This window comes from Archocentrus centrarchus, chromosome 2 (assembly GCF_007364275.1).
Source record: "Archocentrus centrarchus isolate MPI-CPG fArcCen1 chromosome 2, fArcCen1, whole genome shotgun sequence".
Classification (NCBI taxonomy): domain Eukaryota; kingdom Metazoa; phylum Chordata; class Actinopteri; order Cichliformes; family Cichlidae; genus Archocentrus; species Archocentrus centrarchus.
The window spans coordinates 26,357,217-26,486,975 of record NC_044347.1 but is presented as its reverse complement, the minus strand read 5'-3'; the positions used below and the strand labels follow the sequence as shown (position 1 = coordinate 26,486,975).

The 129,759-nt window shown below is 41.3% G+C and overlaps 2 protein-coding genes across 2 annotated transcripts; both read left to right on the top strand.

Moving 5' to 3' along the window:
* Positions 1-14,680: 14,680 nt before the first annotated feature.
* lig4 (ligase IV, DNA, ATP-dependent) lies at positions 14,681-24,528 on the top strand. Its single transcript, XM_030744679.1, has 3 exons — positions 14,681-14,789; positions 17,448-19,518; positions 21,808-24,528. The coding sequence occupies exons 1-3, from the start codon at positions 14,735-14,737 to the stop codon at positions 22,475-22,477; spliced, it is 2,796 nt and encodes a 931-aa protein (XP_030600539.1). The 5' UTR covers positions 14,681-14,734; the 3' UTR covers positions 22,478-24,528.
* A 2,772-nt stretch (positions 24,529-27,300) lies between these two features.
* LOC115791083 (transmembrane protein FAM155A-like) lies at positions 27,301-80,853 on the top strand. The gene is made up of 3 exons (XM_030745179.1): positions 27,301-28,477; positions 72,216-72,387; positions 77,374-80,853. Exons 1-3 carry the CDS (start codon positions 27,791-27,793, stop codon positions 77,670-77,672), a joined length of 1,158 nt encoding a protein of 385 aa, XP_030601039.1. The 5' UTR covers positions 27,301-27,790; the 3' UTR covers positions 77,673-80,853.
* Positions 80,854-129,759: the final 48,906 nt, after the last annotated feature.

The window sequence follows — 129,759 nt, the reverse complement described above, 5'->3', positions numbered from 1 at the left end:
GCCCCAAAACTAATTATGTGAATCAAGCCTGACCTGTTATCAACATGTCTTTGTGATGGAATAGTGGGGATGACATGCTCTGCTTTAAGTGCTTAAGCACAATAAATGGATTGTTAAAAAGTTAAACAAACACAGCAGCGATGTAGCCAAACTGGATAAGACAGTTAAAAGCTCAACAGTATGTAACTAAGTTCAAAATTTACAGTCTACTGTCTTGGCACCATTCTCTGCCTTTGCATCAAAGCTTGTCCCCTTTACCCAACAAGATGCCTTGTCCCTCAGAAATGTCATTAATCTAAATGTTATGTAAGGACTTGTTTGTGCAGAGCTCTGTACTAGTGATAGCATAAGGTTGCATAAGATGTATTAAAGGCTAATGTCTCGTCTTCTTTGTGGCAGCTGATACTGTCTGTGTTATCAGTGAGTGAAGGTTAGCTCATCGTGTTTAGGCTGAAGGTCAGGATGGGAGCAGTTACTCCTCGGAAAGCTGTCTAAGTCACCGAGTTCAAAGAAAAGACTCAGATAATGAGCTGACAATTACAGCAGTGTCAGTGTTCAAAATACAGTGAGATCAATAATATGACCTTACAGGAGGAGAAGCCTGGCATTATAAATGTCAACACTGCAAGTGCATGTTTCAGAGAGGCTTTATATAAGAAGACAGGGAACTACATGCTGTGTTGCTTTTACATAAGAAGCGTACTTCAGAATAACAACCAAAGTCTGAATGTGAGCGATTTCATGTGCAAGTATGTTCTTATAAATACCACAGATGCACACATTAAATTTTCACTAACATCGCTTAGAAACTAGACTCACCCCGTTCACCTTTGGCAAACTGGTCAAGTTGTGGTTTACATCTGCGTTCCCTTCTGTGCCGAGTTATGGCACTGAATCGTGGTCAGAAAAGCTTTTTTTTTTTTTTTTTTACTATTAGGCATACGTGTCACCACTTCATCATTATATCCCAGCAAGCATTTGTTTATAATTTCACAACAACCAGAGTACAAATTCCAATGGTCACACTGACATTAATCTTGGAACACCAAATTCAGATCAGTTTATCTCCTAGCCCACATGGACATTTAGATTCAGATTCAACTTTATTGTCATTGCTCAGTACAAGTGCAAGGCAATGAAATGCAGTTAGCATCTACCAGAAGTGCAGGTAGTAGCATTGTGCAAAGTCGTAAGAGCGCAAATATGAAGAATGAAAACTGCACAATTAGAGTTCCAAAAGTAAAAAGGATTATGCAATTACAAATAGAGTGCACATGGTAGCATAGTGCAATTATGACAGAGTATAATGAATATGAGATAGATGTGGTAATATGGTCTATGGATATATATAAATGCAGAATAAATATGTAGAATGGTTAAATAAGTTAAGTTATAACATTTACAATGTTCAGTGAACAGAGTGTAAGGTTAGTCCAGTGTGTGCAATCTGGGCAGTAGTTGTGCTGATGTAGTGTGGTGTAGTGGGTAGTTATGAGTAGTAGTGTAATAGATAATGGGAAAAAGCTATTCCTGAGCCAAGTGGTTCTGGCACGGGTACTCCTGTATCTCCTCCCAGAAGGCAGGAGGTTATACAGTGTGTGGCTTGGGTGAGAAGAGTCCCTGATGATGCTGCGGACTCTCGGCAAACAGCACTGGTGGTGAAGGTCGCTGATGACAAGTAATTGTGCACCTATGTTGCGCTAAGCGGTCTTGATCACCTTTTGCAGGGCCTTCCTTCCAGCCACAGTGGAGCTTCCATACCTCACTGGCACGCAGTTAGTCATAACACTCTCAACTGTGCAGCGGAAAAAGTTTAAGTTTGTGAGGGGATCGATGGTCCATCTTCAGTCTCCTCAAGAAGTAAAGATCCTGCTGTGTCTTCCTGACCAGACAAGAGGTGTTGAGAGTCTAAGAAAGATCCTCGGAGATGTGGACACCCAAGAACTTGAAGCTAGGGACATATTTTACCTCAGCTCCGTTGATCTGGACAGGAGTGTGTTTGTGTTGCCTTTTCCTGTAGTCCACAATGAGCTCTTTGGTCTTCTCTGTGTTGAGGGTGAGGTTGTTAGAGGAACACCATGCCTAGGTGGTGGAGCTCCTCCCTGTAGGCTGATTTAAACATAGCTGTTTTTATTGTCCAGGTGGGTAAGGGCAGAATGAAGAGCAGTAGACATGGCGTCCTCAGTCGATCTGTTTTAGGTGGCTTTTAGGTGCCGTTTACACGAAGCCGTTTTCACTGGAAATGGTGTCGTTTTGATGTGTTTCAGCCTTTCGTTTACACGATGTAAACAGAAGGGCGAAACGCATCAAAACGACGCCATTTCAAAATGAAAACGGTCTCGTGTAAACAGCACCTTACACGACACCGTTTTCATTTCGAAACGGCATCGTTTTGATGCGTTTCGCCCTTCTGTTTACACAACAATGGAGTGAAAACGATGTGTTTCGGAAACGGGGTCCAGAGTGGAGCGTTTCAGAAACGCACCGGCGTGCGTTCTCGTGTAAACACTTGAAACTGGGGTGATTTGAAAACGTGCGACTCACACATGCGCACTATGGTTGCGACGGCCACAGTTTTTCGCGCATGCGCAAATTGATAAACAGCACTCGTAGAGTCACAAGTGCTTCTTATGCTTTTCTTGTGTTTTTACCGTTTTGTAATTCAGCGTTGTGTGCAGCAGCGATCCAACCTCATCGTCAGTCCACACAAAACCTCTCACATTGGACGTTTTGTAAGTAATGAACAATTTGCCGCACTACCTACTGTCACTCCACGCATGCGCGTCTTGCGTAAACAAACCTTGCATAGAGAAAACCAACGCCAACTTGTGGCCTGGCATGGGAACTACATCGTTTTCATCGTTTCACATGTCATCGTGTAAACGCGGATCGTTTCTGAAATGCTATCGTGTAAACGGAAGGCTGAAATGCATCAAAACGACACCGTTTCCAGTGAAAACGGCTTCGTGTAAACGGGGCCTTAGCGGTATGCAAATTGGTAGGAATCCAGTGATGGTGGGAGCGCTGCTTTCAAATGACTGAGGACCAGTTTCTCAAAGCACTTCATAACAATAGGTGTAAGTGCAATGAGGCGGAAGTCATTCAGGTCTGTTGGAGCAGTGCGCTTTGCAACTGGAACCAGTCTTCCAGCGTGTGTTAGATGTTAGATTCAACTCATTGTCATTGTGCACACAAGGCACACAACAAAATGATCGTTCCAGATCATTCGTCCAGAGACGAGCATCTGCGGTTATGCAGCCAGAGACCGGCGCTGTGGGATCAGTAGCCTGGGCCAATGACAGGTTGAAGATGGCAACGAAGATCTGAGCCAGCTGTCCAGCACACACTCTGAGGGCACATACAGGAATGCTGTCAACTTTCTGTGCGTTTCCTCCGCTAAACACTGTACATACATCTGCTGTGGAGATTGTGAGAGGGGAACTGATGTGGGGGAGTCCGTTCAGTGAGGGGGTATTGTGCTGCCTGTTGCTGAGTTCAAAATAAGTGTAAAATTGATTAAGCCCATCTGGAAGAGAGGTGCTGCTGTATGCGGGGGTTTGGGAGGGAAGCTTGTAGTCCGTGAGTGTCTGAATGCCCTTCCATATGCGGCGTGGGTCGGAGGTGTGGAAGTGCTCCTCAACTGACAGCTTGTAGGTGTGTCTGGCTCTCCTAATCCCTCCGTTCAGGATTGCCCTGGCTGTGCTGTAGTCCTCAGCACAGCCAGCATTGCATTAATTTAAGTATGTAATATATTTTTGTTATAACTTATATGTGTTAATGTTACCAAACTTAAAACCTAAACCTTAGACCCTGAACTTAAAACAGAAATATAACAGAACAAACCCATAAAGAATGAGCCTAAAAGATCATCCATTGTATCCTTCCTGCTTAAGCTATTACTGTATGTACACAGTAGAGTGCCATGTTTGTTCAGGTGACAGGTAAATCTGGTTTATAACTGACATTTCATCGTCTTAAAGCAGGCATTCTGGTGACTTTACATCGAGTTGTAAAGACATTAAAATGACTTTAGCAATGTAGCTTTAATGCTACCTGAAGATATTTAAATGGTTCTCTCTGAGAGGCATTTTCTGCTATGTTAAGTGTGTGATTTTGCGTAGAGATTCAAACCACAAAAGCTCATCTTGATTTTGAACAGCCAGATGTGAAGTCTTCAAATATCATTTTGTCAGAACAAATAAAAGCGATGTGCACAGATCATGGAATGTGAGTGAAACGAAGAATAAGCTCATCTCAGCTTTGAGACAAACCAGTACCAGCGGGAGTGAAGGACACCAGTGATTGGCATTCATCATATTCCCAAGAGTATTCAATTGTCTACCTTCACATGCATATGAACCTAAGTGACATCCCATTCTTAATCCACGGGAAGGCTTTCCACAAGCTTTAGGAGGGTTTATGGGAATTCTTGACCATTCTTCCAGAAGCACCACTGCATCCAACACTTTGTATTGTGCTTGGTGATGTAAGGCTTGGATGCAGCTGCTCGGCCATGGAAACCCATTCCATGAAGCTCTCTGCGTACTGTTGTTGAGCTAACATGTGAAGGCCACATGACGTTTGGAGGTCTGTAGGTCTGTATTGACTCTGCAGAAAGTTGGTGACCTCTGTGCACTATGCACCTCAGCATCCGCTGACCTTGCTTTGCGGGGTTTTTTTGTGGCTGTCGTTGCTGTTGTTCCCAATCACTTCCACTTTGTTATAATGCCACTAACGGCAGACTGTGGAATATTTAGTAGTGAGGAAATTTCATGACTGGACTTACTGCACAGGTATCATCCTATCACGGTACCACACTGGAATTCCCTGATCTCCTGAGAGCGACCCATTCTTTCACAAAAGCAGTCTGCATGCCTAGGTGCTTGGTTTATACACCTGTGGCCATGGAAGTGATTGGAACAATTGGAATTCAATGATTTGGATGGGTGAGTGAATACTTTTGGCAGTATAGTGTAGCTGCTTGAGGCTGGCTCCAAAGGTGAAACAGTCTTCAGAGACTCTCGTGTTAAAATGCCCAAATTTACAGCCCGTTACAAAAAGGTTTTCAGGTCCTTCGTGGCAGCTGAATGGGGAGAGAATTTTTTTAATAACTCATCCATCTGAATACTAGAGTTAATGGTTTGGTTACATAGGGAACTATAGCCAATCAGTATCTGCTACCTCATCTCTGCTAACTGGATCACTGAACTCTCAGCCATGTAGGTGCTTTTTGGAGCATTTATAATGAAAATACAGTACCAGTCAAATGTTTGAACACATGTTTGACTGGTACTGTATATATGGTAAATACTGGCTCCAAAAAAAGCAAAAAGACAATGACTTTAACACTTTTATAGACGGTCTATAGACACACCACATCTCAGAACACTTGAAGAACAGTTCCACCCCACCAGCTGATAGAAAAAAAGCTCAACATAATATTCTGAAACTTATCTAAACAGAATCTCACCGTCCTCATCTTTCCTGGCATTTGTGGATAATGACGTGGCTCTGAATGCAATCGGGCCTAGAGGCGCTGATGAGTCAAAATCAGCTTTGGCGTGGGTGTGCGGTTATGTTTTTCTCACTTTGTTTATAAACAGCAGAGACTGCGAGTTTCCGGTCGAACAGACAGAGAAGAGGAGCTATCTCATTTAGACCCTGACGTGTCAAATCTGGGCTTTAATGAATAAATTGGGATAGTGTGTTCGGCAGCCACATGATGGGAAAGCACCAGCCTAGATGGGCTTAGATGGCGGGCATAGGAAGCGTCAATGAGGGTTTGGCATTGAGCCGGCAGCTCCCTTTACTGTACTCACACAAGGCTACTGTGTCGATAGCGGACTCAACAAGAGAGTTTTATGAATGACTTCTGTGACTTAAGGAGCCACAGCAACACCCGAGCCTTCCTATCAGAAATTATTATTAATACTTAGTAAAATAGCTTAATGAGAGATATGAGCAGACACCTTCTGCTCACAAGCCCACAATGTGATTACAGTGTATCGTCACTTTATTATTACAGGCTCATAATCCAGCCCTGCCCACCTTATAGTGAGCGCACATGCTTCAATTTATTGCTGAACTGCCAGTTATCTCTTGGTTTATGCCAAAACAGGCAGAGTCAGGGTGACCAAGGAGCTGCTATGGTGACCTCCTGACCCCTCTGCTATTATGCCGCATGATATAATCACAGGTCACAGGTCAGCCTGCTGTCCAGTCGGGGATTTCATAGGTCATTTCATAACAACCTGGAGGGAGGGGAGGGGGCTGTTATGACACAGCACGTTATGAAGGAGAGTAAACAGGGGAGAGGTTTTAAAATAAAACAGGGCAGATTCACAGTGGAGTCTAATTTTAGTCTAATGTCACTTGGTTCTGTGCGGTTCACCCTGCCAGCTGAACAAAAAGCCCAGCACAAAATGTTGCGCTCTGCAATTTGGCCGATCAGGATCGCGCTGTCCTCATCTCTCCTGACATTTGTGTGAGATCATGTGGTGAGGAGTTCATTTGTGCCTCGAGGCGGCGGCACATCAAACGCGGCTTTGGCAAGTGTGTGTTCTTTTTTTTTTTTTTTTCTCTCTCACTGTTTAGAAAACAACTGCTGGGAACACAAATTAGGCGCTCACACATGTGGGTACATACTGTACCGAGAACGCGTACGCTCGTAAGCCCTGTGATGTATGTCAGGTTTAGCCCTTGGGCTGCCGTGTGCAGCTGGCCCACGATGCACGGCGATTTCAAAAACATGCTTCGTTAAACGGTGCAGAAAACAGCAGGGAACTTTGGGAATTTCAGGTGGTGCAGGAGCATGAAAACATGAAGTGGGTGCAGATAAACAGAAACTATTAAGGCTGATTTAGGATCAGTGTAACTTTTGGTTATCTATTCTTACCATATATAAAATATAATCGCATAGAAAACTGTAATTATTGTGAGGATTGTAGCATCAATGTATTAGTCTGGGTATAATAGATAATGATGAAAGTAACTGGCACCACAGGAGAGCAACAGCAGCTGTGTCTCCACCATCACTGTGAAATTCATGTCATGTGCTGTGCTTAAGCTGCAGTGAAGTCACATGTTTAAATGTAATTAATTACAGCATTAATGTATTAAACCAGCTTTTGGAGATTGTTTATTTGTGGATGTGTTTCCCCTGAGCACCCCAGATGACTCACCACAGAATGTAAGGCACCTATTGTGCTCATTTCTTGGACTCTGCTAGAGAAGCTTTGCATGATTCACAGTTCAAAATAAGCCTTATTTATGTTATAGTGGATATTTTCAGTTCTTTCACACTGGCTGTGTGTAGTACACTACCAGTACCAGGATAGTGTGTTCATGACAGCAGAGGTGGGAAGTAACGAAGTACAAATACTTCGTTACTGTACTTAAGTAGATTTTTTAGGTATCTGTACTTTACTTGAGTATTTATTTTTCTGAGTACTTTTTACTTTTACTCCCTGCATTTTTACACAAGTATCTGTACTTTCTACTTCTTACATTTTCAAAACAGACTCGTTACTTTTTAACACGTCAGGGAGAAGTTTGCGTTTTCGGTCAGTGCGCCTCAAACATCAAGCGATCTGAGCTGGAGGAATATTAACATATAAGAGACAATCGTACTGGTGTATCCTCCATCACCGGGGCTTATCGGGTACAAAGGGATTAAATACACAAGCCCATATAATTAATGTCTCATTTATAGCGCTATAATCAGGGGTTACAGCGGGCCGGACCGAGTCCGTAAGTTATGCTCGCGGGACATAAACAGCTTAGCTAGCGCTACTGAAGAGGAGCGAGCATAAAGGGAGTAACATGTGGCAGGTAAATGCAACGTTTCTAAATGCTCAACAAATATCAGCAAACACACAAAGTGTGTGCAGTTTGTCACACAGTGTGTCTGCTAGCTAAAAGAAGAGCTGCTGTATTTCAGGGAGAGAAAAGAGAGAGAAGTTCACTCAGAGATGGAGAAAGAGGACAGGAGAGGAAGAAGAGAGGTTAGAATTAAAGGTAAGGACTGGAAAATAAACTGAAGTATGCTGACTTTGTGTAATTCAAATATTGTATGAAAATACTGCAGTTTAGTACGTAATAAACAGGTTATCTTGTACTGTATTTACAGTAAAGCTCTGTGTTGGACTGGAGCACAGTGTTTGTGTTCATGGTCAGAGTTACAGGTTACATCAGTGCAGCAGAGATGAGTTTGAATCAAAGCTGCTGATGCTGAGATTCATTCACTGTATGCTGTCAGTGTAGGGGATGGAGATCAGCTCAGATAGCTGTGAAATACTGGGTTACATCTTTGTGAGTTCACTTCATCCACACAGAGCAGTAAACCTCAGAGCAGCAGCAGCAGCAGGTCAGCTGATCACAGCCTGCACACCAACATCATTTACTGGAGCTCACAATACAAAGCTGTGATTCTTCTCCCCATGCAGAGCCACTACAGATGATCTTAGGGTTCCTCCACCTTCTGAATCCCACTGTAACCCCTGAGTATCCTCATGTTTGTGTTTAGGTGGAGACACAGTCACCCTCTACTATGGAGGACACAGAGAACAGAGCTGTGTTTAAATTCCCTTTCACAGTTTGTGATTCAAGCTGAGTACATTCATTAGAATTAAAATTTAGATGGAATAACGTTTGTGTTCTCATGTATTATTTTATATATTACAATAATATATAATAAGGTTCAGTTAGCTTTACACAAAAATAGCAGGTAGAAACGTCCTCCAAAGAGCTACTTTTACTTTCTTACTTTGAGTAAATTTCAGAGCCTGTACTTTTTTACTTTTACTTAAGTAAAGAAGTTGAACCAGTACTTCGACTTTTACCAAAGTATTTTTTAACACAAGTACTTGTACTTCTACTTAAGTACAGAATGTCAGTACTTTTGCCACCTCTGCATGACAGTCAGAAAGTGTGTGAAAGATGTAAAGAAAGAAAGATGTATGTGTCCTTTGTCTCTTACAGGTCAGCAGGTTTAAACATGTGGACTCTGTTCAGTTCACTTTTATTTATAGAGCTCCAGTTTACAACAGTCATCTTTAGGTGCTTTATTTTAATTAAAGGCCATACCACACCGGCTGGCAGGTGTAGGTTAAAGTAGCTTTAATATGGTGGCCTCCATATTTGCTAAACAGATGCATAAACGGGGATCAGCTGATGTGTGTCGGCACCGAGATCTGCTGGCTAAGCTTGATTTTTTTGATCTTCTGAGATGGATTGCAGGTGTTGTGTCCCATTGTGCTTCAGCTAGCAGGACAGTCGCTGCAAACAGCACTCCCTCTGATTGCACAGCTTGTGCTGGATTTTCAACAATGTCGAAATTCACATAATGCACAAATAAGCACACAGTGTACAGAGTGTGTTACATGGAACTAACAGGAATACTGGAAGTGAAGCACAGTATTTACTATCAATTTTAAGCTCTAATGACTTCACTATGACACCATCAGGGATATTTTCTCAGCTCAGAGGAAGCTCCCTCCAGGCTGACAGAAAACCTTACACAACTGCTGTCACGGGCTGAGCAGCACTCCTCCTGACTGGTTAGCAGATCCTCACATGTGAAATTAGCAGCTCCTTTAAAACTCCCTCTCCATCTCCTGTGATTTCTGTCTCCGCCTTTTACCTGGATCCCCTCCACCCATGCATGCAGAAGCATTTAGGAAAACTTACAGAGAGTTTAAATAAAAAAACAGGGGGCAGCTTTTTGGCAAATTCTGACACATTTGTGTGTCAGCCCCCTACGGGGGACAGGAAGTGTTTGGGACTGCCTGTGCAGCCACACTGCTCCAGCAGCCCACTGTGAAAGTCTTTATTCTATTTTTCTGCCCAGCTCTCTCTTTTCCTGCGTGTCTCCACGCCAAGATCTCACTCAGTCCCACCAGCACGATATGCCCACACGCGCCCCTCCTCGTTCTCCCCCTCCTCTACTTCCCCTCTCAGCGCGAGCTGACGCATGCCACGGAAGCAGTGACGTCAGTTGTTTACTGTCTTGTAGGTCGCCTCTCGTTGCAGTGCAGCAGCACATCCAGCAGGGCTTATGTAACTCCCCGGCCTGCGGCATGACAGCATGACAGGCACTTTGCTGCAGAGTGTGTGCGCTGCGGAAGGGCGGGTGGGGGGTCTTATGCTGCAGCCTGCACGATACATCATCGTCCACACGCACATAGGCGCAGGTGCATGCACATACTGTACGCAGACATACAGTACACACACACACACACACACACACACACACACACACACACACACACACACACCACACACCACACCACACACACACACACACAGAGTCGGCCAGCTTTCCCCTTCACTGCACCTCACTGTGTGCGGATTGAAAACACAGAGGGTTCACTACTGGAGCTCATAGTAACTCCAAGTGGACCCCCCTCCCTCTACACACATATGCCACAGTCCTCCATTGCAGCATCAGCAGAGAGGTAAACAACTCTGGCTTGGCGTGTAGCTCAGGGCTCACATCTGCCTGCTTTCTCAAGAACGGACACACATCGCCCCCTCCTGGCAACAGGAAGCAATAACAACACCAAATTTGGGCTGCTGAGGAAGCGAAAGCTGTTTTATTTATCAGGTCAAAATGAAATCCTCCTGTTAGACAGGTGGTTTAGTCCTACTGAGCTTATGTCAGTGCTTAAATTAGAGAAAACAGCAAACACACAGCAGATTAAACTGGACTCTGTGACTTCCTTTTTCCACCAGTTTAAGCTTCACTTAATAGACAAGATTTTGACTGTGTTTGAAATGGTTTGTGTTTTCATTCATGTTGTCATGCTCTTTTTAAATGTGTTGTGTGTAGTCTGTAAAAACAGACATGCCTAAGCATCTTTAGCAGGATCTCCACTGATCTTTATATGGGTCCAAAATTAAAAGAAATTACAAAAAAGTTCAACGCAATCTTATTAGCACACATTTACACCGATGCGTCTATACATGTAATATGTAATGTTGCCTTATCACGGTGTTGGTTTTGTAAGCTATTCATTTGTTATCACGTGCATCAAAATGTCTAAAAGGAGACCTGAGGCAAAAATTAAAAAAAAAAAGAAATCCAGAGCTCCACAGCAATGGCAGGAAAAAAAACACACCTCAAAAAGGCAAAAACAATCAGTCTAAAAAAGAGCTCACAAGAGAAACCAACTAAGAACTATAACATACAATAAACAAGGAACATAAGAGACTGTGACGTTTTTACATTAAAAAATATCAAATCTAAGATCTTTTCTAACAGATCGAATATGTTGAATATTTTTTTTTTTAATGTGTAGAAAGTGCTACTGTCATCGCTGTGATTGTGGGCAGTGACAGCCTTCTTGTGATATTTATAACTGCTTTTATCACTGGTAACTGTTGGCTGTAAGACAATCTATTTAGCACTGATAAGCTAATCTAATAACTGCTTTATAACAGCAGTAAACAGCTACAGGGCTGCTGTTTAAGTGTTATTGGGGAATGTGACTGACTTCTCCCGTGAATACATATTCTTTATAAATGTTCATAGTATAGCATATGCTCACCTATACATCATCAGTACCTGGCATTTTCTTTGTGGGTGTTTATTTCATTGTGTTCTTTAAAGTAAATGATCTGATATGCATATAAATAAAATATAAGTTGTTGTTTAAAAAAAATTCCCAGTAAGATCCTTTGTGTTGATTGTGGAAGACACACCCACCCACACACACACACCCACACACACACACACACACACACACACACACACACACACACACACACACACACACACACACACACACACACACACACACACAGTGAGTAAATGAGCATGTGCTTTTATTTTCAAGGAAACTGCCCAGCCTGCGGTGGCGTGGAATGTGACCTGTGTTTTGGATTCCACATCAGCGAATGCCTCAGATAGTTCTGATTGTAAGTCAGACGCCACGGGAAAGATTGTGCATTACTTTAGAAGAAAAAAAGGCGTGCACTTGGAAGCACGCCGGCTACAGCCTAATGAAGTGTCAAAACAAGTTTGTAATGGAAACAAAGCCGATGGCTAAAACGTACTTAAGCTGTCCCTTCACATCCATCATATACCAACACAGCAGAACAGCTGCTGTTCAGATCAAAATCGTGCTGTATGTGTTAAAGCTGGAGTAGGCAACAAACTTTTGGCACGATTGGATGGAAAATTCTTAATGAGGTTTCAGCACATTGTAATTCAAGTGGTCTAAGAAGGAGCTAGACTCCTGCCCCTCCACTGGGTTCTATTTTAATCCATTTCGACCAGTTCTGATCAGGCCTAGTCTAGATAGACTTTTTGTTTGTTTGTTTATTGGCAGCTATTGTCAAATGCAACTTTTCAAAGGGCTCAAAAAGTATGCTGGAGTTTCTGTTTCTGATTCCTAATCTGTCTGCTGGCTACATTTCTGCATTTCCCAGCAACAAAAACAAAGATAATAAAATGTTTACATGTGGAAACATCACTGTCAGAGGTGGAGAAAGATGTCAGAGAGGCAGGAAAATTAAATCAGTTCATTTAATCAGACACTGGATCTGTATATAATTTGTATAGTTATCTGGTTATATTATACTGTGAAATGTCTGTTACAGTAAACTGAATCATAACAATTAAACAGGGCAGTTTGCAGTATTGTGGTAAAGTTTACAGCCTTGGACTCTTTTTACCTGGTGTAGAGCCGACTGTGGTATCCATGGAAACAGTTAGTTTAGGTCATGAGGAGCAGTTAATTGGAATTTAAGCTAATGATGCGCTTTACTATCATTTGCCAGAATTAACCTATAGCTTTACACAGATTAGGGGCTGCCAAGCAATGTAACATCTGCTGCAAAACGCAATTGGCAAAATCCACAAGGAGCAGTAAACCCCTGAGCAGGAGCAGTAAATCCCCGAGCAGGAGCAGTAAACTCCCCAGCTGCAGCAGCAGCAGCACAGGTCAGCTGATCGCAGTGTGTCCACAAAGAAAACAAATCTACTGGAGTTCACAGTATGAATTATTTTGTGGCTTTCTTCTAAGTGAGTAATTTCCCCATGGTGCACCACAAAGGGTACTCCCAGGATTCTTAAGGTTCTCCCATCTTCAGATTTTTGCAGAATACACCTTTAGTAGGGCTGGGTGATATGGACCAAAAGTAATATCTCGATACTTTTTAGCTGAATGGCGATATATGATATATATCTCGATATATTTTCTTCCCAAAAGGTATAAACATAAAGGCACTTCAGAGTCAAAGCTATATGTCGCAAATGTCACACAGACATTTTTATTAACATTCAGCTGTAGATATACATCTGAAATTACTCAAAAATAAACCATTGGCGTATTTAAATAATGCTCCTCAAATAAATTGATGCTTTTTTCCTCCATCAAAATACAATAAATCACACTTCTTACATGTGCTGCATGTGAGACCCTACATGTAAAGATAAGGAGGCCATGCAGATGCCACACAGTGGAAAAAAGACAGAGAATACCAGTGTTTATCTTGGAAAGGTTCCAGGGGCTTTAATTTATTTTCAATTTGTTTAGCTGGGACTTTGGAAAGTACGGTGCTCTCTGAGGCTGGTAAATTCCAAATGCTGTAAACTGAAACTTAGAGTGCGCTCTAGCGAGAGCCTTTGTTACCTTTGAGAAAAACACTGCATGTTGTTACAACGTGCAAAACTATTAAGTTATAAAAATAGTATTATTTCTACCAGTGGACTCAGTGATTCAATCATTATAGTGAGGAGCATCACTATCAGCTTACTTCTGACTCAGGATCAGAATAGTAAACAACCTGACTGACAGACTGCAGCACTGCAGCGTCTCATTGCCACCCTCTGCTGGTGAGTGCAGGAATAACAATATGATACCTGGAGAAATTTACACGAGCATCATGTTTAACTTACATAAAATAAAATGTTTGCTGATGAGATGAACTAACTATACGATTAAATTAACTGCTTTATTTTATTTTATTTTATTTATTTTATTTTATTTTATTTGAAAAACAAAACAAAACAAGACAAAAAAAAATCCAAAAAAAGAAAATCATCATATTAGGAAAAATGTTTTCTGAAATGAAATGCCTTGGATGCCATATTTCAAAATTTTTTTTAATAACAAATGCATGTTCTGCTTGGAAAAGCTATACTCCTGCATATCTTGAACTCTGCTGGATGATTACCCTTACCTCTGTTCTGAACAACAGTGATATTAAATACAGGTATAAGGCACTTTTCAACAAAGGTTGTTGCGATAAACGAACACATCTTGTTGCGCAGATGGTTTGTTACTTTCAGAAAGAATTCATGTCTCTTAGGTTCTTGTATTACCAAGAGAAACCATTTTTGATGCAGTTCCCACTGGTGTGTTAAGACTTTTAGCATCTCGTCCCAAAGGAAAGAGACTGCATCTAAGCACTGTTCACTGCTCCTTCATAAGCCAAAAACAAAATGATCAGGAACATTATTATCAGAACACTTTCTTACAGTTTCTATTCGAGCATCGCTTTACTTTTGCGTATTTTCTTGTCCTCTTTGAACCATTTGGCTCTGAATGTAATATCTGTGGGTTTTAGTAAATTGTTTGGTGTTTGTTTAAATTCGGTTTGAGAAAAAAAAAAAAACAAAAACGCGGAAACAGCAGTGTCTAGGAACCAAGACTCCGTTTCTGTTTCTGGAGGAAGGATTTCCTTGGCGGTCTCTACATCGAGTACAAGGAAGTGTAAACATGTTGCTTTAATGGGAGAAGCTTTTACCACCATTTTTGTTTTTCTTGAGGATATAAGCAAACGCGGTAACTTTTAAATATTTGCTTTTTCACTATTTAGACTAATATGTGTCCTTATTGTGTCTGAGACGGAACCTGGATTACTTTAGCAGCCTGCTTGTTACGCTTCATTCACCTTTAGCTTTGTATGAACACTTAGCTCACTTAACTATTTCACTTAACTAATTAAAACACACACTAGCTCTTAACTATTTCAGCTTTTGTCAGTAAGGGTCTTGAGCACAGGTGGGCAGACCTGCCCGGACAAACACGTATAACGACAACATACTTTTATTTTGAAAGTTAAGCGTAATTGGTCGTTTATGCGAAATTATTTAAAAGCTTTTCTGTTTTTTTTTTTTGCCAGAAACTCGTTTCTCACTGTGTTAGTGCTATGTTATATGTGTTATATGTTATATAACTGTTAACTAGATATTGTTACCGTGTACAGTTTGTCTTTCCGGTTGTGTAGGAGTGTCAGCTGCTAGTCAGGCAAAAGTGTGAGACATGTCAGAACTTGTTAAAGAGCAATAACCAGCGGCTGACCAGACTTCATGTACCAGTTAAGCGATTTATTTATTTAAGTTTTCGGTTATTGTATTTAAAAAGATCCGCGTATGTCATCCTCTAATGCTAATATGAAATTTAACCTTTTTTTTAAATATATATATATAACCATTAGCAGTGGTTGGTATAGTTGAGTCCTTATTTCTGAATCAAATATTATTTTGAATGTCTCATGGTTGTTGATGCTGCTGGACAGGCAGTATTTCAGAAACTGCTGATATTCTGGGATTCTCCCACACAACCATCTCTAGGGTTTGGTCCAAAAATAGAAAATGTCCTGCAGTTCTCGAGGTGAAAATGCCTTGTTGATGACAGAGGTCAGAGAAAAATAGCCAGGCTGCTTCAAACCAACAGGAAAGCAACAGTAGCTTAACTAAGGTATGCAGAAGAGCATCTGTGAATGCACAACATGTCAAACCCTGGGTGACAGCAACAGGAGACCAAACAAGGTGCCATTCCTGCTAACTAAAAACAGGAAACTAAAGCTACAATTCACACAGGCTCACCAGAATTGGTCAATAGAAGATCAGAAAAACATTGCCTGGTCTCAATTTCTGCTGCCACATTCAGATGGTTGGGTTAGAATTTACTGAGAGCATGGATCCATCCTGCCTTGCATCAGTGATTCAAGCTGCTGGTGGGCCCCATTGTTTAAACACCTCAGCCTACCTGAGTGTTGTTGCTGATCGTATCATCCCTTTATGACCAGTGTACCCATCTTCTGATGGCTGCTTTCAGCAGGCTAATGCATCATGTCACAAAGCTCAAATAATCTTAAACTAGTTTCTTGAACATGACAATGAGTTTGCTGTACTCAGATGCCCTCCACAGACATCAGAGTCTCATCATGGATGCGCAGCCAACAAATCTGCAGCAGCTGTGTGATGCCATCATGACCAAATATATAGACCAAAATCTCTGAGGAATGTTTCCAGCACCTTGTTGAATCTGTGCCACCAAGATTTAAGGCAGTTCTGAAGGCAAAAGGGGGTCCAACCCAGTACCAGCAAGGGTGCCATATGGTTACCGAACTAGTATTTATAGGTAAAATAATGAATAGCAACAGGGCAAATGTATTTAAAATTACAAATAAGAAATGTTATACACCAAATCTATTTGGACTTACGTCAGTTCAGCTCAGTGTGAGAGTCTACTGCACATTTTGTCTCTGTATTCAGTTTGACTTGTGCACAGTTCATTGTTAAGATAATATTAACCAACTTATGACAACTCATTACGAGATAAAATCTTCCCAACAAACACAGTTATGAATGCACTGATGGGATGTTTGGATCAAGTATCGGTGCAATTCCTGACTAAAAGATCATGACCAGGTACTGGTGACAACAGGCCAATCCATGCATTTCTGTTCAATGTTGATATGCGTTTACTCTGCCTCATGTTGGCAGCAGTGCACAGTTAGATAGTGGAAGAGCTAACATAGCATAGAGGAAGCTAACAGCAAATGTCACCAGCTTGGAGATAATTCATGTTTGTTACACTTGTGTTCTTGTGTTATGTTCAGTGCAACATTTGTTGTTGCATTAACTCGTCTGGCTACAGTTTACGTCCAAAACTACTGCAAAAATACAAAAAAAAAAAACCTGTTGTCATAGCAATTGCAAAAAAATGCATTTAACTCTTGACCTTTTGCTTTTCTCTTCATCTATATTAGCTCTCCCTCTAGCAACTAGTGTGCTGCTAATGATGAGTTGTTTAGTAAACACAGAATAAGACAGAGTTTGAATAGTTTGGCCCCTTAGATCGGCAAATTGTCACTGATACTCGATGTAGCTTTTTGTGTCAGACCGATATCCAGTCCAGATATTGGATTGTTGCACTCTTGAACATGAGTTCATCTTGTTTTGTCCGACAGTCCAAAAATAAATATTCAACATATTTAGCAAACTAAGGAAAAACATTAAGTCCTCACATGTGGTACCAGACACATGTCCTCCTTTTAAAGTTTTATATTTATAATAAACTGCTGAAGGTTTCTCCATTGATTGACTCATTTATTAAATGACTCACTGAATTTATTAAATGCTGGTACATTGAAAATAATGCAAGGAAGGATTAAACTGAGCACATTTTTTTTTCTTTTACCATGTATTACAGATTTCACCATGGACAGCACTTCTAAAAAGGATGCTTCCAGTCAGCCATCTGTTGCTTCGCAGGTTCCTTTCCTTCACTTGTGTACCACGCTAGAGAAAATTCAGAAGTCCAAAGCCCGTCCAGATAAATCCAAGATCCTTGGGGATTTCATTGAGTCATGGCGGAAATTTCATTCTGCCCTTCACAAAGATAACCTCAAAACTACAGACTCTTTCTATCCTGCCATGCGCCTCATAGTTCCCCCTTTTGAACGAGAGCGAATGGCATATGGCATCAAAGAGAGCATGCTAGCTAAACTGTACATTGATGTATTAGGTCTCCCAAAGAATGGCCCAGAGGCCAATAAGCTGTTGAATTACCGCGCTCCAACCACATCCCAAGGAGAAGCTGGAGACTTTGCTGGCATGGCGTATTTTGTGCTGAAAAAACGATGCACCAACCAAGGAAACCTCAGCATTAAAGAGGTCAATGACTTTCTGGACTCAGTGGCCATCAACAACGCTAGCAAGCAGAAGGATCTTGTAAAAAAGAGTCTGCTGCACCTCATCACCCAGAGCTCAGCTCTCGAGCAAAAGTGGCTCATCAGAATGATTCTGAAGGACATGAAGCTCGGGATCAGCAAAGAAACCGTTCTCCAAGTCTTCCACCCGGATGCTGCCGAGCTCTATAACGTCAACACAGATTTGAACAAGGTGTGCCAGCAGCTCCACAATCCTGCTGTGTCTTTAAGCGAAGTCTCTATTGGTCTTTTTTCTGCTTTCAAACCTATGTTGGCAGCTGTGGCTAACATCCGCAGCGTGGAAAAACAGATGGGAAACAGCCCCTTTTACATCGAGACCAAGCTGGATGGGGAGCGCATTCAGCTGCACAAAGATGGCGATGTGTACAAGTACTTCAGCCGAAATGCTTTTGAGTACACGCAGCAGTTTGGAGGATCCCCATTAGAAGGATCACTGACTCCTTATATCCACAATGTTTTTAAAAGCCACGTTGTGAACTGCATCCTCGACGGTGAGATGATGGCGTACAACCCAACAGCAGACACCTTCATGCAGAAAGGAAGCAAATTTGACATCAAGAGGCTGATGGACGACTCCGAGTTGCAGACATGCTTTTGTGTGTTTGACGTACTTTTAATCAATGATCAGAAGCTTGGCAAAGAAACTCTCAAGAAGCGGCACGAGATCCTTCAGACAATTTTCACCCCACTCAAGGGAAGGATGCATGTGGTGCCAAAGACCGAAGCTAGAACCATGCAGGAGGTGGTGAAAGCGCTCAATGATGCCATTGACAACAGAGAGGAGGGGATCATGGTGAAGGATCCTTTATCCATCTACAAACCTGACAAGCGGGGGGAAGGCTGGCTGAAGATAAAGCCAGAATATGTGGATGGCTTGATGGATGAGCTTGACCTGCTGATTGTTGGTGGCTACTGGGGGAAAGGTAGAAGGGGTGGCATGATGTCCCATTTCTTGTGTGCCGTGGCCGAAGCTCCAAAGCCTGGTGAGAAACCTTCAGTTTTCCACACCCTCTGCCGCATTGGCTCTGGCTACACCATGAAAGAATTGTATGAACTTGGTTTAAAACTCGCCAAACACTGGAAGGTCTACCGGAAAAACGACCCACCGGCATCCATCCTGTGTGGAACAGAGAAACCAGAAGTCTATATCGAACCCTGCAACTCGGTTATCATCCAAGTTAAGGCAGCTGAGATAGTTGGAAGCGACATGTATAAAACCAATTGCACTCTGCGCTTCCCCAGGATCGAGAAGATTCGAGACGATAAAGAGTGGCACCAGTGCATGACACTGGCAGAGCTGGATCAGTTCCGCAGCAAGGCATCTGGAAAACTCGCCTCTCGGCACCTTCACATCGGCAACGAAGAACCACAAAAGAAGAAGCGCAAGCTGCCAGTCAAACCCAAGAAGGTGATCGGCATCATTGACCACTTTAAGCCCCAGGACCTTTCTGGGGTGACCAAGGAAACAGATATGTTTGAGGATGTGGAGTTCTGCATCCTGAATGGCACTGAAGATCATCCCAAGTCTGAACTGGAAAAGGGTGTGGCCAGGTAACACACACATCTTTAGGTTAGCAAATGAAAAGCTAGTTGGAGTAAATGAGATGTGTATGAATATGGGATAAATAACAGTCAGTTTTTCTTTTCCTAATTAAGGTATAATTACACCCCGACAGTGTTTCCCACAGAATTAGACTGTATTTCTGGTGGTATCGAGGAATGATGGAGGCGCAAGTGCACTGGCATTCAGCAGGCGCTCCCTCACTTTCTTAAATGAATTGTAATTCCAATACGTTCTTCAGCCAGTTAATTGACTCTAACTCCCCTGTCTTGGACTGCAGATGGAAACGGTAGCTCTTGTTCTGCTCTGCAGCCATGGTAAGCTACAGCATAGCAGCTTTAGCTTTCCGTGTGTTTTAGGTTCTGGTTAGAGGGACCCACCAGCTCACATTGGAACAAGGACTACCATTATCTGCTGCACTCCAAGACATAGGAGTTGGAGTCTGTCCAGCCGTAGGACAAAAGTCTCGAGTCAGCTGAATGACACTGAAGATCCCAGCACAGCGACAGCACAACAATAACCGGACTAGCTTGCAGAGAAACATGAAACAGGAAGAACTGGAACCAGCTGGTTAGCAGCGACTAAACTTTGCTCTGTAGCAGGGTTATTATAGTTAACGAAAACGAACGAAATAACCAAAACTGAAATTGAAAAAACATTGTCGTTAACTGAAATAAATAAAAACTATAATTAAAAGGAAAAAATGATAACTAATTAAAACTGAATTGTGAGTTTACAAAACTAACTAAAACTAACTGAAATTATCGATAAACTGACTTTCATTTTAAGCCTTGTGGATTGATATGAAATCATTGTTTCCGCTCTCCGAGTTTAAGCTGGGAGCGCCACAGGACAACTGTGTGAGTGCGCATGTGCGTGCGCTCACCGCGCTGGTCCGCAAAGTAATGGCTGCGGTCTGCCGAGAAAGCGGCAGAGTCCCGTATGGAGGTTCTTTGAGTACAAACACCTGCACACGACCACAAGGTAATAACACTCACAATCCAGCTACACAAGCATAAATGCGGACATGAGGTCGGCAACTTCTGTAGGTTGTGTACAGAGGCCGCAAAGACCCTGCAGGTTTAATTAGCGAGCATCTAACCAAGCTAGCTCCAAAACAGAAGCAGCTTCAGGTGGTGAGAACATCAGGATGCAGATGGATTTGAGCTTTGACTCCTTCAAAGAGTTTGTTTTTGTTTAACACCACATGTAGGCGTTATTAATCTGCTGCACTGATGCTGAAGTTTATTGTGGAGTTTATTGTAGAATTTATTGAGTTTGGGAGTTCATGTTTTTCTTTGTTTCTCCCTGTTGATGTTCATGTGTGTCCTTAATAATACACACATTTAGCATGTCTTGTGAACAGTTGGTTGTTGACTATATTTCTTTAAACTGTATCTTTTGTCAAGTTTTCATTACACAATAGTCACTTTTGCGCCTTGAATCTTGCACCTGATCAGGTATGAAAATACTAAAACTAATACTGAAACTAACTGAAACTAACTAAAACTAAGCATGAAACCAAAAATAAAAGCTAATAAAAACGAGCAAAACCACTCTGAAAACTAATTAAAACTAACTGAATTAGAGAAAAAAAAGTAAAAACTAACTAAAACTAAACTATAATGTAAAATCCAAAACTATTATAACCCTGCTCTGTAGTAAATCATTCACGTCATTGTTTCAGATGCGGCATAAAGAAATAAAAAATATTATGAAATATACTTGCTGTCAGTAGACCACCCAAGCAAACACTGCCCCTAATAAATACTAACTGACCTATTTAAAGTCTTTCAGCTTTCCTTCACACCATTAAATGTCAACATATTTGCTGGTAGCAGTCAGCAAAGCTTATATGGACTAATACCAGTGTGACTGTGATATGTCAGTGTATCCATACACATAATTTGGTTCTGGTCTGGCCACCAGCTGAAGTTGCAGGCTGAAAATCAAAAGAATAAGCTTAAAAATTATAAAATATTCTGTAAAATGAAGGAAAGTAGCCTAGCCTGGTGATAATTACTGTTGGTTTAATCAGTCTAAATGACCCCTTTAGCATTTGAGTAGCCATGCGATCCATTGTTAGCTAACATTAGCCATTATATAAGCTATTGGTCACAAAAGACCAAGTAAGACAGCAAATGCATGGATATAACTTACTGCTTTAAGCTTCTCACTTGTAAGAAGAAGATCATATAATTTCTTCCTTCCAGTCCTATAGATGTGTTTTAAATGAGCCTATCACAAACTAATCATTTCTGACATCATTCCCACTTTAGGTGTGGAGGTATTGTGGTTCAGAACCCTGGGCGTGAGACCTACTGCGTGATTGCTGGTGTGGAGAACATGCGCGTGAAGAACCTGATTTCATCCAACCAGCATGACATAGTTTGGGCCACCTGGCTGCTGGAGTGCCTGGACCAGAAGGAGGTGGTTCCATGGCAACCCCGCCACATGATCCACATGTCGCCCTCCACCAGGGAGCACTTCGCCAAGGAGTACGACAGCTATGGCGACAGCTACTTTGTTGACACAGACGAGCAGCAGCTGAAGGAGGTGTTCAGCAGGATCAGCAGTGCAGACGCGTCAAAGGCTGTGAACGTTGCACAGGTCGAGGAGCGCTGCGGTTGGGATGACCTTCCAACCAGCATGTTTAGACCGTTCACAGCTTATATGGACAGTTTTGCTGACATAGGAGAACCCAAAAGTGCCATATCTGCCAGCTGCCTGGACATCAGGGCACTGGAGTTTTGCTACCATGGAGGAACAGTGGTGCAAAAGCTGAAGGAAGGAGTTTCACATGTTATTATCGCAGAGGAAACAAGACTTCTGGATTTGAGGACTCTGAGGCGCTGCTTTAGGAAGAAGTTTAAGATAGTAAAAGAGACATGGGTGACTGATTCAATCAGAGCAGGGTATGTGATGAATGATACTGACTACTTGGCTTGAAGATGCTGTGTAGTGAAGTACACAGCATTTAAATGGACATTTAGCAATTCAACTTATTCCTAATAAGATTAGAAATAAAGTCTTTAATAAAACCTGCAAAATGAAAATTCCAAGGATGCTAATTCTCAGGGTTTTGAGTTTGGGTGAGTTTTGGCTTTTGTGCTCTTAATGAAACAGCTTATTATTAGTTTTAAATGAATAAGCTGCTGTAAAAGTCAGGAAGGCAATAATTGGTTTTTCAATTTTCAGACTCAGAATTGCATTATAAAGGGTTCAGATGGTTTTTCTTCTGAATTTGCCCCCCCCCCCCCTTCAAACTTTTATCCAAGCAGCTATTAAAACATTTTCTGCGACTGAAAGGAGACTTGCCAATTAACCAGAAATGGAGGGTTTAATTCTGACAGTAATTTCGGTGAATGATCCACATTAGCGAGCAGCAGCAAGGGAATGCTCCACCATAATAATCTGTCCATTGTGAAGGGGCACTCCAGCGGTTTTATATTTCAGTTTAGTTAAGCTGACAGACTTGTGAGAGAGAGATTCAGAAAGGAATGGTTAAAATTAAACCGCAAAGGCTGTGATAGACTTTTTTTTTTTTGACTTATGTTTTTTTTTTTTAACCTTCCTTAGCTCCTAAATATCAATTTTCTCCAAACCCTACACCCCCTTGTGAAAACACATAACCTGAACAAAGTTTACCCAGACGGCTGTTTATTTCAGTTTGGAGCCTTCCCTCCAGAAGATGCTCGTCATGATCATAGACTGTATATAAAAGATGGACATAGCCACCGTGATGTCACCCAATGTTATCTGGAGTCCATATTTTTGAAGCCTCGCTGCACATCAAGCAATGTTATTTGCCATATAATCCCATTAAAAATGCTCCAAAGGGAACTAAAAGCAGAAAGACAATCAGTGGGTTTAGTTCAATTACTTGAATTAATTGAGGTGAAGTCTAGCAGCTGTTGCGTACATAGAGGGGGAAAAATGTCCATAGAGATCCAAGCTATTGTTGTACGAGGCTGTAAGCATGCTTTCTAATGCTGTAGCAGTAGAAATTTTTACATCAGAGTCTATGGGGATTTACCAGGAGGCAACTACCGTGGTTGAAAAATTAGGCCCATGCAGAAGTGCCAAAACCTACAGTTCCTCTAATGGCCATTTGAGGCTGGTTCCAAATGTGAGCCAACTCCTACTGATGCCCATGTTAAAATAGCCAACTTTACAGAATTGAAAAGCAAGCTTACAGCCTAGTATAAAAAGTGGTTTTGGTTTCCATGATTAGTTTCCCCCTTCAACAACCATACAATGGGTTCATTTTTTTTAATGTCAATTCATTTTGATGCTGGAGTTAGAGGTGTAGCAGTTCTGATTGACTGCTGTCCAGATACGGGCTAGCTGCCAGCTCTCACTTTCATTAATTGGACTTACTAAACTAGACCCCTCCACCATGTTTGTACTGTCTGTGCCTTTTTAATGAAAATATATGACAAGTAATATGGCTTCCTGTGTGCTACAAACTATCAAAGCTTGTGCTTCAGTTTTTGTGAGTGAAATTCTGGCATTTTATTTGTCTGCAACTCAGCACCAATTAGCAGGCATCTGTTTATGAGTACAGCCAGCTAATCAAGCCTGCTACTTAATAACGTCTTCCTTTCATCCAAATACAGCAGCTTCTGGCTAAAAAAAAAAAAAAAGAAAAAGTAACAAGTGAAGGCCAAATCCTAAGGTTGAGGCTTCAGAAAAACAATGGGTGACATCACAGTGGCTACATTCATTTTTATATACAGTCTGTGGGTTTGATTTGTTTTGTGGCGCCAGTCTCATTATAGAGGAACTGCAGTTTTTGCCACTTCCACGTTGGCTTCATTTTTCAGCCCCTGGAGGTCATTGTATGATCATGACGAGTGAGCAGTTTCACGTGGTGTGGTGTGGTCCTTTAATGTAAGAAAACAAGAAGAATGTCTTGAACTGTTCTCCCCCTTTTTTTGTGCTCTGTGCCTTTATGCTGTTGCCATTACATATGAAGAACGACTCTAATAAATATCTTGGAAGTGGTTTAAAACACGACTCTTGTGATGGGAATTTGTTAAGAATGCTTTTAAGAAAACAGCATCAATGTGAAGTGATGGCCTTTGCTTCAGCTCTTCAACAGGGAACAACACGGGGGGTACGTTAAAACCGACTCAGCTCAAGGCCCTCCGACAAAGCTGTGGTCATGTTTTCCTGTCTTCAAAAATGTCACCGATGCGTCTTGGGATTCTTTGATATGTTCTAACCTTCATTAGCATCCTCTCTAAGGTGCAGGCAGCTTCCTGCGGCGCTTTGGGCTTTGTTATGTGTAAATGCCGCATTAATACATTTTTTTATGTATAAGTGATGCGATACCTCCTCCTAGTCATATACTGTGGATAATGGCTGTTGTTAATTTGTCAAAAGCATCACAAAATATGAGATAAACTGTCTTCATTAGTGGTTAAAAAATATTATCTGCCGCAATGTGCACTCTGTAACCCAACGCCTACTCTGGACTATTTCCAGGTGATGCCGAGTGAGCGTTTGAGTGACAGGCTTTAATTAGAGGTACTCAACCAGCTCTGATTCCTGTGCAGCTCTGTGAGTACAAAGTCCCCTAAAAGGACTCACAGGAGCAGATTATCAGTCCTGAGGATCTGGAGATACTTCTTCTGTAAATCCAGCATTGCTGAAATATGACGTCCCTAATGGTGTAAATCCTCTTGTTAGGCTGGCCGCATCTTTTGGAGAGCCGATACAAGCAGAGCACCCTAGACATAAGCAGCCCCTGGACCAGTAGTACTGTGTGCGCTCAGTGGAAGTAAATGAGCTAGTAATAAGACCAAACACAGGATCACGGCTGCAGGGAAGGCTTGTCTGAGTCTGCAATTAGTACGGCCTGCCCTCAGTGAAAATAACAGCCACAAACAGCGGTAATCAAGCTCTGTTTGGTGCTTCATAAAATGACATTCAGCTGCTAGTAGGTAAATGAGGAGATACAAATCCCTTGGGGGCTGCGTCAGGAAGGGCAACCAGTGCAAAAATCTGACAAATCAAATATGCACCCCTTGTGAAAAAGGGAGCGGCTGAACGTAGCTTTAGGTAAATACAAACTCTGGATCACAGAGTAGCGCGTGGTTTGATCAAGAAAAATAAAAATGTGGACATGTCTGTGTGATGTCATAGAAAGCAGATATCTATAATGTGATCATCACAGCTCTGGCTGTGAGTGCAGGTCTGCTGCTCAGACCTGCTGCTTATAAGGGGCAGCCAATCAGAAGAAAGTTTGTTTAAAGGAGAGGAGCTGGTGGATGAACTGAGGGCCACTCGAATCACCTGCTTTCAACCTGAACCATGCAAAGCTACTCTAGTGAAGTACAAGCATAAAATTATAGAAAAAGAAACATAAATAGGTCTCTTTTAAAGTTATTGATTTAGATTAAAAAGATCATTTATGTATGCTAAACTAAAAGCTAGAACCAGGGTTCAGTTTGCTTTTTTCATGATTTGTTTTCTATGTGTGTTGGTGGGATTTACACTTGCTTGCAGGTGGTTTAGCCTCAGGTAAGAGACATGTTAGCTGTCTCCTGTCAGAGGCTAAAACCAGGGGAGCACCAACCTGTCTGAATGGTCAGGGTCAAATCAGCCACTTCTTCCTCCTCTTTCAGCTGCTTCCTTTAGGGGTCGCTACAGCGGATCATCTGCCTCCATCTCATCCTTTATGGTCCGCATGTTTGATTTGGCCAAGATTTTACGCCGGATCGTCTCCCTGACGCAAACCTCACCATTTATCCGGGCTTGGGACCGGTACTAGGAGCGCACTGGCTTATGGCCTCCAGTGGCTGGGTTTGTCAAGTCAAGCACAATGTAGGCTATAATAAGTATTGGAAAATAAAAATATTAAAAACAAGAGTTTTCACAAAGGCTTCTAAAAGAGTAAGCACCTTTTTTTTTTTTTGTTCAGTATCAATTATATATATATAGTTACACTTTTATGAATGTTATATCCTGTAATAGTTGGAAGAAAAAGAAAAGTTGGAAGAGTATTTATTTCAAATTGACATCAAAAGCTTTAATTCTGAAGTCACAATTTGAACATTTGTGGTGAAATTTCAGCACGGTCTGTTTGACTTGATGCGCCCTGGCACAGAGAGATGCGGCGACTGTGGTGCGCGCGCATAACGTCAGAGAGGGACATGTTCAGTCAATTCGCGAAATTAATGCCGGATGTTGATTCGAATTACCTACAAAATAAAATGCAAGCGACGTTCGCATTTTTATAAATGACATTCTGCATTTTAATGTTACTATTATTGCACTTTGTTTTGTTATAAACGGCACTTTTTTTGTTTTATTGAGACAAACAGAGCACATTATTTTCTGCACCCGCAGGCTTTTAGTGTCCTTGCTTCACTTTATTTAAATAAAAAGGCTGGATGCTGGTAGTTCAACCTTCACTAAAATTAGGACGGGTACTGAAATCATTCTAAGGCAGTTCATAAGCAGCTACAGGCAAAAAAAAAAACAAACAAAAAAACCCACTGGTTTTATTTTCTTTTTTCACGTCATTTCTATGTAATTACTTTTATTTGCAAACCCGTTCTTCTCGTAAAAAAAAAAAAATCCTTCACTAGCCTAAAAACGCCTCATCTTTGAGTTGTCATGTGGCATAAATGTTTAAATAGCGAGACTAATACCACTAAGCGACTAAAACGAGCCTTTATTTTGAGTGGCATAACCGGAAATGCTGCTGTTATCTCTGCCGCCTTAACTCAGCTTCCAACAAACACACACCGTCTCTTGGCGAACATGGCGGCAACTTGACAACGGCAGCGAGCTGAGGATGGTGAGGGCTTGAAAAAGAAAAGAGGTCTGTCACAGGCTGTAGGCCCATCCGCCGACACAGAGACATACAGCTTCGCCATGTTGGAAGAGGATAGCGCCTTTGTCCCTGCACGACCGAGGCCGGGGGAAACGTAAACGCGTCGGCAAGTGTTTCTAAAAACGGAGTCGAGGCTACGCAGAGGAGCGGAGCGGCGCGGCGCGGCGAAGAGCTCAGGGCGGACGGGAGGACAGCGGCTTCACCGGTCAGCCATGGAGGATGCGGCCCGTGGTCGCCAGCGATTGATTTCCCAACCGACCCACGCTCCTTTTAATGGGAATTACCGCTGATAGCAAAGGCAAGCCGGGACAACCCACCGCCCGACACTTGAGGGGAGGAAAACGCGAAGCGGACCCGACGTCAATGACTGTTGCGGCAGTGGAGCCCCCACGGTGGAGTCGGCCGGTTCCCAAAATATGACCAGGGGTGCTGGGACGTGTTGGCAGCAAGAAGATGACGACGGCTTCCAAATCTGGTTAGAGCCCCCCCGAGACAACCAAAAGCCATTCACCGACTCAGAGAGGGCACAGAGATGGCGACTGTCCTTGGCATCTCTCTTGTTCTTAACCATCCTCCTCTCTGATCACCTGTGGTTCTGCGCCGAGGCCACACTGGCCCGGACCCGGGACAAGTTCGCATCCCCCCACCCTTTGTCACCTCAGACATACTCAGCACACAGCAGCCTCAGAGGAAACCCAGATGATATTTTTATAGGAAACTCTACCAAACATTTGTGGCGGCTCGAAACTTGCCACCAGGATAGTTTATCTAACGACTGCTTTACTTTCTTGGATGCCGACGAGTTGTGCAGGGGCCTTTCCGACAAAGAGGGGACGCGGGCTGTAAATATGAGCAATTTGTACCTTTCCTTTTGTAACTCCTACTCTCTGCTGGATTTGTTTTACGGCTCGACGAGTCCGGACAATTTGAACTGCAGCCTCGACGTGCTCGGCGACGGCGACGCGAACCGCTGCAGCCTGTGCGTCCAGGCGTACCAGCGCTACGACCAGCACGCCCAGGAGAAATACGAGGACTTTGAGCTCCTCACTCAGAAATATGAGCCGGGGACATATTCGGTGAGGACGTGTATGGAGCAGTGCAAGGTAGGCTACAAACAACAACACACACAAAAAAAAAGAGAAAGAAAAAAGGAAGGGAAGGGGTGGGAGGGGGTTGGGGAGGGGGGTGATGTGGTGGTGGCCATCTGTTGATTTGGGCCCGGATAGATGCCAGTTTTGGTCCTCCTCCTCCTCCTGTCGCCATGGAGACGGATGACAGATTCAAGGAGACTCCCGGCTCCGGGCCTCATGTTCATTCATCTCTTCATTGTGTTTAGGCCCCATGCTAATGTGCAGATGGAGGCCCTACGAGTGTGTTTACCCCCAGTATTCCCCTTACAAGCTCATGCGTTTGACATTGAAGACCGCATATGACCCAGTTTTGATTTCAAGTGCGCTGGTCCAGCGAAATCCTTGAATAATTTTATGCAATAGTCAAACATAACCCCAAATGTATCCACTGTTTTTAAATGTTCAAGTCTACATTTGGCCCCCTTATAGCCCACCTGGTTGAGCAGGTGGCTCATGAACGGAAGGCTAAGGTCCTCACTGCAGTGGCTTGGGCTCTGATCTGCTACTGATCCTTTTCTCCAACCCCTTTCCCGTTGGCTCTACACTGTTCTTTCTAATGAATACCCTGTTAGGAAATGCACATTTAATGAATCATGCATTTTGCTAAACAGTTGATTGACAGCCTGGGATGTCTTAAACATTTCAGTTTTGAACACCTGCCTATTTTTCTACATTATTATTCAGTCTAGATTTGTGGGTTGTAATCATCACAGTCACATAATCTTCCCATATTAAGTCTTTGAAACTAAACAATAGTATTTCACTTCTTTGAAATCCAAACAACTTAAAGCTTTAAATTTCTCTATATTGCCATGCCTGTGTGGCAGCTATAGCACCTCATTTTATTGAAAAATTGGAGTAATTACCTACTTAACTGCATACTTTATAAAGCCATCAAGTGGCCCAAATTAGACCCTTCCTTTGGACAGTTTTGGCCCATGTGCCATATGTTAGACACCCCTGTTTTATGGCCTTCTAACAGTTTAATGATCAGGAATGAAGCTGCCACCTTATGCAAACAACTCTAGGAGCCGTGCGTGCGTGCGTGCGTGCGTGTGTGTGTAGTCTGCCAGGTGTTCACCACCACTGCCCCACTCCATATCAAGAGCGTTTCATTAGAGTCGAGAGGTGGTTTCCCTGCCTAATGTGCCGGAAGTCTCTTTCCCGCTGGTGTTTGCTTATCTCCATATCCACGCATACACACAGGCAAAGGCCTCACGTTGACTCCACTGTTTGATTGTTTACCATCTCGTGACAGATTATGGCGGGGTTAAAGTGGGCTGTAATGGCTGTCGGGTTCAGAGCTGCCTCTGACTTGTCAGTTGGTTCAGCACCATGGAACTGTCCACAGTGCTGAATGGCGCTCCCCGGCTCCATTCACAGAAGCCCTGGCCAATCCCAGATGGCCTCCATTCACCCAACCAGCGGCAGAGACACAAGCACAGGCGTCAAGCAAAAATCTAACCAGACCATCTGCCCGCTTATACAAACCCCAATGTGTGGTATGCACAGGAGCTGGGCCTAGTTTGGAAAAAGTAGCTGGGATTTAGAGGAAAAAAACATAAAAAGGCAAACTGCATCTCTTTTGTGTGCATTTTTATTCAGCACACTATGATTCACTTTATTTTTTACTCCTTTCCTGTTGGATGTCTTAATCCTGGTAAAGACAACAGCCTTTTTAGGTGTGATAATTCATATTGTTACATATAAACACTCAAATTCTTTGAGTGCACAAAGGAGTTGGAGGCAGCTGCTCTTGGATTTATCTCATGCACACCAATGAATCAGGATTTATTTTCTTTCTTGACAGTTTTGCTATCACTGTTTAAAGCCAGGCTTCATATTCAGTCTGCTGTTACAACTCTCTTTATATTTAAAAATATTTAAATTATTTCTGTGTTCTGGATACAGATTTGGATTGGCTGGTTGATCAACCAGCAGCTATTTTGATGATTGTTTTTGTCAGTTTTAAGACATTTGCTTCATTTCTTTATTATATCTGATTAGAACTATAAACAAAAATATTAGATAGCTTTTGGTTTCGGTGATTGAGACACCTGAAGACATTCTGGGTTCTGGGGAGTTCTTTTGGTAGGAAAAAGTAAAGTAAAATAAAATAAAAGTAGCAGTGAGCTCAAGTCTTTGACCCTGTATCAGTTGCTTGATTTTGAAAAACAGAATATATAGAATAGAAATGGATAGAATCTATCTGCAGACACCACAGTGGAAGGCGATCCATGAAAAAGTTACCATGAAAAAAAAGTAGTGCATTTTATTTTTGTCAGTTTGGTTTCTCAATATATGCGTCACTCGCGGTGGCTACCGGCTTCTGCTAGTATTTGCGGCTCTCACTGTTTTGTTTTCCGTGGAAACCGGGTTCAAATGGCTCTTTCCGTATTGCAGGTTGCCGACCCCTGTGTTAAATTAAATGGCATCAATCTGGCAGAGGGGCATCCATGAAATGGAAAAGCCAAGTGGGTGCTTATTATAATAGACTACAGGAAGCAGCTCAACATTCATCCTTCACTTTCTAGTGTATGAATCCAGTATGCTTCTCTTTGTTAACTGTAATCTGGCTCTGGCCCCACCCCTTTTAGGAGGAGGTACTCTTTCTATTTCCAAATGCATGTAATGTAATTTTCCATGAATTAAATGCATTCATTGTCAATGTCTTTTTGAGCTTCTGGTACTCCAGGTGCCTGATTTGGCACCAAATAAGAGTCGATAGCAGAATAAGCTGTTTGGCACTGGCAGAGAAGATTTGGCAAGTTTTTCATGGGTGCAGCTCGCACACTCAATTCTGCTGCTCAACCCACAAACATATTTTCCTTAAAATATTTATTGCCGAGAAGCATTGGACCAGACACAAATTTCCTTACTTTTTAAGTTTAGTATTTTCGTATTGATAGTATTATAGGTTTGCCAGCTAGCTGCTAAGTTGGGTATCAAATGATTTGTCTGTGTTAGCAGGTAAGCTAATGTCAGCTAAGCTTAGCCAGATAAAAGCCAGTTTTGTCTAATGAAACCCAGTTGATCAAACCAGCTAAACCAACATCAACATCAGCAGGGTGTTTGACTCTTTTTAGTATCAGATCTGACCCAGAGCTGTATTTCTTCAGGCTACTGTTAGCTAACGCTAGTGTGCCTGTTCACATAGGAAAACTCTGTCTTGAGTAGATAAAGTCAGCTATTTTATCCAAACTCCCAGAGCTGATATGGTCATTTAGCTATTTTCACATTTATCAGTTAATGTTACTAACTAACCATAACCAGATCTGTGCAGTGTAGCTAAGTTACATTTAGCTGGCTAAGTGTATACCACTTCCTAAGGGTCATCACTAGCAGTATGATCAGCCAGGCTGCGGGTGTCAGTAATATTGTTTTTGGAGCTTACACAGAGCTTGTTTTTAAGGGAACACAACTGTGGCCATCTGAATCGAAATGTCTAGCTGCTGGGGATTTTTCACCTTTATTGTGTATGTTAGTTTTAGGTTAACAAAGTCTGATTTTTATTTTAGCTTTGCCACCATGGCATTTTAACAAATAGGCTTCACATTTGGTTCTGTTATAAGGTACTGTTTTGAATTTTTTTTCCAGTGTGGGGATGTAAAAATAGATCTCCTTTAACTACAGCACTCAAACAGGTGTGGTTCAAACACAGGAAATTCCCACCTACCTTGTAAGTTAAAATTTTTTTTTAAAAAGTGTTAAGGATTCTGATGGGTCCATAAGTTGGACTAAATGATATCTGGAGAAAATAAAAATGTACAAGCATGTTGTAAATAAACGGCTGACCTCACCAGCACATTTGAGGGCTGCTTCTATGAGTGTCAGATGGCCGTGTGTTTTACTCCGGCCTCCACATCTGACATTCTTTCTTCTCCCCTGCTGAACTCGAGCCCTGCTCATGATTTCTTGTTTTATCCACTGCCAGTCTGCAGGCCTATTCTCCACACTCACCTCTTGGCATTTGAAAGGAAAATAGTCATTTAGTCAAGCTGCTAATTTCTTTAACAATGACCCTTCTGTCACCTTCTAGATTATAGGTTTGTCCGAGCCTTCTATATGGTACGGAAGGAGAGGTGTGACTCAAAGGATAATGTCGAGCTTTTGTTGAGTTATTGGCTACCTGCCTTGGAGAAACCTAGCAGTTCAACTCGTGTGGTGGCTCAGACAGAAAAGTGTGAAAGTATTAAACAAACAGAGCCCTGAATCACTCTCTTTTACATGGTTAACAGTGTAGACAGCTACAGCAGGCGTTTGCTAGAGGACAATCTCTGACATTTTGAGTGAAGATATTTGACATGGAGAGCCGCGTTTGCTGTGCAGGAGTGTCTCCAGTGATCCGCAGGTGGTGCTTTGATTCCTCTCGCCTGAGGTGAAACATCACACGGCAGACACGGCCAGTGTGCTGTTCCTCACAATGGGATCCTCCATCATCGGACTCTGTGAAAACCCACCATTCATCCTGACAGCAGGGCGGGCTTGGAACGTTCAAACCAGGGCAGATGCACTGAGCGCTGGTATTTTCCAGCTTTTTATTTTTTTTTTCCCGTCTTGAGTGTGAACCAAAATGTCAGACTCACTTGTAGTTTTATAGGAAACAATGAAGCTTCTCAGAAAGCATGTTGACCGTGAAACAGCTGTTATCTAACAAAGGCCTGGGATCACATTAATTAGGGGGGTTCCTACTCAGGAAGTAAGTGCACAAAATTCAGAGTTTGCTTTGAACCGTGTTTTTGAAGTCACTGTTTTGTAAAAGCAGAGAAAATGAAAAGAATACTTGAATTTTTGCTTATTTCAAAAGTGCGTAATTTGCAATAATTCTTCCTTTAACACTTGAGTACATAAATGCTGTAAGCCTTAAATAAGAAAAGACTCAGATTTATTAAAAGTAATTAGATTTTTTTTTTTTTTTTTTAAATGTCTGTTGAGACAGTTACGCTCAGTGTGAGCTGGCTGATTGGCCGTACAGTGTGATTCTGTATATAAAAGATGGATGTACCCACCATGACATCATCTATTAGTTAGCCTCATCCTGAGTGTTTTCACCATCACCATCTTGCTGTTTTGGTACTGGACGTAGCAAGTGAGGGGTGGAAAACACAGGAGACCGCACGGTGATTTGTCAACCACAGGGTAAATGTACCCAGTTTTATCTTCCTTTTTCACTCTGTTCTGGACAGTATTTAAAAAAAAAAAAAGAACATCATGCTGTGTTCAGTAAAAGTTGAAAACTAGAGACTGACACCATGAACTCGTCAGAAAAATCTTTTCTGAGGTCACAATTCAAGGGAGCCAGTGACTCATTTTAACTATAGATCTCTATATAACTTTTTACTGACACCAGAGAAATTCTCACATTTGGCCTTTAAAATGAATACAGCTTAAAGACACTTCTGCGTCGCTTTTCAGACTGAGATGCTCCAAACATCTTTTATGGATTACCGATGTTTCAGGTTCTTGGTACAGTCTATGCCTAGCTTGTAACAAGGAATCAGCACTCTTGAATTTTTGTTACATAAGTACAACTGAGTAGGGAGCTAATGACCTCTCAAAATTTGCTAAATGAACATCATGTTGTATTCAGCAAGACTGCAAACTAATGACTGAGCCCATAATTTTTTAAGGCACTTCCACACTTACTTCACTGACCTACATCCAGGGGGTAAAAGTGGGCTGAAAAGCACCTTCAGTTAGTGAGCAGTTGAATCTTATAGGTGGGCTAGTCCAAATTAAAGTCGAATGACTTCATTTAATGAGCCTCATGTTATTTCCAGTGGCATGCAGCCACTTGCTTGGTAAAAAGAAATTAATAGCAGCCTGTATGTCTGTGTAGATTCTCAGTTATCCAGGTCATAGTAGTCTCTGGAGCTTGAAAAAGGCGACTGGACTTCTTTTTGTTTCTTGAAGACGTTTCACCTCTCATCCGAAAGGCTTCTTCAGTTCTCAACCAAATGGTGGAGAGACCCAGGTATTTAAACCCCTGTGGGCGTAGTCCCCTGGAGGTGGTTATGACCCTCTATTGATCATGTGCTGAACACATGTGCCCAGGTGTGAAGGGGGCGTGGCAAGACTTCCTCCATCCAACCTCACCATTCAGGAGAAGAAGGCCATCACAGCCCTAAGCAAGGATCAAAACATCACCATACTGCCAGCCGACAAGGGGAGGTGCACGGTTGTGCTGAATTCATCGGATTACCACAACAAAATTACTACACTCCTCAGTGACAACAATACTTATGAGGTCTTGAGACGTGATCCCACAAGCAACTACAAGAAAAAAGTTGTTTGCTGCCTGCAACAACTTGAAAAGGAAAAAGCCATTGACCGCCCCACTTACTACCGCCTGTACCCTGGAGAAGCCACTCCATGCATTTATGGACTCCCAAAGATCCACAAAGAAGGAGTCCCACTTCGACCCATTATCAGCAGTATAAACTCGGTCACCTACAACATTTCCAAACACCTCGCCACCATCTTATCACCGCTTGTTGGCATCACACCCCACCACATTGAAAACTCTACAGATTTTACTAACAAGGTCCAGAATCTTGTACTGGATCCAGATGAAACCATGGTGTCCTTTGATGTGGTTTCACTTTTCACTTGCATACCTACAACTGAGGCAGTGGAGACCGTCAGAAGACGACTACAGGAAGACGATTCCTTACTGAACAGAACCAGCTTCACCCCAGATCAGATTTGTGCACTTTTAGATCTCTGCCTTACCACAACATATTTTAAATACAATGATGGATTCTACAGACAGAAGCATGGATGTGCCATGGGCTCCCCAGTGTCTCCCATTGTAGCCAACCTTTACATGGAGGAAGTGGAAAGTAAAGCTCTTGGTTCTTTCAAAGGGATGGCACCTAGCCACTGGTACAGATATGTAGATGACACCTGGGTCAAAATCAAAACCCAAGAAGTAGAAGCCTTCACTCGTCACATTAACTCAGTGGATAAATACATACGTTTTACCAGGGAGGACACCAGAGATAACAAGTTACCATTCCTGGACTGTGCGGTGCTTATCGAGGAAGATGGAAGCCTCAACATTGAAGTTTACCGGAAGCCCACACACACAGACCAGTATCTCCTCTTTGACTCCCACCACCCTCTGGAACACAAACTTGGGGTGATCAGGACCCTACAACACCGTGCGGAAAGTGTTCCCTCTAAGGCAGAAGGGAAGCATAAGGAACACACACACATTAAGAAAGCCCTCAAAACATGCGGTTACCCCAACTGGGCCTTCATCAAATCAGCTAAGATGCACAGGAATGAAGGCCAAACACAAACTACAGAGAATAGGAAGGACAAGAGGAACAACATTGTCATCCCATATGTGTCAGGCTTGTCAGAGAAACTCAGAAGAATTTTCTCCAAGCATGACATCTCAGTATACTTCAAACCAAGTCACACCCTAAGACAAAAACTGGTTCATCCCAAGGACAAACCCGCCAAACACAAGATCAGCGATGTAGTGTATGCTGTTCAGTGCAGTGAAGAGTGCTCGGACCTCTACATTGGTGAAACCAAACAGCCTCTTCACAAACGAATGGCACAACATAGAAGAGCCACTTCGACAGGACAAGATTCAGCAGTACATCTGCATCTGAAGGAAAAAGGGCACTCTTTTGAGGATGCCAATGTTCACATTTTGGACAGGGAAAACAGATGGTTTGAAAGAGGAGTGAAAGAAGCCATCTATGTCCACTGTGAACAACCATCATTGAACAGAGGAGGTGGATTACGTCACCAACTTTCCCCCGCTTACAGTGCTGTCCTGCGCTCCCTTCCCAGACGTCTCAACCCCCATTCACACCTTTGTTCCAGTGACCTCAATAGGCCACAGGAAACAATGGAGCGGAGTCCTAAGTTGGTTTCAACTGAAACCACTGATTAAATATGACCCACGCCCCCTTCACACCTGGGCACATGTGTTCAGCACATGATCAATAGAGGGTCATAACCACCTCCAGGGGACTACGCCCACAGGGGTTTAAATACCTGGGTCTCTCCACCATTTGGTTGAGAACTGAAGAAGCCTTTCGGATGAGAGGTGAAACGTCTTCAAGAAACAAAAAGAAGTCCAGTCGCCTTTTTCAAGCTCCAGAGACTAATAGCAGCCTGGTTACACTGCCACGTCAACACATCCCATTTTCTTCTCATCCCTGTGATGCCTTCATGGCGCAGATGTAAATAAAGCTGCAGTCGTGGTACTCAGCATGTAGCTAGCACTATAGAAGAGGAGCGAGCATAAACTGAGGAACTTGTTCTTAAGTGGCAGGTAATTTCAAGTGCAATTAAAAAAAAAGCAAAACACACAAACAGTTACTGTGCTGTTTGTCACACAATGTGTCTGCTAAAAATGTTGATCATGCCGCTCTTAGAGAAACATGTAAGAAAGCCAGGATAGGAGAGATGAGATGAGAGATTATTTTCAAAGATGAGGGCTGTTCAGCAAGTGAAATTTGATAAACTGGAAATTTAAAGCTTATGAGTAACAAATTAAATTCATCTAGACATTTTAAATCAGACACTGGAACTGTTCATGATGTGTTGCTGATTTATGTCTTCGTGGAGTGTCTTGCAAAGCAAATACTAATCTTGCTGTGTTTAAAGGTTGCATGGAAATGACTGTACTGGGCAGTTTGGTACAGTTAAGTGCAGGTTAGTTTGCAGTACTGTGATAAGTGGGCTGTTACAGAGCTGGCTGTGGTGTTCAGGTTCAGTGTTCGATTACATCAAGGGTAGGAGACATCAGTTTATATTTAAGATGATGTTGATTAGATTCACTCACCGAATTGTACCTTTATATTAACTTTATAGTGCCTAGGAGTTGAAACATCAGCTTGTGAAACATCTGCTTACATCTTGTTGAATTCAGCTGGCTAAATCCACAAATAGCAGTCAGTATTGCAGTAGCATCACAGGTCAGCTGATCACAGCCTAGACAAAGAAAAATCTCCTGGCGCCCACTAAACAAGTTATTATGTGACTTATTTCTAATTAATTATTTTCCTGATGTTGCACCACTACATCTGATTTAGGGTTCCCCCACCTTCCAGATCCCACTTTAACCCCAGCCTATTTTATTTTAGCCACATTGGTTGGAGGGTTTTTGAGCATGGATGTCCGGTTTAAGGTCGAGCCAAGTTCGGACTTTGACTAGGCCCCCCCAGTCGTCTGATCAATACCGAGGGGGACCCTTCCGTCCGATAGTGCCAGCCTGTGAAATATTTCTGGCTAGAACCCTGATAACCCAAGTGTGCCCATGAGCTTCAAGGGAACAAACTGATGGCTGCACAGGCTCCTTCAGGATTTTCTGGTACAGAGCAGAATTCATGGTTCCATCACGTACAGCAAGTCATCCATGTCCTGAAGCAGCAAAGCAGCCCCAGACCATCACACTACCACCACCATGTTTGACTGTTATATGATGATCTTTTTATTAAGTGCTGTGCTAGTTTCAGACCAGATGTAACGGGACTCAAACCTACCAAAAAAGTTCCATTTCTGTCTTGTCAGTCTACAGAATATTTTCCCAAAAGTCTTGGGGATCATCAAGATGTTTTTTGGCAAGAGATGAGCCTTTGTGTTTTTTGTTTTTTTTTTTTAGTGGTTTTCTCCATGGATGCCATTTTTGCTCAGTGTGTTTCTTATTGTTGAATCATGAACTCTGACCTTAACTAAGGCGAGTGAGGCCTGCAGTTCTTTAGATGTTGTTCTGGGTTCTTTTGTGACTTCCTGGGTGAGTTGTCGTTGGAGTACTTTTGCCAGGCCGGCCACTCCTGGGAAGGTTCGCCACTGTTCCAGGTTTTCTCCATTTGTGGATCGCGGCTCTCACCGTGGTTCGCTGGCATCCCAAAGCCTTAGAAACGGGTTTGTAACTCTTCTCAGACTGATAAATGTCAGTGACTTTGTTTCTCAGTCATTTCTTTCGATAGTAGCATGATGTGTTGCTTTTTGAGTTCTTTAAGCCTGCTTCACTTTGTCAGACAGCTTCTATTTAAGTGATTTCTTGATTCAGCAGGTCTGGCAGTAATCTGGGTGTTTCTAGTGAAATTGAACTCAGAATTCCAAAAAATTAGGTTAATCACAGTTAATTCATGATTTAACAAGAGGGGGGGGGGGGGGGGGGGGGGGGGGGGGGGGGGGCAATTACTTTTTCATATACAAAATGTTACAGGTAACAAGTACATCAAGCAGCTTTTTAAAGACTGTACCGGATTTTTGATTTTTGCTAACACAGCCTAAGAATAGATTACCTTCTTGTTTGTGTAGTTTTGTTTTATGTTTTATATCTTTTTTGTGATGAGATTAAAGTGTTTTATATTCTATATGCGCCTCATAAAAAATGAACTACTGTAAATGTATATGAAGGCTCACTTATGCTGATCCCCAATGTGAAGTTAAGAGGAGCGAATTACGCTAACATAAATTCTAAAGAAAAAGTCCTCCAGAAGGCAGCCTGGTGCTGGAAATGGATAAAATGATGGCGTTATCAGCTCACATTAACTCAGTCAACTGGCCAGTTACACACACTGAGTAGCCACACATGTCAAAATGTATTTAGAGGATGAGAACAAAAATCAATTCAAACAACAGCCTGTTTTTAGTTTTTATAATTATTGTAATCATAATCATCCAAAATAATGCAAGTGTAAAAATGATAAACTTAATTTTATTTTTTAAATAAATTTTCTTGAGGAAGACCCCTCAATAAAAACCCTTTGACCAGTCCCATCTTAATTTTGGATCTCTCAAAGTTGAAAATTGTCTCAGTTCTTCACTAAAGTATCTGCTGAAAATTGTTTGACAGGAATAATGAATTAACAGCACAGGTGTCTGCATCCTTGTTCCTCCTGGGTAATTTTACTCATTTGTGCATTTGAAAAGCAGAACTCTCAGCACCTGCATGGAAAAGTAATCACAAAGTCTGTGGAGCTAAGAAAAAATAACTTTTCCTGCTTGTACGAGTGCTTCTGTTATTACTCTCTACACGTTGCTCTGTTGCTGCTAAACCCGCTGCTTATTTGCCTGCTTTTTTGTACTACATCACATCAATTCGGAACACAATCCCTGACCAGTGCTTCCACAAATTCATCCCCCCCCCCCCCCCCCCCCCCCCCTCCAGGTCCAATTGAAAGTCTAATCTTAGCCGGTGTTGTGTGCAAATGGAAAGGAGGACAGCATCCACAGCATCCTCCCTCTTTACATCCTTGTCAACCGCACACATCTGCATTGATCTCAGCCCGTTTTGAGCCAGAGGGACGGGTGGCAGCGATATCAAGAGGCTGATCCCTATTGATTTGAGCCTAGTGCTCCATGTTCACACGTCCTTCATTTGATAGTGGGCAGCTCCTCTGACCAAAATAGGGCAGCTGCTGTTCTCAGTGAAGACATCACATTACTATCTGAACCTGTTTGATTGTGCCATTCGACCTAGGAAGAAGTGTGTTTAAGAGGAGGGGATGTACGGTTTATAAAGAGACCAGTGTTGGAGTATCAGCTGCTTCATCTGTTATCTCTCAACCTACAACATGGACAGCTATGCAATTGTGCAGCAAATGATGTGTAACAAGGATATCAGTTCTCAGATGGCGGCCTTGAAACTAAACCTAAACACAGATGGAGCTCAGTGAAGTAATGTGTTTTCCTGTTAGGGTTTGGAAAAGGATTACACTCCACATTTTGAAGAAGAAATCACTGAAATCCCATCGCATTTGAATATCCATTGTATTGAATAACCAGCATCATTAAATTTTTTTTTTGCTTTTATTATATATGGACTCTTCCTCTCACAATGTCATCTGATTTTAAGATTAATTTGTCCTGTAACATGTAACAGGACATTCCCAGCTGTACTGTTTCATAATTAGCATGCTAACTTGAGAGTTATTCATATTGCTTGTCCTTTCTCATATTATTTCTCTAACAAATGCTTGTATCTGTTAATTTTAATCTTAACACAAAGGCCATGAAGGGCCTCTGTGTTACCCATAGACAGTAGAACCCAACTGATTTACTGGCAGGCTGATAATATCGGCTGATATCTGCTTTTACAACAGTGGTCGATTACATGAAAATTAAAGAAGAGACGAGAGAAACAGTCTTCAACCATGTTATGAGTGTTGATGCTGCAACTTCCCTGTTGGCAACACATGTATTTGGAACGTCACAATCACATGATCCAGCTGATCCGGGCAAAGCTTAAATGAGTAAATAAATAGCTTCATGTACCAAATGTTTGGGAAATCTGTTTATGTTTTGTGAATTTGAAAGAAAATCAAATATCAGCCGATATATTGGCATATCAGATTTTTAAATCATCAAATATTGGTCTTAAAACCTATAAAGGTCGGCCTTTAATACAGTATAAAAGATGGATGTAGTTTCCGGTTCTGAAAGTGAAGCCATCGTGGAAGTGCTTTAAGCCTGCTTGCAAAAAGACTTCAGGTTGTATAGTAGGCTATGGGAAAATGTTCCTTGTCTTCCTATGCCCTATGACCTCAGTAAACGCTTTCCTAATGACTAGTTTTAAAAACAAGTTTATTTTGTAAATTCTAAGAGTCAGAAAAGAGGATTATCAATGTTATCAATTATCATTGACTTGCCAATCAAAAGTATTTTTCCAGAGATTGTGCAGTGCCCTTCATTTCACTCCTTTCAACTGTCACATTCAAAACAACAATATGGTGACAGCAAAAATGCTGACTGATTGGCTGGCAACCTGTCCAGGTTGTAGTCAACTTCTCACCCAGTGTCAGCTGGGACAGGCTCTAATCCCACCTCCCCCTATTTAAATTGGTTAAAAAATGGGGGCATGGATTAAGGATACTGATATTTGGATAGGTATTGGGATTCTGATCCCAATTCAAAAAGCTAGATCGGCTATGGGTGATACCAGATTGATCAAGTTCATTAAATTCTATGTTCTGTGTTTATAAGTCAGCAGCAGGTTACTAATATTAGCACTAAAAGCAAAGGATGAGCAGCTTGGAGGTATTTCACAACGGCTATGCCATCAGCCGCACTTTGTATGTTTGTTTGTATGTAGTTTGTGACTTCACCGCTAAGTGTGGTCATGTGAGTTGACACGAATGAAAAGCTCAGCTCAGTACAGTCAGAGCAGCAGAGCTAATGTCTGAACACAGCACCAACTTTTAATTAACGTTCAGTGGTTTCTCTTACTTTGGCTCGCTCGCACACTGCTAATATGACCTGTTGTCATCAGCTCGATTTCTTATTTTTCACTTCATCTGTCTTTTGTCAACTCCACTCTATACTGTAAATGACATTTGTTCATCTGTGAGAAAGCACAGAAAGTAGATACTTGCTTGGCTGAAATTATAGCAGGATGCAGAGTAAAGACTCTCACACTAAGCTGAAGTGAGACTAGTGCAAATAAATTAGATAGAAAGTGTAAATACAAGTTAAAAATTTTTTTTTGTTCCCTTTGCAATTTCATACTTTACTAATAACTACCAATTTAGTTGAATTTGATGTATTTATTTGATGCATTTTACTGTTCAAAGTGGAGCCTTTCTAGAAAGGATGACTCCCGGGAACTGGAAAAAGATGGCTCGCTGCCTCTCTAGAATGGATGGGATACAAAGACATCCCACTAAAAATAACAAGAATTATTGGTTAGTGTGCCTATTATTTTCTCTTCTAACAAATGACTCATTTAGTCTTTAAATTAGTGATAAAATATTTGATACATTTTTTTAAGCAACCAACGCTATTTCTTGAATTATCTTGTTTTGTACAACAAAAGATGTTCAGTTCACAGAAATGTGGAAAAAGGTGACAAACTCTCACATTTGTGAAGCTGGAGCCAGACAGTGCATCAACTATCAACTAATTTTCTGTGAAAATCATTATCCTTTCATCAGTAAAGGTCCAGTATCACTGCGCAGATCCCTCACTGTGTTGGCTTTATTTTGAAATCAGTTTACAGATGGATTCTTTGTGTTGCAGTGATTCTGTGCGTATACATCAAACCAGCAGTGATTATGACGGCTCTCAAAGTGGAAGTGGCTCACATACGGGTGCTGTTGGAGCTCTGATTTGCTCTCTCGCTCATCCTACAGTACCTCCTACTTGACAGCGAGACATATACAGACTCTCTCATCCACAAATCTCTCCCTTATGTTACAGTGTTAATGTGCTTCATCTCATCTGCATGAATATCCTGTGATCACACATGCTTTTTTTTTATAAAAAAAATGCTGCCTTTGTTAGCCTTTTATTTATTATTCATATTCGCTAACACAGTGCGTGTGAGTCGGCTACAGTCTCACAGAGCCTCCTGTGCATTAACGAATGATAGACTGTTGCAGTGCATTGCATTGTTCGCCTGTCTAGGTTGCACTAAAGCCACAGACGGACGCGCTCATGTGCGATTTCCACCATTGTGCCTTCCTGCGGTGGTTGTGAATGCCGACCTTGGAGAGGTTTTGTCCCTTCAAGATGCCTGGCCCACTTCGCGACACCCCCTTTTATGAATGGGCCGATCCCTGAGCAGAATGCTAATGAGGCAGGAAGAGGAGAGAGGGGAGGCTAGCTGCTGCAGTGCACAGCAGCGCTTCCATATTGTTTTTAAGTGTCCGGGGAGCAGATCTGATGAGATCGCAGCAGATAGGAGCAGAGCAGTGAAAAGGGGGAAACTGCTCTGAGCAAACAGGGCTCACATGGATTACCCAATTAATAGGCTTCATTCAACCTCTGTGGCATTTCAATTAGAGGTGACACGTGGAGTCATTTCTCTGACATAAACTGATGTTGTCAAATCAGTGACAAAGACCAATAGTAATCATAGCTCGATCATGTCTGATTATTGGAATAGGAAGCTAAATGTTTCTGAACTTTGCTTTGGAGCATCGTATATTCACTACAGCACCAGTTCTAGTTACACTGGCTCGAACCCCAGTTTGAACCCCTCGTGTACTGGCACTTTTAAGAGGCACGCTGAAAAACACTTGGTTTCTGATTAACCAATTGTTTAAAACACCCTCAGAAACATGTAAGACTCTTTCATCTATCTTAATAAAAAGATAATACTGTAAAAAATTTCCTTTGCTGCATCATTGAATGTCGGCAGGCCGCCATCTTTGTTTTGACTTTCAAAGAGAGACACAACGTGATTTGTAATCATTTGAAGGTGCTTTCTATTGCAAGGTAAAAACCCTGCAATGTTAGAGTGGAAACTTCAACAATGAGATAATCTCCTATAAACAAACACTTAACAACGGTGGGGAGGATGAACTCCCGTTTAACAGGAAGAGACTTCTGGCAGAACCAGGCTTAGGCAGAGGCAGCCGTCTGCTGTGACCGGTTGGGAAGTGAGGAGAAAGAGGATCACCCATCAGTGGGTGTATAAGAGAACACAATAGGTTTTGGTTTGATATGTTTTGTACAGCAGAAAAAACACATATCATTAGCCTAATAGCATAATGGTCTAAGTCATATTTTGGCCAAAATTGAGATATCTATCTAAATGAATGTACACTGTTACCAGAGTAGAATTAGGTAGGTATCTCAAAATATGCCAAAATATGACTTAGGCATTTATGCTATTAGGCTAACGATATAACTTATTTTCATTTATTTAAATGGAAGTATTCAAAGAAGGAACTACAACAGCCTCAGTGCATTGAGTGAACACTACATTCTAGCCTTATTAGCCTAAATGAATTGTAAAAAAAATAACACAGCTACCATTGACAGCACAATAAATTTGCAACCACTGTGTTTTATAATTAAATGAAAGAACAGCCTGAGGAGACCAGAGGGCACAAACCCATATTAATATGATTTCTGAGAATAGAATTAAATCAGCAGAAGAATTGAGGAACAGTGCTAACATGCCTCATGTTCCAGGCAAGGAATTCCAAAATTCCCCATCCCATAATTTTTCTGGTTTGATGACAGAGGTTCCTTCACATCGAGCTTGGTCTAGGGGGAAAATCCAACCTTAAAAGTCACCTTTTAAATTGGGCCAAGCTCCCTTTCAGTCATCTTCCCATGCACCTCTGGGTTGATGCCAGCTCTGCTCTTACTGTAGATGACTCCCGTGAAATCCCATTCTGCCTGTTTGCATTTGTACCTCTGTGGCGAGTGATGGATTTCTCCTAGTGTCTCACATCAAAAGAACCAGAATTTTGTTTTTGTGGCTACTTCACTATGTGCTGGGTCACATTGGCACAATGCTCAGCAAGGTACCTTGGCACTCGGATAATCTGTCAGTTCAAATTTACAGTGTACAGTCTCATAAATGTGGGGAAAAGGGATAACCATCTGCCTGGTCATGCTTCTAGCCTGACGTGCCATCTTCGGACTTGGAAACTGTGAACTCTTTGACTGAAAACCTCTGTTTACTCTCTGGGTGGTAGCCAGAAACCCAGCGGTCAGGTCCTTTTAACAAAGAAGTGGATATTTCCTCTGCCTAACCTTAAGGCCATGTTAACTTTGCAGACATACAAATGGTCAGAACAGGACTTTCATGGAGCAAATATCTAGATAAAAGCAGCACTGAAATCAGTGGAGTTGCACAAGAAGATTACTTTGTAGGGGAGGTCAGCCAAATTTAAATCATATATTGTTTTTTAATCTTTTATGAGTGGATTTTCAAAATATTTTGATGTCACCTCTTAAACCCACCACTAGATCAAGCATATTAAAATATGTCAGTTCAAATACGTCCACATTCAAAGTCTCAAGCACCAAGTAGTGAACTTCCCATTGATGTTGGCCTGTTTTTAGATATGCTGGTGGCTGATGCTCTGACTGGTGTTTGCATAAGTTTAAGTTGGACTTTTTGTTTGTCTATTTTAACAAAATACATCCACACCAGCAACTTTTTTGATTTGGTGATTTGATTTGATTTGGAGCTGGGCGGCATGGTGTTGTGGTGGTTAGCACTGTTGCCTCACAATTAGAAGGTCTGGGTTCAAATCCACCTTGGTTTGGTCCTCTCTGTGTGGAGTTTGCGTGGGTTTTCTCTGGGTACTCCGGTTTCTTCCCGCAGTCCAAAGACATGCAGTTAGTGGGGTTAGGTTAATTGGTGATTCTAAATTGCCCATTGGTGTGTCTGCGAGCGTGAATAGTTGTCTGTGTTAGCCCTGTACAGGGTGTACCCTGCCTCTTGCAGCTGGAATAGGCTCCAGCCCCCCCGCGACCCTGAACAGGATAAGCAGCAGAGGATGGATGGATGGAATTTGGAGCCAACTGAGTAAAAATGAACTTTAAATAAGTTAGACCTTGCAGCTTCCATTAGGTAGGGTGAGTTCACAGTTCTGAAAATATGGTATGTTTTCAAAACACTGTTTTTAACAGGTGCTTAGTCTGTTCCTCCCACTGCAAAAAATGACTAATACTGGGAAGCTATTATTGTAGTGCTTTTCTCCTTTATTCTGATAAATAAGAATTTTTCCAATGAGAGCATAATGATCAAACAAGTGACCAGCTGGCCTGGAGGCCATGGGCCTAGTTGTTTGAAGAGATAAAGTCCAGATCAAGTGGACTCTATTAATAACATTCTCATAGCTCTGAAATATTTTATTTGAACATGTTCTGCTACTTCCTGTGGAAATATTAAAAAAAAAAAAAAATGCCCCAAAGAAAAGACAGATGTGTTATAGTGACACGTCGTTCAAAAATCCTCCCTGGAGATGGATTGCATTTACTTGCCAAGCTGTTCTCCTGATTAAGCAATAATGGAACAACCAAAATTTAATTATAGTAAAAACATTCATTAGTTTGGCTACATAATTATGAGAAAATGAAGATGTTACAAGCAGGATGTTCTTTTCCTGTGAAACACCTAAGGGTCAGACTAATGCCTCCATTCTTTTTAGCGCATGGCATCAATTAGTCTAACAGAGCTATTGTCTGCATAGGTATTTAAATGGATTATTTTTACAGGGGCTGCTATAAGCCTGAATGCATATCCCAGTCCCTTTGTGCTATATTACATTCTAGTATTTAACTAATGTGGAAAATGCCTCTTTGGTGCAGGGTGGTGGTGGTTTGGCAGTTTCGGGTTGTGCCCTTGTTTATGAAGCGCTCAGCGATGTTGTCCATGGTGGTGTCAGATATGAAGACTGATGACCAGGTATCCCGAGAGCTGCCTTCAGATGATCACATCTAAATTTCCCCACCACTTGGCACTAATGGAATTATCTGACTTTCCCTTTATTCCCCAGTCAGGTGCCGCTCTCCTTCAGCTACCCCCCCCCCCCTTTATTTCTTTTGTGAAAAAACAAAAAAGCCTTTTCAAGCCAGGTGTGCATGTATATAGAGTATAGTGAACTAGGTAAAAGGCTGCGTCTGATTCTCTGTTAAGCTCTGTGTGGCCCATTAGGATGATTGAGGATCATGTCTTCCCTGTTAAATAAATTGTCAGTCTCTGGACATGAGTGTAGTGTGACAGTGAGCCACAGTTTTTTCAAAAAGAAAGCAAGCTTTTCACATGTGTAATTCCATATATATATATATATATATATATATATATATATATATATATATATATATATATAATTTTTTTTTTTTTTTTTTTTTTTTTTTGCATAATCTATGCTTCTGTCTTGTATACTAAGTTGACTCACAGTATGGCAGATTGCACTTCCAGCCGGTGATTGTTAGGAAATGGTTTTTGTGTTTTAAAATGCACCCTCTAGGATACGGTAAAACCAAATTTACTTATCTCTACTATCTGCAGTGACAAAACATGCCATGTTTAGGAGAACCAGCAGTTTTTCATTCAGGATTTGCTGCAGTGGTGATTACATCAGCTTCCCTCATTGCTCTGAAATGAACTATATTATGCACAGTATAAAAGGTGGCGGATAAACCAAGGAGAGGCAGGGGAAAAAAACAGGAAGTTAAAGATGGAAAAAAATGCATTGGCATATACTCTTCTGGATGTGGACATGGACAGGTAACCATAGTCATTGTGCTATTATATATTTTTCAAGTCCACTAGGAGTTCGTCTGTGAGGTTGCATGTGTTGTTGGTTCACTGTAGTGTAGTGTGTCTGCGGGCCAGTCCACGAAGTTGTGAAAAACTGTGAGACGCAAGTACGTCCGCTTGGAACCTTTGATGATGAAATTTAGGTCACTCAGTCTTAAGTGAACCTTTGCATACTTGTGTATGGAAAGTATAACATACCCATAGCTACATTCAGACTGACAGCTCAAAGAGTTTAGTGAAGAATGCCGGACACTTCTCACCCTTAACAGACAGTTTGAAGGATATGCAGGTCACAACTTCTCAATAACAAGGTAGCAGCCAATGCCAAAAGCACACCCTGTTTATCATGTGTTTTAGTTTAAATTGGACTATAATTGACAATGTTAACACCATGCTAAATTGAAGAACTCTTGACTTTATTCACAAAATATTTACTAAGGTTAGTAAGCAATAGAGTCAGTTCTTTTTATACAGTTAAACTTCTTTTAGGAACCAGAAGAGTCGCCACCTGCTGGCCACTCTAAAAGATTCAAGACGCTTTTGCACTGGCTTTACTTTTTAGACCTGGAAGTGTGAGTGGTTGTCTGTCTCTGTGCGTTAGCTTTCCGATAGACTGGCAACCTGTCCAGGGTGTACCCCGCCTCTCTATAACAGCTGGGAGCTAATCATATCTATAAAGTGTAGCCATTAATGTGATGCTCAGAATTTTTTTTTTTTTTTTGCTTTTTTATTGTTCTTTTTGAATGGATGCTTGAGTCATTAGGACGTGTAATTACATCTGGCAGCAGGACTTTGCTACAATGGGTACAATCTATTAGTACAGTACAATGTAGTGCAAGTTAGGAGTTTTTTAATCATTACTGCTGAATATGTTAGAGCTATTCCAGTGATTACAGTTTTCTAATGAGAATCAGCAAAAGCCCCTTCACAGTAAAGTTCTGTTCTATTCTATTCTATAGTATTTAGATGTATTCTGACCCTTGGCAGGTACTCACTCTTGCATAACCAGCAATAAACTCTTCAACCAATCACTATAATCCTCAAACTGTTTGGTCTGAGGTCTGATCAAGTACACATTGTTTAATTCTGGCCATAATCTGTTTGAATTTACATCATTGCACTCCTGTTTAATATCAGGAAATATCGGTTTAAAACAAAGAGTTCTAAGAATATCTCAAAACAAACAAAAATTAATTAAGATCACAATTATTCGAGTCAGGCCATAATAATATAACACGTACTGCTCGTGTTTCTTTTTGGGATGGATAGATTCTTTGTTGCGAGACTTTAGTGGGGGCAAACCAAATCCTTGTAAGTATTTGAAATATCATTTCATTTCATATCTCACTGTATAACAGTATTGTCTGCAAACTCATCTGTTAAATTGGTCTCTTTGTAAAAGCAGTAGTTTAAAAGCAGTAGTTTAAGTACACCTTTGATATCAGTGGTTTTCACAAAGTATTTCCATGGTCTGGTTAAGATAAGATGCAACTGATATCTTGTCCTTGGGTGTTGAACCTAGTGATTGAAAGAAAATCCTATCTATGGTATCCCACCCACAGACACAAGCCCACTTAAAATAAAGAAAGGATAAAAACCATCTGCAATCAAACATCCTCCATCCGTTCTACTCTAGAGAAAAAAAATTGATGGTTCCAGTATGAGATACATCTCCTGTAGACATTTAACTAATGTAACGCTCTAAAAACATCTAGAGAAACAGTGTAACAAGACGCCTACAGTCCCAGTGGCCACGTTTTTTTTGGTGCGAATGCTGATCTTTGTTAACTGTTAAGAAAATGTTAACTGTTAACTTTCCAACAGTCATTCTGACAAACTAGTTAGAAACAGCTCATGAAGATGCTGCTTAAGAGAAGCATTGGAGCCGCTCTACTGGACAAAATATGTAATGACAGCATTTTGAAACTACGCTAACAACTTCTGCATTATAATTCATAATGATGCACAACAAGTACTGTACAATGTTTGGCAATGATATGCCAATATAGACAGGTAGTATAGGCCAAACATTATCTCCTCTGACTGAAATTGGTTGAAAATTCCACTGATAAATCTCTAAATCTGTTTTGATGGAGGGAACAAGGCTCCTCGGTGACTATAGGCCAGATTTCGACCCCAAACATATATATATATGGGAACTACCCAGTGCATGTTTGTCTTGGGAAGGACAGACCATATTCAAAAGGTGACTACTGGCGCACATGTACACCTTATGTACTGCTACAATCTGTGTGCGCATGTACATTTGCAATGGGGTTCTGGCGAACATAGATACTTCTTAAAGAAAAAGAAAAATATTAGCATATGTAAATTTGAATAGGCCTTTTCAATGTTATAACAGAAACACACATGTGCATCACTGTAGAGCAGGGGTAGGGAACTCCAGGCCTCGAGAGCCGGTGTCCTGCAGGTTTTAGATGTGTCCCTGATCCAGCACACCTGACTCAAATGACTGAATTACCTCCTCAGTCTGCAGTCAAGTTCTCCAGAGTCCTGCTAATGACTTCTATATGTGATTCAGGTGTGCTGGATCAGGGACACTAAAACCTGCGGGACACCGGCTCTCGAAGCCTGGAGTTCCCTACCCCTGCTGTAGAGTCACTGTGGCCGGGACATTTGATATACCCCATAAACATTACTCAAGGAACTGATATTTATTTAACAGATATTTATACTCAGGTCCCTCCTTTTTTGTTTATTAATACTCATTTTTGTAGGTTTCACCCACCTTTGGCTCAAATCTGGTACAGATTGCGTGCACAGTCTCTGTGACGTCAACTAAATTGTAAACAAATCTATATTTAGATTTGGGGGAATTTGTGGGCTGGAAATGCTTCTAAAAACATCTTCCCCGTACAATTTCATTTGTTCTTCTGCACCATAATCGTGTACGTATACATAAACTCCTCATTCGCACAGATTTCAATACCATACACATGGCATAGGAGTGAGAGAAAAAAATCAGAAGCAGCACCCGGTGTGACTTTCTAATAATGTAGCACATCTCCTTCAAGGTTTTGCAGGTTCTCTAACCTTTAGCATCAACAAGACATTTTTACCCAGAGAACAGCCACTTCTGGGATATTTTCTTTGTCAGATCAGATCTCTGTAAACCCTAAAGGTGGTTTTGAGGGAAAATCCCAGCAGATCAGCAGTTTTTGAAATACTCAAAACAGCCCATCTGGCACCAACACCTGTCCATGTTCAAAATCTCTTTAAATCACCTTTCTTGTCCATTCTGATGCTCGGTTTGAACTTCAACAGGTTGTCTTGATTCAGCTTGTCAAAAGAAATTGATACTAAGATACTAATTATTATTATTACCTCTGCCAAGGAGGTTATGTTTTCGGTCGCGTTGGTTTGTTTGTCTGTTTGTTTGTCAGCAGGATTACTCCAAAATTTATGAACGGATTTCGATGAAATTTTGTGGAGTGGCTGGAAATGATTAAATTTTGGCGGTGATCCGGATCACGATCCGGATCCAGGAATTTTTTTTAAGGATTCTTCACTATTGCGGGATAGGGGGTTATTGTTGTCTGGGAAAGATGAAAGATTATTTCACAGTATTTAGATACACGTATTACAGCATCAGTGACCCTATGGCCTTGGCGGAGGTTTGCGCTCTCTGAGTGCTTCTAGTTGATATTTAAAATTACTATCAGATTAGATACTCATTTTCAACACTATCAATGCCAAAAGGGCTGTCTTTGCCTCCTCCAGATTACCATTAACTTGACACAGCACTTCTGCAGACCTGCAGGCACACAGCCGTTCCCATCGCTACAAGCTGAAGTAGCTGAAATTCACAACACTGAATTTTCAGTAACTCCCGTTTCAGTAACATTGACGTATTATACCGTTATAAATGTTAACCTGGCTGGTGCGTACATGTTAGCCGCTTAACTGTTAGTAGTTACCCGATAGCCACAAACACTTCCTCAGGGTGTCATAAGCTAGTGTACTGAGGTCCCAAACCTGGATAATTAGGAGGGCTGCATCAGGAAGGGCATAAAATCTTGCAAAATCAAACACAAGGATCCATCTGCTGTGGCAAGCCTTGTGGGACAGGAAGCAGCGGAAAATACTTTTATCAGATAGCCACATTAGCCATCTGTTACGTTATCATTATGGTAGCGGCTAGCAGCTATAGCTAATAATGAGGGAGCTGGATTGTCTTTAATAACTCTATGGCAGATTTCCACACCAGGGAAGGAGCGAGAAAGGGGACCGACCAATTAAGAGAAATGGAACTTACTGATTTTGAAAACAATTATATCAGGGTATTAAAAGTACTGTGTTATGTATTCAGGTAAAGGTTTTTTTGGTTTGTTTTTTCAGTTGCATCTGTGGCTTTTAGCTTTAGCTCAAAAGTGTAAGCATTAATAAATACATGTTCTATTTGTTCAGGAAGCAGTCTCATAAATGATCTGTATAAACCCATTCCCCGTGGACCAAAAATTGTTCTTTTCACATAAAAAATTATTCATGTTTTTTTTCACAAATCTACTGTACATACAGCTGGAAATACAGGTTTCATATAAACTCCTTAATGACCTTGTACTTCCTACTCACTAGTCTCAGTGCAATGCAGAAAATTTTTGTTTGCTGAAAGATTAACATGTGCTGCTGTAACTCTGTCAGCCCATAATTACTAATGGTAAAAATAACATCTGCCCTCAGATACACACCAAGCTTGTGAATTAATGGGTATTCTTCACTGAATAAAGACCCCTGGCATATAAGCAGTGTGAATGTAAATCGTGTGAGTTCAGGGATTTTATTCAGATGAGTCGCAAATATTTGAAACTGCGGTTTGTAGCCTTCATTGACTTTCTCACTTCATTAAGTCCACTAAAAAACACAGAGCAATCCCACAGTTGCTACCTGTTTTTCATTAGTATTCAAGCCACAGAATAACAGCCTGCAATAATAACCCACTAATAATCCTCATTGTCAGTTTTTATTTTAATTTTTTTTTTTTTTTTGTGAGCGATTGTGCCACCAGAGGCCATAAATATACATAGGGAGCATTACAACTCAGACAGTCCTGCTGTCAGTCACCAGAATCTGATTTTCTCTCATGGGCCTGAGCAGTGAGCTGATGATGCAGGATGATGTCACTAAATCTAAAATGCAACAATTCTTCCTCCTGAAAATGCTCTTCATCCAGTGTCTGTCACCTTTTTCATGTTTTTTGTACCTTTTTTTTTTGTTGTTGTTGTTTTCCAGGACTTCCTGAGAAATTATCCCAGTGGCAGCTGTATTAAAAAAACTTGGTGTTGGAACAAGTTGCATCTGTTTAAATTTGTATACAAAAAAAAAAAAAAAAGCTTTAAATTATTACTTCTTATTTATCCTTGTTTTTGTGGTAATAATTAATAGGAATGACAAAAATATTAAAAAACAAGGTCCTTTTTGTTGCCTATAACTTTAACCATACTTTAACTATAATTTGGCCGCTGTAGGCCTAACCACATCATAGCTGCCGTGCACTGATATATCGTTAGCAGAGGATTTTCAAACTTTTTCAAAGTATTCCAGGATTTTGTAGAATGTTCCAATATGAGCATCCTTGTCAGGTGATAGAGGTATATAATCTGCACTGATCTATCTAAGAGAGCTGCTCCATTTAGCATGAATAGAGAGAATGTCAAGCCATTATCAGAGCCACCTGGTACACCCACAGTCCTGATGCCATTCCCACGTGACCTCCCCTCCAAATCCTCCCCTCGTCTAAACTGCTAAGTGGCCACCTGAGTTGAGAGCCACTTTGCTGCGTTTTGAAGAGCTGCACACCGCTGTGGAGACCCTCTCCCGTCTCTTCAACAGTGTTCAGCTCTGTTAGAACAATAGATGTTAAATGGGAAATTGCGCTCCTCAGCTTTATCTCATTTCTAATAGATGCTCTTTCGCACTCGACAACTACTGTAATATGTCCCAGAGATATTAGCAAATCTTTCACAGTTAGTTCTCAAGGCTGCAGTGTTGACTGCAGAGATGGCAGGAGGAGGGGGTGTTTGAACGCAGGAGCTCGTGTCAGGCTCCTGGTGTGGGCGGAATGGGAGGCCTTTTGGCTGTTTAACTTCCATTTTGTTGTTATATACAGTATTAATCACATGTACAATGCATACCTTTAGTGACATATTTATGTGTACACTATTCCAGAGGTCTATAAGCACTCATGTTTGTCTTCCAACTGAATATCTATCCATTGTTTGAGTATCCTTGTTCTGTCACTTTTAGATTCTTAGGCAGTGTTCATCCAGGTCTGTTTGTTCAAATTTCTAACCAGCCTTGAAAGTTTGTCCAGACAGTTATGGTTCCCTGCTGACTTTGGTGATCTTCTGATTTTTTTTTTTTTTGATCAACAGGTGAAATTATTTTTATTTTTCCTCATAAATTCTAGCCCTGTTAATACCTTGCAGAAGTAGAAGTATGTCTTCACTTTTCTTTGAGCTCCTTCAGAAATTAGAACGGTAACACAGCGAGCAGGGGTGGGCGAGAGCCTCAAAATTTTATCACGATATTTCAAGCAAATTTACAATAACATTTCTGAAGGTATAGAAAGAAAATATTAAAGAAACTTTTATCAATGCTTGCAGGTAGCATTAATAAGTGGCAGTAAATGAAGGGCATTTTCGAGCCTTCGTTTCCTATCAGTTGCTGCCATTGATGATTGAAGTCCTGCTTTTCCACCGTGGAACTGCATCAGTAATTTCCATCCACCGTTTGTTCTTTCTGTCATATGGAGCTCAGCTAGCAGTTCTCCAGGGACGCTCAGTGGAGTCATTTGTTTACATTTGAGTCGCACATTATCAGCTGCTATTGTCTTCTCCTTCATAGCCTGGTTGTACTCTACGGTGTGTTTTTGCCTCAAATGGTGAAACATGCTTGTTGTTTCTACCTTGGGCGAGAATGGTTTTCTTGGAGATTTTGCATAGCACTGTGCTTTGTTAGAAATTTGCTGAAGTAGCTCCCTTTTAAGGTACTAAATTGTCATTGGAGGCTGACATGCAACTCTTGCTCTCAGGCATCCTTGGGCTTAACTCGTTGTGTGCATTAGGGAATGTTATACCGGTATTACTGCAGACACTATGATACACTGTATTGCCGAAAGTATTCGTTCACCCATCTAAATATTTGAATTCAGGTGTTCCTGTTACTTCCTTGGCCACAGGTGTATAAACCAAGCACCTAGGCATGCAGACTGCTTCTACAAACAATTGTGAAAGAATGGGTCGCTCTCAGGAGCTCAGTGAATTCCAGCATGGTACCATGATACAATGCCACCTGTGCAACAAGTCCAGATGGGAAATTTCCACACTACTAAATGTTCCACAGTCAACTTTTACTGGGATTATAGCAACGTTGAAGCGATTGGGAACAACAGCAACTCAGCCATGAAGAGATAGGCCACAGAGGGGGGTCAGCTGATCTCACAAATGTGTTTCTGGAAGAATAGTCAAAAATTCCCATAAAATCACTCCTAAACCTTCTGTGATTGATGGTTGATGGTGAACTTATGAACTGGTGCTTGAACTCTTAACATTGGCACTGAAGCTAAGCTAATGTACCATTATTAGAGGCCACTTCCCTCCATCCCTTGACAGAAGAAGGCAAGTATATCCTTTTTAATATGGGAAAATCCTTTTAATATATTGCTGTCGCAGATCCATTCAGTGAAAAGAATAACTTTTAAGGTGTAATGGGATTAGCACTAACATGTACTAAATACCTGGAAAAGTGCCAGCAATCCCATCAGCTTCAGTGAAGTTTACTTTGCTGATAAGCAACTGCCAGTATATTATTATGCCAAACTAGATTTAACATTACACCTGCAAAAATTAGTGTGTGGCATTGGGAGCATGTTATGGTACTAGTAACGGCTTTTAGTGCGGCACACCTTTTAGTGCAACACACCACCGTGTCTCTTGGCATGTTTTTTGGTATTAATGTTCTAGTTATAAAGGTCTTTTTTATAATTAATGTCTTAAAAGAGGAAAGGGTAATAGCATGATATAAGTCTTATGAAGTGATCTCTTATTCTTTGAGTTAGATAAATATATAGTTGTGATTTTTTTTTTCTTTTTGTGGTATAATAAACATTAAAGTTTCTGTAAGATGCAGGTTGCTTCTTTATGAAATTTATAAAAGACAAAAAATGTTTTGGTTTTTTTTTGGCTTATACAGGGTTTATACAGGAATCCTAGAGTTAAATTGACTACCTTTTACTACCTATTTTTACTACCTCTAAAATATTTTTACTACCACGACGAAATCGAGCAGCAGCCTTTTTTGGGGTAGCGGTGGATTCACAGCACTAAGCCATGTAAGATGATCGCCCATCTCTCACCAAAGATAAAACTTTATCCCTCTTACTTGAAGGTGTAACTGTGACTTTGTCTTGACTAAGACCTCATACACATTAATATTCCAAACACATTTCAAAAAGTGGCGCAGTAGGTAGACGCCTGTCTTGCAGCCGGTGGGTTGCCAGTTTGAGTCCCTGTCCCTGTGCTGCGTTGTGTCCTGGGGCAAGACACTTAAACCACATTGCCTAACAGTAGTGCCGGTCTCTGGTTGCATGACCGCAGATGCCAATGACAATGAGTTGAATCTTTCTAAATTTGTTTTTTGAAGAATATAAACAAAATGCAATGAAATTCAAGTTTCACAAGCCGATTATTTATTTTCCAATACAATATTGGAATACTAGTTTGCTGCTGAGGTGTGACGGCAATACATGTGCTCGTAGCTGACCTTGAAGTTGCAGTCACAGCGCTTTGTGTTAGCACCAAAAAACAAAATAGGGATCTGCTCAACATGCGCACGAATCCGCTGCTGGTGAATGGTGGATGCTCGGTGTGATTTGATCGCCATCACACCGTTTCAGATCAAATTTATATTTTTTCTGCACACTTTATTAAACGCCTCTCGATCTTAACCCTCTGGGGTCCAGGGTATATTTGGCCATTTTTGACTATTTTTGTTTTTAGCTTCATAGTTGACCTTAGAAACTGTTTAACTTGCCTTGTTTGGTATAATTTTTTTTTTCAGTACGACCTCGTGTGTGACTGTATAGTTATTCTTTCATTTTGACATACTGTATTAAGACTTATAATCACATAAAAACATAAAATCAGAGTAGAAAAAAGTTAAAAATCACAAACAAACATGCTTAACAAAATATTTCTACAATTAAAATGCAAATAAAAGTTGTAAATTTGCAAAACTTGTGTAAAAATATAGTAAATAAAGTTAAATACAACTATTCACATTCAAATGCAGGAAAGGCCTCAGGTGTTTTTGTGTACAACTATTGGCAGAGCAATCAGGATTTACATTAAGATGCTAGACAAATTATTTATGCCGCCTCAAAACACAGTTTCTGTCCTTCACAAGACTGAGGGGCCCATCACAGGCAAAACTTGCCAGTAATGTCTCTTTTGCCACTTTTTCACCTGCTCCGCAGCAGCCAAATGCATCCAAATGCATCGTGTTACCGCATAATTTTCTGATTGGTTGATTTTTCCACCAATAGGAAAGGGGATTGTCGGGAATTATTTTGTTTTGTTGTTTTTATTAGCAAGCACTTCCTGTTAGCGAAACTCACATTTTCGCAGTTTATTTCTGCACAAAACGCGCATCGAAGGTGAGGACAATATACAGGAAAAAGCATGGCGTAAATTATTGGGCATAACTCTGGTTTTACTTGGCCTATCAATGTAATTTAAAAACTGGTACATAGTTTGAAGTCTGCACTTTCGATTCATGTCAGCAGCGTCCCGATGCTACGTCATCTAAAATCGGCGATGTCATTTTGACCCGCCAGCACGTCCGTGTACTCCGGAGGGTTAAGCCAGTCTTTGCCGGGTCATCGAGCCAAAGTTGTGAAAACTACATTTTCCCATGAAGAGGCGCAAAATGACTCCACGCATGCGCACAGCAGATCGGACAGTGGAACCGCTCGTCTATCAACGTCAGCTCAGGTCCTGTTGAGTAGTTATATTTCTATACAGATCTTATAGTTAAACGAACTTAAAACAAAAAGTCTGCATCAATGGAAAAGTCAAAATATATTGAAGGGGTGATGAAAAATTTACTACCATGTCAAATTCTGTTTACTAACTTTTACTACCTTTTACTAGCCTTAATTTAACCTCATTTAATTTACTACCTTTTACTACCTTTTACTACCCCGCGGAATCCCTGCTTATAGCAGAGAGTTATAAGCTAATGTTAGCTCTGGCTTGTTAGATTGGTTAACAAGATGTGCCTATAATTCACTGTGATATTAAACGACATGTTAATTTTGGCTAGCCATTCTAGGAGCTGTAGTTTTTCACACTGGGAAGTTGTTGGTGACCTAAACACAGTCTTACAGAGATGCTAACAATGGCAATACCATGCTAATTAATCACCATGCTAACAATGGCAATAACATGCTAACTAATCGACATCAGCATGCTAGCAATGTCTCTGTGAACATGCTAGCATTTAGTCTAAAGCTGTATTGGATCTAAATCAAGCCATATGTCAGGTAGCGGTAAGCGGGTAGTGTGACGGTAGACTGTGAGAAATGTATTCTATGATAAAAGTCCATCTGGCTTCCCTTTTTACTGGCGCTGCTATTCCTGCATTCTTTCTGAGGTACTGACTGAGTGAAGGCTCACGCTGACACTGTCACACTCTCTGAAGTAGGGGTACAGGCCATTTCCCTGCAGGTGCACAATACTTAAATATACCCCCTAGAGCTAATCATTGAACCTCAAGGTAACTATGTGTCATCTTGAGGCCTTAAAAAGTAAATATGTGTTTTCAGTGTTGCACTGTTTTTTTTTCTAGATTTTTCTTAGATTTTAGGGTTTTACTATGCAGAGGTTTGAATCTTCTTGCAGACCTGAGATAAAGCTTTTAGTGGTGAAAAAGTGTAAGAATAGGAAAATAATGTAAAAAATACATATTACCCAACTTTACACCTTTTTTAAAAAGTCAGTTTTTGTTACATTATCTGTAAGATACAATCTGCACAGGCCAAAATAAGTTAAGGAAATACTGCCCCAGCGATAAGCCGTTTACCCATAAAGGTATAATAAAAAAAAATAAAATAATTTTTTTTGATGGTGTAAGGATTACAGTTTCGACCACAGATATCCGGCCTCCATCCCTCACACAGAAACCTTTCACATATTCTCGCCCTTGTGAGCTAATAAATCTATATGCCGATTGCTTTCCCCTCCTAGGCTGGCTATTCCTTCTCATTCCCTCTCTGTCATTATTCCCAACGCTTAGATGTGATGATCGTCATTTACAGTTTCTACCTTGAGAAGCAATCATCAGTGATGACGTCAATGGCCTTAAAATGTTATTTTCTGCAGACACCAGAGGGTCAGCGTGTAGTGACAGCATAGAAATGGACAGAATCCAGGCATTAACATTGCTCTGCCATGGTGTGCCATGTTCAGTCTTTCCTTGGTTGATTTCTTGTGTTTCTTAGGATGCAGTCAAATTACCTCCCATGTTTTGTCACTCAGCTCGCTCTGCTGTTGACTCGTGTTTTCTTTTTTATGAAGGGATAATCCACTGTAACTCTTGCCTTGCAGCATCCCTGAAGTAAAATGAATAAATAAATGCAATACAGCTCAAAGTGAAGACATAATCAATGAAAACATAACCAGTTATCCTACAGGCTTTCCACTTTGAATATTTTATATACACTTACAGGTCACTTGATTAGGTATGGGGTTGACTGCATATCTTTGGACTGTGGGAGGAAACATTCATTTTTATATTTTCATCAGATTTATTAAAATTCATCCATCTTTTTTAGCTATAATTTGGTTGTAGTATTTTGAGTTTGGGTTTATGTCAGTGTACACATCGTGTCACATTGAGGATGCTGATAATAGTGTGGACCAACAGTTATAGCTGAGCTCACTTTTTTGGTTCCTGTATGTCGAACTGACAGGGTCCCTACTCAGCATTTATCCCACAGTGTTTATCATGGAGCGCCATCTCAGGGGTTAGATGGTTCAGTCAATATGTCCTGGACTTAAGTCAAACCACCTGCAGTCAGCAGGTCTGCATCGATGGAGAAAGCAGAGCCACATTGACCTACTGAGCAGCCTCCCTGTTCTTTGATCCAGCTGAAAATGATTTCTTTAAAACTTGGGATAAGAGAGCTGCAGAGCTGGCTCCGAGCCAAAAGGGATTCTGCGACCAGAGCACGGCTTAATCTACTCACCGTGAAGCCAAACCTGGGAAACAACCTCATGCCTAAAGAAATTAGGTTTGTTTTCCACAGCAGATAGGATTTTTACATGGGCTGAATGCCAATTATTAGACCTACCTGCTTTGTAATTGGAGCCATGCTGAAGAGAAAAAAAAAAAAAAATCCCACCATGCACATTCATGATCATGTTTTCTCAGAAATGATGAACAAAATATCATAAACACTGTGGGACGGTTCAGGGAAATGATGCCACGTTTGTCTCTATGTTCTGATAAGTGGATCCAATTTTGCATGATTGGAAGCAAATCAGGAGCAGATGCCGTAGAGTCAAAATCATAAAAATCTTCCGGTTCATGGCAGTCAAGCCTAATGCTCAGACATTTCATAAAGCTGCGTCTTCTAGAGGGTCTTTCCAGCTAACAGGGTCAAGATTTCTGGAAGCCTGTCAATATAATTGATGGATCTTTAAACCAGGCCTCTGTTTAATGTTTTCACCTCTAGACGTCGTTCTTTCAGGCTTGTTTACTTCTGAGAAATTGACACGCCTCTTTGTAATTCGTCAGCATTTGCGCTTGGTTTCAGTTCCCAGATTTATCAGAGCTGCTTTGCTGTCAAATGTTATTTCAAAAAAGAACAAAATGGATAAATAAAAAATCAAAATGTACAAAAAAGGCTCTTTGGACACTGGCTGTTTGAGTCTGCCTTCAGATCATTTTTAGAGAGGAATCCTTTTTTTTATTTGATAATCCACTTAACACTGACCTATTACTACTCAAGCATGAAAAATGCACCTAACTAGAGGGATGAATCAGTGTTGTGTCTACATATAACAACTTGGCAATGAACCAATTTTAAATTGTATCTTTAGGCACATACTTATTTACTAGCAGCCTGTCACAAAAACACATAATTTGTTCCCATTTCCTTGGTTGAATCCACAAAAAATGCCACAGATAACACAGTTTGACAGGCATAAAATAATATTTTTACACCACCAAGGTGATTCACAAAGAGCTATTAGCTGAAAACTTGGCATATCTTGGCATGGTATACAGTGTGTCCTTAAAAAATTGAGTAAACTGGACAAGTGGAGGACAGAAGAAAAAGTGGCAGGCTCACAAAAAAAGATCTACTGCAGATGAAGAGTATCTGAAAGTCATGTCGTTAAGCAATGGGAAAAAATCTAGCAGAGCCCTGACACGGGACCTGGGAGATACATGTGGCCTTTCAGTTGACCCATCTGCTGTTTGCAGAAACCTCATCAGAAATGGTCTCAGTGGAAGAGTGGGCATCAAGAAGCCATTCTTAAAGAAAGGGGAAGAGGGAGGAATGGCTGCCAAATTACACAAGAACTGGACTGAAAGTCTCATGAAGTGATGAATCCAAATCTGAAGTTTTTGGTTCAAATTATCAGAAGGGGAGGTGAGGGGAGAAAAACATGGTTTGGGGCTGTATTTTAGTCAGTGGTGATGGAGATCAAAGAGTACCATCAGATTTTGTGCCACTATACAATACCATCTAGAAATCATGTGATTGGCAGCACAACAATTATCCCAAACACACTGACAATGCAGTGAAAGCATACCTGGATAGAAAAGCACACAATGGAACACTATCAGTCAAAGATTGTCCTCCCCAGAGTCCAGACCTCAACATTATTGAAGTACGAATTCATATTACCAGAGAACACAATAAAAGGCAGAAACATCCAAAGATGAGCTTCTTGAATGTCCTTCAAGAAGCCTGGAGAACCATTCCTGAAGACTGCTTAACGAAAGCTGCCTGAGAGTTCAGACTGTGTTGAAGAATATTGACTTTCAAGCTTGTTAGAGCTGTACAACGCTGTTTTTGCCTTATATGGCGTATTTCCATTTGTTTGTAAGCATTTCAATAAATCACTTCATCTATTTATATTTTTCTAGGAAAATGGGAAAGAAATGACGAGTGGCTCAAGACTTTTGGGCAGTATTGTACATTTTATAGTTTGTTCCTTTACACACCGCTTCTCTTTGTAGCATTATGAGCAATGGCAAAAATAAAACACTACTGCTGATAAAAGAATTTAGAAACAGTGAATCTAACCAGATAGTACGACCCATCTATTTAAAAAGAAACTTTTTTTGGTTATTTTTTTACATAATAGTCTGACATTGATGATGAGAATACTAATACCAAATGCTAATTATAAAGCTGATATTAAGATACTGTAGGCTGGTCTGTAGGGTTAGGCCAGTTAATTTTACTCATAGATTAGAAATTAAGCTGGCTAATTTAAAGCCAAAAGAATTAGGCAGATTACCCCCACGTTAACTCAAGCCTTAGACTGAAGAAAAAAGACTCAGTTTCTTTGCCAGCATTGTTTTGCAGAGAGCGATGAGAAGGGAGAAAGGTTTTGCTTACTGTAACTATATAGCATAGAGCCCTGCTGCATTAAGATCAGCATCCTAATTGTTTATTGAAGGGAGCTCGGCCCATTTTTGTACTAAAAAAAAATACTCATTCTGTGGTAGTTCTGCTTAAGATTGTCAATAGTACAACATATAAATTTAGATATCTACAGTATCTGAACTCTGACTAATCTGGTTTATTTAATCATAATCAAAGCCTGTTTTTGGGAATCTGGCTGGAGGAGTTTGTTAGCTTAGTGTATGGACTGCTTATAGTTGGTATAAAGTTGTCTCTATAGGTTAATACCTATAAAAACAGATGTTTCCCTGTTCCTCCTGTACCTTTCAGAGAGTAGAATAGAATGCCTTTATTGTCATTATACAGGATGTACAATGAGGTTGGATTTCATGCTGCTAACCCACATACAGCAGTTTTTCACTGTCAAATGCACGCAAACCGCAAAACAAAAAAGTTGAGTTTAGGAGCTAAACTAGCATCCCTGCACTAGCATCAACCTACAGACATAAATGCTTCTGTTTCTCTTGCTTTGTGGTGGTGATGTATAGTATAGATACTATGTGGCTCTATAGCAGATGTGGTATAATCTGAATCTAATTATAATTGTGGTACTGATGTAATTCACTGGCACAATCCCACTATCCCAGTCCTAGTCCTAACATAATCCTCGCAGTGAATGACATGATCTGCACGATTCCTCTGAAAAGCCCATCATATGTCAATTTAAGATCCTTTAAATATATTTGTGAATTGGCACATATTTATTTTTATGCTGTCCAGAATGAGTTTGTTTTTTAAGTCCTTGCCATCTGATTTCTAGGTCGTTTTTCATGTTGGTGCATCATTCATCTTGCTGTGATGGTGTCTTGGACTAAGTTCCTCCTCTAGGACATTACTTGCCAGCATATTATTGAGAAAGGATGGAGGTAAATGCTCTTCATTTGGTTAAATAACCGATTCTTTTGTTTAATCTCGCTCAGATTCACCTAGTTTTTCCCAGAGAGCGCTTATCGGTAGAAGCTGACACGGTCAAGGTACAAACAAGGGTCACACTGAAATTGCAAACCATCTGATTTGGTGAGAGCACTCTTCCTCAGTGTCATTTTCCTGGCGCACACACAGAGCGCATGGATATGTTACATCACCAGGGGATGGGATGAAATAAGTGCAGACATCACTGCGGGAAAACATAGCAGGCAAACATACGGCTGCCTGTCCTGCTGGATTGTCCAAGTGTTGCGTCAGTGACCCGAGGCGACCACTGAGATTTAAGTTGTGAATGATCAAAGTCCTGTCAACAAAATGTTGTCAGGACTGATTGTGCTTCTTTTATGTTGTGCTCTGCATAATTTATAAAAACCCTCTTTTCCTTCTTTTGGACCCACTGCTTTCCTGAAATAGATCATATGGCTTGTTGATTTTCACCTCAAAGGTGAGAGCTTCAGTATCAGGAATCTAGTCCAAATATTTTGCACACTCAGTACATTACAGTGTTTAAAAAAAAAAAAAAAAACCTAGTGAAACCACGAAACACAGCAGAAAATAGCGCAGGTAGTGTAAGAGCCGCTTCCTGTTCTAACGCAGCCATGATTTGTGTGAGTGGTAATGATCTGTGTCATTCAGCTTCTAACTGGGATCTCACTCTGCTGCTGACTCATATGCTTTTTATAGCCGTCTCTGTCATTCCACTTTATAGCCGCCGCGTGTGTGAGTGTGTGTGTGTGTGTGTGTGTGTGTGTGTGTGTGTGTGTGTGTGTGTGTGTGTGTGTGTGTGTGTGTGTGTGTGTGTGTGCGACAACACCGTCCTGCTGAGAACGAAACAGTGTTGATACTGCACAGCATGTCGAGTTAAAGTTTTTTTACATACCCGGGAGCTTAAGCCAATATGAGTACAGTTGATTTGTGAGGCAGAGCTCAGGGATGCACTCGCTGTGGCTCAAGTCATGATTTTTTATGGCTGATGTTTACTGTTATATTAAGGCTAATAAAAATATACACACTTTATGAGTAACGTCTTACTCAAAAGCAGACATTTTATTATTTTATGATCCCCATTTTAGGAAACAGTCACTTTAACAAGAATTGAGAAGACTGCAACAACATTAACACTTTATATCTTCATGTCTGAAATCTATTTGACTTATTTTAGCACAAAAATTGGAAACGGGGGCTGCTGTAACACGCTGCTGCTCAGAATGGTGTCATAGTAACAAAATTAATAGATTATTTCTCATGTTTGTAAAATAAATATGAAGCTTGATTAGGATTGGAAAAATTGTAAAAAAAAGGGGGGGGGGGGTCAGCTAGCTTGACTCTTTCCAAAAGTAACAAAATTGATAAATCAAATATGAAGCTGCATTAGCTTATCGTGGCTTAAAAAAAAAAAGAAGAAAACATAATTTATCTCATATCTGTAAAATAAATTTAATTCCATTTTATTTATATAGCGCCAAATTACAACAACAGTCACCTCAAGGTGTTTTATATTGTTAGGTAAAGGCCCTACAATAATACAGAGAAAACCCAACAATCAAACCGTCCTCTATGAGCGAGCACTTGGTGGGAAGGAAAAACTCCCTTTTAACAGGAAGAAACCTCCATCAGAACCAGGCTCAAGGAGGGGGGGGTCATCTGCTGCAGCTGGTTGGAGGTGAGGAAATGTTGAATAAATATTAAGTGTGACCACCCCTGTCATTGCTTTGTGTTCACCGCTGCCGCCATTGCCATGTGTTTGTGTTGTTCTTTAACACGTGGCAGGAGTGACATCACTCTTTCCTCATTTCCTCCTGCTGAAATATGACACCAACTGATTTAGTGTAAATCGGTATTCTGTAGTACTGATGTAATTCAGTTGGTACCCTAAAGCGTAGCCTACTGAGTATTGTGTCCAGCCCTAGGGGACAGTTGAATTTTTCTGAAAGTATCAAAATTACCATGAAGAAATTTTTATGCTTAGTTAGTTTAATTTAGCATTAAAAATAAAACAGTTAGGTTAGGTCTGAATTTTGAGCTCGATGAATTACTTGAGGGTAAGGATTTAAAAAAAAAAAAAAAACATAATTGATGATAGCAACTCGTAAACATGGTGGATAATGTAGTTGCTTAATATTTAGATATGTTTTTTCATCAGAGAGAAGCAGAATTTAGAGTCTTCTATTTCTGACAAAGAATAAATTCAACCATTAATTTCTTAGATCAGCATACTGTAGATCCACACTGGATCTCAGGACTGTCGTCTGCCCTATTTTCTGCTTTTCTTGTGTACAATATCTCCTACAGAGAGAAGAGTCTGCTGACAGCAACCATAATTTGTACACACATCATACACGGTTACCATTCTGTTGGCCTAGCCTTGAAAGTACAAAATAAAGGCACAATAGTTTGACGTTTAACCTGCTCTTACAGTGTTGATTTTTGTGCTTCTTTGTGGTACTGAATGAATACTGAGCAAACAATTACATGTGTCTGCAATTCAGCAGCTCCTCTTCTCTGGAGACAAGCTCTCTCACAGTCCTCTCTGTGTTAGATGACAGGCATGTGATTGGGAATGGTGAGGGGAAGCCCTGCAGCCCAGCGAAGCAGAATGGAGGACGAGCTGCTTTGCATGTCAGATTTACAGGAGCTGTCAGTCCGAGACAGACGCTTTCTGTGAACAGCTCGGTGTTGGTGGAACGACCAAAAACTGACCCTTTTTTTTTTTTTTTAACAACAAAAAAGTCACCAGGGGTGTGTGTTAGCCATCTGAGATGCGTGTGGACCTCCCCCCTTAATCCAAGCAGAGAGACGTTCTTTGTAGTATTAAACAAGGGTCATCTCATTACATCATAAATGTGACTTTTCTCTCTCGCGCTGCTGATTTTTGCTGCGTTTAGCACCAAAATACCTCTGTTAATCTTCATCTTTCACATACAGCACAGCTCGCTACCTGCTGGTTGCAAAACCAGTACATTATGGAATAGTAACAACCACACACACACACACACACACACATTCCCTGCTGAGACACAGTTGCTCCGCCATTTGATTTGAGTGTTTTTTTTTTTTTTTGCTCTCAGATTGATTGATGCTACATGACAGCACACAGGAAGAAAATCTCCCCGAAGGCATCAGATGCACTTTTCTTCTTCCAACCTGCCAATTATTTCATGTGGCAAGCAGAAATATTATAACTTACAGCATTAAAGTTAAAGTCCTTGGCTATTAGACTTGTAGTTGCATTTGTGGTTTTTCCAGTTATTTTTCAGTAGTAAATGAGCCCCTGCATTGGGGTCTTAGACCACATTCTGCTATTAAATGCTGTTAACACGTCTACATTCGTTGTGGTTGTGAAGATCAGGACTCCACAGTTTCTCCTCATCCTCCTCTCCGTTGTTGTCAGTCCCAGGCCAACTTCATTCTTGATTTTGATTGGTCAGTGAAAGGGAAGTGAGGTTGTAAATTTGATCTATTTTCCACTGAGAGCACAGTGGAGGGGGGAGAAAAAGTTGTACGCAGAGAGATGATGTTGAGTGCTGTCAATGCACAATATACTGTAGGGTTTGTATAGCAAATGGATGCTGGCAGCAAAAACAAAAATCTGTGACGTGTTTTTAAAGTGTGCTAACTTAGTCCTGTGTAAGCTTACACAGCTGTGTAGCTAGTTGGCGAGTGTTTGCAGAGAAGTCAGCATCTTCCATGCAAACTACAGGTGACTACAAAGCAAGGAGCTTTTTGGTGCACCACTGTATTTTCTTTGCAGTCAGTTTCACTTAATGACAACCAGCAACCTTGAGCAACCACTCGCCAACCTGTAGGGGAATACACATTTTTCTCCTCACAACTGGTGGTTGCCAGACCATCGCTGACTGATCTCTAGGCCCCTGTGACTACTAACACTAGTTGACCTCTACTTTTTAATTAATGGTTTTCACTCGGAAATGGTACATTAAATGCTAAAGAGACTGGTACTTGTACACTGAACAGTCATAACACTGATCACCTGCCTAATGTTGTGTTGGTCCCATTTTTGCTGCCCTGATCCGTTGAGGCATGGACTCCATTAGATCCTGAAGGTGTGCTTTGGTATCTGGCACCAAGATGTTAGCAACAGATCCTTTACATCCTGGAAGCTACAAGGTGGGGTCTCAAAAGATCGGACCTGTTTGTCCACAACTTCATGAAATTAAGTATTCTCCACAAGTACGAGGCATGGACTCCACTAGACACATGAGCTGCAGTTTTGGAGATCCTCTGACCCAGTCGTCTAGCCATCACAATTCGGCTCTTGTCAAATCCTCACGCTTGCCCGTTTTTCCTGCTTCTAACACATCAACTTTGAGGACAAAATGTTCACTTGCTCACTAATATATATCCCACCAGCTGAAAGGTGCCATGATGAAGAGATAATCAGTGTTATTCACTTCACCTGTCAGTGGTCATAATGTTATGCCTGATTGGTGTATAGCATCTTTCTACTCAATTTGAGCACTCAAACAACTTTCTACTACAAGTCTCATTCACCCAAACGCGCACACTCACACAGCACCTTTAACTGTACCTAAGTAATTTTATCTAACATTCACACACGCACTCACACTCTGATGGATGCGTCAGACTCAGGCGTACTTCAACACATGGACCTTCTGATTGACAGACAACCCAGTCTACCACCTAAGCCACATCCGCCCCTAAAGAAAGAAAGAAAGGCTAACTAGCTTTCCACAAGTGGATGTTGTAGTCCCTGTTTTTTTTTTTTTTTTTTTTTTAGAGGAATGCAGTTTAATAGTAGCCAATGCTATACAAGAAAAGTATCTTGTGTCATAGTTGGCAAGACTGTGTGTATTAGACTGTGACATGTTAAAGAACAAATAATGCACTGTATATTGTAATTCCATTCAGCTATTGATATAAAGTTCTAACTAATATAAAGCGGTTGTTTTAGCATCAAGCCCGAGGGATATGGACATGCTACAGGAAATAAAAGTGTGGCTTATTGCTACAGTCTGTGTCTTATATAATAGTCTTCACTGCACTTGTCTGCTAGATCATCAGCACATGAATCTTAATTTTTTGTTTTTTTTTTTAAAGTTATTCTTTGGCATCAGATAGTTTGTTTGGGAGAAAACGGCATAGATCTCTACAGTAAATACCCCAAACATGAGCACCGCCCAGCATGTGAGGTGTTAACAGGTGTGGCATCTAAACAGGGCTGAAACTCTTTGTTCAGATGGGTGGGCTTCTGCTGAAACCAGCTGCAGGAGTAAAGTCCTGGTGGAAGCAGTTTGCCAGCTCGGTGTCTTTCCTGTGTGTGTCTCTGGGCTTCAGTGCATTGTGCGAAGCAGACTAAGCTGCATGGCGACAGAGGCTTTCTGAGTGCCAGCTTCCCATTCACACTGATCACACATTAGACTGATCAAATCAGACTCCAGGCCTGCTTCCTGACTAACTCAATTTGCTCTTGTACGTTTCCCTTTTCACGCTGAGCATACGCACGCACACATTGACAGTCGCCACACAGACACACACAGACCTGGTTGCACACTTAAACATGTGCACACAAACAGACAAACCGACAGAGAGTGGGGCAGTACCCATTGAGCTCTAATGAAAAGCAGAAAAAGCCGTTACCTTGGCAACTGCCAGCATACATCTTCAGGAGGACCCAGATTTCCTGTCTCACTGCATCGTATTGTTTTGGTTCTCTTTTGATAGCCGCGGTATCCCTAGACGGATTATCTCACCGTGGCAAGAATTTATATAAAATGATCGCAAATTAAAGAGCAGCATTTGCGCAGACAGGAAGCCGCCGCAGTGAAAATCCTCAGTCACGGTTTTAACACATCACACTCCAACGAACTCTTGAAAGATAAAACCTAATCATCGATCTGACTGATTTTATCTCGGCCTTGAGCCTGTTTTCCCTCTGTACTTTCAGCTGTTGAGCCCCTCCACAGTAACAACGCTTTTTTCCAAAAGCAGAGGATCATGGGAATTACGCTGTTGGTGCGATTTATCTAAATTACCCTCTAACATACAAAGAGGTGTAATCGCTACGGTTTGATTGAACATCTTTATTATGCCAAAAGATTTTTATTTATTTATTTTTTTTATAAGCGTGAGCTTGGATTAAAACAGAGACAGATCTCCCATCAAGGCACTAAATCCCACACAGTGTTGACCTTTTTTAAAAAATTTTTTTCCTCTTCTTTTGGTTTGAAGGATGAGTGTATTTCCTGGAAATAAGCCCAAGAGTACAGTAAATTGCAGATGCATGTAACATGAACATGGAGTCATACGTGTCTGGAATATATTAGATTTTACAAAGCACATTGTTCTCATCATTATGATTCCCATCACCATAAGCAGATTATTATAATTAATATAATTGCCCGCGCACTGTTTGTTATCTTTGTATATTGGCATAAACAGGAAATCAGGCGCACATGTGGGAGGCTGGTGAAGGGGGGGGGGATTTACCTGGGTGCAATTTAAACAAACATCCAAACCACGAGGAGTCGAACTACAATAACAGCCACCTCCAAAGCAGAGATGCCTCTCTGTGGTTAAATAACACAGGGGGATAATTACCCGTGTGTGCACTGTGCTTTCCACTGTGACATCTTTCTCTGTGGGGTTTATTTATTTATTTATTTATTTTTTGTTTGGGTATTTTGGGTTCATATTATTATTGTTGTTGTCATTATTAGTGTTATTATTCTTATTATGTTTTTGTATTTTATTTTATTTTAATTAATTAATTTATTGGTTGGTTTGTGATCCACAGAAACACTATCACAATCATTACACATTATTAAATCCTAGATTTTAGCATAAGGCCCCTCGGTCATCTTTCAGTTATTATATTGGGGCATTTGAACAGTTTTGGTTTTAAAAGTGATTTAAAGGCACTTTTTTTAGGATGTTTATGAGCATTAAGGTGAGTTTAAGTTTGCTACTTTGTTTATTTTGAAAGACTGAAGCTGACTAATCAGAAAAGAGTGGATGAGGGAGGAGGGCTTAAAGAGATAAAAACTAAACTAGCCTTTTTCAGACTTAAATTACCCGATGCATGAAGGGGCCGGTTCTAGATAAAGGTTTTCAGCTTTAAATCATGCGGAGTGCAGAATCTCCTTCATGCCCTTCAGACTGTGCTGGAGACACTGCCAACTTCTAATATAGAGGGCTGTACCTGTGTGGTTTCTTCTTCGCATGGTAGAGCTTCATGTTGGTTTTATGCTACCACAGTTGTGTCTGTTGACAAGTGGGCAGGGACGACAGTTTTCCAGGAATGGGAGAAGCGTGAAGAAACATCAAAGATCAGAAAATGCGGCATGAAAAGCACAGGCAGTGGCTGCAGTGGACACTTTTCATTGTTTTTAATCCTCTGTTTCACTGCAGCTCTTTGTATGCTATAACTTTGCTCTTCTGTATAATATTAGAGGCAAAAACCCAATAATCTTGGTAAATGTGGGGAAGAAGAACTCCAGGCCTGAGGAGGGGCAGAAATCTACAGCCAGGGGGCGAAGGGGAAGAGACGACAGGAAAAGAGCATAGAGAGGCTCCACAACCTCTCTTTGATAGGCCTTTTATTTTTCATCACCGTGAAAAGCTTCATACTACTCCCCTCCACCTGGATGTGGAAAATTGTTGGAGTCCCCCCTTAAAAATCAGCTCATGTAATTGCAACATTCATTTATATGTGTAAAACTTTGCTCATGGCAACATTTCAGCATTGTACTTCTTGGTAATTACATGGCTGTTGCTAATGGTTTGTTTTGTCTTTGATTCATCACTTGGAAATGGCTGTTGTACCTCTATTGCTTAAATGTGACAGGCAGCCTAATGACTCTTTTAGTGGCTTTCATCACTTAATAGCAGCGCATATCCACTGTTATTTAACTGACTCAGCTTTTCATTGCATTTCTTGGTGGCTTCTGTGAGACAATAAGTGAAATATTGTGTTGCCTCCTCAGGTAGCGGGAACAAAGCTGCTCATAGGAAGCGCGTAACGAGGCGCCCAGTGTAGTGTATCCCATCATGCCACCTTTCCCTTTGAACACACGTGTTGATTCTGCCCTTCTGTGAGTGCCTTCAGTGTCAGCTAAAAGCTCTGACAACAGCTCCCCCCATCCCATCTATCTTTCATATGGAAGGGTAGCTGGGATTGGGAGAAGGCGCCTCAGTCCACCCTTAACGGACTGTGTGAACTTATCAGAGTTCATCCCACCAGATTGAAGCAGTAGGCGGTGGGGTCCTAAACAAATCTGATTACAGTCCCTGCATGATAGTGTCTGTGCTCTTTCCCTTCTCCTGCGTTAATCCCAGTAAAAAGCACAGGAAGAAACGGCTAAGAAGTGAGAATGAATCCAGACTGTGGTATGCCCTTGGTTCAGTTAGTTTTGCTAAGCTTTCCAAGCCTGAGGCTTTGGCTATTACATGTCACCATCTGTCTCCTTATGCACATAAGTCTGTGCATTTTGTATTACATCCTGCCTCACAGTGAACTAAAGCAAATTTAACTTGGAAGAAGAAGCAGGATGAAATGCGGTGCGTCTATTTTGTGCCATTTGGGTTTGATTGCACTGGCATGCATTAACCGGCCAAACACACCACACCGGATTAAAAACACCCTTTTGCTGTGAAATGAAGTCGTATGCATTTTATCATTACAGCTTTTCTATTCAAAGGTTTTGCATTCGGTTGTATGGCATGCTGGATGTGAAGCTATTTAGTGGCTTTATTGGGGGTGGGGGGAGTCCCGCATGCCAATGATGACACTGTATTTGGCGTAGCTTTGGTTAGCTAATCTCTGAACTGATCCAATGTCCCAGTCCCTCTGTTAGATGCCATCATTGGTGAATATCTGCTGATGCGTGAGATGCTGTTTTTCTATTTTGGTAGGAAAATGTATCTGATGCTCAGTGGACCTCTAGATATTTATCGTTTATTGTGCAGAAAACTATTTGAACCAAGGGAGGGCCAATACCCAGCAGAGACAACTGCAGTAACTTCCTCCAGTCCTCAAGTGGACCATGAACCTGCATCTATTTCTGTAATTTTCTCTCCTTCTTCCTCCTTCTCCTCCTCAGGCTGCCTATAAGCCCTGGCTGTGTGCTCAGTATTTCCCCACCACCCAGCAGTCCTGCCAGAAGAAGGTGCCGTGTCACCAGTACTGCCTGGAGGTCCAGCAGAGCTGTCCGTTCATCCTGCCCGATAACGACGACCTAATCCACGGCGGCAGCCCCAGCTTCATCTGCACAGGTTAATTCTCGCTCGCTGCCTCGTACCACTTCCTGTATCCTGCTAATAAGTGCAGACTGTGTGCTTGCTTGTGTGGGCGTTCATGGGGCCTTGTGTCTTCTTCACAGAAAAACCTTCTAATTTAATTTATGCTAGTGAATAGCTTGTGAGGAGCATTTTGTAAAAGGATGGGCAGTAATAAATCATCCAGTATGTGTGTCTGTATTGACTGAATGGTGTCTCACCAGGAAAACAGTGAGGTGTTTCTAAAGGCTTTCTGATGGCATCTAGTGGTGTTTTTGAGCACTGCTTTCCTCAAGCAAGGACATATTTTACAATGCATTGTTGAATTCCAATTTAGTCCTTCTATCTATATATATACTGCAGATTTTTTCATCAGTAATTACCAAGGGCAGATCACAGGTTATCACCATAAAAACATTACAGCACCATGCTAAAGGCTCATGCATGTTGATAATGGATGGATATTATATGCATATCATTTTTTTTTCCAACCTTTCCCTGTGTGATGATCCTTTGAAAGGATAAATAGGGTTAAATAGTTAAAAATGATGGGTTTAGTGCTATGAGAGACTGTCAGGTCAGCTACAACGCTGATTCCAAAATAGGGGATGCTGCGTAAAACTGAATTTAAAAACAGACAGCAGTTATTTGTATGTTAAAACCTATATTTAAGTGACAATTGTACAAAAACATCCTATAAGAATGGAGAAAAACATTGTGACGGAGGCACGTTTCCCGCTCTGTAAGTGTTTTTGAACTGAGGAGACTGAACAGTTTTAATTTTAAAAGTTCAGCTGCTCAACAGTTCGGGGGCTTTTCTTACGGAGCTGCTAGAAGGTCTGGGTTCGAATCCACTTTGGCCTGAGCCTTTCTGTGTGGAGTTTGCACGTTCTCCCCGTGTCTGCGTGGGTTTTCTCCAGCTACTCCGGTTTCCTCCCACAGTCCAAAGACATCCAGTTACTGGGTTAATTGGTGACTCTATTTTGCCCATGAGTGTGAGTGGTTGTCTGTCTCTCCATGTTAGCTCTGTGACAGGCTGGCGACCTGTTCAGGGTGCACCCTGCCTCTCGCCCTATGACAGCTGGGATAGGCTCCAGCCCCCCTGCGACCCTCAACAGGATAAGAGGTTGGATGGATGGATGTCATTCATCATCAATGTTGCTTTCGCAAATGTGCAAATGTCCACATATGTCACGTGCGCTGATGTAGCCACAGACTGTCATGTATGCTGCACACTGACACTAAACCTGATGGTCCCTTAGGCCTGATGCTCTAGTGTCCAGGACGGCTAAAAGCAGAATAAAAAGTTTTGACAGTGTTCACTTCAGCTCGGCTCATCTTGAGCTCAGGCCCAGATGAGAGTGCAGCACCTCTTGATCCCGTTTTTATTTGAATCTGTCCTTCCACGCTGGAGCTTTAACTTGCATTTGTAGTTGCATCAACCAAGCGGTGTTCACCTACAGTTGTTTTCAGAAGACTAGAAATCCCATCTTTTCAATATTAGTTTTTCATCCTTGTCGTTGGAAAAATGTTTTCCTTAAATTGTTGAACTATTTCCCCCAAACACTCTTACACAGAGCGGCAAACGTATGTTTCCTTCAGCCTCACTGAGATGCTCCATTTATGGCCAATCACGTTACTGATTTACTGAACTAGCGGCACCTTCCTCTGGGTGTATTTCTGATCTTACAGAACTTTTTCCTGGCCTTTGTTGTTCTTTTCCATCTTTTTTTTCTTCATACCATTTGAGCAGCATAATTGAGGAGAGGTTAGCGCTACACTTCATAGCATGAAGGTTAGAACCTCGTGCTTGGCTGGGACCTGTGAGTCTGACTGTTCTCCCTGAGCCTGCGTGGGTTTCCAGAGTGCAAACACATGCATATGTTAGGTGTGATTTGGAAACAGGTAGGTGACTGGAAGCTAGTATATGATGTGTATGAATTAAAGATTTTCTATTTATTATAATTACTATATTTTGCATTCCTCACTATGTTTGCCATAAATGTTAGAATATGTAATCTAAATAATATTGTCTGCTGTAACAACCACAGTGCAGGTGCATGCAGGTGTTGTTTATAGTAGTTTAGCTCCTGATTTGCTCTGGGAACAGTCAGCAGTTTCAGCAGCACCGCTGTCTGTGGCACAGTTTTTGGAGCCAATTAAAGGGATTTCCAATCTTCTTTGCCTGCACTTCCATATTATGCATCAAAAAACTGCATTCATAGCTCAGCCAAATGGGAACGCTCAGTTGTGATACTCATATTTTTTTTAGATTCAGTGTGACTTGAACTTTTTAAGCATGTCGCTGTTGTAGAAGTCCATTATTGCTAGGATCTAGAAATTCTAGATTAATAAAAGCTTCTTACAGCTACAGAACCTGCCTCAAATTATCACATTTTTTAAGCTTTCTGCAGTATTAAACTAATCCAGTGATAGTTATCCATAAACTTAGGGGTGCATTGCGACCAGGGACTGCTAAAATCAAATTCAGCATACTTTTTAAACAATTACACACAAAAAAGGGCTCATGCTGCTGCACACAACTAAGTGAATCCACCATGTGAGCAGGATCAAGAAAAAAAGATAATTCCCTCAGTTCAAAGTGACAAAATGCATATTGTGATGGACTATAAATATTTTACCTAGAAAAGCAGCATGACTCTAATATTACTGGAATATTCAGAAGAGGGGAAGGGTCGATATCTTAGCTTGGAAGGGTGTAGGTGTGAAATGAGTTGTCCCAGTCCTTCCAGCTCAAATCTAATCATTTTCATACGGCCTCTAAAAAGATGATAAAGGGCGAAATTATCTCACTTGTCACAGGTGCAACAAAACCTACAGATGAGTCAGGCAAGGTGCCAGTCCACGCGGAGAAGAGGTCTAATCCAGCAGATCCACCAGTCCCCCCCCCCATCTGCTCTCATCACCAATCACATGCTCTCTTCTTAATGCTTTACCTTAGTTAGAACTAAGCGAGCTTCTCTCTCTGCAGTTTAAGCTTCCCTGCGCAGATGATGGGAGCAGTGACAGCTCTTTTTTACATGCTGGCAAGTTAAGACTTCCAGAAGCATCAGCTGATGCGGTGATGCGTCACCCTCTGTGCTGTGGTGAGCTCTAATTGGGGTTCATTTGAGGGTCACCGTGTCTGGTCCTCCACGATGTCGTTAGAGCCACATGCTGAGGTCTAGTGCGTTTGATCCATCCGCCGAGGCAACAGATGAACAAAACGGTGGCCAGTGTTAATGAGATCATTGTTATTTATGCTCCAGGTGAGCTATTTATTGCCAGTAAGGTTATTGTTTTAAATTTCTTAATTTTCTTTTTTATTTTTACTGTGACAACTTCATAGAACGGCGTGATATAAATGTATCAGATTTAGCCAAAAAGGCTAGCCTGAAACGAGCTTCTAGCTCCTTTGTATCAGATGATTACTGTACAGTGTCACACATCAAACCTTTTGCCAAGAATTTACAGTAAAATATCCACAGCAAAAACCATCTTTGCACTTAATCAATCAATATAATGTTCAGTTAATGTCTCAGTTCCCTAATGCACAAATGTGACCAAATTTGGCTACTGTAGATCACTATGGTAACTCATAGTGAACACATTACCTTTATTGCAGGAAGCGCTTCAGTTACGTTACATCAGCGCGACCTGCATGCATCATGTTGTGACAGGAAAGTGCATGCTGCAGAAGCGTAAACATGCTTTCATACTTGGTCCCAGTATGTTGCTAAGTCTGTTTCTCACACTTGGAATTACAGCAAAACACAGATTAGAAAATTAGCCAGTCGATTTGTAGGCTAATTTATCACCAAGAAAAGTCAATTAGCATAAATAACTTGTCTTTGATTTGGAAAGAAACTAATGTGATTTCCACGTCTCCTTCATCAGGCTATAGGACGGTGTCAGACCTGAATGCAATGGTCAGGGTTAATGTTTTAATTAACGTCCACATGTGCTCTAAAGATGAGTTATTATAGGATGGAGTAAAACAGCTGTCTCAGGTTGCTGTTGCAGTTTTCACTCATAATTATTGCTACACAATAATCATGAGAATAAAAATATTATGTCAAACCATGACACAGGAGGCAGCTTTTATGTTAGACGTGCACATTTCAGAGGTACGGAAGACTGAAACTGCCATAATCAAAAATAGAGAGAGAATTAAATGCACCAGCTATGATATAAAAACAAATGTATTCATCAATAACAAAATGTGGCATAAATAAGTTATTTTTGTTATTTCCTTCTTTATTTGTTGACTTTTATTTACTGCCAATATTTATAGGTAAAAAGTTGATGTCATAATACAGTTTTGAGTGAAAAGACTTACTTGTGGGCTGAAATGCATAAAAAAAAGAAAATAAATAAGGTCTGGAGAAATAAATAAATCCAAAAATAAAATAAATACAGAAGCATATTAAAGCATAAATGTTACTCTATTTAATACATTTACAAAGTTATTGCCTTTTATTTTCTAAAATAATTTTGCTGAATTTAATGGCATATTTATGTATTTGTGTCATTTATTATTATTATTATTTTGATTGGGTTAGTTTTGGCCTTCCATATGAGAGTAAGGTAACACGTGTAAGGTGAGCCAACTGACTCAAAACAGCTGATTTTACAGCAATAATTTGTTTACATGAGTGTTTGTGAGCAGCTGGTCAGACTGAGAGAGGCTGTAGCAGAAAAGCATCTGAGTGGGTTTCTTTTATTTCTCATGATTTCATCATCATCAGAAGAAGAAGAACGTGTTGTCAGATGTTACGTAGTGCAGCCTTGCTTTTCAAATTAAAACTAATTAAAGATAATTAAAGAATACAGTGGATAATAATAATAATAATAATAGCAACACATAAATATTTTTGGAGATATCTGCTGTGAGAGCACCACGTTGCCAGTGACCCCTGATATAAACGCAAATGCACAGCAGGGAAACGTCAGCATTTTCATCCAGTGTATTCTCTTTCCCAGGGCTCCTGGGGGATCATCCATCAGACGGCGAGGCGGAGTGCTGCGACGTCCGATGGGACTCCAAAATGGACAGTCCTTCAGGCGGCACGCTAAGAAGAACTGCTTCTTCCTGCCAGCCCGTGGGGGCTTCGGTCACCTCCGCCGCCACCCCGAGACTGTGCAGCGGGCGACTGAAGATCTGCCTGCTGGCCCTTGTCCTCCTACACACTGTCATTATCATTTCAGCCTCCCATAATTCTTCGTTGGTGGGCGTGGCTGCCATTTTCTCGCCAGAGGAAAGTGCTTCTAATGAGGAGTGAACCTTGGGGTTGAATCAAGGCTGGAGCTTGCAAAGAGCAACGTTGCCGGGGGGGGGAGGAAGTTGAAGGCTTTTACAGTGTCATGGCTGCCAGGGACAGCTGGCGAGATGTGCTGGAAATGCCTCCGCAATCCTGCTGCCGATGAACCACCGACCACAGGAAGTGGGAGGGTTTTAATTGGAGCCGAGGGTGCTGGGATTGGACATCAACTGAAGAGAGATGTTTGAGAACCACCACCCCTAAAAGAATTGACCTCTTGCCACTTGAAACCTGCTCATTGTTTCTATTCCATCCAAATGTTTTCTAGCATATCGTCCCTCCTCTCCTCCTCCCCCTCTCTCCACCCTCCTCCCTCTGTTTTCGATGTGTGTGTACGGATAGCATGAACGTCGATGAGTCGTGCGCTCTCATTCGTTACTTTTAGAATTTTGCTGCACTTTCTTTCAGGTGCCAGAATGTTTTGACATATCAACTGTTTCCCGCTTCCTACTCGCCATCACCTTAGAGGGATCTTTACTACCTTGTATGTGATGTTGCTCAAGGGCCTGCCAGGACCAGCTCATCCATCACTCGTGGGTCTTGTTTTCCAGAAAACAAAAATGTATGTGATTCTTCTGTATTCTAATGTTCCGCTTGTGTTTCTGTCAGACCGGACCTTTTCTCAGCCCCTTATGACAGTACATGCCTACATATTTTAGGACCTTAAGTGCTCTGAGACTGGCTCACTTTCTCCTCTGACTTGTTGGGTCCTTAAGCAAGTTAGGAGAGATGAAGTGGTAAAACGGTAGTGACAGTTCGGCTCCCGATCGCATGCTGTTGCAGGAACAGGATGCTCAGATTAGTCACCGTGTAGCACTCCTGGACGGGAAGTGGTGTTCTCTGGTTTCTAAAGTGTTCAGTTTACCTCATACAGTGGTATTGGTGTTGCAGACTGGCAGCCCAGTGGCTTGTCTTAATTCCTCAGCAAGTATTTGGACTTGCAGGGACACTAGAGGACAGTCGCATGAAGCCAAAACACCAGGGGCCTCATTTATCAACCACACATAAGCTATTTCCTGCACACAGCATCAAATTATCAATTACACTTGACTTTGCATACAAACAAAACAAAACCTTGGTGATCACCTCTTCCACAATCCTCTCCAGGGTCATGTAATGTTATTTTCCTTCAAGTGGAAATACTTTATTAAGCTTAGCTTATGGTCACTGCATTGATTGTTGCGCATCGTCAGCTGTGACATCACCACAGCCCTGTAACCATTTATACTGGCGCTGGAGGCATGCCAGAATCACTGTGGTCTTCTCCTGAACAATAGATGCCGCCCCTTAAAAGAAAAACTCATCATATTAGCAGCAGGAGTAAAAGAGGAATCGAAAGGATTGCAGTTCTCTCTTTTTTTTAAATTTTTCCCAGAAAGTCTCATCTCTTTCAGCCGTAGCAGCATCTCCCTTTTTGGAATCTGAGAATCTCGGAGCGGCTCTGCTGATTTCTCAGTGAAACAGCTGTAAAAAGCGACCCACTCATACACGCCATGCACAGCAGGTTACAAAAATCAAGAGATGCACGACAATCCGAAACGAAACACCAAAGTGCAGCGTACGCCGGCAGGTTTGATGTCACTTTTACTGCGCGCGGTTGTTTTTGAGGGCAATGGCAGAAAAACAAAAATGGGCTCCGGGTCTCGGCCGCTGGGGGAAGAAAAGATATTCTAACAGGAATCCAGAAAAATCTTTTTCTCCAGAGCGTAGGATTTGGGTTACTTGTCATCAACCTGTGGCCCAAAAATTTCATTGTTTTATCGCAATATTAGCTGAACATTTATTTATTTATTTAAAAAAAAAAGGTAGAAATAATGATGTCAGATGTCGTTCACTTCATCAGACGGCTGCAGCTCCTAATCAGTAAACCTGACCTGAAATTATGGAGAATTTTAGAAAGTGGAAGTGTTATATTTAACTGCTAAAAGCATTTAAACAGCATATTGCACTATTAATCAAGAGTATCCTGATATTAATCAACTCAGCACATAAGAAAAATTTCCACTTTCCGAGTTTCAAGTAAGAACCAAATTTTTCTTGTTTTCCAACAGCAGATGAATCCTCGAATGTTGTCTAGTAACTAAAATGAAAACATGTTTGCACATTTAGCTTCTTAAAAATGCTACGGAAAATGCTAACGTGCCCGACCAGTCAGCAGCTCCCCCCCCCGTGCCGTTCATCCCTCAAAATGTCATTTTTAATTTTGATAAATGAGGCCCCCCAGATCTTTGAGTGCCTCTGTTGTATAAATCCAGGGAGGCAACGGTGCAATATAGGGGAGAAAAAAACAAACAGCTGGGGTTAGTGTCCTACTTTGTGACATCTTCACTACTGATGGCTCAGAGTTGGTGCATGCGACTATCCAGCCACCCGATCTATCAAACCGTTGACTCTTACATCACCCTTAGACAAGCTGATCAACTGCTATCTTTCACAGACTAGCAAAGGGCTGTGTTACTGTCAGCGTGTGAGGAGTGTGAGGAGTTTCCAAGGGCTGATCCACGTGATTTTTTTTTTTTCCTGTGTTCTTTTTTCTTTCTTTTTGTTTTTTTTTTTTTGCATGGCTGCTGCTAATGAAGTGCACATTTACACGAGGACGGATCGCGCAGGGATTAGGAAGAGTTTGAAGTCCCCTATTAGCCAGCAGAAATAGAGAGTTTAACCGACCATGACAAAAACTTACACGTTAAGGACACAGAATCTAAATGAAGACATTTTTTTTTGTCCTGCTGGGGGTTAAATTTTGTTTCCAAATTGGCTTTGCTGTGAAAATGTGTTACCCACTCCGGCCCCTTCCTTATTAACAGATCACACTTTGCCTCACATCATTTAACACCCATCGATTTCCTCTTCGCTCACACGTCCGCCGCACAACCACAACCACGTTGGCTCTTTTTCTTTTCTTTCTTTTTTTTTTTTTTGCTTGGTTCATTTTTATTTCCTTGACAAACTCGAGACGAGAACTTACATTCCCTTCAAGACAGCAGTGGATGTAATAGGCCCACACTTTGTGCTCCCTCCCTCCTTCAATCTCTAGCTGTTCATGATCTGAGTCCTGTGGATCTATGCAGATGAACCCCACCCCAAACCAACACACCACTTTCCAACACCACCAACATGAACCCCCCCCCCCCCCCCCCCCCCCCCCCCCCCCATCCACCGCCTCCTTGTCCTTTATGTTGTAAATATGTCTCGAGGATGTGGAATCCCCAAGTACCCACCTTCCCTAACCTCTCCCCACTTCCCCCACTGTTGGAATCTCACTGTGTTTTCTGTTCGGCTCCTCGGTTCTTGTCTGTTTTTTGAGACTTTTGCTGCATTTTTCTGTTGTCTAAAGCAGTGGTGTGAGTTGATGAGTAGGACTAAGTTGGATGTTAAAAAGAGGATGAAGAGAGGTCTTTAGGAAAATATACAAAAAATGAAGCTTGGATTGAGAAAAGGGTTCAAATATAGAGAAAAAATCTGATAAAGTTGTCATATTGTCATACTAGAGATGCTTTAGTTTGCTAATTTACTTTCTTTTTTTCTACAAAAGACTTGGATGAAATTATTTATAAAATGCGTCCCACGAGTCATGATCTTTTTTGGACGTAAAACAAATACATTTATTAACATTTTGTTCAAAAGAAAATAAATATAAATTATGTTAAACATTACTGCTGTTTGTGCTTTTTTTCCATGTCTTTAACATTAATTAGTGAAGATTATTGCCTCAAAGTGTTTTTTTTAATGAGTAAATAATTGAGAGGAACCTGGAGGAGCCGGGCTTTGACAGTGCCTGAAGCGAAAACCTGGGTGTGGGAGAAGTCCAGGGAGATGATGGAGCTGGAATTCTGGTTGGATTCTGGGAAACCAACCAGGACGGCGAAGCAATACTCTGGGATGGAGCGCTGCAGACTGCATCCAGGGACATAGCCGAACGGTTAAAGGAATTCATTAAGGATGTTCTCAATCCCATTCACAACCTTTCTGTGGGGACGCAGAGTCTGGAGACAAGGAAACGTCTATCAACAGGGCAGAAGTCACTGAGGTGGTTAAAAACTTCTCAGGAGCCTAACCCCCTTAGATGGGTGAGATTTGCCCTGAAACCCTCAAGGCTCTGGATGCTGTGGGGCTGTCCCAGCTGACGTGCCAGATAGAGGTTAGGACTGGGGTGGTGGTTCACCTTTTTAACATCCACTAGGCCTCTGAAAAACTAGAAGTTGTTACCTTTCAAAATAAGTCTCTTCAATGTATTTTGGCCTTATAGTTTTTCTGTTATATAAGATTGTCATCTATGTAAGATGATAGATGTGATCCTAACCCTAAACAACTAAACTTAGCACCTAAGTAAGGAAATTTGTGTTTGGTTGATTATTTCTTTGTTGTAAAAATGCTTATTGGCAGTAAACCTTACGCCATTATTTCCTCTTGGTGCCACATTTGTTTTTTGTTTTATTATTTTATTTTTTACTAAGGGAGGTAGAATTTTGTATTGCATGGGATATATGTAGTGCAATCCACCTGCTATAATGCTAATTGTGCAGAAACACAGATGGGACAGCAGTTCCACACACGGGAGAGATAAGGATACTTTTTCCAGTTGCATACCACTGTGAGAGCACTGAACTACCAAAAATACACGTTATGGAATAATAGATACAATTTTCATCAGCGCTCTATTCCTGTGATGAAGCAGCTACATGGTTCCGGGTTCACACAAGCATATAAGCTAATGGATAATGTCAACAACTGCTCGAGCAACACCTCAAACTTCTCGACAATGTAGCGAGCAGAGCTACTCGAAAATAAGCTCCCCAATCAGCCGCACTGTGTCTGTAAACAGGTGTTGAGAGAGATGCATCAGTGCTACAATAAATCTGGTTCTGGGTGGCAACAAAGTTCTGAAAATAAATTTATCCTCTATTTATTTCCAAACTTCAGGATAATAATCCAGGAGACATTTCATTCAGGAAATATTTGTGACAGTCTGGTAGATACTGATATATGAAATTACCCAAGTTAAACCCTTCTTCTGGTGCCACTGAAAAAGCTATTGCTTTTGGTTATGTGAATGTTAGACTGTGATGAATTTTTTTTGGTCAACCCACAAATGCATTTTCCTTACAAATGTGGCACAGCAGGAGCCGAGAAGCATTGTTACAACAAAGAAATAATCGACCAAGAACAAATTTCCTTACTTTTTGTGCTCAGTTTATGTGGTGGATGTGAAGAATTTCAGAAGGGGAACCACGTGGTGTGGGCCAACATCAGGGAAATCGCACTCTTCAACTTAACCTGTGACATTAATGTAAGTACTGAGAGGAGGGGGGGGGGCTCTGCCCTTTTGTCTAATTTCAGATTTGTTTGTTTTTTCCTTGGTTATCCTCTTGAAGATACTTCAGAGTACATGGTTGCCCAACAAGTCCACATGTGCTTTTTTGATTGAAGAAGGCATATTATTAGATCCTGGGTTGTCCCAGGGGATACGGGTGCTTCGGGAGTACCGGCCATGCCAAAAGTTCAGTTCAAAACTTATAGATGGACAGAATTTCTAGGTGTGGCCCAGGGATGGAAAGTTTACGATTTATTACTTCTTTCAGGGATGTACTCCTCGTGGCTTCATCAAGCCGTGACCTCCAGCTCATACTGGAGCAATCTGCAGCAGGGAATAAACCTCCGACCTCCGACTCTGTCCCAAGTGGAAGAGTTTAAGTATCTCAGGGTCTAGTTAAAGAACCAACACTCCTGTTTTTCTTGAGTTTCTCCCTTTTAAGACCATCTCCTGGTGGCCTCCTGTTTTTATTTCACATGAGACCCTCATAACAACAGGAACAACAGGAATACACAAATCAGTCAGTTTTGTATTCGCACAACTTGTCAGGTTGTTCATGAAACACTACGCACACACCGATTGAAGGGTTGTGTGCGGTTGATCTCTGTGCAGACACACCAGTTAAATGCTGAATGAATCGGCTGCTGTCTCAGCAGCTGTTTGAGCATCTCAGTTCTCCTCACTGTGAAAGCTCAGCACAGAGCGAGACTTCAAGAACCCACAGGATCAAATAACTGTGGGGTGAACCGTTGGTGCGACTCTTCAGGTGCGTGTGCTGGAGAGCTGACTCGGTACAGAAAGATGTTAACAGATTTGAGCTTGCAGAATCGATAACTCATAACTACAAACAATATTTTTCCAATCATAGATGAATTGCAACCATTTTCATTAAAATGATCACAGCTGGACAATTGAATTCAATTGGATGCAATTGAAAAGACACATTTGTGAGACTGGTGCGCCGGGACCATCAGTGAAAAGACTTAACATATCAATGGTCTCATGAATATTCTACAACAATTAGACTGGAGGGAAGCTGTGGGTAGTAGCTTACAGAACAAGATCGCAGACACAAACTGCAGAAATTAGATTCTTCGTTACAGAGTCTCAACCCAAACTCAGAGATTAGAGAGAGGATGAGAGTAGAACTGTTCCTATTCTGCATCCAACAGAACCAGGTCAGGTGGTTCAGACGTGTCTGATCAAGATAGTTCCTGGATGAGGCGTTTTGGGCTTGTCCGACTGGGTGAAGGCATATCATTATAAATCCAGTGGCTACATAGTGTAGCTGGCTACACATTCATCTAACAAGTAAAAGATCCTGGTTTGATCCTGGGAGGATGCATAAATCCCTTTAGGGTTGCAGCAGGATGGGTATCCAATCTGCTAAATCAAAGATGCAGAGCTACTGGCTGTGAATAAGAGAGCAGATGAAAGTAGCTTCTTCTAGTTTGACATCAAGATCTATAAATTGAAAATGCCATAACACTGAGTTGAATTTCAATAACGCTCTCAATCATTGTGCGCTCTATGCATATTGAACACTTCATTGATAAAACGTCTGCAGGAATATCGGAGACAGTTCCACAGGCTGACCAGCAGAGGGGAGTGCAGCATCACATCTCAGAGTTCACGCCACAGTGAGCGCCATCTTGAAGCTACTGTATACCTTGTCACACCTCAGCCTGAGGTTGTCGTTCTGATAAAGTTTGCTGTTCATCAGGCTGCTTACGAACAGGGTGTAAAAACATCATTTTGTAATGCAGAGTCTCAAAAACTGGTTCCTCACTTGTGGGTTTCACAGCGTTATTTTCAAAACAGGCAAAATATCTGAGATAAAGTTTAAAAAAAAAAAAGTGCCAACTGAGAAAAGACACAAACAAGAAATTGGATGAGCTCAGGTGACCGGGCCATCCAGGTGTTTTAAAAGGAAAAAAAAAATTCCAGTGGAAGGAAACAAAGTCTCTGATAATAAATGCACATTACATCATGTATTTAATACCCTGCATCAGCCACAAGGGGGAACCATAGGACCAGTTTGAATCCAATAATGAGCAATTGTGTATGAACTGGCTGGCAGAGTTTAGCCGATGTCATGGCTTGTGAGCATGGTCGGAAAAATTGTGTAACAGAATAGTGAAATATGCAAAGTATTAAATAGGTGAAAAGATGTTTATAGGTTGCAAATTATGCAACAGAGAATGTGAAGATGTAAAAAAAAATCAAACAAAAAAAAAGCATAAAAGTACATAAAGGGAACAAAGGGTCTACATGATTTGTATCTACTGCAACTGCTACTACACAGTAGAAGTGGAATTTTTATTGTAGGCGCTGTGCATGCCTCATTTTCAGGTTGGCATCATTAGGGAAACCAACAAGACATTAAAGGCTGCTGGTTGATTTTTACTGCACGGCTCCTGTATCCAAACTGTCAGACGATTCCAGCAGCAGGTCTGACTGTTACTGAAGATTCAGGGCAATTTGCTTTTTGTTCCTTTGCCATTTCATGCAGTCTCCCACAGCCATGCTCTCTCAACTCCCACTCATTTTTTTCCTCTCTGAACCACATATCAGCTGACATTTCCCCCTCTCATGGGGTCAGTTTTACTGCTCAGGCGGTAAGACATTTGTAAAGAAGTTGGGAAAAGAGGACAGACTTGCATTCTGATCGGTCCTGGTAAACCTAATCAAGAAATGTGTGCACTTGTGTCTTCAATGTATAAAATGCACAATTCACGTGAAGTTTGTAAAGTCATAAATACTGCAGTTGGTGTATATACCTGTATATACTACACTTATCAGTATAAATATGCTTCACATGTGCATTGAAAAACAGATAGTATAAAAGGAGGATGTAGCCACTGTGAAATTATCCATTGGTTTGTGTACTTGTGATGAGCATTTTCACCATTGACATCTTGGTGTTTTGAAACCAGATGAGACAACTAAAGGATGGATCTGCATCCTCAGAGGCTAATGACTTCTCATTAAACTTCTGGACAGAATCAGGAGACTCAGGGATGAAGTTTCACTCTCACATGAAGGAAAAACGGATTCAGGTGAATGCACGCAGAAAGCAGCTCCCCTCTACAATCGCTCCCTAACCAGGAAATTTAAAAAAAAATCCGCATAATTGGTCTTACAGCTGGGAAACTGATCTAGAGTCTGATCCAACTGCGTCATACATTTGTGTTCTTACATGCAGCTCATTTGCATTTACATTCAATGCACTTAGAGACATTATAAAATAGAGACATGGCAGTCAAAGGATCCTGAAGTGAAAACTAAGTTAGAATTCACCAACATCAAAGATTATGGTAATAAAACTTCAAGTCAGCAAATTTTTTTCAGTGTTTTTTTCTCATCTGACTGACAACTGTTTTTTATGTCCACTGACATTAAACTTCATTTAGGTAATGCTTCAAAATAACCTCCCAAATAAGAGCTGATTTATACTTTGGCGTTAAATCTATGTATAAAATGTAACTGTAAACCCTTCTGAAACCCTGACGTGCACCTCACAGAAATGTAATTACACATTGCGTCACCACAGCTGCAGAGGCCTGGAGGTGTTTTGAGATGGCTGCCAAATTACAAGACTTGCTTTTTGAAGAACTTGAATGTTTTGAGTGTGTGTTACTGCCAGCTGCTCCTTTGCCACAAGGTTGGCTCAACATGTTTGATTTGGTAGTTTTACACCATCCTGAGTCAATCCCAAAAGGGAATCAAATCAGTGACCTTTGCCTGTTAGCCCTGCAGCACTGGAGGCACCGCCTTGCATTGTTTGAGTATATAAGCTATTTTATGTTTTAATGTTTCTTTGAGTTATTCCAACCTTTTTCTTGGTGTCATTTTTAGTTACTGAAACCATTTATCCAGTTTAGCTAATAGCAAAGACTGTTAGCTGTTATCTCATTAGCTAACCATCTCATTAGCTAACTATCTCTACAGCTTATTTACTCACCTTTCAGCTAACTATTGTATAGCATAGTGATTATTCTTACTATTATTCAAATTATTCTTCTTTGATATATATTTAAACCATTTCCCATTCTTTTAGATATTTAAATTATTATTGTCTAACAATTACCATTTAGCTAGCAAGCTAAAGCTAAATGTTTAGCCACTGTCTTTCAATATCTTTAAGCTATTTAAAACTATTTTAGCTATATAAGTGCTTTAAAAATGACTCTTAGCCTTTTTAGGTATTAATCTGTTAATTCACTGTTTTGTATTTTTTTTTAAGCTTTTGCTTTTTTTCAATTTCTCATGTATTACCCACCAAATCTTTTTTGGCCACATTATAGTTCAATATATCACGATCTCTACTTCATCAAATTACTTCTAGCTGCAACCTGTGACACTAACTGTTAAATACTGTTAAATGCTGTACTACTAAGTGCATTTTAAAACACCTTTCATCTTGTCAACACTGAAGCTGACAGACGTGTGTGTGGGAGACACATGAACAAACAGAAACTGACAAATCAAATATTGTTCTTTTATCATGTGTGAGTACACAGAGCACATGTGTTTTCCTTAAGCAGCCCGTCACCAACACTAAAAAGCCCAGCCTGTGTTCTCGCTGTCACATGCTCAAAATGAATCGGAGATGCCAGCCTCCCTCCCACATCGTGTCCTCTTGCTGCCCACTCTCCTCTGCAGTCGCAGTTTATTCACTGAATAAACTGGCATCCAGGCTCCACTCTGAGCCGCTTCAATAACTTGACACCTCGGCTCCCGGTGCCCGATACACTGCCCGGCGCCTGGGCTCATCTGCATCAAAGGCCTCGCTGCAGCAGCAAGTTGGAGAGGTAACAAAAAAAAAAAAAATCCAGGATTTGTTGTTGCAGGTGCCTGAGGGAGAACAGCTGGTGTTACAACTGCACAACTCTTCTTTGAGGAGTTAGGCAGTTTGACATCAGAGTGAAAGAGAATAATGTGTTTACATGATCCCTTTTGTCTGAAAGGGAAGCAAAGAAACAAGGCGCTACACAAACACAACAATGCTGAAGTCCAGTAATTCTGTAGTCTCACATCATGCCCTCAGGACACACTCGTCACTTCTCATCTGTCTTGCGCACTCTTGTCGAACAAGCTCTTGGGGCCATTGTGTTTTCAATCTTGGCTGAAAGAACAGCTACTATATCTTGTAGGACACATTAAATTTTAACACTGTCATATGTGTTTGTTCACTGTGTTTAAAAAAAAAACTGGCTTTCAGTGCTCATGTTTCTTCAGCACAGGCTAACAGCTGTTCATGAAAAAGTCACAAGATGTGATCCTTCAGTCTTTTCAGACACAAATTTCAGCAAATGGTTTCTAAGAGTAATGTTCAGAAACCTCTCGTTATGACACAGATGGTCATTAGTGAACTGCAGTCAGTATCCTGTTGCTCACATAAGTACTCACACTCTGTAGGAAGGTGCGAGTGAGCTCCCTGGCCATCAACCCAAACAGTGAAATGAATGAATTTGTTCTTACCTCTGCAAAGTGTGGAGAGAAGCAGGCTGCATGAAAGTTTTCCTTTCTGATGTGTAGCACCCCGCAGGACATCATTCACATGGATGGATGGATGGATGGATGGATGGATCCCTGCCATGGCGGTTTGCTGCTAGCTAAGCATTTACACAGTTTTTGGCTACACAAACAACAGAAATCACATCACACACCCACTAGAATCTAAACACAATCTAACAGCACGCTAACATTAGTTAAACATAAACAGTATCTGAATTACTAATAAAAGCACAGCATTTTTAAATGTTAAAAAGATGCTAGTTGATTTTTAATTATGGCACTTTTTAGCTCCCATAATTTTAGACTTAAGCCTTGTAATCTAATAGCAGATGCAACCATTTTAATCTTCATGATAATAAGTTATGATTTTCTGTGATGACTCATCATCAGCTCAGTTGCTGCAGAGAATAGGAATGAAGCGATAATGTGCTTACAGGATCCTGGAGTGCATACATGCATGTATTAAGCTCAGGCTACTGCTGTTCCTGTTGCATGTAATGCACTTATCTTTTGACACTTGTTACAGAAGTTAAAGCATTTTTTTTTTAATCAGCCTGGGGGGCTGTGATGAATGTCACAATGCTAAGGGAGGTAAATAGTTTTGCAAGAGGTCAAGGATTTAAAGGAAATTTAGATATATTAATTCCTATACACATGTATGGATGCCTTTAACAGAGTCTGATAAATTCATATATTTTGCTGGCAGAAGCTAATGGTCAGTATGAAGAATCTCCATTCAATAAATTGACAATATGAGTGGTGAGTAATGTAGGAAGGACATAAATCATCCCCCCAAACACACACACACACACACACACACACTTTTTTGTTTGCTGTGTCCAAGAATCTGTAAAAAGTCACAATTGCCAGATGGCTTGTGAGACGCTCCCGGCTGAACCAGACATTTAGTAGATTTCACTTATTGCAAATCTCCTCCTCTAACTTCTTGCCTCTGTGTTATTAAAGCCTCTCGCTGCATGAATCATTCATAAACAGTGCAGGATATAGCTGAGCTATAGGGGACGGCTGTCAGAGGAGCGTGTTCCTTCAGCAGACGCTAACCACATTGTTTACGGGTCCTGCTGCACACGTAACATCTCCTTTGCTTCTCATTCCTTTAAATTGTCTCTGATGTCAACACCTTACAACAGGATGAGACTTCCTCCTCACTGGGAGTGTGGACAGCAGTGAGGGATGCCAACGCATTGTACAGAGTGACTCTTGAAAACACTGAAGTGGACAAATAATGAAAGCCCTTTGCCATTTTGGTTAATTAAAATCAGATATCATCATCATCTAACTCCTACTCAGGGAGAGCAAATCTCAGCATTAAGAAGCAGAACAGTATAATCACAATCAAGACGCTCAGCAAGAAATGTATTATAAAGGTCACTCAGAAGGAGGCTGAAATGACAAGCTGTACTTAATTTGTTCTAGTGATGATTTTTCAGTGTGACATTTAGTTTGGTTTGCAGGATGCAGCATGTAGTGTTAAAAAGTCCACCAAGCTGAGCTTTGTTTTTGAAAATTGTACCTTTTTCTTTTTTAAGAGGCAATCAATGTTTTGGCCTCTTGGTTGTAGCCTGTTGTAACCAGAGAACCAGATGATCCTTGACACAAAAGTCTGGCCAATTTGACACAGAGGCTCTGGTGAAAATGGGACTCTGAGAGGTCCGAAAATAGCTGCTGAGCAGCAAGTGTACATGCATCTTTGAAGGGGACATTGGGCGATTTAAATCAGGTATAGCTCTGGATTGATTATGGGTGCAGTTACAGAACATTGAATGAACATTGTGATTTATTCAGCAAATATGAGCAGAATGCAACTATTAACCAAACTTGGTAGCCTTGGCTGATAATTTCATCCTCTTGTCCACATATGGTAATGTCTTACTGGCAGCAGCCAAAACCGCTAAAAATATAAGTCCAAGACCAGTGGGTGCTGTCATGGTGGCTCCATCAATCTTTCATACATTTAAATTTATATAGATATAGAGCAAGGATGATATTGTCGTCACACTGTCCGTCCGTACATCTGTGCGTCTGTCTGTGAGGTTTTACCTTTCTGGTCTGTAGATTCCAAAACTACAAGAAGTTGAGCCACAAAGTTTGGCATATGTGTTATTTACTCTGCAAACATGGTCACAACACATGTTGGCTGTATTTATCTGAACTGGAGAGTAAACAACATGGAGGATTTCAGGCTGCTAATGCTATAATAATGAGATGCAGCCTCTTTCTCATGCCTGATTGGCTTTGCCTGATCGTGTGATCATATTGTGCCACGTGATTGGCTATACCTGCTTGACCATTATTGACTGAAATGGATGGGGATTCCCCATATCTAGCAGCTGACTGAACAGCTGGCAGTAGCTGATAGTGAGAAACTTGGTACTCCCAAATTTCTAAGGAAATCAGTTCTAGAAATGTGATTAGATAAAGTGGCCATTGTTGTCTACAATCCAGTACAGTTTATACTGGAAGTAGCAAAGTAGCTCTTCATTGCAGTGGCCATCTAAGGCACAAAGTTTTATCTGTGAGCACAAGCTGTTCAAAGCCTGAAACACTGACATAGCTTCCGGGTTGGGAAACTGAAGCCCCTGTGGATGGGCCTTAAACCTGCATTCTATCTGAAGGCCACCAAATGGCAATAGTGTGGTTGTAAAATGACTTCAGATTGTCTATGGCACAAGACCGCTGCAAACACTTTCCTGTTTATGAGTTTATGGGCTCATTCACTGTTTTGGGTCACACTGAATAAAGAAACAATAAGTCGATTTTGTAAATTTTGGTCATGCCATGTTTCAAAATGGAAGATTAGCTGGGTATGAAACTGCATGCTCATTAGCTTAAGAGATGTCAGTCACAAGTCATTAGCATCACAGTCAGACCTGCCCCTCATCATATTTTTTGCTACCAAGATGACGACACAGAAACGTTCAACTCAAGCCTTCAAAATGGGATTTCACAAAACAACAGGTGATGTCAGCTATGATCATTTTTTTTTTTTTTTTTTTTACTATCTATGGTTCAGACCTGTTGTTTGTGAGGGGCAGCCAGTCAGAAGAAAGATGGCTTCAAGGGAGCGTGACCATTTGTCATGATGTTGACCAAATCTGCCCGCAGACCAACACAAATGCCAAATCAATGCTTTCTGGTAGCTCCATCTACAGTAGGTGTCATCACATCTGCATAGTCATCACTCACCAAGTTAGCCTGCTTGATTTAAAGTTAGCAGTCTCTTTGAAAAGTTCAATGGACAAAGGTTATTTAGTGCTGTCAGATCCACAATGATGCTAAACTTCCAGGTGAAGTTCAGTCTAGTAGTGAGGAAGAAAAGGAAGCTAAAAGTTGTGCTCGTTACCCCTTATTGATTTAGTTTGATTTGAGGGCAAGGACCTTTTGTTCACACCAATCAAAAGTACGTAGCTGGCTGTTACTCACAGGTAACTGCTGTCACTTCATGCTCCGTATAGGAAACTAGAGAAAATTTATTGTAAAGAAGAAGAAAAACAACAAAACTGCTATTAAGTGAAAAATGTCTCCCCCAAAAAAGCACAGGAAGAGGCTTGAAAAGTTCACAGCCATGCTTGAAATACATAATTTTTGTGTTTTGTGACACATAATGACAGCAACACACCTTTTTTCAAAATCAATGCGTTCCTCCCACACAGCGAGTCTGACGGCATAAAGGATGGAGAGAAGTGGGAAGCCCAAGGCGAGCAGAGGCTGTCAAGCTACCCAGTTACCTGGGAGGGATGGAGAAATGAGAGGGCGCAAACACTTATAAACCCACAGCGCCCACACATATTGATTGTAATCAGTGAGCTGAAGCACGGCGAGCAGATGGAAGTGTTTGTTGTGGAGAGACAAGAACAAAAATGCACCGACTGCATGGAAGAACAAAGCTTCTCTGCATATCTGTGACTCAAGTAGCTCTTATGAATCACAACCTTGTTGCTGTTATTTGGTAGAAAATGAGGGCAGAGTAGGTATGTGTGTGTTTAAATAGAAGTCTGTATATGTGTGTGTGTGCATTTACTGAACTCCTTCAGTCCTTACAATTGTGACATTTTCTCCTGCTGACTGCTAGTGGTGAATTACTCATTAATCTCAAAGTAATTTGAATTTCCTTCTGGTGCTAAAGTTAATTTGACCTCAAATCAATCATGAACGGCCTTCAGGCAGATGGAGGAGTTTGGCTCCAAAATACATAATTACTGCACCCTATTGTGCATCCTTATTTTCACTTTAATAACACTAACAAGAGGATACATACAAAGGGTATTTTATCATCTTCACTAAAGTAATTAGGACAGCTTTGGAGTCGGGATGGAGTTTGATGAGGTGGTGATAATAAGCTGTGACACCGGCCACCCAAACGTCAGCGAGCTGAAGTCTTGTGCTTTGAGTTCATGAAGTGCAGTCAGCAAGTTGCCTGGCTTAGCACAAACACAGAGGCTGTGACCAAAAACACTCATTATTCACTTATTCTGCCCTCACTGGGACACAGGCGTGATCTCCAGCCTGGCAGATAGCTAACAGGAGAGTTCAGGTAGGTTTAGTGTGTCTGTTGGACGCACTGTGAAACTAATAGACAGAAATAAAAATACAAATTTACTAACAACTAACACTGAATTATGCATTTTTACAAGATCATATAACATGTGGTGAGGAAGCCATTAATTAAGATTCTGCAGCAAGCTAATGATTAGCATGAATGCTAGCCATTGACTAGCATTCATGCTAGCATTGACTAGCATGAATGCTAGTCAATGGCTGGCTGAAGTCTAGAGCCCGAGGACATCACCACATGCTGTTTCCTCCTTTGAGATGCTCTGCTAAGCATTTATTGCAACCATGTTCAGTTGCTGCTTGTTCGTGGCTCTTTCTGCCTTCAGTAACTGAAATACATGCTCCACTGGGCTGAGATCAGGTGACTGATTTGGCTGTTGATTGATAGCTTTTCTTTGCATTGAGAAACTCTTGGGTTGCTTTTGATGTATGCCCTGGCTCATTATCCGTTTGAAGCTCTGAGCAGAGAGTATGGCCCTGGACACTTCAGAATTCATCCTGAAACTTAAATCAGCAGTCACGTTATCAATAAAGAATGTCTTACAAAAACTAATGCACAGCCAGTGGTGTGTACCCACCACTGAGGGGTGCATAATTATGCGAGCTATCCCAAAATATTTATTCATTTATAGCTTATTTTTTGATTAAATATGCATGGTATAATATATATTCATTGCAATGTCAGTGTTTATCTAGCTGACAATGATCTGTTGCATGTTGTGTGACAGCAGTGACACAATTAATAACTCCATGAAATTATCTAAGTATTCTCCACAAGTACTCCGATCAGGCATAACATCGTGACCACCTGCCTAATATTGTGTTGGTCCCCCTTTTGCTGCCAAATCAGCCCTGACCCGTCGAGGCGTGGACTCCACTAGACATAAGAGCTGCAGTTTTGGAGATGCTCTGACTCAGTCGTCCAACCATCACAATTTGGCTCCTGCCAAACTCGCTCAGATCCTCACATTTGCCTGTTTTTCCTGCTTCTAACACGTCAACCTTGAGGACAGCATGTCCACCAATCAGGCGGGCAGAGATGAAGGAGTCTAGGACCCTGTATATGAACTGAATTGACAGGTTTGAGATTGATGCAGTGCTGATCCAATAAATCTTCAGATCTCTTCCATTTCATTCTGCGATAAACTTCTGTAAAGTGACAGTTTATTGCTTTGCTCAAACTACTATTAACCAAATCACTAAACAATGACATTTTTTTATTCAGGGCATTCTAAAATGATTTTTTTTCTGTTTACATTTTCTTTTATTCTTTAATTCTTCTTCTTTTTCAAGCAGTACCTAGTACCTACTTGCATTCACCAAATGCTAACAGCAAGCCACCAGCTTGTTGCAGCAGCCCTGAAGGACTGGTAAAGTAAGGGAGAGGACAGATTGGACCAGGATTGCAGTGGTAACCAGACTATGCAGGGGAACAGATGGATAATTCTGCACTGATGGCACAGCCTCGGACCGCTCTGTCTGGCAGAAGAATTCAAAACACACTTTGCTTTTTTAATAATTTCAGGTAACACAAGAATAAAAGCCCTGCCTTAAGTATGTTCCCTTCATAGACTGGTTAGTGTGGAGTACTCTTGCAGTGAAAGCACCACCGAAAAAGGTGAGAAAAAAAAGCAGGTATCTGAAGGAGAAAACCGTATTTACAGTAGGTGAATGGTGCATGCACACTGTACATATACACGTTTAACTTTGACTCTATTTCACAGGTATGTTAGAATTACTTTTTTTCCTCCCCAGCAGAGGGATCAGCAGAAAACTATTGGCAGCGATGCAGGTACGGAGGCTCAGAAAACAGCAGTCTTTGGTACCATCTGAAGTATGATTCCCACCAAAGAAGCTCTCATGAATAAATCAGTGTCTGAAAACACCAAAAGACTGGGATTAAGTCAGCAGCTCCACATGTGGAACTGGATGTTTTCCCAAAGCCCTCTGTGAATAATGCAGCTCTATTTCCTGGGATACAGAGAATGATAAGAGCATGTGAAAACAGGCAAAACTGATAGAGGAGAATGTAGAAATTCAATTTATATAATTAAAAAATTGCATTTCGTCTCCATGTGCGAGCTACAACAAACAGTGTTGGTGAAAAGCTGCTTGAATTTTACAAGAACAATATTGAATAGTGCTGTTTTCTGTTGAGAAACACACACAACCTGGCGGCAGACAGTTAAACAGACACACACACAGAGAGGGAATTGATGGAGTCGTAAAGCTTAAACTTTCAGCTGAAAGTATTTTCTTTGAGTGGAGTCTAATTCATTCACGCTCAACTCTCAGAACACAATTTTTCATGCTCAGGCGGAGTGATGGAGTAAAAACTCATCTCTGCCTCATTTCCATAAATGAGCTGTTCTACGCTCTGTGAATGCATTTAAGGGGGAAAAAAGAGCACTCTTTGTAAGGCTTTGCTGGATTGAACTTTTGTTAAGTGTGTTAGCAACACCGATTTCCAAAAGCTAAAGATGTTTTGCTGAAACGCAGGTGAACCAAACCAAAAGAGAGCTGAGCTGAGATTGCAGGTGAAGAGAAAAAAAACTGCCATTGTGATCATATGAAGACAATTAGCATGATGAGAAAGTGACGGCTCTTTGGGAAGAGGTAGGTGTTTAGAGGTGTAAGCATGGAACTAATTATGCCTGCCTCCCTTCCTGTTTCTCTCTCTCCTTTATTAAAGGTTAGTTGACAACACCAGTTATACAGATGGAGGGTGGCAACTCCCCAGCAGTGAAGCCAAAGTATGTTAAATGGGCTGTGAAATGGCTGCAATTTAGGTGGAAAACCTGCCCGTTTCATGCTGCAGGAGTCTTGGAGGCACCTGCAGACAGCAGTTCAGTTGTACACGAGACCATGTCTGTTTCATACTATGGGGTAAGTTGTGCTGCAGTAAACTATACTAACAACATTATGAGGAATTATTTGACTTTTATACGTTTTATATTAATGCTAATCTGACCTTTTAGAGATAGAAGGATGAGGCATCCAGGCAGCAGAAGGGAGTCATCCACCTAGGGTCCTAGTGCTACAGATCTATCAAAGCTCTTGTGGTAATGACAGAAACAACTACATATTCTGCTTTTGATTATTATTGTTTATATTCTATTTTATTGGTTACCCTGCTACCCCTGCGCCTTGTTACTTGCTGATTTATTTTTCCAGTCTCTTGTCTTGCTTTCCCCTGTCTTATTAGTTGGACTCTGTTCACCTGTGTCTTGTTTTCCCCAGCTGTGTCCTCTCTCCCTATTTACTTCTTGTGTATTTAAGGCCTCAGCTTTCCTCACTTCTTTATCATGTCCCTTCTCTGGCTGTGTGTTCCCCTTGTTCCATGTGTTCTTCTAGAGTCCTAGATTGCAGTTTGTGTATCTCTTCACCTGCTCTGTGGTTGTTTAGTGTAATCTGTGAGTTGCCAGCAAATAACGCTGAGTGTTTTGAGTTCAGACCAGAAACAATGCTAACAGGCCTCTGCTTGTATAACTACCACAGACTGTATATAAAAGATGGATGTAGCCACCATAATGCCACTCATTGGGTTCAAATCCCACTGCGAAGCCTCAGAATGAGTGTTTTCATCATCACTGTTTTAGTGTATTGAAACCATGCGTAAGAAACGAGGGATGGATCTAAGAAACTGCATGCTCATTTGCTAACAACTTGTCAATCACAGCGCAAAGCAGACTCTGCTTTATCCTCATTTTTGATGCTAATTGGAGCAATAATTTGCAAATAAATCTAATATTGTGCTCTTTAAGACTTAAAACTAGCGACTGAGACAAACTCTAACTTATCTGAAAAGTGTGCACTGAAGTTGTAGAACAGGAGAGCTGATGTTTTCCCATAGACTTTTGTAGAGTCAGACTTCTTTTTGAAGTTTTTGCCCCCTGGTGGCCATTAGAAAGATTTAAGACTCTTACACTTCTGTTGGCACTTTTGAGACCCATAAGTTACAGCCATCTTGACGATACAGTCTATAGTAAATACAGCTGACTTTGCTAACCTGTTGGTTTTTACAACATACAAGATTATATTAAAACATTATGTCCCTGCTGCTCTGCAAATTAGCTATTGTTAGTTTAATTTGTAGTTTTGTACCCCAAAAATAAATAAACCTCAGTGCTCACCCCCCTTAGCTACTTGCTCTCTCTCATATGCACGCACTCTCACATAAACAGTTATATAGCCTTTACATAAATGACAATTGCACATTTATTAAACATATGTGACTGTAATGCTTGCAGCCATAGTCACACATGGAGAACAGATGGCGACAGCGCTTTCTGTGATTTCACCTCACATCTTGTTTGTATGTCTTTGTCATAAAAATCTCTCTGTTTTACAATCAGATGGTAAGAGGTAGGTGCTAAACAGTGTGTGGTGAACATAAACAAAAGAGGAAGTCCACACATGCAGCGTGCAACATTTCACGCACTGAAAGAAAAACCGAGAGTCTGCAGGCATATCCTCAGCTCTGTGAGGCTGTGAAGACTGCAGAAAAGCAAGCAGGTAAAAGGTTACATTTAGAATCTGGCAGTTAAGCATTATTCGCTTCTGTAAGTGAGAGGCCAACATGCTCAAGAAAAGGTTAACGTGGTTATTAATCATTGCAGGAACGGGCTAATGAGGATATGAGTTTGTAGAAACATCATTTTGGATAGCTGCAAGTTTTTCATGTTGCCATGTGAATTGAATTATTGCAACATGAACGTAAATTTCTCTGTTTTGGAAAATGATGTGAGCCAAATTATTTAGTAAACTTATTTTTTTCTGTATCAACGCTTAAACCTGCATTCTTTTAAAATGACCAGCAGGGGGAGACTCCTCTGGTCACAAAAAATGCTTCAAAGTTCTTTGATTACATTATATCACAGTGGTTATGGCCATCTTTTATATACAGTCTCTAGTTGGATGTGGCACAAGTTTCAAATAAAGAGTTAAATGTATGTAATAGTAATTTCCATGGGCCATAAACTCAGGCACTATGAGCCTAGGGTTTTCAACTTTCATTAGAAGCTGTCAGCCCATCACAGACTTCTTGATAAGATCATTCACTGCCTGCATAGAGTGCCCACAAAGTACAGGAAGTAAATCACAGTGCTGGTGTGTTGCTCCTCAGCAGGCTTCAGAAAGCTGCCCAATCAGCAGAAAGTGGGCTTAAAGATACAGGAGCTAAAGCTGCTAGCGTCAAACAGTGGATAAACAGGCATGCATTAAAGCCCAGTATAACATATATAAGGATTCACTATGATTGTGAAGTATGCAATTCCAGAATAAAAAGGCCATATAGATCTAGAAATCAGCATTTTAAGCTCCCCATCAAAAACATGATGGGACTCCAGTTTCTTGCTCATGCATCTGTAATTATGGGATAGCCATAATTACCAGATAAGGTCTATCTTAGATTATATTTTGATCTAAAATTAAAATACAATCCACAGGATTACTTAACAACAACAACAACAACAACAAAAAACACTACACTGTGTGATATTTGTGCCTAAATACATTTCTATCAGTTAAATGCTGCAGTAATATGTAGCCCACCTGTTTTGCCTGCTTCTGTTCTCCTACAGGAAACAGTCAGAAAACTGAAGTTTGACTCAAAATCTAAAACAACCGTAACTTATTTCAGGCGCCTTGGATTTGCACGGTAACCAAATAACTGTAAAACAAAGATTCTCACTCGACTGGTTCCTGCTTTCTTTCAGCACGCTGGGTGAATATAATACAGCACTTTTTTTTTTTAATCAGAGTTGCACAGAAAATGAGCTAAACCAACAATAAAATGCTTTGTGCCGGCAGAAAGGAGAGACAGAGGGAAAACAAGAGATAACCAACGGCACTGAAAGAGTTTAAGGACGCTCATTTATGAGACTGTGAAAAAGCCCATACCGTCTGTTTATGTCTGCCTTCTCTTTATCCAAGAAAACTGTGAAAACATTTCAAGCCATTATCTTCTCTTTGAAATTTCAGGAAATTATCATGTCTTTGAAAGCAGTGGCTCGTGTTTTTGGAGCGGTTTTCTTCCCGTAGAACCGAAATGGGAATGCTGTATGTGCTCTGAGTTTGACAGAGATGACGTTCCTGTGCATATGGTGCTTCCATCTGGAGTTTTGATCTCTGGAGCAGCCTGTGATGCACATACAGTATGCAGATCTGTACCTGGTGTACATGGCCACACGGAATATCGATAGTGTCTTACAATGCAAAGCTAATGCATGTATAGATTGAATAATGCTGAATGATAACAAATAGTTTCACATTTTGTTACTTGCACAGCCTGTACACGTACTTATTCAGTATACATTTTTAATATCGACATTTGCTTCTATCAATCCAATTTCCCCACCAAGAACATGCATCTTTTTTTCCTGCCTCTACATACTAAGCAGTTTTTGAACATGATGTTGCATGGGAGAGATGTGGAGATGAATAAAGTCTTGCAAAAAAAAAAAAAAAAAAAGTGATACGACCCTAATTTTATGCTTTTTTAATGCCTGATTGATCTCCCTCTCTGGAAGGACTGCCTTCGTCTGTGAAGCTGTCAGACCACAATTCTTCCAGATCTACTAAAAAGCTCATTATGAAGCCTGGACTCATTGTATCACTGACCTCTGCTCCACTGGGGGCCTGCGGTGCAACCCAACCGCTTTCAGAAATAAAAGTGTAAGTTCCTACTCATCAAGTTTAAAGATGTGGTGCAGCTTATTTGGGATATGCAAATTGGACAGGCATGAAAAGCACAGTTCAAGGGTCAATAATTTGCATAAGTGGCAAGCAGCTAAGACTTGAAAGTAAGCAGATCTCAAAAGTTAGGCTTTTTTTCCTCTTATTGCTCCTTCCTCTTATTGCTCCAATTAAAAAAATACTGTCTGTACATTAGCATCTTTATCTGTGCCTGTATGTAAGGAAGAAATAAGATGTTTGAAGACAGTGCACACAATAAAAACATAAGCAACATAGACAGTAAATAAAAGATGGCCAAAGCCACTGTGACATCACCCATTTTCGGAAGCCTTAGCCTCATTTTGGGTACCACTAACTTGGGTTTTTTTAGAGCCAGAAATGACCATATTTGTTAAAGAGGGTACAGTGTTAAATAATCAGCTCATGCTAGCAACTGTAGCTAGCAATCAGAATTCATGAACTGCACAGAAAATGAAGTGAAAAACTAATAAGATACTATACTGGAGGTCACATTGTGTTTCAGATTATTCTATTAGAAATACTTCATAAGTACTTCATAAATACTTCATGAGCCTCACAGTCGTATTCTTGTGGTAGGCTGTAAACTTGCTTCTATTTACTGTAAAGGAAGATATTTTAACACAGATGTCTGTGGGGTCTGACTCAGTTTTTTGCAGTCAGCCTCAAGTGGCCACTGGAGGAGCTACACTTTTTGGCAGATGGTTGTTACTTGATTGCATGTCGTGACGGATTGCATGGGAACAATAACACGTGGAACAACTAATCTTTTAAGCAAACTAGAACTATTGACTGTACAGACTGTATGACTTGTTGAATAATAAACTACATCAAATGTTTGCAGATTCCCACTGTTAACCTCATACTCCTCAGAGGGAAAAGACAAAGTCATTTATATTAGCTTAGCTTAACATTAAGACCTATATCAGGGCGAGACATCAAAAGGTAACTAAAATAAAACCACATTTATAATTTTAAAGGAGGTTATGTGCTGGTGTTATAGCACAGTGATGTTTATAGAGTTGGAGTCCATTTGGGCTGCTTATTACGTGATCAGAAAAAGTTATGGAGACCATTGTGATAATTGACATACCTTTGTTTCCACCTCCAAAAACTTATATTCTCCTAAATTGACCCCCTCTCTCCTTTTAGTGCGATTGACAGAGATCACACCATTACTGATAAATACTCACCAAACATGATTTCATTTCATTAGAAGTAATTTCAATCATTTTTTTGATGCTTCAGTTATTACTCTGTCATAGTTCTGTGAAAGAAGACTTTCATTGTTGTAATCACAGCTTTTATTTGCTTGATTAAGTATTAAAATTACAAATAAACCATCTTTTGTGACAAATTGGCTGACTTGGTGACATTTTTCAGCCCAATCTGTCAACTGCAGCCAAGAGATGGCCATAAATTTTTTTTAATTAGATTAACGTAAAAGTGCTGATGTTGTTATGATTGGGCCCAGGCCAGGAGTTTCCCTCAGTTTCCAGCTTTTTCCTAAGCTAAGCTCACCAGCTTTTAGCTCAAGCCTCACATTTAAATGATATGGGAGTGACTCATATCTGACTTGCGGGGGAAAAAAAAGAAAGTGAGTAAGAAATCTCCTAAAACATCGAGTTGTGCTGCTGGATAGAGTGCTTCACTTCATTTCATGAATGTTTCAGGTGCTATGAACTCGGTCTTTTGTCCGTCTGAGTTCTTCTCATTTTCAGTCACTTTGGCCTTGTGCCTGTCAGGATGATTGAAAGCATCCAGCCTGGCAGCTCGAGTCAAAACCTTTCTGCCGGATCAGTCACAGAATGAGGTTTTGCCCAGAGGAGTTAAAATTACATTTCATATTTCATGTGGCACTCTCAGAGAAGTGTCAAAGTCTTTTACTCGTTCGGGTGCAGTGCCATATTTGACATTTTACTTAAGCAGTGAGCAGTAAAGGTGGGTATAATGGATGGAAGAGATGCTTTTATCTTCCCCGCTCAAAAAAAAAAAAAAAACAAGGGACTCATAACTGCAGCAGGTTTTTCTTATTTTATATGCATAATGAACCAATACACAACAGCCTGTTATTTTATAGTGCCCATCGGGCTGGCTCCCAAAAAAAGAATTCAGCTCCATCAAGAGTTTAAACCTTCCCATCCACAGTGTGCAGTAATTGACTTTAAATGTATCCTAGAGGATTTTATTGATTTTCATTGTTTCATTAGGATATCGTGACTGAAAACAGCCATTAGCTGAATATTGTCTCCATACATTCACCTAACCTGTGAGAGATCCTCAGATGAAGACTGGGAGGAGATGGAAATCTTTGGGAGGATTGTGTCAGGAAGGGTATAAAAAACTGTGTCAAATCAAATATGCAGATCCATCTGCTGTGGCAGCCCCTTGTGAATAATGAATCAGCTATTGTTTTGTGATATACATTCATGACCCTTTTTATGTTTATTCATATTTCTATTGAACTATTCATGTTGCACAAAGTTTGATTTTGGCTCCCTCTTTGTGACTGAAACTGTGACAAACCTAATAGAGCTTGGGAGCGTGACATCACCAACGCAGTGCATTATGGGACCGCTGTTCACACGAGTCTGAGTCGACAATAGAATACACAGAGATAGATGTTGCTTTTGGGATTGAAGGTTAAACTGTGGACATTCAAAACTGATCAGAGTGGTGAGCCGCTCTGATCTGCGCCCCTGACAACTTTGTTCCCGGGGTAATTGAAAGTCTTGGCCCCATTTTCCTCTTCAGCCTCCTCCACTGTGAGGAATCTGGTGTTACCTTTGATCAGGCGTTCAGCTTCAAAAAGCATGCTGGCTGTCTTGTACAAACTTGTTTTTTTTTTTTCATCGCCCAACTTAAATATGCTGTGTCTCAAAGTGAAGTGGAAATTTTTATAACTGCCTTTATTTCATCACACCTTGATTATTGTAAAACACTATTCCTTTGTTTGAGCAGATCAGCCATGAATCACCTTCAAATGGTTCAGAGTGCTGCTGCAGGGCTTCTCACCTGTGCAGGCTTGTCTTTATTTAGTTTGATCTATTTATACGATTCTTGCATCTTCTTCTGTACTCTAAAGCACTTTGTGAATTTTGTTCTTGAAAAGCACTATTCAATTTCAGTCTTAAATTTTATTTATACAGCACCAAATCACAACAGCAGTCGCCTCAAAGTGCTTTATATTGAAAGGTGAAAACCCTACAATAATTCAGAGAAAACCCAACAATCAGAAAAAAGGAAGGAAGAAAAAGGAAGAAACCTCCGGCAGAACCAGGCTCAGGGAGGGGAAGCCATCTGTCACGACCTTGACCTTGGTTGTTGGGTCTTTACTTTACAATATAAAGCAGTTCAAGTGATTTGGCGCTATATAAATCAAATTGTGAGACTCTGTCCCATTCTGAGCAGCTCTTCAGTCAAATTTGGACTCATTAGAGAATCATTAGTGACTACTTTTCCTTATGTTCATTCCACCATGGATTATTCTTCATATGTATATAGACACAAGATGTTTTAAACAAGATCTCAACACTGCTTTATCTGCATACTGGACGAGTAGTTGGATCAGTGAAATCGGTTTTCCACAAAGAATCTTTCAATGCAAACAGTTCTTAAAGTCGTGTCTTTGCCATCGGCGTCATCTGTTATTTTCTTCGTAATTAACCATAAGCAGTTGGTGATTGTAAAAGCTTATTTCTTATGTGTTGTACTGTTTTTTTTTTTTTAATGATGAAGTTCTGGCATCTTCAGCTGCATATTTTATCTTTGCTGTAAATTCAACTGAATTGTTTTTTTGAGGAAACTACCATAAACAGGTTTATAATGCATCAGTTTTCTGTGGTAATTTATTTTTTTTGGCTCCTACATTGCATCTGATTGCATATTTTCCCCAATTCTACCTTCTCTGCCTCCATTTGAATGTTTTTTGCCTTTGACTTATAAAATACTTGTAGTTGAGTATTTCTCCTCTCAAAGTCTTGGAGAATATTTTGCATCTCTCTCTGCATTTCTTCCTGTTGTTCCTTCTCTTTTAGCATTTCTGTCTTATTTGCAGTGCTTTTTTTTTTTTTTTTTTTTTTTTTTTTTTTTTAGCGTGTCATGTCTGGCATCTTTCACAATCGGAATGATGATCCGAATGCACTGATGTACCAAACATATTTGCTTTGACAAGAACAGCTCTATATGTTTCCTATAGGCTCTTCTTGTTAATGTTTGCAATTTTATTTTTATTTATTTATCTTTTTATTTAGTTATTCATGCCAAGTCTGACAGGCAACAAGGAAGGGGCAAGAACAAGAGGTGGGGGGGAGAAAAAGGGGGGGGGGGGGGGGAGAGAGAAAGGAGATAGAGAGAAAAAAAATAAATAAATAAATAAAAGGGGTTGATATACTCACACACACACACACACACACACACACACACACATCCATACACACACCCATATGCACCTACATATACACACATACACACACACAAGTTTATTGTTTGTAGTAATGTGTGTGTATGCGCCTTTGTCATGCAATGTATTCGATAATGAGGGCGAGAAACTGCAACCATGCCCCCCGCGATCCAGAGGCAGATAGGGAAGGACCCAGGGGACCCAGGCCATCCACAGCACAGGAGCTCAGAAGACTTGGGGCCACACATCCCGATGGCAACCGCGTACACTCCCCAGAAGAGGAAGTTAGGGAGGCTACAGACGGAACCCCCACAATCCAGGGGCTAGAGTCCAGAGAGCCAGAGGCGACGGGCAGCCCACCCCCCCCGGCAGGCCGGCACCCCCAGCACGAGCCAGGCATGCGGCCCCCGAGGCCCCAAGCGCCCGAGAGCAGCCCGACACCCGGCAGAGCCCCCCCACGCGCCAGAGGCCCAAGCCACCCCCAGGCCACGGCCGCCAAGGGAGCAGGCCAAAGACCATGCCGAGACATCCGGCCACACACCCAGGGACCCACGGGCACCCACACCCCAGGGGCGGCAGTGACGACCAGTGGGGAGCAGCGTGGAGCGGTAGGGAGGGGTAACTCCCACCCTCCGTGTCCCACAGGTGCCCAGGCTTGGCAAGCCACCAACCCAGGCCCAGCTGTCCACACACACACACACTCTCACAAGCACGCAGGTACACACACACACACACGTACCAGTCATTCCCTCATGTACACACACGCACATACACACGCACACACATTCGCATGCACCAGTCACACACTCATGTATACACACTCACACGCACATACACACACACACACACACGTACCAGTCGTTCCCTCATGTACACACACGCACATACACACGCACGCACATTCGCATGCACCAGTCACACACTCATGCATACGCACATGTAACATACATGGACACCTAATGTGGGAGAGCGGGTACCAGCACCAAGCCAGCGGCAACCCAGGGAAGCAGCCAACCCAGCCCCGAACAATGAGCCAGTCCCCATCCCAGGCGGGGTGCATGGAACTGGGGTGTGAGAAGGCCCGCCCGCCCCCTCCTCCCACTCAGCGTGTTGGGGGGGTGATGTGAGTGTATGTACTGAGAAGAATGTGTATGGCTGTGTGAAAACTACAGTGCTTTTAAAATTGGAGGGACAGATGTAATATGAGCACTGAATAACAGCGCCCATCCACACCGTCCCCCCAAGGCCCTCAATGTCTAAAATGTAAATAAAATTGAGGTGCAGGCAGCAGTGAACAGACAAGTGGGGCCACCTCAGCAGTGCCACCCACTAACCACTGTGTGACACACCTGCCCCCCAAGGCCCTATATGTACTATGATGTGTTGTGAGCTGTATAATGCAATTAAAAAAAAAAAAGGAGGAGTGGGACATCACGCAGCACAGCGAGCAGAGCCGAGGTGATGGCCCTACTCACTGCAGCACGAGCCCCCCTCCCCCGAGAACCTATGTGTGCATAATGTGATGTTAAACTGAGTGGGAGGAGGGGAGGGGCCCGGATAAATATGACCGGGAGGCAGAGGACTACCCCCCGGAGGAAGAGAGCCAGCTAGCTACTGGCTCACTAGGCACCCCAGTTCCCTACACCCCCCCGCAGCCCAGGGAAGGCAGGTCCAGGGCCTGAGGTGACCGCACCCCCAGGACGCCACCGTACTCCAGGCCGGCACCCACTGCCCCCACTGCGAACAGGACACAACACACACCCCACATGCATACAAAGGACAACAAATATCGCACACACACACACACACGCACGTACGCACACATACACACGCACGCACACCAGTGACGTGCAGTCAGGGGAGGCAGGTGAGGCACGGCCTCACCTGTCATCGTGGAAATATAAAATTAAAAAATAAATTAAATGGTTATATTCATTCAGTGATTTGTATTTTAAAGTTCTTTTCCATTTAACTACACCATTTTTAGATTAGTTTTTTCAAAATCGCTGAATTTTCGCATTTGCCGGTCAAATACTAAGAGACGAACGGTGAGGCACCAGCCCGGCGAGCCGCACCACGGATTGCGCAATCCGTGGTGCGGCTCAGTATAGTCATTGCCAATGACTACTAACTGTGCTGGCATGCTATGCAGTGAGACCGGATTACTTTCCGGTCTCACTGCACTTTTACTATATGAACTAAATTTCCATATTTTAGCTGTTGTATATAATGCACAGTTTTTTTTTTTTGTTTTTTTCATTAACAACTGTATGTGTGTGTAATGCATTCTTGTGTTGAGCGATCATGAAACTGCTGCGAAGAGACTCTAGGTGAGGCACGCAGTTCTCGTGCCTCATGGTAGGGGGCGCTGGTGATCCCAGGGACTCTACGACTCCTCGGCGGCAAGCTACCATAAACAGTTAGCAAGGCCAGTTAGTTTTTCCTGTTGCTTGGCCTTATGTTCAACATGGAAGATTACATAACTCAACTGAAAGAATTTTCTAAACTGGACTTTCAATCGAAGCAGAAGATAATAATTAAAGGAAGACCAACACCGGAGCTAAAAGGTTTGCTTCAGACTATGTTAATGTTAAACAAAACAACTGTTGCCAATCAAATGGTGAATAAGCTATATGTTTGTAAATCTGATGTGATGACGTCAGTGCCTCACCAGTCACGACCCTCACCGCACGTCACTGACGCACACACACGCACACACACACACAGACACACACATACTCACACATACACACACACGCACACAGTGGTCCTGAGTTAGAACCAACCGGCCCCGTGTGGGGCAACTGCTGCTCCCTCACCTGAGCGCCCCACCACCCCATGGGGGAGGGCACCCAGAATCCCGGAATGCCAGCCAGACACCCCGACACAGCCAACCCACCCCACATGGCGGCGCGCCCAAGGGGGTACAGACCCCTCCAGCGCAGGGAGGGGCCCAGCCAGGAAACGGGCAACACCGGGCACCAGGGCCCCGACCCCCGCACCCCGCCCCCCACAGAGGAAGCCGGCCACCCGGACGGGGCCAGCACCGCCACCACGGGACCCCGAGCCCCACACCCCACGACCATAAGAGCACCATCCAAGTCCCCACCACCAACAACCAGGGCCCGGACACAGAAACCACAAAACGGTAGCCACCGCCTCCAGGCCAGAGCCATCAGACACCCAGGCCCCCCCAGCCCACCCCCAGCCACCTACCGGGTGCGCCGCGAAACCAGACCACAGCTCGTCACCCCCATCATGCGATGGAGCTGATCAGTGGGGACCAGAGAGATTCAAATTTTGCCAGTTGATTTTTAGAGGTGGCAGACATTCTTTCCAAACTAATGTGGTCTAAAAGTAGATTCTTATAGTGAGTAATGCATAAATCATTTTTTGATTTCCAATTCATGAGGATAGTTTTCTTAGCGATGCATAAGGTAGTAAGAACTATGTGTGATATATTTGTTTCCATGTTTAATTCACTTAAATCACCTAGAATGCACAGTTTTGGTGATGTTGGAATATCGCAATTAAAACATTATTTGCAGTGCTTGATCAAGCTTTACTTGCAAACTTAAATTTTTTTCCTTACTTTCTTGAAGCTTGTATTGTGTCTTGTTGCTTCCAGTTGTTGAACTTGTATTTCTTCTCTTTGTATCTTTCCTCTTAGTCTTGGAGTTTCTATTGTGTCTCTTTGTGTATTGCTTCCGTTTCTTGGGGCCTGTAGTTCATTTCTCTGAGTTTAGTGTTGTTCTGGTTCCTCTCTAGCATTAAGTTTATTTCCTTCCGTGCTTTACTAAGCAGTATTCCCCAGCCTTCATGTATGATCTGGAAGCTGGCCTTGTGTTGCAGATCTTGGTCCTGTTTGGAAATTTCTCTGAGGTGTTTATTGTGGGCTTCCATCTCTATATCCCTTTGTACTCCATACCGGCTGCCCTGCATTTTCCCCATAACGGCCGGTGTGTTTCTAATACACTTTGAGTATAAAAACCTGTTGTGCACACTGTATTTTGACATATTTTAATAAAATCAACACTTAGAAATAAATCAGGAAGTTACACACAGCATTGTTGTGCGATCCCTGCTGTTCTCTGTCGTATCGCATCTAAATGTGGTGTTCACTGACAGGACCCAGCGATAATCAATAAATGTTTTTTATCTTTTTCTTTATCACTGAAGTCTGTGGAAAATTCATGTTTAGGAAAAAGTAAGCAATCCATACTGAAGGGCCCACATTACACTTGATCTGAGAACTCCCCTCAAAGTGACAAATGCGATATTTTCAGTCTCTGTGACTACAGTAAGTCCTGTCTGTGTGTATTGTAGTTAGCAGCCAAAACTCATGTAATTTCAGCCTGATCAGTTTTCTTCTCCGCTGCCATTCATCCTGTCACAACTCAGTCGTGTAGAGGCCAAGGAAGTACCCTCTGACTGCCCCACTGGCTTACAGAGTGTCTCCGTGAACAGAGCCAGAAGGCGACCTTGTGCCACAGTGCCATGTGGTGCATCCTCCCGAGATCACCATTTTTATAATTAAGTGTCAACGAGGATGACGGATGATGTGTCTTCTCCTCCTCAGTTTGGATAGCGAGGTGCAGAGACTTGGTAAACAGCACCAGGAGGAAATCAGAAAGCAGAGGAAATGTGGGAGATGTGGGCAGCATGACTGCATGTTTTTCCATCTCTCCCATTAATAGAGACATCAGCTGTGACGCAAGCACAGAGAAGTGCCACAGTCCCAGATATTACTGCCAGGACTAGTGTGATCTGCTGATTTCTTTGGTCTTAATAATTTGATTTCCACTGAAGCATTACTGCTGATCAACAATCAGAAATTTTATTATGGCTATTTTGTGCCGTGAGCCAGTGAAATTGCATTCATTGGCACTTTAAGTGCCAGCTGTAGATCAGGTTACTCGTGTCTGCACTCAGTTGCTGCCTATCTTTGTTTCACTTGATCTCTAAATGTCACCCTATTCTATATGTTAGCTATAGTTGCATATTACATACAGTACCAGCCAAAAGTCTGGACACAGTCACCCATTTTGACTGGTGCTCTATAGTGATCTCTGTTTCTTTACTTTTGTCACTCCTTACTGCAAAATTAATTTATGGTTGGGATGAGAGTGCATTTTGTTAGCTCCACTGCCTCACAGTTGTAGCTAGTAAAAGTGTAGAGATTGGCTCAGGTTAGTTAACAGTTAACAAGTTAACAAAATGGACACCAGGTTCCAGGTCTTCAGGTCCAAAGAGTCAGACTTTCTTGTATTTTCAGAGGAATGTTTTTTATTTTTTAAGCCACTTACAGCAACACTGACCTATGAATTATTCAAGCATAAAAAAGGTACCCAACTCAACAGGTGAACCAGTGTTGTGTCTACGCAGAGCAGACAGCTTTATTTTGAATTGTATCTTTATGCACTTTGTTAACGTTTGTAACAAAGTGTTTCTATTTGCTTAGCTGAATGTATGAAAAATGCTAAATATAGTACATTTCAATAGTATTTTTGCACCAACAAAGTGATTCCCAAAGAGCTATTATTAAAGAGCTATTTGTAGTCATTGTTGTAACAGTGCCATTTCTTTGAGGCTCTGCATTATGAGAGACGTGCCATGGTATGGCATTACATGGTGTAACATTATATAGTGTAGAAAGAAAATAATGGTGACCAAACTTTCTTTGTGCCTCTGAAAATCTGTGACAGTCCAATGCAAACGATGTCAGTGAGTGCAACTTTGGTCTGAGTATTTTTTTGGAGTTTAATGTGCGAGGGTCCTTGTGAATCACAAATCATCACAGCACCTCTACATCACATCATTAAAAGAAACTTGAAATTATTTAGTTGTCTGTGCTAAAATGCTTGGATGAATTGAGATTTTGAATCCAGCTGCGCTCCTGATGCTAATTATAATTTTGGTTGTACTAATGATAATCAAAATGAGCCGAGACATTATTAAATTACCAACCAATTATTGCTGTATATGGAAACCTGAGGTGTTCACAGTGTGATATGTGCAGGATGTGGTTGTTTGATGTTGGCTCAGTCTCCCTGGCAGACTTGTAACAGAGCTGGTTGTGCCGCTGCATTCGGTAATTATTTTATCCAGTCGAGCATTCCTAATTAGAAGATTGACTTGATACCAGAATTAAATTTACACTCATAAAGAACATGTAAAAATGTAAAGAAAACTTACATTTTTAGTTAGAAGCCACATATGTAGCAGTCCTGTACCTTACACATGGCAGTTTCCTATGAACAAACTGAGCTCAAGGAGAGATCATTATATAAAGTGGGCCCCCGGTGTGCTCCTTGTTGTCACTGTAATAATTAGCGGTGCTGTAATGATCAGGTTAATGAAGGTCCTGATGATGGCACTCATTACCAGTGATTGAAAAGATATTCCCTTTATGTGGTGCAGCTACTCTGAGATACTTCCAGCAGCTCATCACCAGTATTGATTTATTTGGTGCTGCTCATTAATTTTTCTTCAGGGTTGATAATGTTAAGCCAAAAGGTTTCTTAATGTTACTTCATCTGTACTGATGGAGAGTTACTGTCCCCAGTGCGGGTGGGCTGCATTAAAAATACACTGGATCTAATGAGTCAGATACATTTATTATGACTCTGTATCAGGTTAATGATATATTATGGTAGCCTATACCACAAATGGCTCTTACACTAGCACACCAGCTAGACATAAGGCTGTGTATTTGGAAATTATTTTTATTAGTATTTATTATATATATTATTATTATATATTTATTAGTATAAGCCTTTCAGGCCTCCTTTTCCTGACAACAGAGCATGTTGCTTGTTGGCAAACTATGTAGCAAAAGTAACGTTACAAAATAACATGTTACTGTAATTTGTTACATTTTTTGGTAACGCAGTAATGCAATGCACTGTTGGTCTAAATTCTGTAATTATATTACAGTTGAAATTATGTATTAATGTTTTTCAATTATCTGCAGGATGTGATAGAAAGAAAGATTGCAGGCTTGCGTTCAGCTGACTTCACTTTAATAAAGCTAGCAAAGAACCCAGAGTGATGTTAAAGCTGAGTGCATGCTGACCCCAGCCAAACAGCCAGAGCCTGAACTTCAACAGGTAACAAAGGCAGTGATGAGCAGTCAGGCTCGCAACACCGTAGCCTCCATTTCCACCTGTACATGTTAGAATCATCGTGATGATTGCTTTTAAGTCTTTTTGGGCTTGTTTTTTCGGCGATTCCTGGTAACTCGCAAATGTCACTCGGCAAAGGTGGTGCCTAGTAAAGTACCGGCGCAGTTGAGGTATCGTTTCAAACTTCATAGTTTTGTGATTAAGGGACCAAATAACTGATATAGAGGGTTTTCTTGGTGATATGAGGGGTGTGAGGGTGCAAGATATTGGGTCAAAATTCACCTTTCTTTGTAAAGCTATACCTTTTTTTTAGAGAAACTGGATCTGAACTGGACAAACTTTTGGGGAGACCCCCGACGGCGGATAATTAAAATGATGTCATATCCGGACACCGGGAGCTGCGGTGTCCCGTTTTTTTAGTGTTTAGCGCAGAGCAAGTCAACACGAATCGCTAATTCGGTGTCGTAACACACTGTTGGCATGCGCGAGTGGGTCTATCCAAGTACCTATTACAAAGTAATGCAAAAGCTACGTAACAAACAGTGGAACAAATTACTCCAGGTAGTAATTAAGTAACGTAATGCATAGCTTTTATAAAAAGTCATGTGTAATACATTATTTTTTTTCCAAGTAAAGATTCCAAAACTGCTAAACAGTTAGCCACAGCTAACAAAAACAAGCTGGTGATATGAGCACATGGTCACATTAGCTTTGTGTCCTGATATTTCATTGTCAAGATTGTGCATCATGTCAGTCAATAAAAAACTGAAATGTGAAAACTATTCTCGTTAGCTAGGCACTAAGCAAATAGCCAGTATGGTACTGTATTTGCTCGCATTTGGAAGCTTGTAACTAAATTTCTAAATTGCTAAAATAAGTTTGCTATGTTTGTTTAAAATACATTTGCAGCTATTTTATTCTTGTCTCAAAAAATGTGCAAAAATTCCTTTTGTGAAATAGTTTATATTTGCAACAGAAAAAAACTTCAGTAAAAGTGTGGTTGGTGCAACAATCCCACACAAGTTAAGTCAAAGTTAAGATTAGCTTAGCTCAGTAGCCAACAACTTGCAGCACCAAAGATTATTTTGTTAGCTATTTCTTGAAGATGTCAAATTTCATAGACACAGGTTGCTGTTTTGCTACTGGTGTTTTTTGTGTGTTCACTCTTTCATATTCATTTTTTTCAGACAGTTTTGGCACGCTTTGACTCTTAATCAGTGAGATTTATTTAAAGTGAATGACAGCATAGTGCGACTGGACCTTAAAACCACTTTATCTTCTGAGAAGTTACAGTGCTTTCCATCATGTTTGCTGTTAATATTCTAAAACCATCCATTTTAATGCTGAATATTCTTCTTGTAATTAGAACAGTTTGAGACCAAGATAATCAACTGAACAGTCTCAAATTGGATCCATTTTTGCCAGATTACCCCTGCAGAATATGCCTGCTATAATTGCTCTTAGAGCTCATAAACGTGCTAAAATCATGCAAGAGACATTCAACTTAGTTATATGATGCAATTTTAATTAGACAGCAAATTACTGATATTTCTAATGGTAGTCAGAGTGACTTTGCGGAACAATATTACCTTAAAAGCTTGTCATAGTAAGTACTTTTTATCTTTTTCTTTTCTTCTGTCCCACAGTACAGCACTTTCCCTCTGAAGAAAACTTCAAAGACCTTTTGAGGCTGCTTATGCTACATGTGTGAATCCTTTTTTATATGAAACTGCAAAGTGTTCATGTGAGAAAACTGTCATGCTTAAGGAAACTGACAGTGCGTGGGTTGAGCTTGTTTACAGTAGTTTGGGGATCCCTCGCCTGTCACTGGTTTTAAGATGCAAGTTTGAAACATCAATTGCAGAAATCCATTTCTCTGGAGGACAGCCCCCCCATCTGCTGGGCATGGTCTCATGACAACTGTAGATAAAGTGCAAGTCTCTTGAACCGACATCTTGAACCAACACAGAAAAGAGACAAACTGTGCCATGCCAGAGATGAGAGCATAAAGCTGACACTTCCCTCTGGTGTGGGAAATTAATGCACAACACTTGCCAAGTGCAGCAAGCTTTTTGGCCCTGGCTTGGAGATGGCCAGGACAGACAACACAAATGCCAAATAGGGAAGGTGAAGTCCAATCTTATTACACCCATAAGAGAGGCCCAGTGATTACTTTCTGCAGCTAAAATGCAACACTGTGCCAATCCCATCAGCAAGCAGAGAGCTGCTTGGAGAGGGGATCCTCAGAGGGTGGCATGTCAGAAGACTGTGTTGTTTTGCGGTAATGGGAATGGGAAATTATAATGTGTATCCTGTATGTGCAGGTATGTATGGGTTTGCATGCAAGTTTCTTTCTCAAGGCATATGCTTCACCTTGTATCTCTAAACCTAAACACTTTTGATGGTTCTTCATGTCCTCAAATAAGCCAGCCAGTCTGGAATATCGTCAGCTTTTTGATGTACAGATTGCTCTTTTCACGTCAGTTACTTAGCAACTTAATGACACATCACAAAAAATAAAAACATAAGGCCTCAGTGAGGAAAACCTCAGAAAACAGAAGGGCACCGCACGCAGTGATTGTTCGCAATAAAGCTGTCTCCTCCGGGCCGAAGTATATTCAAGGTGGGAGTGTCGACCTCGAGGCTTTCCTCCCACGTTAGGCCATTAGCGCATCCTTCCTTGGCAATACGAGTCATTAAAGCCATCCAAGCTACGGGTTAAAGGACAAGAGTGACAACTGGGTTGTTAGGAATTAATTTGGGCATCTTCCAATGTCATTTATCAGCCTGTGTGTCGCATCACCGTCATTACTGTCTGACATTGCTGGCTGGAAAAGTTCATCCGATTAGCTTAAGTGAAGGAAAGCTGTTTGACAAATGTTCCCTCACTAACTTTGTTTCTTTCACACTGCACCATGCTCCTACTTTAGGTAATGATATTTAGGTCTTTACATTGGAGGTTTCATTTGCCCCCCCCCCTACATCTACATCAGTGTAAGGGTAAACTAAAGGGCTCATTATATCTGAATTTTAGAGCCCCTTTGATGTGCACTATGGATGGTGTGTGAATTGAACAGAACAGACGTAATAATTTGTGATCTGCAAGCTTATAAAGTTCACACTGGTTTAAGTTAAAAAAAAAAAAAAAGGGTCTATTTGTTGAGCTTCTGAACTTCCACAGGGTCCAAAAAGGCATAAAGGCTGCACTGAGTCAGCAGTGTAATAATATTATAGCAATGCACTTTTGTGCAATATAAATGAAATGTAGAAATGACCCTTTTTATATTTCTGTAGGCTGTGCCAGATATGGATATACTCACTATGTGCTCTTTAGCTCCCAAATGCATGGAGCCCTGTAATTACAGAAAAAAAGCATATCATAGCTTTAACCTGCTGGTCAGACCTATTTCATAACATTTCCTCTTTTTTTTTGGAGCTTGTGTTGCATGCCGACATGGAGAGAGGACAAGGAAAATGCCAGAGGTGGGGATAGGTCATCAGTAATGCCCAGCAGAGGGTTGCAGGGAAGATAAATGAGCTGTTTGTGTTTCTCCACTGGGGGGGGTGGAGGGCCAGACTGTGGTGTGTGGTGTGCATTTACTAGAAGCTGAGCTGTTGACTTCATCACAGGACCCTGTGGCGCAACAGCATCCATGACAAATAATGCAGGAACTGGCGTGCTAATGGCATACAGGACACAGCTTGGGCACCCGGAGCTCGCAGGTCCGGGGAAACATGCTGCTGGCTGGAATTACAAATGAGTTAACTGCTCTTCTTGTAGGTGTTGAATTGCTGAGTCTGAAATGTCTGCGAGATGGTGTCTTAACTGTTTTAGTTTCAGGAGACAAAGGAATGAGCAGCGTAGGCACCAGCTCTATCTGTTGCAGAGGCTCTCGGGGCATTTTGCAAGTTTCCTTACAGATGATTTGAAAATACAGCGTCAGGCTTCAGAGATGAAATTGCAGACAATATTTCAAGTCCTAAAGGGCCTCTTGCAGTATCTTGCACACCTCCCTGAAATTCTGTTTACACTCATCTCAGGAGAAAACCCATTTGCGAGAACGCATAATTGTGACTGGACTACATTTTCTCTTAATGTGACGAGGAAATGTTGCATTTAAATGAAACTAAGATTTTCTTCTAACTGTTTTTGCTCCCTAAACCTCACACTGGATGATGGATGCCAGCTCTAATGTCGGTAGAAGCATAAGTCAACAGTACTTTCAACCAAGAGACGGGGTCCTGGTCCTCGTGGCAGTGTTGATTTTATTTTTTTTTGTACTTTGTTTCCTTTTATTGCTAGGGGCATCAAATTAAGTAAAGAAAACAAAACATAAAAAAAAAAATTGCAGTACGTATGTCTGGAGTTCACAAAAGACTCAACCTCATTACAGCTGCGAGGAGTGGTGCAGGGAGCAACATAGCTTGGGGCTGCTTTGCTACCTCAGAGCTTGGATGGCTTGCATTCACAGAGGGAGCATGGAGTCAAAAATTGTATTGAAACATTTTACAGGAGAATGAAGAAGCAGGCCAGGTCCAAGTTGTTAGGAGAGGGTGGGTGATGCAACAAGAAAATGACCCAAAGCACACAAGTGGATCAGCAGGTCTCATAAACAGCTACACGTCATGGTGGAGTTTGCTTACTTTCTGTAGCTGACACTGTGAGTGATTTTGAAATGTGGTAAAGAAAAAAAAAAACTCACTAGTTTTGTCAGATTGTGTATTTTCTGTAACTGTGATGTATATCACAGCTACAATAATAAAAGCTCCTGCTTAATGTTGTGTAGTCTATCTCACGCTATGACTCACAGGGGTATGGACACAGGTCAGCTCAGTATATCCTGTGATAGTTTGAACCAGGACACTGGCATTTGAGTCCTATCGATTGGCGGTGGTGGTGGGGGCTCTGTAAATCCACTTATCCCAGAACATCAAGTAGCTGCTCTGTGGTAATAGAACCTGCATGTTTGAAGGATGGGCCGTCGCCTTTGGCTCTGCTGATGCTGTTCCTAAGCAGTTTTTGCAGCGTGATGGAGGAAGCGATGGGAGGCTGTGCTTGGTCTGCAACATTTTATGGGGATGACACGTGTCAAAGTAATATCCTGTGAATGTCAGGAACCAGGGCTTCCTGGCAGAACAGCTACTTATAATACGGTGTTGCTCAGTTTACCTGTCATTGGTTTTTAATTTTTTAATGTTGTACATGAAACTCAAGTAATTTAAAGCGTCCGCAAAGTTGTCCTTGCAGCTGCACCTGATTCACATTTCGTTTCTTCTACTCCTTAGGGAAAGTTTTGAGCTACTGAATGTGCTCCGTTTTCACTGGCCAGCAGCTAATTTCGTCATTCTGATGGTTGATGCTCACCTGGTAGCTTACAGTGTATCACAAAAGTGAGTACACCCCTCACATTTCTGCAGATATTTAAGTATATCTTTTCATGGGACAACACTGACAAAATGACACTTTGACACAATGAAAAGTAGTCTGTGTGCAGCTTATATAACAGTGTAAATTTATTCTTCCCCCAAAATAACTCAATATACAGCCATTAATGTCTAAACCAGCGGCAACAAAAGTGAGTACACCCCTAAGAGACTACACCCGTAAATGTCCAAATTGAGCATTGCTTGTCATTTCCCCTCCAAAATGTCATGTGACTCATTAGTGTTACCAGGTCTCAGGTGTGCATAGGGAGCAGGTGTGTTCAATTTTGTAGTACAGCTCTCACACTCTCTCATACTGGTCACTGAAAGTTCCAACATAGCAAAGAACTCTGTGAGGATCTTAAAAGACGAATTGTTGTTCTACATGAAGGCTGTTGTATCAGCTGCACACAGACTACTTTTAATTGTGTCAAAGTGTCATTTTGTCAGTGTTGTCCCATGAAAAGATATACTTAAAAATATATGCAGACATGTGAGGGGTGTACTCACTTTTGTGATACACTGTATGTACATTTTATCACTGAAGACACCACCCACTGTGGCTGGAAACCTGTGAAGGTGGAGGCTGCAGACCCAAAACAGGTAGCTTCAAAAGGCTAAAAAAAAGTGTCACAGTACAGGAAAAATCTCGAGTGGATCCAATAAACCCCATGACTGAAGGCTGTGAGTGATTTAATTGAAACTTATAGTTCAACAGAAAGGAGAGCAGTGAGGTGGTGGGAAAACGAGCAAAAGGGGTAGATTACAAAGACTGGGGTTTGGGGGGGAGCAGATTAAATACACACCAGGGACAGAGGGTTGAAAAGGAGCAGGCAAACTCCATCATATACTAACAAGGGCAACACAAGGAAGAAAGGAGGGGTGAAAAAAGGGACAGCCACGTGAGGAACAATGGAAATAAACCAGGAAACCTGAAAGAAGAAACTCTCAGGCGACTGAGGGAGCACAGGGGAAAACATCTTCAATAACACAAAGGAAGAGAAAAACTAAGGATTTATAACTAAAACCATAAATCTTCAGGAAAAAGCACCTATTTTTCCAGAACCTTTACATACAGAGTAAAATAATATTCAAGGAAAGTGAACACCCTGAAGGAATATTTTCTCCTTTTAATGTAGTCTTTCCAAAGCCTCGCGCGTACTACATCCTGCAACGGATACCCATTACAAGAGTAAACAGCACAGCTTTCATTAACATCCAGGAAAGGCAGCATATTTTGCTGTGCGCTCTGACTGTGTAAAATATTTAAAAAGCCTACATGGACTTGTGCACCGCGTGAGAGAAAAACAAATGTGTTTCTGTTTTTACACAGGGCAAGATTCACATCTCTGACGGGTAACTTGGAGCAGAAAATACACTTCGGGTTTTTTTTTTTTTTTTCTTCCTAAGACGACAGATTAAAGATGTGGCCTGGCGAGTTGCTATGGCGATGACTCCTGAGCATTCAGCCTCTTTTTCATCTTCGTCCGTGAAATGTGAGTTTGGACTTCCTGGGGGCTTCTCGTTCCCTGCGGACTTTGATTCATACCAGCCTGCGTTCGCTCGGGAAGCCGAGCTGCAATTGTTTGCTGCTATTTTATTATTCACCACTCGTTTTCATGTTTGGAGCGCTGAAGACTTAATCATAGTTCAGCTCTCCTGCGCTTGAGATGACAAAGTGATCCAAACTTTAGAGCAAAGTGACTAATGCTTCGGCTTTTAGTTTATTTTAATCCAGTAACAAGAAACAGAATCCAGTAATCATCTCTTTTGTATTTATTTTTGTCAGATAATTAACACTGAGCATGGAAACCAAACATGTCATTATAATTACACCATACAGTGAGATATAGTGTAAGTAAAACATCAATCCCCATATATATATATATATATATATATATATGAGAGAGAGAGAGAGAGAGAGGCCCCAAATGTGACAGCATTCATCACATGTAGAAACACATCGGTTGAGTTTTTCCAATGTTAATAAAGAGCTTCATTTATGATTTCATCACCTCTTCTCTGCCTCAATATTTCAGCCTGATGGAATTCTTTTATTTCCCCTTAAGACTTTACACTGGCTTCAGACGCTCCCTCAGAAGATGTTAAGAAGCATTTCAAAAAGAAATCGTCTCATTTTCCTGTAACTCGACCTCTGAGGAAGAAGTGGAGCCTGTAAAAAACCAAAAACTGCAAACATGAAATGGAACAGATGAGACTGGATGTTTTTGTTTTTATTTTTTTCTTGGTAACTCACATTAAGCCTCAGGTGTACAACCTGTAGGTGAAAAAAATATTTCATCTGGTGCCTGAGGTGAAACACTGCAAAAATCGCTCTTTGCAATTATGAATTATTCTGCAAAAAAAAAAAAAAAAAAATCCTGCAGAGGCGTATTTTACTCACAGCCATCCTCCAGAAAGGCATTATGAATAATTGAGAAACTAATTCACTTATGGTTGCTTTGCCAGTGTTTGCTGCAGGCTGAAAATTGAAAAAGTGTAACTTTTCAAGACACAAGAAAAGCAGCTTTGTTTGCAGCACGTAAGGTCGAGGTGCGCAGAGTTCCCTCAGAGCAAAGTGATCCTTCAATTAAAGTAAAAAATTAAAAATCACTCTAATGAGAGGTTAACTAAGAGCAAATAATAATGAGCGGCTTAAACTGCAAATAATCTGTTGGGTTTTATTACTTTGTGCTTGAAGAATCTATTAAATGAGCAGCTGATCTGAAAAATTGCAGAGCACAAAAGATTTGTCACAAACATGAGGTTACAGTTCCAGTGCCAGGAAAGAGAGAGACATCTGTGGACTCCACAGGTTTCAGTTTGCACTATTGCTTCTTTTATGTTCTGAGATGATCAAAATTTGTTCCACAGCTTGTGTGCAGAACTAAAGATGCAAATGAGGTTTGCCGAGTTTTTTGAGCACAGCCTAAGGCACATGATGGGATTCTTGTTGAAGGAGGTAGAGATAAGAACCAAACTGCCCCTTTTCAATTTCAGTTTGCATCAGTGGATGGGGTCAGAATTCAATTTCTCACTCCTTGAGGGGCATTTTTACCTTGAAGGCTTTATCATGTTTTGGTGGCTTTTGTCATGGTTTGGGGCTAGCTTGGGGTTCCTCTGTGGCCTTTCAGTTTGTTTTCCCTTCAGGCAATTATGGGCAGCTCTTGCTCTGGCCTCCACCCAGTGGTGGAGCCTTCCCTGTTCCTGCTTCTCGCCTATCACACCTGTCGACCCTCTGGTGATCAGTGGCTGGCTTTTTAAGGACCAGCTGAAGCCACAACTCTGTCATTGTTGCCATCAGTCAGGCCACTCTAGCTCCCAGTGTATTTCAGCTACTATTCAGTTCAATTCAATTCAATGTAATTTTATTTATAAAGCGCCAGATCACAACAAACAGTCGCCTCAAGGCACTTTATATTGTGGGTAAAGACCCTACGATAATTACAGAGAAAACCCAACAGTCAAAACGACCCCCTATGAGCAGCACTTGGCAACAGTGGGACGGAAAAACTCCCTTTTAACAGGAAGTTTCTTCTGGCAGAACCAGCCTCGGGGGGAGCAGTCATCTGCCGTGACGGCGGGTGCTGAGGGGTTTTTCTGTGCTTGTATCTTGTTTCTGTGTCTTCGCAGCCTAGACTTGGCTGTTGAGCCACTCATCTGCAATAGGATTTCTGAGGTGGGTGGTATCTGCTGAGAAGGGAACTAAAGCCGCGTTTCCATTAGTACCTACTCAGCACGGATCGACTCGGCACGACTCGCCACGATCTTGTTTTGTTACCTCAATGTGGGTGGAGTCGATATAGCAACGGGGGCAGAAGTCTCGACGTAATTTGTATGCGACTCAAAACACAACACAACAATGGATGAGATAGAGGCAAGCTAACATAACTAAGACCAGTTTACTATCGTCATCATGCATAAATCCCCTGTACAATGTTTTAATGGATGAAGGTTATCATTGTTGAGTATTAACCCTATACTGCCAAACATGTCGTAATTGACTCAGTGTACTTCAAAAGTGCCGCCGTTTGTGTGCTTCTGGCAAGAATTACCATAGTAACCATATATTGGGTGTGAAGTGCAGTTTCTCAGCTTTCAGGAACCATTTGAATTTTTCCGATAAGACAAACCGTCGCGTAATTACGGTAATTCAAAGTTCCTCTGATCAGCCGCCTCAGCGCTCAGTGTCAACCAGCTGCTCACGGCTATTAGGGGTAGGTATTGGGTGCTTCAACGGTATAGGGTTAAAATATGTATGCTGTGTGTGTGTTTCAGATGGCTCTCATGTTGCAAAACTACCACTGCAAACTGTCAGTCTAGGTATTCAACCGAGCCTCCCATTGGTTTGCGTCCCTCCATTTTCTTGCTGTCGGGTTTTAAAAATGGCGCGGTTGTTTCTGGTGAAGGAGTCGCTCTCATGACTCAAGTAGTAACGACACTCCCTGGCCAATCAGTGGCATGCTGTTCTACCGCATCACACTTTCGGATCACCTCGGATCGCCTGGAACCCCGGCTGAGTGGGTTGCCGAGGGCTTGTTGAACAGCACTCTGTCGGTTGTTGGGTCATGAATTCAGAGTCCAAAACTTTAAAGCTGACTTCAGCTTATCACAAGCCTGGTGTTTGTTTCATTCAACATTCGGATTTGCAGAGAAAAGGCTTGTAGCAGTTGCCTTAAATGTACCACTGGAAATTCTAGCTTTCTTGCCAAGTTAAAAGTAAATAAGCATCATTATAAATAACAATTTGTCCTATTTGACCTGCCTGGTTAAAGAAAATAGATGAGGTGACAAACCTGGCAAAGGCTACGTGTATACAGACCTACAAATGCCAATGCCGTGTGCAGGGATTCAGTGCTTCCTCAGTGAGAGGCACCTCAATGAACATTGTTGCATTAACTAATGACCAAATCTATAAGGCATGTGAGAGGATATTAAGCAACAAAACACATAAAATCACAAACCTCACCGTGTTGTGCTGCCCAAAGTGCATGTGTGCATGAAGGAGAGAGAGAGCAAGCATGGCTGAGAGCGAGGTGTTGAGGTTCTGAGAGGGGGGTGCACAAATTTATGGGCCTCCATTACAAAAGCTGAGAGACAGGTGGTCGCCAGATGATCTACGACCAATCGTGATGAAAAAGGATATATTCCCTAGCCGACTGGTGAGTGGTGGAGGTTGATCACAGTCACTGTGAGTCGATTTTTAAAGCCCAGTCATGCAGGCCTACAGACTGGTCAGTGACCTCCTGGTAACCATGGGTCGCTAGAGAAAGGGAAAAATGTGCATCACTCAACCTGTTGGTGCAACTTTTACTTTGAAAGCTAGTACAAAATGCTTCTTCATCTCTAACTGTGGGCTTCTTAGCCCTTGAGAGTTGTTGAGCTCACATGAGTCATTGACCCACCCAGCCTTCATGTGATTCTTACTGTCACTGAGGTCCCATGCGAATCGTTGACCTACTTGGGCATCGCGTGAGTCACGAAGGTCGCATGAGTCAAGGTGTGGATGGATGGTAAGCTGTCTGGGGAGGGATGCTCAGTGACAGTTGTTCCAGCTTGAGGTAGATGTGTTCTATCACTCCTCTTCTGAATCATCACTTTTCTCTCAGTTTGTGTACATCAATGTCCTCTCTCCTTGAGGTGTAAGTGGACTGACCTGAGGAGTTGACTGTGCCATTTTGTGTGAGCAGCTGTTAGCATATCTTTAATTACTACATATTGTTAACAGCTAAAAAGGCTCAGCTGGTACACAGATTTTGGCATCCAGTAGAACACATCAGATTTACTACGAGGGGCTCGCTATTGAGAGCAGTACAAATTAATGTGTCACGAATGAACAGACCTAATGAGGAAACAAGTGATCGACTGACAAAAATGATACAGTGTAAGTAACCTAGTCAGGTTTTAATTTAATTCAATTCAATTTTATTTATCTAGCGCCGAATCACAGCAAACAGTCACCTCAAGGCGCTTTATATTGTAAGGTAAAGACCCTACAATAACACAGAGAAAACCCAACAGTCAAAATGACCCCCTATGAGCGAACACTTGGCAACAGGAAGAAACCTCCGGCAGAACCAGGCTCAGGAAGGGGCAGTCATCTGCCAGAGATGAATAATAATTAATGATTAAATGCAGAGTGGGGTATAACCAGAGCAAACAGAGGTAAATGAAAAGAAATGCTAAGAGCATCAGAGGAAGCCCCCAGCAGCCAATGCCTATTGCAGCATAACTAAGGGATGGTTCAGGGTCACCTAATCCAGCCCTAACTATTTGCATAGCTGAAGAATCACTATATTCTCATGTTCAGTCTTCCATGAGAAATTTATGGTCCTGTAGGTGGACCCAGTTGGTTCTCTGGATAAATCTCAGCCCAGTATTTATCCAGAAAAGGGCTGTTTTCTTCCAAAAAGTCCAACCTTTTGAACCAGTAAACTGTGCAACAGTACACCTATATAATATGTAGAACAACACTAAACATAATTCATGACTCATCTTACATTCACTGACAGCTAAAAACATATTTTTCTGTTATTCCAATACACTTCAGATGCATCAAATTAGTTTTTGTACTGTAGCAGAACATTTGATATATAATAGAATGGATACTACAGGGAAAAAACAAACAAAAAAAAAACATGCAAAACACACAAGAGCTCTGTATGAACACTGCTGTGCTTTCTACAGTTTTCATTATGAGCCAATCTCTGTCACCAAAAAATGAAAAAGCACCGCACAAAGTATTTTCACTCCCTGTAATACATATAACGAGCCATTCTCTTCCACTTGTCCTGTTCAGGGTTGGGGGTTGGGGGTGTTATGCAAGCTCCACACAGAGAGGCCTGGGCCAAGGTGGAATCGAACCCAGATCTTCTAGATGTCATTCTAGCTGTGAGGCAGCAATGCTAACCACCACACAGACTACAGTTTGCCCTTCAAGGTAAATGCCATGCTGACAGATGGATCAGTAGACATGTATGCAAACTTTCAGGTGAAGCACAGTGAAACACAGAGGTGAAAATCTGACTGTTTGGGGTGGCTTCTCTACCTCAGGGAGAGAGACTGATTCAGCTGTGAATTTTGAATCATGTCAAAGAGTGCTTGAAAATAATGAGAAGCCATCTGCCTGAAAATTGAAGTGCAACCGGAAATGGACCTTTCAACATGATAATGATGCTAATCGAAGAAGCAAATCTGCTGAGGAACAGCTCAAAAAGGAAAAAAAAAAAAAATGGAACATTGTGAAGTATTGTAGGGGTGGCAAATGGGTGGTACATAGAATAGTGGTCACCAAGCTAATGTCTCAGACAGGTTGACACAATAAAAACATAATATCTTCCCCAGGGAGCAATGCTACATTACTACAATAATTCTTGTTATATTCATCTGTAGTTTCAGAGAAGATCATTCTACCCCACAAGGTGATTAGCAAAATAAAAATGTCATAAAAATCAACAAAAACCTTTAAGAACAGTTTAAGAACACATTTCAGTTTCTTTAGATTAGCCAGAAAAGTGTGCGAAGCATTCAGTCATATTTCACACAGCCAAAAACTGGCTGTAAGTCTAAAGACCCGAGAATACAAAACAAAGCTTTCTTTCATTATTCATATGTATTCATTTAAAAATACCTAGCTATTTGCATTTTATTAAATCTGAATCTCAAACTCTCATCCAGATAAATGCAAATGCATTGCAAGAGGAGGGAGTGCTTGCATGTTGAAATAAATCCACAAGATTCTCCAGTGTGCCAAGTACTGGCAAATATATGGAAATCACTCATTGTCTCCTGCCTTAATTACAAAAGCACGCACAAAGTGGAGGCCGTCAAACAAAGTCTTTACATGTAAAGCTCTGTTGGGGATTTTTGTATGCCAATTGCCTGCCCGCTGAACTCGCAGCCACCCCTGCCGCAGCCTGTAAACCCCTCTTGGACAGTGCTTGTGCCTGCAAATCTCAGCTGTCACCCATACGCTATTGTCATTCATGTATTCATGTGCCTCTGCACTGAAAGGGATAAAAAGCTGGGTGGCGGGTGGGTGGCTGGGGGAATGCAGGGACAGATAGTGCAAAGCAATGGGACAACATGAAAAAAGGCCACACTTGAAAGTGACAGGATGTGACAGCACTAAGCTGTCAACATGCACCATATATAGGACAAAGGTATTACATCATACTGCTTTATACAAATACAGTTTCTATGCTGTGAGTCTGGCTGATACAATTAGGGCTTTATTTAATATGTTAAGTGTTAGGTTATTCACTGCAGCACTATCACAACCATCTGTTAGTATAACTGAATGAATTCCTGACTGCAATCATGGATAAATTCCATGGAAATGTGGTTTGTTAGTGAACAGCATGCACTGCCATCGAGAGAACTGGAGAGGTTCAACTTGCATATGGATTTTAAGCCGATAAAATCAACAGATTATACATTATGTACAGGATTCAGTGCGTAATTAATGTCCAAGTCTGAGACAAGTTACTGCAAGTAAAGGAGCTTGTTCAGGAGTGAGTGGAGCAGGAGATTGACAGATGCACTGGTGCAGCATCAGCAGTGATGTGGACACTGTACTGATCTGTTGTGAAGAGAGAGCTGAGCGTGAAAGCAAAGCTGTCAATTTACCAGTAGATTTACGTTCCTACCCTCATCGATGAGCTGTGAGTGAATAGACTAGTTCTTATATAGTGCTTTTCTACTCTGAGCACTCAAAGCGCTTATACAACATGTTTACATTTACTCCATTCATACAAGCACTTCCATCTGTATGTAAGCTAAGTGCTTACTGTCTAACATTCACACACATTCATACTCCAACGCTTGCGTCGGAGAGCAACTTGGAGTTCAGTATCTTGCCCAAGGATACTTTGGCACACAGCCCGGAGCAGCCAGGATTCAAACCACCAACCTTCCGATTAGTAGGTGACCTACTCTACCTCCTGAGCCCCCTGCTGACTGCTGAATGAAATCACAGATAACTGACTGGAATAAGCTTCCTTGGAAGGCTGGCTGGGCGATGGTGAGGCGCTCAGTCATTTGGGAGGACTCAGAGTAGAGCCTCTTCCTCCACATCCAAAAGAGTAAGTTGAGGTGGTTGTATCTCATTAGGATGCCTCATGCACACTGAGGTGGGGGTGTTTCAGGTATGTCCTCTGTGTCCATTGGATAAGCTGGTGGAGGTAGCTGGTGAGGGGGAGGTCTGGGCTTCTCTGCTTAGACTGCTGCTATCACAACCCAAACCCATGTAAGCATGGTTGCATGGATGGATTTCTCATAGCTAATGACACCTTCTAACCTTAATAGAAGAAGAGTTTGGGGGGAAATGACTCTGGCTAAACAATGAACAAACAGACAAGAATCCAAACTAGTGCTCCTTACATTAACTGTGATAGCTAACTGCACAGGGATCAAGATCCATGTAAGAAAGCAGCCACTTTTTGTGTGTCTGAATGTTTTGTAGGACTGAATATTGCTTGGGGAAAAAAGAACATGGAAAATGGAAGAGAAAAGGCAAGGATTATGCTGCATGTAGAAGTGTAAACCCAGACATGTCTATAAAAATTACTACACTCACTAGAATGTAAAGCAGTTGTGTTTGTTGCTTCCAGCTGTTTGTAGAAGTCTTCCATGTAAGTTACCTCAGTACCTGGTGCTTCGAATGATTACCTACAGGATCCTCATGAGCATCCGCACAGCTGGAAAGTCGGTGCTATAGCTGTAAATTGATACATTTTTATAACTATTAATTATTGCAGACACAACCAGCAGTAAATCACAATCTGGACTTGTCTCCACTTGAGACAGGTAAGCTTGTCACACTGGTACAAAGCACCCTTCTAAGATTGAGTCTAACCCTCTATCACAGCTGTGGAATATTTTTTGCTGCTTTAACTGTTAATAATATCATTTTAATCAGTCAGAATATTTTCCTTCTCAAGCAGCTTTCCCATGATTATGCTTTAATTTAAAGCTGCAGTTATTAATTTGCCAATGGATGTTTCCCAGAACTACATAAAGAATGTGATATCCTAATCATTTAATTAACCATTAATTATTAAAAAAATAACTAAATAAGTTGTGTATTGGAACTTACACATTATTGATGCATTATTGATTGTCAGAACAAAGGAAAGCAATTCATGCAAAGCTTGATTGAAGGTGTCACCCTTTGATTTAAAAACTCCAGTGGCTGAGAAATTTCTTAATCAGTTGGTTTCAGCGCTGCATAATAACTTAAATCTGCTTTAGGTTTTTTTATTTTTGGGTATTGCTTTTTGTTGTTGTTTGTTTGTCTATGTAACACTAGCACTTCATTCCACATTGATCTACAAGGTCCAGCAGGGGTATATACTGTACTGCTTGAGTATATCAGGAACAGGGGCCAGCTTTGTGTAGCAGTTGCATGAAATGAATAATAACATTTTGAAATCCATTCTGTTCCCTCACCTGCAATCAGTGTATAAACACTTAAAAACCCAGATAATATAAATTACATCAATAGGAATGTAAATTACCCCAGTTGGGTGATACAGGGGTGCGAAGGTTAGTACTGTCGACTCACAGCATGAAAGTCCTGGGTTTGAATCTAGCAGCTTTCTGTGTGGAGTTTGCATGTTCTCCCAGGTCTGCGTGCGTTTTCTCCGGATACTCCAGCTTCCTCCCACAGTCCAAAGACATGCATGTTAGGTTGACTAATGTTTCTAAATTGGCCATAGGTGTAAATGGTTGGTTGTCTCTCTGTGTTAGCCCTGCGACAGCGTGCCAACCTGCCCAGGGTGCCTCTGGCCCCATGGCAGCTGGGACAGGCTCCAGCCCCCCTACAACGCTGAATTGGAAAAGCAGAAGAAAATGGATGGATGGAATTATTAATGACTGAATTTTCAATGAACTGCAGGTGTTTGTTGATCTTTTTAGGAAGAAGCATTAAAAGTCCACTGCAGTAAACAAAGTTGAATCAGTTTTCCCAGATCTTTTTAAGATCCCGTATTTTGTTTTTAATGTGGTTATTTTTACATGACTGTTTTCATTGCTCTTTCTTTTATAGTCACAGTAACAAGCCAAGTTTTCTTTTAAGAGTTTCAAGATAAAATAAATCTGAACAAGCTGCTAAAGAATGCACTCTCACTTTCAAGTTTAGGATGTATTATTTTGCTGCTATTGCATTACATATTACTATTTCATTATATATATTTTTTCTCAGTTCTTTTTACTGTGGTCTGCGCTACATTGTTTGTGTAGTCTTTAGAAATCAAAGCTGTTGCTATCAAAGACCTGAATGGTGTGCATGTGCCGTGCTTTTGGAGATATTTCTCATCAGTTTTCAAAGGCAAAAGTATGAAATTTGCACTGCAGTAGAGGTTCCCCGAGAAACACCTTGTTAGTCTAAGCCTGCAAACGAGGGCTTTGTACTTAGTTAATGCTTACCGTAATTGGCAGCACTGCAGCAGAAGGCAGAGAGGGCACATAAGAGACACCACAGAGATAATTGAGCTCTTTTCCATGTCGTCCGTAGCAAGGGCAGAATGGAGCAACAAGCAGGTGCAATCTGCACTTCTGCTAATTCACATCCTAATGTTAATGTCTGCATCAGTACTCAACATTTGCAGGAATGACTACAGATTTAAGTTCCCTAACTGATCCTGTTTGATCCCAGTTGGTTATCCTGCACGGTGCATCAACACAAGAATAAGTCTTGGTTTTCTACACCAGGTTTAAGATGTACGTAACTCATCGACCTTAATCACACGGTGATGATGCAAAAATATCCAGAGAACTTGAATTTTGTTGGTGTTTGGATACTTTACAATATGCATAAATGAAGGAATACAATCCAATAAGTGTGAAAGCCTCAGCTGGGATAGGCTCCAGCCTGACTTTGGCCATCACAGCAAAAACAGTTCAGGAATGTTTTGAACAACACAACAACTTGTTTGAGAGATTTCCCAGATCTCAGTCCAATCGAGCATCTGTCGGATGTGCTGGACAAACAAGTCCAATTCATGGAGGTACCACCTTGCACTTTACAGGACTTAAAGGATCTTTTGCTAACATCTTTGGTGCAGATACCACAGTACAGTTTCAAGCGTCTAGTGGAGTCCATACCTTGACAGGTCAGGGCTGTTGTGGCAGGAAAAGGAGGATCAACACAATATTAGGCAGGTGGTCCTAATGTTATGCTTGATCGGTATATGCACATGCTAACATGTGTTTACAATATTTAAAATGAATTTTATCCATCCATTTTCTTCTACTTATCCTTCTCAGGGTCAGAGGTGGCTGAAACCTATCCCAGCTATCGTAGGTCAAGAGGCAGGCTACACCCCGGACAGGTTGCCAGCCTGTCGCAGGGCCACAGGCTGGAGACAGACAACCATTCACACCTCTGAGCAACCGAGAATCAGCAATTAACCTACCTCCACCAACTGCATGTCTTTGGGCTGTGGGAGAAAACTGGAATACCTGGAGAAAACCCACAAACACGAGGAGAACATGCAAACTCCACACAGAAAGCTCCCAGCCATTTCAAACCCAGGACCTCGAACCCTGGAGTTTCCCACTACATTTTTATAATACAGTTTAATAGACGTTGTTAAACACCTCTTCTACAAACCAAAATGCTTGCCAAAAAGTATGTAATCATTTGCATGAATAAGAAATGTGGAGCTTCTTTTTAGTTTAATGAATTTTGTTAATCACCTGTTTCCATTCTTCATGAGTTATTTTGGTTCCCAGCTTTTGTTCTCATTTGATCTTCGTGAACGTAGTGTTTCTTCTTTCCCTTATAAATGTTTAAATTACCCACTGTGTTTTCAAAGATTACACTGTAGTATACTATTTGTTTTCTGCCCATTGTTCAACATTTAAATTATACAAGACCAGACTGATTGTCGTGATCCTGGAGTTTGACCCAGCGTTTTGTGTTTTGGACTTTCAAGTTTTCCTTCAGTTTGTTTCTTAGGTTGTTTATGGTTT

Coding starts and splice junctions, on each gene's coding strand:
- LOC115791083 (XM_030745179.1), top strand. CDS start 27,791: ATGACCAGGGGTGCTGGGACGTGTTGGCAGCAAGAAGATGACGACGGC. Junction 28,478..72,215: donor CGTGTATGGAGCAGTGCAAG/GTAGGCTACAAA, acceptor TCTCCTCCTCAG/GCTGCCTATAAGCCCTGGCT. Junction 72,388..77,373: donor CCCCAGCTTCATCTGCACAG/GTTAATTCTCGC, acceptor TCTCTTTCCCAG/GGCTCCTGGGGGATCATCCA.
- lig4 (XM_030744679.1), top strand. CDS start 14,735: ATGGGAGAAGCTTTTACCACCATTTTTGTTTTTCTTGAGGATATAAGC. Junction 14,790..17,447: donor TGAGGATATAAGCAAACGCG/GTAACTTTTAAA, acceptor CATGTATTACAG/ATTTCACCATGGACAGCACT. Junction 19,519..21,807: donor CTGGAAAAGGGTGTGGCCAG/GTAACACACACA, acceptor TTCCCACTTTAG/GTGTGGAGGTATTGTGGTTC.